The sequence below is a fragment of the Helicoverpa zea genome, chromosome 30, assembly GCF_022581195.2.
Source record: "Helicoverpa zea isolate HzStark_Cry1AcR chromosome 30, ilHelZeax1.1, whole genome shotgun sequence".
Classification (NCBI taxonomy): Eukaryota; Metazoa; Arthropoda; class Insecta; order Lepidoptera; family Noctuidae; genus Helicoverpa; species Helicoverpa zea.
This window is the reverse complement of record NC_061481.1, coordinates 4,220,878-4,365,056: the sequence shown is the minus strand read 5'-3', so window position 1 is coordinate 4,365,056 and position 144,179 is coordinate 4,220,878. Positions and strand designations below refer to the sequence as shown.

At 38.0% G+C, this 144,179-nt stretch overlaps 4 protein-coding genes across 4 annotated transcripts; 3 read left to right on the top strand and 1 right to left on the bottom strand.

Moving 5' to 3' along the window:
- Positions 1-23,115: 23,115 nt before the first annotated feature.
- Positions 23,116-88,929, top strand: LOC124644684 (Kv channel-interacting protein 4-like). The gene is made up of 8 exons (XM_047184189.1): positions 23,116-23,199; positions 66,814-66,944; positions 67,733-67,802; positions 68,510-68,580; positions 84,145-84,357; positions 86,357-86,493; positions 87,394-87,799; positions 88,792-88,929. Exons 1-6 carry the CDS (start codon positions 23,196-23,198, stop codon positions 86,465-86,467), a joined length of 600 nt encoding a protein of 199 aa, XP_047040145.1. The 5' UTR covers positions 23,116-23,195; the 3' UTR covers positions 86,468-86,493; positions 87,394-87,799; positions 88,792-88,929.
- Positions 88,930-96,184: 7,255 nt separating this feature from the next.
- On the top strand, positions 96,185-98,431 carry LOC124644645. Its single transcript, XM_047184137.1, has 2 exons — positions 96,185-96,200; positions 96,653-98,431. Exons 1-2 carry the CDS (start codon positions 96,185-96,187, stop codon positions 98,404-98,406), a joined length of 1,770 nt encoding a protein of 589 aa, XP_047040093.1. The 3' UTR covers positions 98,407-98,431.
- Positions 98,432-99,577: 1,146 nt separating this feature from the next.
- LOC124644423 (M-phase inducer phosphatase-like) lies at positions 99,578-143,918 on the bottom strand. The gene is made up of 6 exons (XM_047183763.1): positions 143,731-143,918; positions 106,369-106,918; positions 104,020-104,905; positions 103,457-103,608; positions 102,604-102,875; positions 99,578-102,220 (listed from the first exon to the last, which is right to left on the bottom strand). The coding sequence occupies exons 1-6, from the start codon at positions 143,778-143,780 to the stop codon at positions 102,013-102,015; spliced, it is 2,118 nt and encodes a 705-aa protein (XP_047039719.1). The 5' UTR covers positions 143,781-143,918; the 3' UTR covers positions 99,578-102,012.
- On the top strand, positions 123,039-129,098 carry LOC124644424. The gene is made up of 2 exons (XM_047183764.1): positions 123,039-126,024; positions 126,922-129,098. Exons 1-2 carry the CDS (start codon positions 123,604-123,606, stop codon positions 128,839-128,841), a joined length of 4,341 nt encoding a protein of 1,446 aa, XP_047039720.1. The 5' UTR covers positions 123,039-123,603; the 3' UTR covers positions 128,842-129,098.
- Positions 143,919-144,179: the final 261 nt, after the last annotated feature.

Here is a 144,179-nt window from a genome sequence, read left to right as displayed (position 1 = left end):
GAGGCACACTTGTAGCAGAAGCGTGGCTCCTGATCGTTGAGCAATCTTGGAGGAGGGGCTGTGTCGGCTCATATTGCTCCAAATATCCTTCATCTGTGTTCTTTGTTATGTCCTCATATATTTTTATGTACCTGTGATATCAATTCATTACGATTTTAATGTTAATTCTAAATTTAATTAAATCATTATTATTCCTTACTTTTTATATTCCCTAATTTAACTAAAATGTTGTTTTTTAATTAAAGTTGAATGCTGCTTACTACGTACTATTCGCAATCCACGTGTAACTTCTACTCACCCACCGTCATGACAAAGCATATTTTATAACACCTCGCACGATCCCAAACTGGGATAAGATAAAACTTAGTCACTCGTTGCTCAAGATACTTATCTCGTATGATACATACACACTATACAATATTTTGTAAAGCATATTACCCTCTTATAATAAAGTACGAAAGCGTCGGTCGCCATTAAAAATACATTTTTATTTTCTCAATGTATTATACATTTTTATTTTCAGTAGCTGAAATAGTTTTTGACAGATGTTTAAGTTACAGCACTGACCTCTATGGTTTACAGGCATAGATAATTAATGGCGCGACCACATGTATTTTGATCATATGGAGTAAACTAATTATATTCTATTATATTCTTCAAAGAAACACTATTTATTTAATATATATTTAAACACAATTTATTTAACACATATTCGCATAATCACCCGTTGGACGCCATAACGTTAGTTTCGGCTGTCGCTGAAAATCAGCGCTGGGACTTTGTCTCGCACGGGGTCGCAGCATCATGCTGAGCGAGGGCCGTATTGCGTGGTTGTGACGCATACTACCCCCTCATGTTTGTTTTCTTTCTATTTTAGCCCTTTTTTGTTTTATTTATTATATTGATTGTTTATGTAGGTACTTATGTATGCGTCCTCAATTACGTAATTAAATGTATTTTCTTTCTTTCTTTCTTTCTTTTCATTTTCTAAATGATGGTACGGAACCCTTCGTGTGGGATTCCGACTCGCACTTGGCTGGTTTTTGAATTTCACGTGAATAATTCTGCCTATTGATGTTAAAGCGTGACATACAGACAGAAATAAATTTAATTTCACCTTTATAATATAGGTAAGTAAAGATTAATGATATAAAAGTCTTTTTAGATTTTACTTTAATGCTAGATTTCCACTTATGCGGGTAGACTTATTCCAAAAACCATCTTAAGTACCAGCAAAATTACAAAGCAATTTCAACCTTATATCAATATCAAATAAAGATCAATTCACGCTGTACTATTTTATGTAAGAAAAATTGATATTTTTAGCTCTTATCATCATGTTAAGAATTTTTATTTAAATGAATTCCAACCTTATACACAGGACCTTAATGATCAAATTCCCGTGAGCAAATATATGGATAAAAAACCTTTTAGAAATGAGTAACTAGCTTGTACAGCAATATGAAAGGAATAGACTCTATTGTTAAGAAAATAAGGTTTATATTGGTTTGACACGAATGTGGAGGGAGTTCGAAATATGAAATGTTAAGACGCAAGCGCGGGAATGGCGTGGTGTTGCTATTACAAAAGTTAATTTTGCCGAGAAAGTGTATTTTTAAATTTGAAATAAAATAGGTATTGGGACACTTACTAATGTTATTGTTATAAGTAAAGTTTGTATCGTAAGACATTACAAACCGGCCAAGTGCGAGTCAGACTCGCGCACGGAGGATTACGTACCATTATTTATAAAACCCCCAAAGTATTTATTTAACTCTAGTTTTCATTGTTATAGCAGCAACAAAAATACAACATCTGCGAAAATTTCAGCTCTATAACTATCGCGGTTCATGAGATACAGCCTGGTGACAGACGAGCGGACGGACGGACGGACGGACAGAGGAGCGAAAACAATAGGGTCCCGTTTTACCCTTTGGGTACGGAATCCTAAAAAGCAGCCTATAGCTTTCCTCGATAAATGGGCTTTATGTTAATGAAAGTTTTTTTTTTCAAAGCAGACTAGTAGTTCATGAGATTATCGCGTTCAAACAAACGAATTCATCAGCTTTATTATATTTGTGCCTATAGATACAAATATATACGTAATAAGAGTACATTATAAGTATTGATAGAAACATAGGGAAGGAAAGTAGATATGTATTTATTCAATCACACATTAACAGATCTATTTCTGTTTGAAAAAAAAATCTCAAAAACTTTAACGTACCAGCTATATGAGAGTCAGTCATACTTGCTTGAGATCACTCTCAAGAAAAATCCCCACAACTTTAAAGGTGCGTCTACGCTAGAAGAGCCGAGCACGAGCGGAGCACGAGCCGAACACAATTCGTCCAGTGTGGACCAACTTACAAGCCTCTAACGAGCGCGCTGCGAGCATTTCGTTTGTGCTCGGCTGCGTTCCGCCTGTTGTCGGTTTTGCCCTTGTGACGCCCTTTATAAAAAGGGCTTGGTTGGCTGCAACAGCAGCGGCTACTGTAATATTATTAATATCGTCCATATTCGCCAAGAGCCACGAACTCACTGCGGAAAACTACGTTCGAGAACAGTGATCGTTGTAGGTTCGTTGTACATCCACTCTTGACACCGCGAATGACGAAGCCGAGAACGGCTCCGCTTGTGCTTCGCTCGTGCTCGGTTCGTCTAGCGTAGACCTGCCTTACCATTTTCACCCCCAACTTTTCCACCACTAGCAACCCAACCTTGTACCCAGACCCGGACTACCTTTCAAGCGTCAGTCGTTCTCCGCGCGCGCGTCTTAACGGTCGCGTACTTCGACGCTCCGACAAACACGCGAGAAAACCACCTGTTCCTTCTACCCAATATTTATTTATCTTCCCTTACTTTTTCCTTAAAAAATTACTGTTAAAAACTTCGTAAATAAAGGTAAGGTTTGCAAATATATGAGTTTGTAACTGAGAGTTGGTATATATTGATTTGTGATACTAATTACGTAGAGTAGTTTACAAATAATGTGTGATTGTTAGAACTATTGATTTTTAAACGTTTATTTTTAGATACCTAGTTAATTGTTTTGTTTGGTTAAATGTTGAAGTGATTGGATTCTTTGACCGATTTAAAAAAAAAAGGTTGTTAGTTTGACATTTTATGTTTGTATGTGATTATCTCACGTTTGGCTGAAGCGATTTCGATGCGGTTTTTAGCATTGTATTTGCAGATTGAGGAGGTTTTATGGGTTATGATTTGAAGCCGGATTTATTTTTTGTTAGAAAGTTTTGTATTTATTTCGTTTGTTTAGCTATCGATTTTTGAAATTAAAGTATACATTATTAAGTATATGTATAACGGGTTTATCTACCCGTAATCATAAATCAATAATTCTTAACTTTTTCCCAACTATTTTGGGGTCGGCTTCCAGTACCAGTGCTTTACAAGGAGCGACTGCCCTATCTGACCCCCTCAACCCGGGCAACCCAATACTCGTCAGAAAGACTGGTTGTTTAGCTTTCTGACTTCTGACTGCGGATCTAAAAACCGGCCAAGTGTTCCGTACATTACTTATAAAACGAGACAAAAAAATCGCTTTTGTTGTATGGGAGCCCCCTAAAATATTTATTTTATTCTAGTGATCTGTATCTGTTGTTATGGCGGCAACAGAAATACATCATCTGTGAAAATTTCAACTCTCTAACACGGTTCATGAGATACAGCCTCGTGATAGACGGACGGACGGATAGAGGAGCGAAAACAATAGGGTCCCGTTTTACCCTCTGAGTACGGAACCCTAAAAACTTCTCTAAATATGACACAAAAGACAAGACAAACAAAGATTATTTTAAATGTTTTGCTGTATAATTTATGTATATTACCTATTTCCCGAGTTTTCGTCTGCATCTTAAAGAATTACTTCAAAGAGCCGGAATTAATATTCAATTTGTATCATCTCTGTTTTCAATTTATTATAATTGAAACAACCAACAGACTGTAAGAAAGACAGAATTAATTTCGAATTTACAATGGTTTTTCAAAATAATAATAGCAAAATATACCATGAAAACCGATTGTCGGCCACGGCGGCTGTTCTCATATAAGGAGATCAGCCAACTGCGCAGGACATATTATAGTGCACGAGCATTTGCGCAGACACAGGTGCACTCCCTATTCCTTCTCTCTCATAACCCGATGGGACGGCAATCCGATATCACCGGAGAGAGATCACAAGCACGACCTACAGTAACGTGCTCTCCGACGCACGGGTGAATCAATCACCAACTTCCAGACTACGGGCTGCTTTGTGAAAGTTACTTAAAACTAGGGCTGCCATCCGGACGGTTTCCCCGGATTTGTCCTCGTTTGGAGGCCGTCCGGGGGCCGTCCGAGCGGAGTTTCAAGAAGTGTCCGGGGAAAACCCGGACACTTTTCATGTAAGGAAGCTCCTCATTGAATTTAAGTGTATGTCAATAGTAAATGGATTACAAATAAGGTATTATTTTGTTTAAAAAAAATCGTACATGTTCGGGGGAAAAATGCGGTTTACGCCAAATGTCCGGGTTTTTTAAACGTTTGTCCGGGTTTGGCGAAATTCGAGATGGCAGCCCTACTTAAAGCCACAAAGCTATTTCTATTTTAGAAGTTGCGAGCAAAATTATTATTTATATAATATAATTATTTATAGATTTAGACGAAACTCGGCAGTAATATCTATATCTACATCTATATATATAAAAACTAGCTTCTGCCAGCGGTTTCACCCGCACCCCGTGGGAACCTCTGCACGAACCCGGATAAAAAGTAGCCTATAGCCTTCCTCGATAAATGGGCTATCTAACACCGAAAGAATTGTTCAAATCGGACCAGTAGTTCCTGAGATTAGCGCGTTCAAACAAACAAACTCTTCAGCTTTATAATCTATAATATAAAAATGAATCGCAAAATGTGTTGGTAAGCGCATAACTCAACAACGCCTGGACCAATTTGGCTAATTCTTTTTTTGTTGTGTTTGTTATTGTCAGGAGAAGGTTCTTATGAAAAAAAAATAGGGTAAAGTAGAGAAGTCAGTTGACGGGAGCGAAGCCGCGGGCAAAAGCTAGTATTAGTATAGATGAAACCCGCTTTCCGTTGTCACGACATAACATGAAAACGGCTTGACTGATTTGGCTGAAAATTAGAGGGGAGGTAACTTAGACTCGGGAGAAGGTTTTAGGATAGTTTTTGTCACCATCCGGCTACGGGACGCGGGTGAAACCGCGGGCGTAAGCTAGTTTCTAATATAAAGGCTCCGAAACTACTGAAACGATTTGAAAAAATATTTCACTGTTGTAAAGCGACACTATTCCCGAGTAACATAGGGTATATTTTATCCACGGCGGGCAATAGTTACTTACTTCGAGTCTCGGGTGAAACCGCGGGCGGTAAGCTAGTTCACTACAATAGGGTTGTATTCGTATTTCTACATAAAACACGAGATTTTATGGTGACCATGAAACTGGTTCACGCTGTGAGACGATCATAAATATTTTATACAGGCTTGTTATCGAGTAATCTTACAATATATGTATAGCCCTTACAAAAATGTAACTTTGTTTGTATGATACATTGTCACTACAAAATGACTGGATTGATTCTGAAGCAATTTAGTTTATTAACACGCTTTTATAAGGTCGACCTATATGTAACTATGTAATGGAATCTAAGGTAACTAGAACCATCTTCCAAGGATCGTAGCGTCATGAAAATCGTCAGCTGTATGTAGTTCTGATGACAATACAATAATATGGTACTGTCGAACTGATCTGATGATGGAGCTGGAAGTTATAAAGTGAATCTTTTAGGATTTTACATATAAAAGCGTGTTTTTCGAGCATTTTAACTAAATATTTGCTCTGGGCAGTATTTCAAGTAATTCTGTCTATAAATACATACATTATTAGTAAATAAAGCATATGATTTTTTCGTGCTGTGTTTTGGGAGGCATTATAAACTGTAGGTCACGGCTGTCATTAAATATCTTTGGCAGTCGTTACGAGTAGTCAGAATTCAGTAAATCTGACAACCAGTCTTACCTAGGAGTATTGGGTTGCCCGGGTAACTGGGTTAAGGAGGTAAGACAGGCAGTCGTTTCTTGTAAAGCACTGGTACTCAGCTGCATCCGGTTAGACTGGAAGCCGACCCCAACACAGTTGGGAAAAGGCTCGGAGGAGGATGAAGATGATGATAGTTGTAAGTTTCCCCTTTTAATTTTTGCTTTTTTATTTTTAACTATGTAATAGAAGTACACATAGATTCTCTCTACAACTGCATACAATATCGCAGTACATTGCATATAAATTCTTCTCTGAATTGTCAAAGAGAATTCGTTCGATTGAGTCGTGACGACTGCGCTGAGTTTCCAACTATTTTCTCTTTTGTACCGAGTCGTGTAGTACTTAACTAGGTATTTTTACTGGTTTTACTTGTGTTTTCTATAGTAATATTATAAAGCGAAAAAAAAATATTTTTGTTAGTATGATAGTAATGGTTAAACTCAAAAACTATTGGAGTGCTTTGAAAAACTCTTCCACGATAGGAAAGCTATACTTTTTCCGAGTAACATCCCTACTAATATTATAAATGCGAAAGTAACAGAGTTACTTTCTGTCTGTCTGTCTGTCTGTCTGTTGCGCTTTCACGTCTAAACATTTTAATAAAATTTGGTACAGAGATAGAGTTGACCTTGAGAAAGAACATAGGATAGTTTTAATCCCGGACTTTTGAAGAATTCTCTTGGAAACGCGATATAACTGAACTCTACGCGGGCGAAACCGCAGGTGGAAGCTAGTTATAAATAAAATCGAAGTGTCTGTTTGTAAATAAAATACTTGTACTTTAAAATAAGTGCGAAATGAGTACCTACATATGTATGAAAACTATGTCTGTTTTGTTTTTTCAAAATGATCCGTCTATTGTTTCCGACACTTGTGAAAAGGCTCGACTGATTTTGACATAACTTTTACGGCCGGATGATTGATGTAACAAAGTCTAACTTAGGCTTTTATGCTCATTAAAAATATTTTTGTATTACTTAGTAGCTTAATGGCGTCCACGGCCGATTTCTGCCACGGCGGCTGTTCTCATTTAAGGAGATCTCATAACCCGATGGGACGGCAATCCGACACGACCGGAGAGAGATCAGGCGCAGGACCGACATTTACGTGGTCTCCGATGCACGGGTGTATTAAACACCAACTTCCAGACTGCGGGCTGCTTTGTGATAGTAGCTTATTGAGGCATGCTCAACGTTATTTTTTATCTGGTTAAGCAAAGTAATTCTCTTTGACGACTGCTATCTGTTGTCATCACATCATTAATGAATTTTTCATCAAATAACTGAGATGCTTCGATGCTGGCATATATCTATCGGCAGGTCGCTAGTATAATGATAACTTTTTTTAAACCTTTTACAGTCTTCTAAATTTTATTGATTAGAAATTACAATGATATTTGGGTACATTCTACTACAAATTAAAACGACATACATATTTACAAAAATAAAAAGGGGCAAAAAATGTAAACTGTCAAAATATTCATCCGCATCGCTGTCAGCGGGGATCGTGCCCAAAGGCTGGCTGCATTGCCACGCTGAATGTCAATTCATATTCTTTGACCGAAGTATAGGCCAGCCTTTTGGTCACGAGCGGACTCCACTAATTGCTTGAAAATTTCGCGATAAAGTCAGTGGGCACTTGGGCTCCATGGTCCCAAAGATGATAAGTTTATGAATTGTCAAGTTCAATTCTCAAAGTAAACAGTTCCTTTACTATAACGGACATTAAAATTGACGATAAAAACGGCATAAGTTCTAAAAAATAACTGCAACACTTTGCATACAGTGGGGAAATATTGAAAATTCACGCGACTGCACAAAGCGGTCAGGAGCGATCGTTATTTTAATTTTATTGGCTCTTAATGTGCCGTACTGGTTTATAGCTAGCCGGAAAAATGCCAGCGGTCATAGTGTTGGGGTCGTGTCGATAGTTTCAAAAATATATCGATAGTATTTAAATGCAACCAAAGACCAGAGGAAGGGCAAAGAAACGATGGATGGATTGTGTAAAAGTAGATATGGTAAGAAAGAATGTTACTTGTGAGATGACGGCAGATAGAAGAGTATGGAAGGAGAAAACATGCTGCGCCGACCACTAATAAAATTGGGATAAGGGCAGGAGGATGATGGTGATGATGAGTATTTAAATGCAACGCAACTTGTCTAAGTTTGTATGTACTATCTAAGTATATCTTGGACACCAATGACTGATTAAAGGTGAACTCAAATCTATACTAATATTATAAAGCTGAAGATTTCGTTTGGTTATTTGAACGCGCTAATCTCATGAAGTACTAGTCCGATTTGAAAAATTCTTTCAGTGTTAGATGGCCCATTTATTGAGAAAGGCTGTAGGCTACTTTTTTTATCCAGGTTGGTGTAGAGGTTTTCGGGATGCGGGTGAAACCGCTGGCAGAAGCTAGTAAAAAATAAAGTGTAAACTCAGAAGCACGTGGTGATTAAGGCTCAATCCTTCTCTATGTGAGAGGAGGCCGCAGCACACACGTGCCGCGATAAACAGGCTGATTAATGATGATGAGCGTTTAAAATGTTCTTAAAGTAGCTTATTTCCATCTCCAGAGTGTTATAGTCATCTCCCTATCTAAAAACTTAGGTTAGCAGATAGCATGAAAGCGTAACATATAAACACACTTTTGCATTTTAAATACTTAGTTCCACCAGCGGTTTCATTCTCTTCCACGGAAACTTATTTTTCTTTCCCCTTTAAAAAACAGTCTATATTTTACTCCGATGTGTAACTTTTCAGTACAAAATTATTGGCAACATTCATCGAAATTATTTCCACCGTTAGCGAGTGAAGAAGTAAGAAATATAGGTCACACCCAGAAACTTACGGCTTAACAATATTAGAGGTAGTGCGATTAGAAACGATTATTTGCTGTAGTTTGACTCGCATTAAAACCCCTTTAATGTCTCAGGAGCATAATGTAGCCTTTATCTCTTTACCTATTCCCGTTATTATCGATGAATCCGTTACCAACTCATTTTCGCTTTTCTAATTTCAATAAGGTCTATAACGTAGCACTACCAAAAAATTGTTTTGTTGAAATTAAACAAAAGTATCGATATATCGACACGTGCACGCCTCATCACTAGTACATATATGTCACTATACTGTCGTGAACACTTTAGTTTGTACTATTTAAATATTCTTTTGAATTTATTTGTACTGAAACCAGAATACGCTTCAGAGATGAATTTTTAAATCTCTTCTCAACTGGGTTGTTTTACACATATCTTCTAGAATTTTACAAGAACCGACTGCCTATCTGACCTCCTCAACCCAGTTACCCGGGCAACCCAATACCCCTTGGTGAGACTGGTTGTCAGACCTTCTGGCTTCTGACTACCCGTAACGAATGACAAGGATGTTCAATGACAGCCGAGACCTAACAATTTAACGTGCCATCCGAAACACGTATGTTTGTTACTCTTTCACTGAAAAAACTACGTAATGGATTTTGATGAAACTTAGCAGTAACATGTAGCTTATCCATGAGTATTATATCGGGTGTGTCGTTCACAATCACATTAAATGAAATGCTTTAATATACTGGCTAATATATGTCGATTAACACAAAGATAAAAGAAAAATACGTACAAATAAAAAAATGATTTTTTCAAACAAAGTAAATTGAATAAAAATGTGCAAAAATTAGAACACCATATAAAAGTCAGTCATTACAAACAACTGAAATTCCCCCTTGAAAACTGACAGCTGTCAACTGATCAAAACATTCGATACTCCTAACTTTATCTCTGCTTTACACATGATGTTGTAAATTAGAAAAACTAAAAATGACTCCTGTGGTCAAACCAGTGAATGGATTAGGTTATTTTTTTTACAATTCGCCATAGAATATCATAAAGTATATGCGATATGATTTAATGTGATTGTGAACGACACACCCGATATATAGGCTACTTTATATCTGGCTACAGAAAATAGTTCCTATAGAAAGCAATGGAAAACCTAGTTCTTGACATTTTATAGGGTTAAACTAAGTGTGTTTGTAAAATTGTAGGGAGTAATCTTGGAATCTAATCAATCGATTTTGAAAATTATTTTACCAATAGAAAGGCACATTTTTATGATTATAATACTCCATATTTTATCCGAGATGTTCCTTGAAAAAGCGGGTGAAACTGCAGGCTTAAGCTAGTATTGTACAAACCTCTCAGTTTCCTAGATATTAAAATATTCCTTTGTCTAATTGTAAAGTCCTGCGTAACGGGTTAGTGCTAAAAGCTTTGTGTAAGGCAGAGAGAAAGCTCAAATATGAATGTTTAATGTCGCTAGCTTCTGCCAGTGATTTGCATAAACTTAAGAATTGACACTCAGAGTATGTCCTGCTTGGGTGATACAATGCGAACGCGATCCGAAGCGATTTCGAAGATATACTAACTACTTCCATTACTCGAATAAAATATAGCCTATGTTACTCGGGAAGACTGTAGCTTTACAACAGTGAAAGAATTTTTCAAACCGGTTCTATAGTTTTGGAGCTTTTTTGGTACAAACAAACAAACAAACAAACAAACAAACAAACAAACAAACAAACAAACAAACAAACAAACAAACAAACAAACAAACAAACAAACGAACAAAGAAGTTCAGTCTCATAATATTTGTATAGACGCGCTTCCTCCCACTATTTCACCCGCATCCCGAGGGACCACATTCCCGCATATGGATAAAAATTACCCTATATGATATTCTGATACATAAGCGATGTTACTAACAAGATTCATCAAAATCCATCTAGTGGTTTATGCGTGAAAGAGCAACAAACATATCTACATATCTGCATCATTATAAACTTACGCATACTAATATTATAAAGAGGAAAACTTTGTTTGTTTGTTTGGTTGTAATGGATAAACTCAAAAACTACTGGACCGATTTTAAATATTCTTTCACCATTAGAAAGCTATATTATCTGCGAGTAACATAGGCTATATTTTATCCCGGTGCGGGCAGTAGCTCCCACGGGACGCGGGTGAAACCGCGGGAAAACGGCTAGTGTGTTATGTTAGTACAGATAGATCGCTGTAGTACCATATTTTTATGTTTTGTCTGTCTTCACAGACGATTATAAATGATATATTATTATGTCTCCTAATGTAGTCTAGACGTCAAATATAATTGATTAATAGATTGCTTCGTTTATTTGTTTTTATGATTGATCGCGACACTAATGGAATATGAAAGCTAGATAATAAATGAATACTTAGTATTTGTCTGTCATGGGGAGATTCCACCAAAATTGTTCAGTTACCTTATAATGGCGTTTCTGCCGATTTCGGCTCCGGCGGCTGTTCTCATATAAGGAGATCAGTCAGCTGCGCAGGACATATTATAGTGCACGAGCATTTGCGCAGACACAGGTGCACTCACTGTTCCTTCACTCTCATAACCCGACGGGACGGCTATCTGATACAACCCACAAAGCGATCGGTGTCCACCGACTTCTAGGCCGATGCACCTAAGAATAGTTTTTTTTTTCTTTTCAGTGTTTTTGGGAGTCGGTTTTATTTTTTTGTAAAAAGTTTTATACAGTACATTATTTACAAAAATCTTTTTCTATGACATCCTGTTAATTTTCAAAATTCGTGTAGTCAAAATTCATCATCCTCCGAGCCTTTTTCCCAACTATGTAGGGGTCGGCTTCCAGTCTAACCGGATGCAGCTGAGTACCAGTCACTGCTTTACAAGAAGCGACTGCCTATCTGACCTCCTCAACCCAGTTACCCGGGCAACCCAATACCCCTTGGTTAGACTGGCGTCAGACTTACCGGCTTCTGACTACCCGTAACGACTGCCAAGGATGTTCAATGACAGCCGGGACCTACAGTTTAACGTGCCCTCCGAAACACAGTAATTGGTGTCCAAGATTTACTTAGAAAGTACATACATACTTAGAAAAGTTGCATTGGTACTTGCCTGACCTGGAATCGAACCCGCGCCCTCATGCTCGAGAGGTTGGTTCTTTGCCCACTAGGCCACCACGACACACAAATCTGAAAACTCCTGTTTTACAAATTATGAAAACGAAAAATGACTAAACTGCTGAGTGGATTAGATTATTTTTTTTACAATTCGCCATAGAATATCATAGAGCATATGTGATAGGATTTAATGTATGATGATAAGGTACGACATACCCGATATAGCTAGCTGTATGTAATAGTGATTTCATTTAAACAAAGAAACATTTTCTTAACAATATTTGTACTATACTATTTTCTATATAACAAAAAAAAAACTTCAAAAAACAAGAAAATACACTTAAAAACAAAACAAAAACAAGTACCCTCCATTTGAAACCATTATCTTTGGGGACGGTCAAACTTTTGTTCAGACATCTTTTTTATCTTTGCGAAGTGTATCTTTTATCTTTTTTATCTTTGCCTGGAGGTAAAATTGTCACATTAAAAAGTTTTTTGTGTTTCGGTCCGAAGAGAATATTTCTGAAATAGGGCTGTCAAAAGTATTCAGAAACTTTTAGTGAAATATCTACTTCTAGGCCGATGCATTATAGGAATAGTGTTTTTTTGCTATTTTTTAATTCGGTTAATGAAATAGTCACCCGTATTTTCCTACCTGAATTTAAAACTATCATGATAAACCTTTTTCACAACGAAATGTACACAAAAACTAAACTATATACATATGTCTACGCCCGTAGTTACTCGTTTTATTTACTCAACAAACTGTTGAACTGTTTGAGCTAAATAAATGAAGGTAGAACAAATACATGCATTTTGTTTTTATGTAAACTGCAATTTATAGTCAAAACTAGCTTCCGCCCGCGGCTTTGCCCGCGTAGAGTTCGGTTATATCGCGTTTCCAAGAGAATTCTTTAAAAGTCCGGGATAAAAACTGTCCTATGTTCTTTCTCAAGGTCAACTCTATCTCTGTGCCAAATTTTATTAAAATCAGTTCAGTGGTTTAGACGTGAAAGCGTAACAGACAGACAGAGTTACTTTCGCATTTATAATATTAGTAGGGATAGTGAATATTTTAGATAGGTTTTCTGGTATCTGCATATTAAACTAATCTATACTAATTAGATTGTTTTGTATGTTCACTTGGCTTCGAAACTACAAAACCGAAAAATCCTTTCACTGTTGGGAAGCTACATTCTTCCTGTCTGACTGAGCGACTGCCTATCTGACCTCCTCAACCCAGTTACTTTGACAACCCGATACGTCTTGGTAGGGACTGGTTGTCAGACTCTGACTAGCCGTAACGACAGCCAAATATGTTCAAATGACAGCTGGTACCCATTTTTTTTTTTCTGCGGGATTGTTCGCGCGAGTTACCGCGGTCCTGGAACATAAAAGGCTTACGACGGAACACGACGGTTTTTAGTCAGTAACAGTCTGACACTCCCTCACCGCTGCTAACCCACAGCGGGAGGAGCCATTTGATGATTTTTGACATCGTTAAAAAATAAAGCTGGTACCCAACTAACGTGCCTGAAACTAAAACTTAAAATATTCAATCCACGTCTATAAGTATCATAGAAACTATATGTATATTTGTCAGACCCCAACTTCGGAACTCTCAAAACGAGAACTGCAACAAGCGGCATTGTTTATGCAAATGCACTCGTTACGTGGAACGGAACGTCATGTTTCATTCATTTTGAAGTCCACCGACTTCAAGCAGGCTTTGGAAGTCTAAGTTAGAAGCCTGATCGATATTGCTTACATTATGGCATTGATATTTTACCAAGGGGTATTGGGTTGCCCGGGTAACTGGGTTGAGGAGGTCAGATAGGCAGTCGCTCCTTGTGGCACACTGGTACTCAGCTACATCCGGTTAGGTTGGAAGCCGACCCCACATAGTTTAGAGAAGGCTCGGCCAATGATGATGATGATTGTATCTCACAAAAGCGGGTAAGCCATACTTGTGTGTGTGTGTGTGTGTGTGTAAATATACATACATACACCTTGTGTTTTGTGCAGTGGCCGAATCACATAAACAAATAAGTCTGTTCTTATATACGATCAGTCAGCTGCGCAGGACATATTATAGTGCACGCACATTTGCTTAGACACAGGTGCACTCCCCATTCCTTCACTCTCATAGCGCGATGGGACGACAATCCGACACCACCGGAGAGAGATCAGGCGCAGGACCAACATTTACGTGCTCTCCGATGCACGGGTGAATCAATCACCAACTTGCAGACTCTGAGAGAGAGAATAGACTGTAATGTTATTCCACGTGAATTTGTACTAACACCATTTTCTTTATTTTCTTTCAGTCTCATAAATTGTATGCGACAGTTACAAGGTATAAACGTAAGACAGACAGATATATATTGCATTTTATATGAGGATCAATCCTACTATTATTGTAAATGCGAAAATTTGTATGTTTGTTACTCTTCCAAGCTAAAAGTGGAGAATTTATTTTTGTTTTTGTGTTCGATCCCAAGTCAGGCAAGTACCAATGCAACTTTTCTAAGTTTGTATGTACTTTCTAAGTATATCTTATTCACCATTGACTGTGTTTCGGATGGCACGTTAAACTGCAGGTCCCGGCTGTCATTGAACATCCTTGGCAGTCGTTACGGGTAGCCAGAAGCCAGTAAGTCTGACACCAGTCTAACCAAGGGGTATTGGGTTGCCCGGGTTTGGGTTGAGGAGGTCAGATAGGCAGTCGCATTTTGTAAAGCACTGGTACTCAGCTGAATCCGGTTAGACTGGAAGCCGACCCCAACATGGCTGGGAAAAAGGCTCGGAGTATGATTTCTGTTTATATGTTTGCAACTGAAAGGCTCCGAAACTATTATACTAATTTGAAAAAAAAAACAGATAGAACTTCATTCTTCCCGAATAACGTAGGCTATATTTTATCCCGGTTCTGGCAGTAGTTCCCACGGGACGCGGGTGAAACTGCGGTAAAGGCTAGTGAGTCATAAAGTGTATGCGACAGAGACGAGACATAAAGACAGACAGACAGACTGCATTGTATATGAAGTAATATAGTAATGACTGCCGATGTTACCGTGGCAAATATTCCACGGAGAACAAAATGACTAGCGGAGGTGCCATAACGGCTCAGCGGGGCCCAACAGGGCCAAGGTCTGCAGGGGTTGCGGGATTTTTTTGAAAGAGTTACCGCGGCCCAGGTACATAAAAGGCTTACGACGGAATACGATGGTTTTTAGTCAGTAAAAGTCTGACACTCCCTCACCGCTGCTAACCCACAGCGGGAGGGGTCATTTGATGACTTTTGACGTCGCAAAAAAAAATCGCCATAACGGAAATCTCCTAAGAAGGTAGTTCACTAGTATAATCATCGGCACGAATCTTGAGCGCTGACCATCACCTGCTCAGAAGTAATTTATTCGGTCCCTTTAGTGGTATGAAGTGAGGCGCGGGGGCGGGCTAAAGCGGTGATTAACCCGCATTGTATCGCGTCATAGCTGTCACTCGGGATTGGTTCTTTGCTAATAAATCACTTCAGCGCAGATGAAGGTCAGCGCTCAATATTCGTGCCGATAACCATAACTGTTCGTTTTGGTCATGCCCACCGTACGTATTTGCACTAGAAGAAGGCACCTGACCTACCTGCATTGTGGTATCTCCGTTCGTGTTTCCTTACTCCGTGGTATGTATTGAATAAATAAATTGCGTACTGTTCCGATCAATTTGACGGTTCCAGTGAAATCGGTTGTCAATTTTTAAATTGAGGAAGTAGGGAATAATAAAAGAGTGCCACTGGTAAATTGTTTCTGTTGAAAAATAAAATAAAAAGGTATATTTCGTCAACATACCAATATTAGAAGTTTTTTTACGTCAAATACGCCTTTTCCGGGCTGTTATGAAACGTCACACTAGTGCAGTAGAACCGTGCAGGTTCCAAAAAGTTGGTCTTATTGAGAAGAGCCGGCAAGAAACTCCATAGTCACCCCTTTAAAATTATCTTTTCTTTATATAAGTGTTAAATACGCCATAATAATATCACTGACTTCAAAAACGCTGAAAAGCCTACGAAATACAGACTTATATTTACCTAATCATCCTCCGAGGCTTTTCCGAAACTATGTTGGGGTCGGCTTCCAGTCTAACCGGATTCAGCTGAGTACCAGTACTTTACAAGAAGCGACTGCCTATCTGACCTCCTTACTTACTCCTGACTTATATTTACGTAAATACAAGTAATAATCATCAAAATTTAAAAAGCAGAAGTTTGAATATATGTAAGTTTGTTCTTCTTTCAAGCAAAAACTACTGGATGGATGTTGATGAAACTTTGCAGTTATTATTATTAGCTCGTATATCTGAAAAAGCTTGAGCTACTTTTTATCCCGGTGCGGGAAAATGTTCCTTCAGGAAGCCGTTGAAACTGCTGACAGAAGCCAGTTTTCAAATACATATGTTACCGTAAGATTACAAACATCGTTAGATTACAATCTATCTCGAGAGATTGTAAACTGTCGAATTATTGTGAACCGTAACATCTGATTGCAATTTAACGCATTATTTTTCGCTATATTATAATCTATCGATGAGAAATTGTCAAATTGTCAACTGTCCGAAAGCTCTCTCTGATTGGTCAGTCTTTTTGTAAGATCGACCAATCACGACCAGCCGTTCTGTTCCCATGGAGTTCCCGTAGAGTTAGGAATGAAATAGAGGTGTCAGTTAAATAAAATAAATGCTCTTCAAAAATTCTTCAAGTATTAAATTTATATAAAAATAACTCTTATAAAAATACAGTTAGGTATTTTGTCTTCAAATACAAACTAATATTTAAAAATAAAATAAAAGGGGTGCTAATTAAACAGGCTTCCTTTTAATATCATTATTCGCCCCCAAAAATGTATGTTGCCTTCTAAATTACTAAGTCAGCCACAATTAATAAAGCGTCGAGCATCTAAATAATACTATCTTAGCCACGAGTTATCTTCCACTCTAAATACAACTCAGCATGATGGTTATTTTTTTGCATCTAAATTTGTAGCATGCATTCTAACAGTAAACTTCTTAAATACTATTAAATGACATCATAAAAATATTTATTTACCTTCTAATTTTTTAACTCGTACCTACTGAGTTTTTTGTTTAAAATATAACACATCCCATATTAATTGACCCAGCATGGAAGTAAGCATGCAACATGCAGCAAGCATAACTTCTGTCACGGCTCCGGCGCTGCGGGGCTCCGGCGGTCCCATGCGAGCTTATCGTCGCAGATGGTTTTCACGCTCACCACCGCAGCTTCGGCTTGCTGGCCGGCTGAGCCGGCCAGCCTCAGCCGCGGCGGCGAGCGCTGAAACTACCTGCGCCTCAGCTCGCAGGCCGCCTCGCCCCTCCGCGCCTACGCGGTTTTGAATTGCACTCTAGGGGTAGGGCAGACAAGTTAGTGACGAAAACGAATCGCTGCAAAACCGACTCCACGTAGTCTTGTCTGCCCGTGGTGAGCGCTGAAACTACCTGCGCCTCAGCTCGCAGGCCGCCTCGCCCCTCCGCGCCTACGCGGTTTTGAATTGCACTCTAGGGGTAGGGCAGACAAGACTACGTGGAGTCGGTTTTGCAGCGATTCGTTTTCGTCACTAACTTCAATTTTTAATACAATTTTTAATTGTGTGTAATTTGAGTCTTAAAAATTAAGTACAATTTTTGATTTTATAAAAAATTAAACCGTCACTTATTTTTGCACGTCAAAGAGCTGTGACACCGGGAGTTGCAAAGAACATTGTCTTTTTTGACGTTCTACCAATCAGCGCGCAAGATGCATTCCGTTCTACGCCAGTTGACAATTTGACCGCTCTACATCGCTCTCGATCTTACAAAAAGACTGACCAATCAGGGAGAGCTTTCGGACAGTTGACAATTTGACAATTTCTCATCGATAGATTATAATATAGCGAAAAATAATGCGTTAAATTGCAATCAGGTGTTACGGTTTACAATAATTCGACAGTTTACAATCTCTCGAGATAGATTGTAATCTAACGATGTTTGTAATCTTACGGTGACACATATAAGAATTTTTTATAAAGTAATTGTTAAACTGTTTAAAAACACCAATGATTTAATCAAACAGAGTAGTGTCAGGTCACACGGAATAAAATATGACATAGGTAATATGATTATGTCAAAATACTGCTAAAAGTATTAAGTTGTATCCACAGGGAAATGAACGGGATGTGATGAAAATATCATGTGGATAATGTTCTACTGAGTATTGAACTAAAATTCATTAAATAAATGATTTTATAAAAAACTCTGTGTTTCGGATGGCACGTTAAACTGTAGGTCCCGGCTGTCAGTGAACATCCTTGGCAGTCGTTACGGGTAGGCAGAAGCTAGAAGTCTGATACCAGTCTAACCAAAGGGGTATTGGGTTGCATGGGTAAATGGGTTGAGGAGGTCAGATAGGCAGTCGCTCCTTGTAAAACACTGGTACTCAACTGAATCCGGTTAGACTGGAAGCCGACCCCAACACGATTGGGAAAAAGGCTCGGAGGTTGATGATGATGATTTTATAAAAATGATTCGGTTTGACTTATTGAAAGTTCCGTATGGGTAAAGATTTTTTTTTGTGCAATTGGTTTTTGAAAATAAAGTAAGTAATATACTTAATTCATTTATCGCGTTATATAGATAGCAAACGGATGAGTATTTTATTGGAATTATGATTATATTTTTAAGGAACTTCATTGAAATTCAGTTTATTTTACTGGTTTGCATGTATCTATCACTTTCTATCAGTCAAAATACCAAAATAAAGCTGAAAAGCATTGTTTGTTGGCTTGAACCCGCTGATCTCAGGAATTAATGAACCGATTTGAAAAATTGAGAGCCCATTTATTGAGGAAGGCTATAGGCTACTTTTTATCCAGGAGCGCGAAATAGTTTTCTAAAGATGTAGGCAAAACCGCAATTGAAAGCTAGTATACAAATAAACCATATTATGATATATCACGTCCCAATGTCTCATACTACATAAATATGATTTGATACACATTTGGACCTCTACGTAAGAAATTATTGATATCACCCCAGCTTACATATATTATTCAGAAAGCAGACGACACGCGGGTGCTGAGATCAAAATAGATTATACTAGTGACCCAACCCGGCTTTGCACGAATCCCTACTAATATTATAAATGCGAAAGTAACTCTATCTGTCTATCTGTCTGTGTGTTAGGCTTTCACGTCTAAACCACTGAACTGATTTTAATAAAATTTGGTACAGAGATAGAGTTGACCTTGAGAAAGAACATAGGATAGTTTTTATCCCGGACTTTTGAAGAATTCTCTTGTAAACGCGATATAACCGAACTTGACGCGGGCGAAGCAACGGGCAGAAGTTAGTACTTATTATATCCTTTCTAATGTTATAAACTAGCTTCTGCCTGTGGTTTCACCCGTCTATTATGGGAAGTATTCTGTGCAACTGGATAAAAGTAGCCTATAGTCTTTGGTAAATTCGCTATTTAACATTGACTTTTCAAACCGTTTGTTCCCGAGATACGCTCAAGCAAGTAAATACATTCTTCAGCTTTATATGATTGTATGAGTATGAAAGTGAAAGTGAGATTCTTGGTCTAGGCGAGAGTCCCCTTCGTGCGGCACTGTTTGTCACACCGCATGTATCTCGCGGTGTACTCGCTCTAGCAAACAGTAACACATTGCGCGCGAACATTACAAACATGTCCGCGACACTGCAACCGCCGCGCGAACACATGCTAGCTGTAGATATATTAATTGCTCGCGAACAATTTTGGTAGCATCTCGCCATTAGATTACCCACACACTGCAAGCTTTCAGAGTTGGCCGATAGTTTGTTTGGGCTCATAAATCAGTATGAAGATGAATGGTAGTACGCACATTACAAAGATCAGGTATTTAGCCGGTATCAGACCGACTGTAAAACTTTGATTGGCCGACTGTTTAGTCGGCAGTGTACTAGTACTCGAAATTTCTACTAGCATTTCGTAGGTTTTTAGGATTCCGTACCCAAAGGGTAAAACGGGACCCTATCGTTTTCGCTCCTCTGTCCGTCCGTCTGTCACCAGGCTGTATCTCATGAACCGTGATAGTTAGAGAGCTGACATTTTCACAGATGATGTATTATTGTTGCCGCTGTAACAACAAATACTGAAAACTAGAATAAAAATAAATATTTTGGGGGGCTCCCATACAACAAACGTGATTTAATTGTCCGTTTTATAAATCGGTACGGAACTCGGACTCGCACTAGGCCGGTTTTTATAATACCACTGAACCTTTAGTGTGCGAAACCGGCTCGCTAAAGGTAGATTTTTCAAATATTTCCTAACCTAAACTCTTTTCAAAAACTCGCCCGATTTTCATCGAAAGTTGGCACACCGGTTCGAGTGGATTTCGATAAACTTCATTTGGGAGAAGTAAATAAAATCTAATAAAACTTCAATTGTGGGTAGATCGAAATAGGTCAGCCTATTTTTGGGCTCAGATCGATAAACTGCAAGTTTACTCTGTCTAGTTTCTATCTAGGTAGATTATTGTGAGAAAGTAATATTATTTTGTCTTTAATAATACTATATTGACTGCCTCGTTGGTCTAGTGTCGTAACCGCGACTGCTGTGCTCGAGGTCTCGGGTTCGATTCCCGGGTCGGGCCTAAATCGCTTTGTGGGTTTTTTTAAACTTTCACAAAGCAGCCCGTAGTCTGGAAGTTGGTGACTGATTCACCCGTGCATCGGAGAGCACGTAAATGTCGGTCTGGCGCCTGATCTCTTTCCGGTCGTGTCGGATTGCCGTCCCATCGGGTTATGAGAGTGAAGGAATATGGAGTGCTTGTGCATTATAATATGTCCTGCGCAGCTGGCTGATCTCCTTAAATGAGAACAGCCGCCGTGGCCGAAATCGGTTGGACGCCATTATGTACTTTTACCTGTGGTTTCAACTGCGTCCGATGGGAACTGCTTCTGGCACCTGAATGAAATGTAGATTCTTTTTCTTTATCGTCATACAATCAGCGACTTCTTTTGATGGGAAATCATCAAATGACGGCTCCCGCTGTGTGTGCAGCGTGAGGGAGTGTCAGACTCTTACTGACTGAACCCCGCCATGTTCCTTCCTAAGCCCTTTACGTACTAGGGCCGCGGTAACTTGCGCGAACAATACCGCAGCTTCTATGTAACAGTCAGGATCTGATGATGGAAACCCTGAGAAATCGTCGGTAACTCTCCAAAATTGTAGGAAGGTAGTAGGATAATTTCAACAGACGTACGGTAGACCGCACATCAGTGGTAACTGTCATGCACCTTAAGTCAATAGTAATAAGTACGATTTTCCTATAAAACTGTTACCACTGACCTGAAGTTGACTGTACCTCATAAAAATTTGCTATATAAACTGAAGTGAATGGAAATTCCGCCCCAATCTGAGTCGATGTCCGGCCCGGACACCGGACACGGGCGTCCGGCGTCCGGCAGCCGTCCGGTTTCGATCCAGTTTGTAAAGCTAGATTGTAATTGCTTTGGACAACAGTCTAAATTGGTTTTAGGTAATTAATTTACGTGATTTCGGAATTAATTAGGTTCTTAGTAACTACAGTTCGCGCAACTTAACTGAAATTGGACATTTACAGCCTTATAAACGTGAATTAAATCATAAGTAATATTTAAGGGCTGTTTAAGAAAATTCTTACTTATAAATAAACGTTGCTTAAGCATGTCTTTTTTACCGACGAATGTCTCCTCGCTATTTCCTAACTTGTTTATGGTAAAAGTTGACCATTACGAGTACTTTTAACATCCCGTGCCCTTTTTAACCGACTTCAAAATAAGGAGGTTCTCAGTCTGACATGTACTTGTGTTTTCAAACTAGCAAAACCGACTTCATTAATCCTAACTAATATTATAAATGTGAAAGTAACTCTGTCTGTCTGTCTGTCTGTCTGTCTGTCTGTCTTTTCTTCACGCCTAAACTACTGAACCGATTTGTGTGAAATTTGGTACAGACATAGTTTGGAACTTGAGAAAGGACATAGGATAGTTTTTATTTAAAAAAAAAATATATAAAAATAAAAAATAAAATTTATTCCGGACATATAGCGCCATCTATTGGTCAAACCAAAAATATGCCGGAAGTCACAATTCCATGCGAACGAAGTCGCGGGCAAAAGCTAGTATCTAATAATACTACACTCAAAATCGGTCCAACAGAAGTGAGGTAATCGCGCACAAACGTACATTATGTAGTTACTTAAAGGTCAATTTGAATGTATTATTTTTTCTGCCGGGGCTGCGGGATTGTTCGCGCGAGTTACCGCGGCCCTGGTACATAAAAGGCCTACGACGGAACACGACGGTTTTTAGTCAGTAAGAGTCTGACACTCCCTCACCGCTGCTAACCCACAGCGGGAGGGGTCATTTGATGATTTTTGACGTCGTAAAAAAAAAAGTTTATTAATTTTTTAAGTCGACTTAAAGGCTTATGATGATGATAATAATGTATGTATGTAGTCACACAGTTTATTTTACCTATATAAGTTAATAGTTTTAACCATAAATGCGAAACTCTAAAATATTGCAAAATCAAAAACTATAGGCAACAAGTAAACTGTGTTGCCAGCAATTTTAAATTAAAACAGTTTTGCAAGTAAAGGAAAAAAAATATGTAAAATTTTAGCTCCCCCAAGTACCTGTGTAGTTATGACTAAATTTTTATGTTAACTGCCACTATTTTCTAATCGACCGATATTCTAATTAGGTTTCACTGATTACCAATAAAGTGTCCGTTATTTATCGGATAGTTAATGCTATCTGCCAGATAAGTGCGGCTCATAATTTCTACCAGATATTGTTATCCCTAGATAAATAATTTCTATCACATATTGCTATCTGAGACCCGTGAAACCATAAGTCATAGTTTATCTGTCAGATAAGTTTTTGGTAGGCTATCAGACGCTTTATCAGTATCTGGTAAAATTGGTAATTATTCTATGTATATGTATAAAAAATATTATTTATTATTCCCAACTATTTTTTATTTTAATTTCTCTCCCAATCCTAGATCCCAGTGAGTGCTAAATTCAAATAAATAGTGTGACCAGTTTGTGTGGGTGTTTCGTTCCTGTAACTGGCAACACCGATGGGTAAGTCCATTATTTATTCGTTATTTAATTAACTTTAAGACTAGCCACACTGCAAACTAAACAGTCGGCCGACTGTTGACCCGGTTGGCAATTTTTTTGAAAGAAAATCTTGATTCCAATCAAAGTTCTCAGTCAGTCTGATTTCTGCTAAATACCTGATCTTTGTAATGTGCGTACTATCGTTCATCTTCATATATGATCATATTATGAGCCCAAACAAACTATCGGCCGACTAAAAGTTTGCAGTGTGTTTGTATTCTAGAGATTATATTTAATTGAATATACATATATTATGTGTAAGGTTGTTGAACTTTTACCTTTTTATAGTTAGTTTGAACTTGAGATAGTTAGAACTATGTTTTATTATGATTTCAGCTGTTTTGAGCGCTTTCGCTCGTAGCGCGAGATGGTTGATCTATACTAATATTATAAAGCTGAAGGGTTTGTTTGAATGCGCTTATATTAGGAACTAACTACTAGAACGTTTTGAAAAAATATTTCAGTACTAGCTTTTGCCCGCGACTTCGTTCGCGTGGAATAGTGACTTCCGGCAGATTTTTGGTTTTACCCACATAATTCCCGATCTCGCGGGATTTTTGAGAAGTTCCCGCTCCCGCAGGATGAATTAAAACAATAACATGAACCGAACACGTGTAATGACACCATTGCGCGATTAACGCCATCTATCTACGGAGCATAGGAACAGCTCGACATTTGACCAATAGATGGCACTGTATGTCCGTAATAAATTTTATTTTTAATTTTTATTTTTTGTAATAAAAACTATCCCATGTCCTTTCTCAAGTTTCAAACTATGTCTGTACCAAATTTCACACAAATCGGTTCAGTAGTTTAGGCGTGAAGAAAAGACAGACAGACAGACAGACAGACAGACAGAGTTACTTTCGCATTTATAATATTAGTTTGGATTAGAAAGCTCGCAGGTTGACCGACTTTCTAACCTCTGACTAGCCTTAACGATTGCCAAAAATGTTCAAGCCGAGACAGCCGGGAACCGACAATTACTTTTTTTTTTAACAAATCACCTTTGTCCCATAACATTATAAGCCCCAAAGTTTGTATTTGTGAATGATTGTTCCTCTTTCTGTAAAAAAAAAACTACCCAGTATATTTTCATGCAACTTGCTAGAAATATAGCTTAAACGTCAAAATGATGATGATGATGTCCTCCTAGCCGATTATCGGCTACGGCGGCTGTTCTCATGTAAGGAGATTAGCCAACTGCGCAGGACATATTATAGTGCACAAGCATTTGCGCAGACACAGGTGCACTCCCTATTCCTTCACTCTCATAGCCCGATGGGACGGCAATCCGACACGACCAGAAAGAGATTAGGCGCAGGACCGACATCTACGTGCTCTCCGATGCACGGGTGTATCAATCACCAATTTCCAGGTTCCGGGCTGCTTTCTGAAAGTCTTCGAAAACCCACAAAGCGATTTCGGCCCGACTCGGGAATCGAACCCGAGACCTCGTGCTCAGCAGCCACACTTGCGACAACTAGACCAACGAGGCAGTCAAAATAGCATGTAGGCTTAGAGCCCTGCCTCATTTGGACGCCAATGGCGACGTCGCCGGCTACGTATCCAAGCAGTTAATATTGAAATGTATGGAACCTAACTCACTTGGCGACGACGGTTTGGCAACGTCGCCAAATTGGAAGCGTGGCCACGAGCTACAGTTCCCTACGTGGCTACTGGCTACTCTGGCAGCTTGGCGACGTTGCCACTAATATGTACACGGTAAAGTGCACCTCCCTCACTCAGTCGCCAGTGTGGTCGCCAGTCAGCGTGCGATTTCTTCAGCGACGACGTAAACAATTGACTGCCAAGACGCCATGGCCACTCGAATTGGCGACCTTTGGATGCCAAAAGCAGCCAGGCCTGCGCCGCTGGCGACGTCGCCATGGCGTCTTAGTGAGGCAGGACTCTTAGAAGTCCCTCAAGAAGCAGGTGAATTCACTGGCAGCACCTAGTAAATCTATACTAATATTATAAAGAGGAAAACTTTGTTTGTTTGGTTATAATGGATAAACTCAAAAACCACTGGACCGATTTTAAATATTCTTTCACCATTAGAAAGCTATATTATCTGCGAGTAACATAGGCTATATTTTATCCCGGTGCGGGCAGTAGCTCCCACGGGACGCGGGTGAAACCGCGGGAAAACGGCTAGTATTTCATTAAATACAACAGTTCAATATCTCAAAATCAGTCATAAAATAACAACGAACTTACAACAACATGATACAATTAATTCACTCGGAATCATTTGTTTCCTGAGTCGATCTTTTTCCGATACAACCACTTAAGAATAAATGATGAATACTGAAATATTTATTTTAAACGTTCTTTCGGATCTTATTAAAATCTTGGATAAACAGATTTATACTTGAGAACGATAAATTGGGGACGAATTTTAAATATTGTTTTGATATTGAGTCGTGGTGGCATAGTGGGTAAAGAACCAACGCCCGAGTATGAGAGCGTGGGTTCGATTCCAGGTCAGGTAAGTACCTAAGCAACTTTTCTAAGTTTGTATGTACTTTAAACTAACGTTAAACTGTAGATTTCGGCTGTCATTGAACATCCTTGGCAGTCGTTACGGGTAGTCAGAAGCCAGTGAGTCTGACAGCCAGTCTTACCAAGGGGTATTGGGTTGCCCGGAGAACTGGGTTGCGGGGGTCAGTCGCTCCTTGTTAAACACTGGTACTCTACTGCATCTGATTAGAATAGAAACCAACCCCAACGTAGTTGGTAACAGGCTAATGAGATGACATTTTTAACCCCCAGCTTTACAAATACATCCTCTAAAAGTAATAGAAATTCATTTAACAAACAGCCTAGTCACATAATAAAAGGCCAACATTACGAGTAGCCGCGACATACAATTAAATATACAAAACATTTCGATTCACGCTAAAAGCCACTCGGAGTGACTTTTAATTGATATTCATTTGGTACACCGAGGAAGGAAATATAGCGGAGACGCCATAAGGCAGGTAGGTCAGGCTAGTTCTTGTAGGTCAAATACGGTGAGCAAAATGCTCAGTTACGAGTGAATTAAGGAAGCGTTTCGAATCCTTGTCACATCTCATCATCTCCCAAGCCTTTTCCCAACTATGTTGGGGTCGGCTTCCAGTCTAACAGCATGCAGCTGAGTACCAGTGTGCCAAAAGGAGCGACTGCCCATCTGACCTCCTCAACTCAGTTACTCGAGCATCCCGATACCCCTTGGTACATCTGTCGAAGATTTTTAACACGCTTTTATTAGGTTGACCTATGTAATGGGATCTAAGGTAACTAGAACCATTTTCCAAGGATCGTAGCGTCATCAGATTGGTCAGCTGTATGTAGTTCTGATGACAAACAATAATATGGTACTGTCGAACTGACCTGATGCTGGAGCTGAAAGATATGAACTGGAACTTCATGATGGAACATTGTATTATTCATAGCTGTATTTGGGCTTGTTATATCTTGTAGTGAACTATCAATTTTCTTAAAGTTCTTGCGTGCATGTGTGTTCTTATTCTTACCGTCGTACCACAAACACTTTTAAGCGTTTGTTGAACACTTGTCTAAAAAAAATCAGATTATGACGTTGAAGTTATGACGGGTCCGTTTTGCAGCCAAACTTTTTTGAGACAAGTGTTCAACAGAGGTTAAGTTTTTGTAGTAAGGCTGTTATAGATTTTCCGTAATGACATCTCCGCTAGTCAGTTTGTTCTCCGTGGTTCGTTCATACTTCTAAATAATAAATGTGTGTCCAATGATTCGCCGTAATGGAGTGCTGGAACTAAAAGATTATTAATTAATATTCATTTGTATGCGTTAGTGTGGTTTTTGGATTAATGGGAAAAGTTCTTATTTTGGTGATAGCCATTTTTCCCCCAGAAACAATTGTTTGTGGTTGTCTTAGGCAAAAAAATAGATTCTTTTTTTGAGGTTCCGTACCCAAAGAATTAAAGTGATCGTATTACTAAGAGACTATCGAGTCTATTTAGTTGGCCCTTGGTAAGTTTTTTTTTTTTTAATTGACTCCGATTCATGTTTTTAGTCAGTATGATACCGGCTAAATACCTGATCTTTGTAATGTGCGCACTACCATTCATCTTCATACTGTTTTATGAGCCCAAACAAACTATCGGCCGACTAAAAGTTTGCAGAGTCCATTTCAGACTTCAATTCGAAACAAACGCCAGCAACAAAAATGAAAACCAGCATAGTGCGAGTCGGACTCGCGCACGTTTATTGTACAAAATATTTATTTAAATCTAGTTTTTAGTATTTGTTGTTATACATCATCTGAGAAAATTTCATGAGATACAGCTTGGTGACAGACGGACGGAAGGACGGACGGATGGACGGTCGGACGGACGGACGGACGGACGGACAGAGGAGCGAAAACAATAGGGTCCCGTTTTACCCTTTGGGTACGGAACCCTAAAAAGAAATGTTTTTATTTTTACAAACTTTAGTTTGTTACCAACTGCTTCTGTTACCAGTTGGTACAAAGTTTTCATAGAATTACACTTTTTGCAAAATTTCTGGGGAAGTGCGCCCTTTTTTTGTACGGCAATTTTAAATACCGAGTTTGTTTTGTTAAAGTTATTTTAATTAAATTTTAGAGTAATTATTGAACAAGTAGAACCAGTCCAGTCTAACCAAGGGGTATTGGGTTGCCCGGGTAACTGGGTTGAGGAGGTCAGATAGGCAGTCGCTTCTTGTAAAGCGTTGGTACTCAGCTGAATCCGGTTAGACTGGAAGCCGACCCCAACATGATTGGGAAAAGGCTCGGAGGATGATAATATTGAATAAGTAGATATCAATTTAATTTTCCTTTGCGTCGCATTACTACCTACTTGCCTCACCAGGATAAAAAAGTCTGTAGGTACGTTATGCGTACGTAAAAGTTATATTACTGCAAAGTTTTTTTTTTTTTATCTAACTCAATTTATAAAAAAAATAAATCAAGAACAGACTTGTCTACAAGATTATAAAAAATACTTTAAATTTAAAAAATCATCATCCTCCGAGGCTTTATCCCAGCTATGTTGGGGTCGGCCTCCAGTCTAACCGGATTCAGCTGGGTACCAGTGCTTTACAAGAAGCGACTGCCTATCTGACCTCCTCAACCCAGTTACCCGGGCAACCCAATACCCCTAGGTTAGACTGGTGTCAGACTTACTGGCTTTTGACTACCCGTCACAACTGCCAAGGATGTTCAATGACAGCAAGGATGTTTAAAATTCTGAGTTTCATCATAATCCATCAGCTCTAAGAAATAACAAACATATAGGTACTCAAACTTTTGCGTCCACAAATTGAACAACCTCTTTAATATTGCAACTGGTACTAACAACACAAAATACTCAGCCTTTTTCACGACAAAATATATTTATAAAGTTTAAGGGACCCATTCAGAGTCCCTCCTGAGACTAAAAGTTTGAATATTGACACAAATGTATTATGGGGAGAGGGACCGCGAAATTATATTTATTGTACAACAAAAAAAGGCGAAAAAAGGCACATCCTTACTTAATATTATAAAAGACTAGCCGTTTTCCCGCGGTTTCACCCGCGACCAGTGGGCAATACTGCCCGTACCGGGATAAAATATAGCCTATGTTACTCGGGAAGAGTGTAGCAGTGAAATAATTCTACAAATCAGTTATGTTGTATAGAGTACAAACAAACAAAATAAAACCTCTTAATTAAACACTTACAGCCAGTTTCTTCATCAAAAGTTAAAGCCAAAGTAAAAGTCAAAGTAATGTCTAAAGTAAAAGTAACGGTCAAATTCAATTTTTCTATTAGTTTTGCTCTCACTTTAGCCTTGAAAAAACGTATTTGACCGTTACTTTTACTTTAGACATTACTTTAACTTTAACTTTTGATGAAGAAACTGGCCGTTAGAATAGTATAGATAATTATTATAATAACAATAAGTTAAGTTATTTTTTACCACCTCACCTCCCGAGCCCTTACCACACTGTGTTGGGGTCGGCTTCCAGTCTAACCGCATGCAGCTGAGTACCAGTGTGCCACAAGGACCAATTAATACTGTACAGTTAAAATCCAGTTAGCATTCACTTTTACAGTCTCTCTGTGCATAACAAATGTACTGAAATCAATTGAAGAGTGCAACGGGATGGTTAAATGTACATATTTGGAAATGAATTATTTTTACGCTATAAAACATTGTGAACACTTCTTTTTTGAAAAGAGTGTCTATGGAGTTTCTTGACGGTTCTTCTCCATAAGACCCACTCTTTGGAACCGCACAACTAGCTATTGACATCACTTAAGTACCTGTAATAGATCTATAGGAAATAAAAACCCTTGACTTTGACCCACTATGACTGAGGTCTCGGGTTCGATTCCCGGGTCGGGTTCTTATAAGGGATTTTATAAGCTTTCACAAAAGCAGCCCGTAGTCTGGAAGTTGGTGATTGATTCAACCGTGCACCAGAGAGCACGTTAATGTCGGTCCTGCGCCTGATCTCTTTCTGGTCGTGTCGGATTGCCGTCCCATCGCGCTATGAGAGTGAAGGAATAGAGAGTGCACCTGTGTCCAAGCAAATGCTCGTGCACTATAATATGTCCTGCGCCGCTGGCTGATCTCCTCAGAGTGAACAGCCGCCGTGGCCTTGGACGTATTATTATGTCGGTTAAAAATAAAACCTTATTGATGTGAACTCAATCATCTGTGTGTATTTACTGCCAACATTTCAACTTTGTTTGTTGTCTAAATAAAAAGCGATTGCGAAAAGCCTACAAAGGTGATGATTTTCTGAATTGGAAAATTCGTATCGCATATATTTTAAATCAACATTAATATCACAAAGAGTATTTCTATTTTTGGTTTCAATCATATTCAAGCGTGTATATTATACTAGCAGTTTTCCCGCGGTTACACCCGTGTCCCGTGGGAACCGCTGCCTGTGCTATCTCAAGTATGAATGCATGTTCAATTCCAGGTCAGGCAAGTACCAATGCAACTTTTCTAAGTTTGTATGTACTTTCTAAGTGTATCTTAGACACCAATGACTGTGTTTCGGATGGCACGTTAAACTGTAGGTCCCGGCTGTCATTGAACATCCTTGGAAGTCGTTACGGGTACTCAGATGCCAGTAAGTCTGACAACCAGTCTTACCAAGGGGCTGCCTGGGTTAGGGAGATCAGTTAAGCAGTCGCTCCTTGTGGCACACTGATACTCAGCTGCATGCGGTTAGACTGGAAGCCGACCCCAACATAGTTGGGAAAAGGCTCGGAGGATGATGAGGTCATAATTATTCAGAATGGAGATGTCCTTTGAGCGATTAAGTTAATAGTTAACTTTAACTAAGCCACGCCTTTACCGTGTTCTCAATAGAACTATTAGTTAGATAGAAGTGGTTTGCATATTTCTTATGCGATTGCTGTTCCAGTTGAGTGCAGGAAATTAGAGTTAGGGAGAAAACTGTTACAGCCTTTTTATCGTCCCACTGCTGGACTGCGGCCTCCTCTCACACGGAGAAGGATTGAGCGTTAATAACCACGCTTGCTCAATGCGGGTTGGTGATTTCATTTATATGTAGTCCAAGTTTCCTCAAGGTGTTTTCATTCACCTTTTCATCAGTAAATAAGTTTTATTTATTGTAAAATAACGTGTACATAGAATAAAGATGACTATGTAAGTGCAGTTTTGCATATAATTAGAAAATATTTTTGACTGACTTCAAAAAAAGTAGATCTTAGTTGCACTTGTATGTATGTTAGTGCTGTCTCACGTTAGGCTGAACCGATCTTGATGTGTTTTTCAGTTTATACGTAGTATTTTTCAGACTTTCTTTTGCTGTCGATAATTTTTTTTATAAAAAGATTTTACCAGTGATTTTAATTTTCACTGATAAAAAATACGTGATTAAGAAAAACACTTGTAGGTAATATGAGCGAGATACAGTACTTACAAAAGTATTTTTTTCATTTCTGAAAAGCGGCTTTTTTACTAAAAGTAAATAAATAACCAGAAGGCTCCAATAATTTATTTTTAGTTCATCAATATATCAAGTTTAAATTATTCACTTTTTATCCGCATTACCTTTATCCAAAATAATAACATATATTTTCACACAAAAAATACAAAGATTACAACAATATTTTATTACGAAATTCTGACTGAACGTAACAAAGCTCAATTACTCAGCAATTTGTTCTGAATATTTTGGGGTTCCGTACCAAAAGGGTAAAACGGGACCCTAATATTAAAACTTCACTGTCCGTTTATAACCAGGCTATCATTGAATATAATTGGCAGTCGTTACGGGTATTCAGAAGCCAGTAAGTCTGACGCCAGTCTAACCAAGGGGTATCGAGTTGCCCGGGTAACTGGGTTGAGGAGGTCAGATAGGCAGTCGCTTCTTGTCAAGCACTGGTACTCAGCTGCATGCGGTTAGACTGGAAGCCGACCCCAACATAGTTGGGAAAAGCATCGGGAGATGATGATGATAGATAGTATAGAAGGTGCAGAACATTTCTATTAGCACTTACCTAATATTTTCTATCAATATTCCTACTGCCCCGTACTATTAGCACGCCAATGTACAAAGTACTGTAAACTGCACATCAGTGGTAACTGTCATGCACCTTAACTCAATAGTAATAAGTACGATTTTCCTATAAAACTGTTACCACTGACCTGAAGTTGACTGTACTAAGCCGTCTGATTGTAGTGTTCACACCATTTTATATGTTTTATTAATAACTCAAGGGCGATCGATCCGGTTCGTTTGACAAACTATTTGACGCCGCTTAACATTGCTATGTAGGTTTATTTTTAACTAGCTCTCACTTGCGTCTGGTAGAGAACTACTCCCGCAAGGGGGTAAGGATTATAAACATACACAAGGATGTGTGTTGATTTTATTATTCTTTCGTGCTAAAGCTAACGGATGGATTTTGATTAAACTTGGCATAAAGAAAACCAGAATACTATTATTATATTAAAAACGAGGAAATTCAAAAAATACAGGATTGATTTACATTTTTTATAATATAGATTACAATTACAGCAGGATAAATCGTAGGATACTTTTTATCCATGTGTGAAAAGGAATTTGTATTAATTAGGTTAGGTGACCGCTAGTGAAACCGTACTTAGAAGCTAGTTTATACATGATTTTTTAAATAGCACTTCTGAGAAGTAATTCTTCTCAAAACAACCTTCAACCAAGACATTTTTGACAAAAACGAATGGTACTCTCAGGATATCTCGTAAACCGTTTTATTTATTTTTATCTAAGCTTATAAAGTCTAGCTCTAGAATAGAAGTGTAGAAATAAATAGTATCACGTCGCTAGATCTTGTGAGCATTGTGACAGCCGCCCCTGTGCGGTAGGGTGAATACGAGTTTGTGTGTCTGCATTAGGACCGCTGCCACAAATCACCGATCCTCTCGAAATACATATAGAGAGTTGCTACCTAATTGCTACCAGCTACCATTAGTTGCTACCAATTGCTACCCTCGTGGTTTTGAAGATATTCAGCATCCTAAGGTGACAGTCATTCTGATATCAGGATGGCTGTCACTTTTCCCAGTGTGAAGAAACGGCGCAAAAGTATTGTGTTTTTTTTTTCACCCAGAGTTGCTACCTAATTGCTAGCCTCCAGAATTAAATTTTGGACCACGTCGATTACGTGTATAAAAAGATATTAAAAAAAAACTGTATAGTTGTGGATGCTGAATATCTTCAAATCCGTGAGGGTAGCAATTGGTAGCAACTAATGGTAGCTGGTAGCAATTAGGTAGCAACTCTCTATATGTATTTCGAGAGGATCGGTGATTTGTGACGGCGGTCCTGACGCAGATGTTTGTGTGAAATATTGGACGGTACGTTTTGATAGTAAAATTAAGGGTTTTGAAATGATTATCCATAGGAAGAAGTCCTCAATTTGGATATTTGTACGCGCATAAGTTTTTTACTCACTGTTAGTTAGTTAGTTAGAAATGGTTTACCTTTATTATTTAGTTTACTACATTTGGGTTCTATAGTATTTTTTATTTTTATTTTTTACCATCATTTATTCAGAACTAGCTTCCACTGTTGGTTTCTACCGCGTTCCCTGAGAACTACTACTTATGCGCACCTAGGTAAATAGTAAATCCTTGATAAATGGTCTATCTGATAATGAAAGAATGTCGAATCGATAAAGTTATATAGTTCCAGATTTTGTGTGTTCAAACAACCAAACAAATGGCTGTGTTTCGGATGGCACGTTAGACTGTAGGTCCCGGCTGTCATTGAACATCCTTGGGCAGTCGTTACGGGTAGTCAGAAGCCAGTAAGTCTGACAACAGTCTAACCAAGGGGTATCGGGTTGCCCGGGTAACTGAGTTGAGGAGCTCAGATAGGCAGTCGCTTCTTGTAAAGCACTGGTACTCAGCTGAATCCGGTTAGACTGGAAGCTGACCCCAACATGATTGGGAAAAAGGCTCGGAGGATGAAACAACCAAACAAATAAACTCTTCAGCTTGATGATATAGGTATTGTAGTAGTGTGGTTTTTAGTTACCCTATTGACAACAATATTATTCTACATTTCTAACTCAGTTCATTACTTCCATTCCACAATAAAGTCTATAAAACCTACAAATTTACAGTCACCCTACTCCCGGCCCACGTCCGGTCTGAAACCGGTTAATTTGCCGTCCAATAAATTGCTTCACAATAGAACTGTTTTCTAGAAAACCTTACATCTTGGCCTCCATTCAATAGGAGAAAGAATTGAAATAGTTTGAAGAGATTAAGTTATTTGGAATCTTAACTTGTTTGTTTGGGTATATGCCAGATATAGGTAAGAAAACTAATCAGATTATTAGACACAAGAGTGCCAAATAAAAAAGTCGTGGTGGACTAATGGGTAAAGAACCAACCCCTCGAGTATGAGGGCGTGGTTTCGATTCCAGGTCAGGCAAGTACTTTCTAAGTACATCTTGGACACTAATGGCTGTGAAAACGTGAAGGAAAACGTCTTGGGGAGACCTGGACTATATAGTCTGAATTCACCAATCCACGTTGAGCAAGCGTGGTGATTAACGCTCAATCCTTCTCCGTGTGAGAGGAGGCCGCAGCTCAGCAGTGGGACGATAAAAAGGCTGTAACAGTAACAGGAGTGCCAAATGAATTAAGAATTCGTGACTTAGACAATAGCCGCATGGGGCGATCGATTATAAGGTTAAGCACGGTTGATCCGATGGGTGACCATCTTGTCATGACTTATTTCGAAGAGCACGATAAATTGGTGAGTCCCGGCTGTCATTTATACGTCTATAGCAATAGTTACGGGTAGTCAATAGTCGGAGAACAAACCAGTCTAACCAAGGGGTATCGGGTTGTCCGGGTAACTGGGTTGAGGAAGTCAGATAGGCAGTCGCTCCTTGTGGCACACTGGTACTCAGCTGCACCTGGTTAGACTGGAAGCCGGGCCTAACATAGTTGGGAAAAGACTCGGGAGGTAATGAGTTTGTTTGGGCTCATAAATCAGTATGACGATGAATGGTAGTACGCACATTACAAAGATCAGGTATTTAGCCGGTATTAGATCGCTTCTATTTTGTTTAATTCATCAAATGACGGCTCCCGCTGTATGTGCAGCGTGAGGGAGTGTCAGACTCTTACTGACTAAACCCACCATGTTCCTTCTTAAGCCCTTTATGTACCAGCGCCGCGGTAATGAGGGCCCTTTTTTTATGTATATTTTTTATATTCTTGGCAACCATCGGAGCAACTGTTGGCCGACTTAAACAGTCTCCGGTGTACTCTAAAGTTATTTGGAATCTTATCTTGTTTGTTTGGGTAAACGCCAAATATAGGTGAGTAGATTAACCAATCGGTTTATTTAGGTGCCAAATTTTATGGTTCCGTAGCCAATAACGGGTAAAATGGAACGTCCGTCTGTCACTAGGCTGTATTTTATCATCTCCCGAGCCTTCTCCCAACTATGTTGGGGCCGGCTTCCAGTCTAACCGGATGCAATAAGGAGCGGCTGCCTATCTGACCTCCTCAACACAGTTACCCGGGCAACCCGATACCCCTTGGTAAGACTGGTTGTCAAACTTACTGACTTCTAACTTCCCGTGACGACTGCTGATGAAAGGCTGATCTCATGAACCGTAATAGTTAGAGAGTTGAAGTTGTCACAGATGATGAATTTCTGTTGCTGCTATAACAAGAAAACTGATAAAATGAACTGAAAAATTAATATTTAACGTGAGTTTTTGTACGGACCCCTTCGTGCGCGAATTCGACTCGCACTTGACAGTTTTTTGGAAACTTAACTTGTTTGTTTGGATAAACGCCAGATATAGGTAAGAAAACCAATCAGTTTATTTAATAGGAACGCCAAATCTTTGATAAATATTATCAATGCGAAAGTAAGTATGTTCGTCGCGTTTTTACACTAACATTTTGACTGATATTTTAACAGTGAAGAAAGTCTCAAATCGATTCGGTAATTTTGAAGCTTTTAGGGTACAAACGAAATGTTTCCTGTTTATAATTAAAGTATAGATTCGTAGACATAGATACATAATTATATGTATGCATTTTTTGATAACTTGCGCAAGACAGCTGGCAGGAGCTGGATGCGAGAAGCCGAAAATAGATCTCAGTGGCGTGCATTTGGAGAGGCCTATGTCCAGCAGTGGACTGCTATAGGCTGATGATGATGATGATGATGATTTTTTGATGCATCGTATTAGTTTTAAGTTGTAAGTATATATATATCGGGTGTGTCGTTCATAATCACATTAAATGAAATGCTTTACAATACTGGTTAATATATGTCGATTAACACAAAGAAAAAAGAAAAATACGTAAAAATAAAAAAATGAATTTTTCAAACAAAGTAAATAGAATAAAAATGTGCGAAAAATAGAACACCATGTAACAGTCAGTCATTACAAACAAATGAAATTCTCCCTTGAAAACTGATAGCTGTCAACTGATCAAAACATTCGATACTCCTAACTTTATCTCTGCTTTACACATGATGTCGTAAATTATAAAAACGAAAAATGACTCCTGTGGTCAAGTGACCAGTGAATGGATAAGGTTATTTTTTTTACAATTCGCCATAGAATACCATAAAGTATATGCGATAGGATTTAATGTGATTGTGAACGACACACCCTGTATAAGTTTATTTATTTACATAGATATTTACAACACAAAAAAAAAACTATCCTAGTAAAAAAAACACTATATCTAAAAAGCGTCAAAAAATTCATAAATATAACATTTTAATAAATATAAAAATAAAATATGTTTATAAAACTTATTATATAATAAAATATAATAAGTTTATTTTAACTTTTTAAAATTAATGTAAATATTTTGTTTTAATTAATTCAATAAAATATCATCATCCTCCGAGCCTTTTTCCCAATAATGTTGGGGTCGGCTTCCAGTCTAACCGGATTCAGCTGAGTACCAGTGTTTTACAAGAAGCGACTGCCTATCTGACCTCCTCAACCCAGTTACCCAGGCAACCCGATACCCCTTGGTTAGACTGGTGTCAGACTTACTGGCTTCTGACTACCCGTAACGACTGCCAAGGATGTTCAATGACAGCCGGGACCTACAGTTTAACGTGTCATCCGAAACACAGTCATTGGTGTCTAAGAAATACTTAGAAAGTACATACAAACTTAGAAAAGTTGCATCGGTACTTGCCTGACCTGGGATCGAACCCGCGCCCTCATACTTGAGGCTGGTCCTTTACCCACTAGGCCACCATGACATGCATAATTCAATAAAATATGTATCAAATAAACCGATACCTATTTAATCCATTTTAAATATGAAGATTAGTAGGATAGCTGTCAGAAGCGTCTGTGCCTACAGCCTACCTTTGTAAAGTAAAGGCAACCCGCTGATATTATGAGCGATGTGCGCTAATTTTGACATATTGATTCAAGTTAACGTTGGGCCAGGAAGGTAGCAGAGAATGACGTGGAAACGATCATTATTTGTTATTTTTTTTCATTTGGCATTGAGCAAGCGTGGTGCTAATTAATTAATGCTCAATCCTTCTCCGTGTGAGAGGAGGCCTGTGCCCAGCAGTGGGGCGATAAAAAGGCTGTAACAGAGCTTAAAGGATCTATTATTTGCTGGTTAAATTAATGATAACTTTCAATAAACAATGCTGAATTTGACATTTAGCCAAAAGTCAAGTAGAAAACCGGCCAAGTGCGAGTCGGACTGGCGCACTAAGGTTTTTGTTCCATTATTATCCCTACTAATATTATAAATGCGAAAGTAACTCTGTCTGTCTGTTACGCTTTCATGTTTAAACCACTGCACTGATTTTAATAAAAATTTGGTACAGAGATAGAGTCGACCTTGGGAAAGAACATAGGACAGTTTTTATCCCGGACTTTTGAAGAGTTCTCTTGGGAACGCGTTATAACCGAAATTGACGCGGGCGAAGCCGCGGGCGGAAACTAGTAAGCTATAAAACGAAAATCACGTTCGTTGTATGGGATCATCCCAATTTATTTATTTCGGTCTACTTTTCAGTATTTTACGAAACAATAACACATCATCTGTAAAATTTATAATTGTCTAACTACCGTAAAAAAGTCGTGGTGGCCTAGTGGGTAAAGGACCAACCTCTCAAGTATGAGGGCGCGGGTTCGATCCCAGGTCAGGCAAGTACCAATGCAACTTTTCTAAGTCTGTATGTACTTTCTAAGTATATCTTAGACACCACTGATTGTGTTTCGGATGGCACGTTAAACTGTAGGTCCCGGCTGTCATTGAACATCCTTGGCAGTCGTTACGGGTAGTCAGAAGCCAGTAAGTCTGACACCAGTCTAACCAAGGGGTATCGGGTTGCCCGGGTTACTGGGTTGAGGAGGTCAGATAGGCAGTCGCTTCTTGTAAAGCACTGGTACTCAGCTGAATCCGGTTAGACTGGAAGCCGACCCCAACATGATTGGGAAAAAGGCTCGGAGGATGATGTCTAACTACCACGGTTCATGAGAAAAAACCTGCTACGAAACGGACAACGAAGTCTCAGTAGTCTCTCTAATAAATAAATAATACCTTTCCAATTCCTCGCTAACTTCGAAGCCCCACACCGGTATAGGAAGCAATCCGCCGATTGCTTCCGACGTGTTCCCTCCCTCACCGCACCCCTCTGTCGTCTACCATATTATATAGCGGATTAGAAAACATATGAACATCTGCCGTGCCTTTCCCAACTATGTTCGGGTCGGCTTCCAGTCTAACTGGATGCAGCTGAGTACCAGTGTGCCACAAGGAGCGACTGCCTATCAGTGGGCCCGATTCTATTAAGTTAATAATAGAAATTGAATCGCAATAGCTGATTTAACCATACCGGGCATTCTGCTACTAATATAAGAACAATCGTATTCCAACGACATTCGATTGGTTTGCGATTGGGCTGCCATTTTGGTGATTTTGGTCTACACGGTAGTTTGCTCTACAATCATATAACAGAAAAATAACAGAAAGGAATAAAACTTTATTTCAAAGAAAAAATAGCGGAATGCCACATACGCTTCAATCGTAATTGAGTCGTGATTGGATCTCAGTCAAATGTGAATCGTATGTCGCTTAAGTAAAATTAGAAGAATCGGGCCCCCGATTTCATTAACCTGTGAAACCCAATGCCGCTTGGTCAGACTGGTTGTTAAACTTTCTGGCTTCTGACTACCCGTAACGACTACCAAAGATGTTCAAATGACAGCCAGGACACACCAATTTAACGTGCCTTCCGAAACACGGAGGAACTCGTCTTTTGTACCAAACCACCCATTTTATCAAGGATTGACTTCTGCCAGCGGTTTCACCCGCATCCCGTGGGAACCTCTGCACGAACCCGGATAAAAAGTAGCCTATAGCCTTCCTCGATAAATGGGCTATCTAACACTGAAAGAATTTTTTAAATCGATAAAGTATTTCCTGAGGTTAGCGCGTTCAAGCAAACAAATAAACCCTTTAGTTTTATAGTATTAGAAGTCACTATTAAAACGATTTCACCCATCTAAAACTTCACCTCGGCAAGTGTAGCTTAACCTACAAAAATATCACAAATATAATACCATAAACAAAGTGCTATAAAGCATAGAGTTTTACGCTAGTTTTTGCGTGTCTATGGTAGATAAGATAGAAGTTTTGTAAACTGTCGTATCCTAGAGAAAAGGCACAGTAACACGACTTTTGTTTGAAATTTCCATACGTTCCAGTTTGTCGTTCCTTCTAATTTTATATGTGATGTCTTGTTATCTTCCATTTTCCTTCTCGCACTTCCTTGTATTACGAACAAGTCTTTACGATGCAGTCTTTACTGTTTCACTGTTTTAGGATACTATCGCCTTGCAGGATCATGTGCCTGGGCCCATAACCTGAAGGGAACAGTGAAACAGAATATAAATATATGTGGAATTTTATTATGTGACTTTTCAGAATACCATGTTTCTTAAAGTGTTTCTTACATGCTTGACAAAAGACACATTTCTTCTATAATAGATAATAGCGGTCATAGACCTTAAAGAAGGTATTACATTGTATCTAACTTCTTTTCAACAAAAAGCATGTTGCAAATATAATATTTTATTATTAAGCAAAGTCGTAATGTATATCTATATGGATATTGTCGTAAGAAACAGTACCATTATAAAGAAAACGCTATGTTATCTTCTATCATGTACACATTGAATGTCTACTATATCTTTATATATATCTATACTAATACATATCATAAACCTACAATCTAACCGGATGCAGCTGAGTACCAGTGTTTTACAAGGAGCGACTGCCTATCTGACCCCCTCAACCCAGTTACCCGAGCAACCCAACACCCCTTGGTAAGACTGGAGTCAGACTTACTGGCTTCTGTCTACCCGTAACGACTGGACAAGGATGTTCAATGACAGCCGGGACCTACAGTTTAACGTGCCATCCGAAACACAGTCTTTGGTATCCAAGATAAATATGAGTATGTATAGAGTATGTACTTTCTAAGTATATGTGTATAGTTCTAGTTGATTTGGTACTGGCCGAGATCACTTTGTCGGTTTTATAAGCTTTCACAAATGCAGCCCGTAGTCTGGAAGTTGGTGATTGATTCACCCGTGCATCGGAGAGCGTAAATGTCGGTCCTGCGCCTGATCTCTCTTCGGTCGTGTCGGATTGTCGTCGAAAGTACATACAAACTTAGAAAAGTTGCATTGGTACTTGCCTGACCTGGAATCGAACCCACGCCCTCATACTCGAGAGGTTGGTTCTTTTCTCGCGAAACGCGAGTGAAACCGCGGCAAACATCTATTATTAGTAAAGATTACGAATAAAGACGAATATAATATAATATTATTTATCTCAGAAAGCTATTCCAAATGATAATAACTTGCACAAATATTGGTTTAGGCTCTCCGCACATGAGCGAGCCTTCAGACACATTACAGTGTGTAAACAGCCTTACACGACGCAAGAAATATACAGAAGGTGTATTTTGAAAAATATCCATAACATTCTAACCAGATGCAGCTAGTACCAGTGTGCCACATGGAGCGAGTGATTCCAAAAACTTATTACTCGGGCAACCAAAACCCCTTAGTAAGATTGGTTGTCAGACTTTCTGGCTTCTGTACCTGTAATGACTTCCAATGATGACTACTGCGACCTACTAATTAAAACTGCTGAGCATTTTTTCTAAATATCCATTCAATGATAACGCAATGGGCATAGTTCCATAGTTTAATATATTTCTTTATTTTGCTTAAAACGCAAATAATATTTTCCATAAAATCTTGCCGTCTCACGATAAATCAAATATCAAGCTCTTTCGATACATCAAACTAGTTGTAAGGTTCCAGAGTTGATCTCATGCAGAAGAACTGGCAAGAAATACCATGGATATTACCACAGACCGTCTGCAATCCCTGCTATGTGACATAAAAGTAAATATAATTATATGGTGTAAGAAACATGGCGCCGATGTCTTGTCATAACAATATGTTTGCAATATATCTTGTACTAGCTTCCGCCCGCGGCTTCGCCCGCGTCAAGTCCGGTTATATCGCGTTTCTAGGAAAACTCTTCAAAAGTCCGGGATAAAAACTATCCTATGTTCTTTCTCAAGGTCAACTCTATCTCTGTACCAAATTTTATCAAAATCAATTCAGTGGTTTAGACGTGAAAGCGTAACAGACAGACAGAGTTACTTTCGCATTTATAATATTAGTAGGGATAAGGAGATCCCTGTTAACCCATTTAGGTTTTTAGTAAAACTATTATATTGTACTAGCTATTTTCAACGTTCTAAAGGAAATATTTCCCGCATACGAATAAAAATAAGGTATATTATTACTGTTTTGTAATTTAATAAAGCAGCCTGTAGTCTGGAAGTTGGTGATTGATACACCCGTGCATCGGAGAGCACGTTAATGTCAGTCCTGCGCCTGATCTCTCTCCGGTCGTGTCGGATTGCCGTCCCATCGGGCTATGAGAGTGAAGGAATGGGGAGTGCACTTGTGTTCAAGCGAATGCTTATACACTATAATATGTAGTGCGCAGCTGGCTGATCTCCTTATATGAGAAGCGACTGACCGGCTCTCTGATGCGCGGTTGTTTCATCACTAACTTCCAGACTCACAATTGTTTTGTGAAAGTTTCTTTGCCAACGAAGTACGCCTGGAATAGAATACAAGACCCCGAGCATTTCAGACGTGCTATGCGACAACTTGGCCATCCCTCTGTCTGTCTGTCTGTTACGCTTTCACGTCTAAACCACTGAACTGATTTTAATGAAATTTGGTACAGAGATAGAGTGGACCTTGAGAAAGAACATAGGATAGTTTTTATCCCGGACTTTTGAAGAATTCTCTTGGAAACGCGATATAACCGATCTCTGCGCGGGCGAAGCCACGGGCGGAAGCTAGTACATTATATACCTAGCCTTTTCATTATGGATTTTAAACCCAAAGTCTCGAAGCTGTGGCACACTAGTACTCAGCTGCATCCGGTTAGACTGGAAGCTGACCCCAACATAGTTGGAAAAAGGCTCGGGAGATGATGAATCGCAAGGATTCAAGTCGATTTCAATATAACTGCAGTACCAATATATTCAGTTCAGCAGTCAGCGGCTACAGCGCTAAGTTATATGCAGCGAACTCCGCTGTGGGGTATGGTACAAGTTATAGAAGACCGCGAGTATATAGTTTTGTGTTATTTTTATGATGCTCAATTTTACTGTAAATAAATATAAACTTCTTACGGAATTTGTTCGCGCTTATTAAAACACATATACAAATCCCGATGTGAAAACATCTATTACGCGCTTATATGCGGAAATGAGAAACCGAACGGTAAATCGGCTTGTATGAAAATGTTGTAAAATTATTACAAAGGCAAACATTTGTGAACAGACTCATAAATCGATCAAGTTAGGAGTATCGAATGTTTTGATCAGTTGACAGCTGTCAGTTTTCAAGGGAGAATTTCAGTTGTTTGTAATGTCTGACTTTTATATGGTGTTCTAATTTTTACACATTTTTATTCTATTTACTTTGTTTGAACAAATATTTTTTTTTTACGTATTTTTCTTTTTTCTTTGTGTTAATCGACATATATTAAGCAGTATATTAACGCATTTCATTTAATGTAATTGTGAACGACACACCCGATATAGTTTGTGGTTCGGTATGGCTAGGCAGGTGATTTCGTGTCACAAGCGCTAGCGTTTTGCCAAACCGCTAGCGCTTGTAACTCGCAGTGGCATCATAATACCCGCGACTACAACCCTCAATATTGGCGGCAGATGAACCGACGTCGCAATTCTTTGTCACCCGTCACCAAACTGTGATGATGAATAATTATATCTGAACGGCTTTTTACTGGAGTTTTAATCGACTTCAATAAGTATGAAGTTTTCTTAAGCTTCATCGATAACTGCTATATTTCTTTGTTAGAAAAAATCAGCCATCTGCGAATCGGACTCGCGCACTAAGGGTTCCGTACCATCTATACTAATATTATAAAGCTGAAGAGTTTGTTTGTTTGTTTGTTTGAACGCGCTACTCCCAGGAACTACTGGTCCGATTTGAACAATTCTTTCAGTGTTAGATAGCCCATTTATCGAGGAAGGCTATAGGCTACTTTTTATCCGGGTTCGTGAAGAGGTTCCCACGGGATGCGGGTGAAACCGCTGGCAGAAGCTAGTTATTTATAAAACGGACAAAAAAAACACATTTGTTGTATGGGAGTCCCCCAAAATATTTATTTTATTATAGTTTTCAGTAAGTATTTGTTATTATGGCGGCAACAGAAATACATCATCTGTGAAAATTTCAGCCCTCTAGCAATCACGGTTCATGAGATACGGCCTGGTGACAGACAGATGGACGGGCAGAGGATCGAAAACAATAGGGTCCCGTTTTAATCGTTGGTTGGGTACCGAAAACCCTAAAAACTATACATTTGTATTTCGACATACATAATGTCCAGTAGTTATTTACTAAGACTTCGACATGAAGAACTTCGGCTATAACAGCAAAATACTGAAAACTAGAATAGAATAAATATGTATAAATTTAAAGCCGTTTTATACAAATACATTGTACGGAAACCCTTGGTGCGCGAGGCTGGCTCGCACTTAGCCTATATATTTTTTATAAGTGTCATCAATTTCTCCTTAACTTTTTGGCGAAAAAAAGTATCTGCAACTAAAAAACTCTAGACAAATATTAATGTCAGTATCAGCCCAATAGTTTTTGCGTAATCTTCAACTAGCCTTACCCCGTGGTTTCAATTGAAAAGCGTTCACTGAACCGAATGAACCACGGTTTATAATTGAAAGCTAGAGTAATTGGTTCGGATCATCATCATCATCATCATCATCAGCTTATCGCAGTCCACTGCTGGACATAGGCCTCTCCAAGTGCACGCCACTGAGATCGATTTTCGGCTTCTCGCATCCAGCTCCTGCCAGCCGTCTTGCGCAAGTCATCACTCCACCGTGCCTGAGGACGCCCTAGGGTTGGGTTGGGCTGCATTTGGGAAGCTACGTCGAGTCCTAACATCGTCGATCCCACAGTGCCTAAAGACAAAAGTCTTCAATCAGTGCGTCCTACATGACTTGGTTCGGATAAATTGATGAATCTATCTAACTTGGTTCCTAATTAATGTGCCGCGAAACGTGAAGTTTTGTTTAACCGACTTCAAAAAAGGAGGTTAGCAGTTTGATCTGTATGTTTATGCGCGACTATCTCACGTTTGGCAGAACCGATTACGATGCGATTTTTTTGTTACATACTAGCTTATGACCGCTGTTTTATAAATAGGTTATCAGACACTGAAAATCAAATCATTATGGACATTAAAATCGGCCCAGCAGTTCCTGTAATTAGTGAGTTCAAACAAACAAACTCTTCAGCTTTGTAAAATCATTTTAGAAAAGATATCCCTTTAATTTCAACATTATCATATCGTCACGTAGTAGTAGTCAGAAGCCAGTAAGTCTGACACCAGTCTAACCAAGAGGTATTGGGTTGCCCGGGTAACTGGGTTGAGGGGGTCAGATAGGGCAGTCGCTCCTTGTAAAGCACTGGTACTCAGCTACGTCCGGTTAGACCAGAAGCCGACTCCAACATAGTTGGGAAAAAGGCTCGGAGGATGAGGATGATAATTATCATATCGTCACATTATTTTAATTTTTTTACATATAACACCCCTCTTTTTTCATCAGTTTAAAAAAATACCGATGACTTAACTCGCTCTCGCTACCGCTTATGCCTTGCCCCACACATCTTAAAGCATTCAACTGGAAGGTTCAAGATAGAAAACTTAGGGGGGATCGTGATAAACTTACAACTTTAGAAAACCCACAAACTGACGACTAAACAGTCGGCCGACAGTTGCCAACCACTAGCAAACATTTTTTAGGGTATTTTTTAGGGACCCTATTGTTTTCGCTCCCCTGTCCCTCCTTCCGTCTGTCACCAGGCTGTATCTCATGAACCGTGCTAGTTAGAGAGCTGAAATTTTCACAGATGATGAATTTCTGTTGCCGCTATAGCAACAAATACTGAAAATTATAAATTTACAATAACCCCCGACCCAAAAAAGTACGCAATTATTATGCCAAAATTTTATAAACGATAAACCCTATAAAAAGCAAAAAATAACTTTAAACACTACGTAAGTACCAACTAAAGCATGTCAGACTAAACAAAATTTTGACGTGTCGGGGGACCGCTCTAATTTACTAGCCTAACGTTAGAAGTAATTATATACTACTACATTCCTTCTTATAACTTTTTATATAATTTTGTTTAGATACGTGTTTTTTATACGAATGTTGTAATTAGGTAGTTTTCATTTGATTTGTGTAAGTATTTTTGAAGGTAAAAAGCGGTCCCCCGACACGTCAAAATTTTGTTTAGTCTGACATGCTTTAGTTGGTACTTACGTAGTGTTTAAAGTTATTTTTTGCTTTTTATAGGGTTTATCGTTTATAAAATTTTGGCATAATAATTGCGTACTTTTTTGGGTCGGGGGTTTTTGTAAATTTATAATTTAATTTTATTTCATGGTTTTTTAAAGGAGCTCCTTAATTTTTCCTTCTTTTTATGATGGGTTCGCTATATGCGATCTCAGCCAAAGGAAGCTGTTTAACAATCCTCATGATAAACTGGCTCTGGGAGAATTGCACAGATTGAGAAACAATAAAGATTAACCTTTGGTGATCCAGGGTTATATACCATTCTAGGGTTTCATCCGCCATATCCTATTTCCAGCATTAGGTTCTTGTCAATTAGAAACATGAAGAGAACTAGTCAAGACAAATTAAACGAGCCCAAACTCGATGGGTTTACTAAAAGGCAGTTCAGGGTTACGTCTCCTATCTTCGTGTCCTAACAGCAGACCAGCTCAGTGGTTCCAGAAGACATTAGTATTTCAAATTTTAGATCCCACATATGCTTGCAAGTAAACTGAGCGTGTAACATTCCTATCACACCTAACCAACGAGCTGATGACCTTGAAGACCTGAACCGATTTCCACCAAACATAGCTAAGAACACTCCCGAATGACATTCCTTTCTAACAAAAAAAACCGCATTACAATCGGATCATCCGTTTGGGAGCTACGATGCCACATACACACACACACACACACACACACACACACACACACAGACACGTCAAACTTATAACACCCCGTCGTTTTTGCGTCGGGGGTTAAAAACTAGAATTATATACATATTTATAAATAACGGTACGGAACCCTTCGTGCGTGAGTCCGTCTCGCACTTGGCCAGTTTTTAAAGAAAATCTCGATTTCTATTAAAGTTTTCAGTCGGTCTGATACCGGCTAAATACCTGATCTTCGTAATGTGCGTACTACCATTCATCTTCATACTGATTTATGTGTCCGAACCACGGAGTAAATATGAACAGAGATACCATAATGCAGGTAGGTCAGGTACTTTCTTCGAGGTGCAATAAGTAATCAGGCCTGAGCACAACGATTACTACGAGCGAACTAACGAGGCGTTCGGGTCAACGATTTCTGGTATGACAAAAAATAATCGGGTCCAAACAAGGCGTGTAAGGGCGGAGCTAGTAAGGTTCCTCGTCCGAACACCCGCATGTTGTCACGCTTCTTTCTTAAGAGATATTCCGTTATGGTACCTTTTTTAACGACATCAAAAATCATCAAATGACCCTTCCCGCTGTGGGTTAGCAGCGGTGAGTGTCAGACTCTTACTGACTAAAAACCGTCGTGTTCCGTCGTAGGCCTTTTATGTACCAGGGCCGCGGTAACTCGCGCGAACAATCCCACAGCTCCGTTATAGCACCTCCACTGGTCGTTTTGTTCTCCATGTCTCGAAGAAATTGTCGGCCGACTAAAAGTTTTCAGTGTGTAGTCTTAAAGTTACAACTTTATTCAATGTTATCGCAGTTGTAAGATTAGCTGACCAGAGAACGGTTTTGTAAGATTGACCACGACTTAGCTGAGGTTTTGTTGGGGAAAACTTATATTTTCAACGTGGTTTCGTTAGTAGAATAGAACGGGATAAGAAAGCGTGCTGTCTCATTTAATGAGTATTTGCTCTTTTTAGGGTTCCGTACCCAAAGGGTAAAACGGGACCCCATTGTCCCTATTACGACGACTTTGCTGTCCGTGCATCTGTTACCAGGCTACATCTGAAGAACCGTGATAGTTAGAGAGTTCAAATTTTCACAGATATTTTTTTTGTCGCTGCTTTAACAACAAATTCTGAAAACTAAAATAATAAAAACATCTTACTTCCCAAAGAACATGATTTTTGGCCGAACTCTTGAAGAGTTCGACCGAAAATCAACCGACAAGTCCGACTCGCACTTTATTTTTATTTTATAGCATTAGAACAGTAAATAGCTGGAATATGCAATACTAGCTTCCACCTACGGCTTCACCCGCATTGAGTTCGGTTATATCGCGTTTCCAAGCGAATTCTTCAAAAGTCTGGGATAAAAACTATCCTATGTTCTTTCTCCAGGTCAACTCTATCTCTGTACCAAATTTTATTAAAATCAGTTCAGTGGTTTAGACGTGAAAGCGTAACAGACAGACAGAGTTAATTTCGCATTTATAATATTAGTAGGGACAAAAACGGGAACAAACATATAAAAGTTAACAATATTCTAGTCCACAACTTGGCTGGTTTTCACTTCAAGTATACTCTTCTTCTTTTTCAATTTCAAAAAGAATTCTAAAACGCATTAGCTTAAGAACTTAAGTGATCGAGTTCTTAACCGTAGTTGTCGTCATAACGTGTAATATATACCCCTCTGTGAGGGAGATAGCGACCATATTTATATGACTTTTAAGAAAGTATTTTATAGAATAAAGTGTGAAAAATTATTGGAAGTAGGAAGGGTAGGGGTAAGAGAAGCACTGCAAAATTTTAGTCGGCCGATGGTTGGTTTGGGCTCTTAAGTTAGTATGAAGATGAATGGTAGTACGCACATTACAAAGATCAGGTATATAGACCCACTGAAAATATTTAGAATCAAGATTTTCTAAAAAAACAAAATTGCGACTGTCGGCCGCGGATGCTATCTAAGTATATGTACTTAGATAAAATGTAGATTTGGGTAGATATAGCAATTCATCTGCCTAGCCTTTTCCCAACTATGTTGGGGTCGGCTTCCAGTCTAACTAGATGCAGCTGAGTACCAGTGTGCTTCAAGGGGCGACTGCCTATCTGACCTCCTCAACCGGGCTACCCAGGTAACCCGATACTCTTTGATAAAATGGGTTGTCAGATTTTCTGGCTTCTCGTAACGACTGCCGAGGATGTTCAATGACAGCCGGGACCCACAGTTTAACGTGCCATCCGAAACACAGTCATTGGTGTCCAAGATATATTAAGAAAGTACATACAAACTTATTAATGTTGCATTGGTACTTGCCTGACCTGGAATCGAAGCCGCGCGCATACTTGAGAGATTGTTTCTTTACGCAATAGGCTACCACGACTATTTATATCTTGGACACTAATGGCTGATAAAAAAGTGAAGGAAAACATCTTGAGGAAACCTGGACTATATAGTCTGAAATCACCAACCCGCATTGAGCAAGCGTGGTGATTAACGCTCAATCCTTCTCCGTGTGAGAGGAGGCCGCAGCCCAGCAGTGGGACGATAAAAAGGCTGTAACATTATTTACGGGTAGCTATGGTTAGGGTACCTTTATAGTAAAACAGTGAAACTCACAGTACTGCAGTTATAGACCTGGTTATTGTGCAGTGCAGCGTTTAATATAGCGAGTGAGAGGAAGTGAAGTGGTTCAACTCAAACAGTTGAGATGAAACTGCGGAAGCTGTGGTGCAGGGCTTTATTCGCCAGGCTTTTGCGATGGTTTTACCTGTATACAGTTATATTTTTACATTCAATACCTTTCAGGATGTATTGTGTTCAAATCGCCATCTTATATGCATATCCTATTTATAATAGACTAGTCGTTTTCCGCAGTTTCTCGCGAATCACGTAGAAACTTCTTGCCTTTCCCAGACAAACTATACAAGGTGTTGATTTGCATCTGTGCTATATTTCAGGAGGTTGACATAAAATACGTAAATAATCGATTTGAATTACAATAGACGGGAAATAGCTAATATGCGCTGCTTTTTTGTCATTGTAATGTCGTAGTATTTCAGAAGTAACCCAATTTTATGAATGTTTATGAATGATCGTTGCGTATACTTCGTGTTTGCGTTTGTGTGAGGGCGCAGCACGGTTTTAGGCCTGTAACACACGCGCCAAGTTTAAATAAGGGTAGGTGACAAGGACGGATTCCCGAATAAGAATTAAAAACAATTTTCGTAACATTTTTTGTTGATTTGGGTTGAGAATCGTTAGTATAATTTAATTACGTTCTTTAATATTGCACGGATGCAAATCAACAGCTTGTATAATATGCGTACGATTCAACTGTTTCAAGAAAGTTCGTTCCTTAGTTAATTTAGAGACCGTGAATCTGTCCATGTATGTACTTTCTACATAGGTTCAGTTATTTTAAAAACACGTCCAGTATAGCCTCAGTATCAGTTAGGAGAGTAGTTAGTTTAACTGGCAGTTAGCTATAACCACGGCAAGTTCACTCATTACTACTATTATCTAGCACGAAGTATCGGTCTAATAGTTTAGTCAGGGTTGTCATGCGTCTGAAGTGAGTTTTGTAAAGTAAATAATTTCCGTAAGTGTCAGAAATAAATATTTTTTCTTATAAGAACACACGAATAAAATTATATAAGAATGGTTTTTCAATCGCTATATAACTTTTGACATTTGACAGAAGAATAAGTTTGACGTTTTGACAGTTTTTCAACAAAAAATATGTCAAATCGCTGTATGTATTCCTCAGATAAGTAAACTGATTGAAAAATCGACCGTTATTCGTAAAAAATATGGTACAAAAAAAAGTCAAAAAGTGATTTATTTATTTTTAAAGTAGGTCGAAAATCAGCACATGTTGAAGATCAAGTTTAAAAAAGACAGCTCCGAAAACGCTCGCCCTTCACCACTTCGTATGTGTTATTGCTGGTAAATGAAATAAATAATTAAATCCTTTACTTTGGGATCTAACTGGAGTCAGCAATGAAAAGTGCATATAGCCATATCAGTCAGGAGACCAGAGCTCTTAAAAAACACTTCCTAAAGTACCTTCAACACATATAATTCTAGGAACATTTTTTTTAGGGTTCCGTACCCAAAGGGTAAAACGGGACCCTATTGTTTTCGCTCCTCCGTCCGTCCGTCCGTCCGTCCGTCTGTCACCAGGCTGCATCTCATGAACCGTGATAGTTAGAGAGTTGAAATTTTCACAGATGGTGTATTTCTGTTGCCGCTATAACAAAAAATACTGAAAACTAGAATAAAATAAATATTTTGGGGGGCTCCCATACAACAAACGTGATGTTTTTGCTAATTTTCTAAATAATGGTACGGAACCCGTCGTGGGCGATTCCGACTCGCACTTGGCCGGTTTTTTATATTTTCAATAGAAAAATACTTATTATATTTAAATTATCTAAACGACAGCCCTACCAACTTAGCAACTATTCTCTTGTCCATCGCGGCTACTACGCGCTACGAGCTACGCCGCTACGCCGTAGTCTTTACTACTAATTGTTATTGTACTATGTAGTGCCCGCAGTTTCGCTCGCTGTTTGAGCGAACTAATTTAGGTATATGGTTAAAATATAGCCTTAAGTTTGTATGTACTTTCTAAGTATATCTTAGACACCAATGACTGTGTTTTGGATGGCACGTTAAACTGTAGGTCCCGGCTGTCATTGAACATCCTTGGCAGTCGTTACGGGTAGTCAGAAGCCAGTAAGTCTGACACCAGTCTAACCAAGAGGTATCGGGTTGCCCGGGTAACTAGGTTGAGGAGGTCAGATAGGCAGTCGCTTCTTGTAAAGCACTGGTACTCAGCTGCATGCGGTTAGACTGGAAGCCGACCCCAACATAGTTGGGAAAAGGCTCGGAGGATGATGATGGTTAAAATATAACCTACAACACTTAGAAATAACGTGGCTTTTAATTGATAAGTGAATTTTTTACAACAAAAGGACGTGTAAAAGTGTTTTTCTCGACCTATATTTAGAGATAAATAATATGATAAAATCTTATGTACCGAGTCCCGAGGGACATATTTCCACCCATCATCCTCCTGCCCTTATCCCAATTTTAATGGTGGTCGGAGCAGCATGTTTTCTTCTTCCATACTCTTCTATCTGCCGTCATCTCACAAGTAACATTCTTTCTTACCATGTCTACTTTCACACAATCCATCCATCGTTTTTTTGGTCTTCCTCTTCCACTATATCCGTCCACGTTCATACTCATTACCTTCCTCACAACATGACTCTCATTCCTCCGCATCCCATACCACGACAGCCGGTTTCCACGCAGTTTTTCTGATACCGGCGCTACTTTCAAACTTCCTCTTATATACTCGTTCCTCACTCTATCCATTCGCGTAACTCCACACATACCTCTTAACATTCTCATCTCCACCCACATATTTCCACCCAAAATTCCATTTTTTTTTCGATTTTTTCGATTCCAAATAGCTTAGATATTTACATAGAAAGAACATAAACTAGATTACTTTATTTTTACAATTCAAACTTTTAAAATATTCATAACATTCCCTACTCCAAAAGTTACTTTAATAAAAACTAAATAAACTGTTATTCCCGTACTTATTATTCTATACCCGTATGTACAGAAACCCGCCATTTGTTACATAATAATAATAATAATGTCGGGACACCTTTTCACACACGGTCGGTTAGCCCCATGGTAAGTTATTAATTAACTTGTGTTATGGGTGCTAACACAACTGATAAACTACATATAGCTACATATATACATATTTATAAATACATATTGTAACACCCAGACCACGGCCAACAAGCATGCTCATCACACAAATGTCGACCGAGCCGGGAATCGAACCCGGGACCTCAGATTCGGCAGTCCGGCTTGGTGACCTTTGCGCCACAGAGGTCGTCGATACATAGGAGCACACTGCAAACTTTTAGTCGGTCGATAGTTTGTTTGGGCTCATAAATCAGTATGAAGATGAATGGTAGTACGCACATTACAAAGATCAGGTATTTAGCCGGTATCAGACCAACTGAAAACTTCGATTGAAATCAAGATTTTCTTAAAAAAACCGAGCAAGTGTGAGTCGGACTCGCGCACGAAGGGTTCCGTACCAGAGCAAAAATGAGCAATTAAAATCACGTTTGTTGTATCGGAGCCCCCCAAAATATTTATTTTATTCTAGTTTTCAGTATTTGTTGTTATAGCGGCAACAAAAATACATCATCTGTGAAAATTTCAGCTCTCTTACTATCACGGTGACGGACGGACGGACGAATAGAGGAGAGAAAACAATAGGGTCCCGTTTTACCCTTTGAGTACGGAACCCTAAAAAAATTGCCAACCATCGGGTAATTGTCGGCCGACTGTTTAGTCTTCAGTGTGCACTAAGAAACCCTTAATTTGTCACTCTCGAGGTCAATGACCCTTCGTGTACAATGCTTAAAGAACCCAAAAGTTAGACCATTTGTACGCAAGATGAAATTGGACTTAGAAAAGTTTTTAGGCTTTAAGAAAATATACGGTAAAGGGGCTCATGGCTAGGTAACAGCCACACGGGTCGTTCGATCATAAGATTAAGCAACGCTTGGCGCGGTCACCATCTTGTCATGACGTGTTCCTCCGTGTTTCGGAAGGCACGATAAATTAGTAGTCAGAAGCCAGTAACGGCCAGTTTCTTCATCAAAAGTAAAAGTCAAACTAATGTCTAAAATAAAAGTAACGGTCAAATTCGTTTTTTCAAGGCTAAAGTGACAGCAAAACTAATAGAAAAAATTAATTTGACCGTTACTTTTACTTTAGACATTACTTTGACTTTTACTTTGGCTTTTACTTTTGATGAAGAAACTGGCTGTTAGTCTGACACCAGTCTAACCAAGGGGTATTGGGTTGCCCGGGTAACTGTGTTGAGGAGGTCAGATAGGGCAGTCGCTCCTTGTGGCACACTGGTACTTAGCTGCATCCAGTTAGAATAGAAGCCGACCCCAACATAGAAAAAGGGTAGACAGATATTAACTTATTTCTACCTTCAATAAACATTGAATATAAAGTCAAGCAAGTCCCTATTTATCGCTGAAAACGAAAGTCCCTCTAAAATATTCCCGGACTTAAAAACGTCAACGTTATTTTGGGCCAAGTTTACCGACAAGAATTAAGTTACCGTCAGAATAACTGTCAATCCTCACCGATCCCCTCGAAATACATATGGAGAGCTGCTACCTAATTGCTACCTTCCAGCATTACATTTTGGACCACATTGATTCCTTGGATATCCTACTTATATTATAAATGTGAAAGTTTGTGAGAATGTATGGATGTATGTTTGTTATTCAATCACGCAAAAACGGCTGAACCGATTTGATTTAAATTTGGTATGTAGATAGGTGATACCCTGGATTAACACATAGGCTACTTTTTATCAACACACCACGCGGGCGAAGCCGCTGGCGGAAGCTAGTATAGAAATAAAATAATCGAGTTTTAGTGGCTTTCGAAATAAATTAGCGAGTTGGCAAAATATAACAATACATATATCGTTTTTTATACAAACAGGAACATCGAAGCATTAGTTAAGGTATATTATTACACGAAACATAGGTAAAACGTCAAAAAACCATTATAATATGTATTTGAATTTCCTGCTATTAGTCGGATCATTCACCTTAAGAAAAAGGGACGTACACACAGAAAGGCCTGGTACATTAACACTATATTACTAGAACAAATGAATAAGGTCAGTTGCACTCTGCACTTTCATACATTACGTGATTACCTTGTCACTAGTCGAGTGGGAATGTCGTTTGTAACCAGCCTGCGAGGTATTAGTAGTGGTCGTGTTTTAATTAGAAAATATAGTGAGGTTTGGTTTTTTTAATTAGGCTGGTTATTGTCGGTGGTTTTGCTCGTGGGAACTATTTAATGTATACGGATAAAAAGTAGCCTGTAGTTGTCGTTGATCTGCCGGGGCTGCGGGTTGTTCGCGCGAGTTACCGCGGCCCTGGTACATAAAAGGTCTACGACGGAACACGACGGTTTTTAGTCAGTAAGAGTCTGACACTCCCTCACCGCCGCTAACCCACAGCGGGAGGGGTCATTTGATGATTTTTGACATCGTTAAAAAAAAAGTTGTCGTTGATAAATGGGCTATCTCACTATTGTAAGGTAATAATAAGGCAATAAGTCACTAAGGCGATTATCACACTGCCCCGCATGATGCAGCGTAGTGCGTGGATGCGTTTTTTTCCGTTGTATGGAAATATCTCCGTTTGTATGGAAAACACGCATAGTCCAACACACTGAAAATGCATCCACGCGCGTTCATGCGGATCACGCACATACATGCGGAGAAACACGCACCCCCGCGCGTAGGTGCGGGGCGAGACGCAAGGTATGGCACACTGAATCCCGCAATGTCGCGCGTGATTTTGAATGGGCGTGACGTGTATATTTGAAAATGGAACTCGCTGTGCGTGAATTTACAAAACGCACCTACGCGCGTGAGTGCGTGAAAAACCCGCACGATGATGCAGATCTGCACTCCCGCAGGAACGCGCGTAGGTGCGTCGACACGCAAGATGCAGCGTGATGCGGGGCAGTGTGAAGATCACCTAAGTGGCGACATAAACTCAAAAATGTTCTCTAGGTCTAGAGCTGTGTAAGTACCTAAAGGATTTTTAAGTAATATAATATGATGGGACAGGTATGATTTGATACTATCCTTATTAAGGTGTCGCGCTTTGACGACAGAAATACTAAAATGATTTATAGAAAATAATTTGATACACATAATTAAAAGCCTGAGAAATTACTTAGGCTACCAATTATCCAGCTGCGGGAAGTATTTCTCAAGGGATGCGGATGAAACTGAACAGATAGTCTTTCTTTAAATTTTATCTGGATATGCGAAGAAGTTCCACGGAAAGAGACTTGAGTGAAACCGAACAAAACACTTAGTATATTTGTTCTTGATCGGACACTCTTGGCAGAGTGGTCGTGATCATGGATTGTCTCTGGTGGCTGCCTTTGCGATTTCTCTCCACTTCTCCCTGCTGGTGGCGTTCCGTGCGCACTCCACAATTGAGCGTGATGTTACAGATTTTATGAGGTCTGTCCATCTGGTTGGCGATCGTCCACGAGGACGCTGTCCTTCTATTCTCCCTTGCACAACTAATCGTTCCATTGAGTCTTCATTGCGGATGATATGGCCAAACATTTTAAGTGTACTTAGTATATTACAAATATATAAAAACTGGCCAAGTGCGAGTCGGACTCGCGCACGTAGGGTTCCGTACCATCCAAACTAATATTCTATGTAAAATGGATATCGAGCAAAAATGAGCAAAAAAACACACTTGTTGTATGGGAGCCTCCCAAAATATTTATTCAATTCTAGTTTTCAGTATTTGTTGTTATAGCGGCAACAGAAATACACCATCTGTGAAAATTTCAACTCTCTATATAACTATCACGGTTCATGAGATGTCAGCCTGGCGACAGACGGACGGACAGAGGAGCGAAAACAATAGGGTCCCGTTTTACCTTTTGGGTAAGGGACCCTAAAAATACCCAGTTACCCCCAACTCCTAGAATCACATTAACACACAGTTCGATGCCATACTTCCAAACCATTAGCTTCATCAATATGAAACAAAGAACATTCAGAGCCAATCGCCTTTCACGGCTCATTAGTGTGGTGCTTCCCGGGAATTGTCCGGGAAATGGTGCGGGATCCCGGGGTGATAGTGTTTGGATTTTTTTTTTGGTGCAATTGAATGGGATTTGGTGTTGGGAAGTGTCAATTAAAAGAGCTGAATGTTTATTTAAAGTGTTTGTTAAGACACCATCGTCAATTTTTTTACTGCCCCGTTGGCCAAAAAATCACTCGCTAGCGGTTTCTCCGGCGTTCCGTGGAAACTTCTCACCTTAATAAAGCGTAGCCTTTATCATCCTAACTAATATCATAAATGTTATAGTAACTCTGTCTGTCTTTTCTTCACGCTTAAACTACTGAAACGATTTGTGTGAAATTTAGTACTGACGTAGGTTGGAACTTTAGAAAGGACATAGGATAGTTTTTATTACAAAAAAATATAAAAATATAATTTATTCCGGACATATAGCGCCATCTATCCAAAAATCTACCGGAAGTCACTATTCCACACGAAGTCGCGGGCAAAAGCTAGTTTCTCAATAAATAAGCTACCTAGCATTGAAATAATTTTTGAAATCGGTGCTGTAGTTCATAGGATAAGCACGTTTAAAAACAAACTTTTCAGTATTAGTATAGATAGAACATAGCAAGTAAACTGGACAGAATATATCGGGTGTGTCGTTCACAATCACATTAAATGAAATGCGTTAATATACTGGTTAATGTATGTCGATTAACACAAAGAAAAAAAAATCATTTTTCAAACAAAGTAAATAGAATAAAACATTTCGAAAATTTGAACACCACATAAAAGTCAGTCATTGCAAACAACTGAAATTCTCCCTTGAAAACTGACAGCTGTCAACTGATCAAAACATTCGATACTCCTAACTTTATCTCTGCTTTACACATGATGTTGTAAATTATAAAACGAAAAATGACTCCTGTGGTTAAACCACTGAATGGATTTGGTTATTTTTTTTTTACAATTCGCCATAGAATGTCATAAAGTATATGCGATAGGATTTAATGTGGCTGTGAACGACACACCCTGTATAGTAACTTAACAATAACAGTTACCCCAATCTTATAATCTCTTATTCCATTCATATCACGGCGTAAAATCTGAGCAAAACATACGTCTTCATCTGGCCCCGTCTGCGTAATAAGTCGACGCATATCGCATGCGTAATGTATAGTGCACAGGGACACAGCTAGGCTTGTGTGTGGCCCCACGAGGGGTTGATGTTTGGGGCCCAGGCAGAAGTGCATTTGCAGTATTTACTATTAAAACGCAATTAATATTTGTAATAGCAAGATTCCACCAAAATTGATTGCGGAAAATATGTGTGTCGGTCCAAGTTCATAGATACATATGTATGATGTGTTGAAGTTTCGCGGACATGTTAGTAATGTTCGCGCGCAATGTGTTACTGTTTGCCAGAGAGTACACCACGAGATACATGCGGTGTGCGTAACAATGCCAAGACATACTCATTACTCATAAACTTTCACCTTAACGATATTAGTGTTAATCGATAGAGTAAAAACTAAAAAAAAAATTGAAACCGACTTCACAAAACACTGAAAGGGACAATACAAAATATTTGACATGGCTCTAGAAATGGTGTCCGCGGATCTGTTGACTGTGTTTATTTTGTCACCGACTTTTAGAGCCCTGTGAACTGAACAGGCTAGATTGATGAACAAAACATATTCGTAACCTGAGCCCCCTATTTCTCCTGCCGGGGCTGCGGGTTGTTCGAAAGAGATACCGCGGCCCTGGTACATAAAAGGCCTACGACGGAACATGACGGTTTTTAGTCAGTAAGAGTCTGACACTCCCTCACCGCTGCTAACCCACAGCGGGACCACGGTCATTTGATGATATTGACGTCGTAAAAAAAAGCCCCCTAATTTCCACTCTCTCCTTGGGCCCCGTTCGCATCGTCCTAGTTTCAGCCCTGGCACTACACATTCATATTCTCGTTGCGTAGAGAAACAAATATTTGTGTGACTTATTAGACGGTGAATTGATGTTGATTTGTAAGGAGAAATGAAGGAATTCTGGGGTCCTTGGTAAGGTTATATATGGGTAAGTTAACTCGCTTGCCTAAGCTATACTAATAAATAAAGAGGATTTTTTTGTTTTATTGTAAGGCTCCAAAACTACAAAACTGATTTTAAAAATACTTTCACTGTTGTAAAGCTACACTCTTCTTGAGTACTGTTACTGTTACAGCCTTTTTATCGTCTCACTGCTGGGCACAGGCCTCCTCTCACACGGAGAAGGATTGAGCATTAATCACCACGCTTGTTCAATGCGGGTTGATGATTTCAGACTTTATAGTCCAGGTTTCCTCAAGATGTTTTCCTTCACCTTTTTTATCAGCCATTATTGGTGTCTAAGATTACTTAGAAAGTACATTGGTCCTGACCTGGAATTTAACCCACACCCTCATACTCGAGAGGTTGGTACTTTACCCACTAGGCCACCACGACTTTTTTCTCTTTTTCTTTTTTCTTCTTGAGTAACATAGTTTATATTTTATCCCGGTAGACTGGAAGTCGACCCCAACATAGTTGGGAAAAGGCTCGGAGGATGAGCATGATGGGCGGTAGTTTTTTCGGAAAGCGGGTGAAACCGCGGGAAAACAGCTAGTCATTCATATATTCAAACTTGTAAAACAAAGGAAGTATTCCAAAGTCTGTGTAGTGGATTGTAAAGCCGCATACATACGCACGCGAACGTTGCAGTCGCGAACATGTAAATGTATGTGCATTTTAACGTTTGTGACAATGTTGTGTCAAAGCTGCGGTATTGTATGTCAAAGATAATATTGATGTCTAAATAAAGTGTTGTTTTGCGAAACACGCAAATATTTTGATGTGTTTCCTCTCTTGGACTGACTGCTTCGCCCTTATTCAAATAGGTATAAAAGGGTTTTAATTGCAGCTACTGCCTATCAGACCTCCCCAACCCAGTTACCCGAGCAACCCAATACCCTTTGGTAAGACTGGCTGTCGGACTTTCTGGCTCCTGACTACCCGTAACGACTGCAAAAGATGTTCAAATGCCAGCCGGGACCTACAGTTTAACGTGCCATCCGAAACACGGAGGTGCCCGTCATGACCGACTACACCAAGTGTTGCTTAACCTCAAGGTCTATCGATCCACATAATCATCATCTCAGCCATAGGACGTCCACTGCTGAAAATAGGCCTCCCCTTTAGATCTCCACAGACACCTGTTGGAGGCGACCTGCATACAGCGTCTTCCGGCGACATATTACGATATTTTTGATGATAAATCATCTCCCGCTGTGTGTGCAGCGTGAGGGAGTGTCAGACTCTTACTGACTAAACCCGAAATGTTCCTTCTGAAGCCCTTTATGTACCAGCTCGCCTTTGCCACCTTTGCTCGATAGCTGAACATCGAGCAAAGTGGCGAACCTTAGGAGAGACATTGTCCAGCAGTGTACATAGGTACTGTACATCTTTCAGCTAACACGACAAGTCAAATCAAAATATACACTACTTTTTTCCTCAGAAAGTTCGCATAAGTATGACCGCGCACTATGCCTTTGTAGCCGCAGGTGACAAGTGACGGCTCTTCAGCTATTCTCAACTCTTTGTCTGTCACAAACGAACAAACAAACAGACAGATAGACGGACACTTTCTATTTCTGTGTGTAGTGTTTTAGATGTTAAATTGGTGATGTTGAACTGTGATGGCCTTACTACAAAAACTTAAACATCTGTTTTACACTTGTCTAAAAAAAAATTGGCTGCAAAATGAACCATATGTCAACGTCATAATCTGACATTTTTTTAGACAAGTCTTAAACTGACATTTAATAGTTATTTGTTATACAAGAGTGCAAAGTTGCTTTTTAACCGCGGGCTCAATTTTGATGACCGAGCAAGCGAAGGATTCTAAAATTAACTTCTAAGAGGCACACAAGCGTAGCGAGTGTTTCAATAAGTAGAATCCTGAGCGATAGCGAGGGAATCAAAAGAGCACAAGGTGAAAAATCTCTGCACTCGAGTGCAACACGTAACTTTTCATCCCACCTCATCGAGGAAATTTCTAAACTCAAAAGAAAATGGCACGCACGTCACAAATTAAAAAGATGTACCTATTAAAATTTATTTATGCAAAAACTCAGTTTAAAAATGTAATGAGGTTTAAAATCGACCTCAAAACAATAAAAAATAATAATTTCATCCCACTTCATCGAGGAAATTACTAAATGCAAAAAAAACTAAATGGCGCGCACATATGAGTATCAAATTAAAAAGAAGTACATATTAAAGTTCATTTATTTGAAAACTCAGTTTTAAAATGAAACGAGATTAAAAATCTATGTAAAAACAATTATAAAAATTACTTAATTAATTGAATAATTATTTTAAGCAGTATTTTATTTGTTTAATATGTATTTGTTTGAAAAATCTTATCAAGATTGTCACAAATGGAGTATTGCACACGATGTTCTAAATTCAAATCACTTTGCCGCTCTAGAGGATAAAAACGGCTTTTGCGCTCAGATATCAAAGGGTAAAACTACTCTTTCCGAGATGGTGGGATGAAAAAGTTTTTGTGGTAAGACGGTGAATGTTTTCCCGCGGTACTGAACTACTGCCCGCAACGGGATGAAATATAGCCTATATTACTCGAGAAGAGTGTAGCTTTCTAACAGTGAAAAAATGTTTAAATAGGTTCTGTAATTTCGGAGTCTTCAGGGAACGAACTTAAAAAAAAAATTGCGTCTTTATTATTTTAAAAGGACTCATCATTCGTTTCCCGGGTCGAACCGAAATCGTTTCGTGGGTTTTTTAGAAGCTTTCATAAAGCAGCCCGTAGTCTGGAAGTTGGTGATTGATACACCCGTGCATCGGAGAGCACGTTACTGTCGGTCTTGCTTGTGATCTCTCTCCGGTCGTGTCGGATTGTCGTCCCATCGCGCTATGAGAGTGAAGGAATAGTCAGTGCACCTGTGTCCAAGCAAATGCTTGTGCACTATCATATGTCCTGCGCAGCTGACTGATCTCCTTACATGAGAACAGCCGACGTGGCCGAAATGGCCGCGTGGTCTTGAACCCCATTATCCGATACATTAGTTTTTCTTTAGTAAGAAACGAAAATCTTCACTTTATCAATGTCTGAAACAGAACCCAAACTAACATTGGGTCACCATAGTATGTCATTTGTTAAATGATGAGGGAAATTGGACCTTAACTCTATAAAGATTAGGTATAATATCAGTTGATTGTTTGAGAGTCAGGAAAAATAATGTCATTAGGCTTGTTTTTACCCGATTATAACGGAGAATAAAGGACGGTAATGATTTCGAAAGTTATTTTTAAAGATCTTAGAAAAAAGTGTTAAGAATTTGATTAACGGAGCATCGAATATTTTGACCAGTTGACAGCTGTCAGTTATCTCAAGGGAGAATTTCCGTTATTTGTAATGACTGACTCATAAATGGTGTTCTAATTCTCGCATATTTTTAACCGACTTCCCAAAAAGGAGGAGGTTCTCAATTCGTCGGGATCTTTTTTTTTTCGGCCTGGAAGTCGATGGCGAAATAAACTTAGGTACCTACATCCATTAGACACTGACTTCTAGGCCGATGCACCTAAGAATAGTATTTTTTTTGCTTTTCAGTGTTTTTGGGAGTCGGTTTTATTTTTTTGTAAAAAGTTTTTTATTATTCTATTTACTTTGTTTGAAAAAAAAAAAAACATGTTTTTATTTTTGCATATTACCTATGCCTTAAAGACTAACATACATACACGATGACATAGTTCCCTCGCAACGTAGGCAACAGCTATTTTATAATAATCTCAAAGATAACTATACATTTAATAAAATGAATTTTCAAGCCAAACTGACCACAACTTCGAAACTAAATCCTACACGAACTAGTTAGTTTCAAAAGTTATTAATGCACATAATGTTACCACGGCCAACCAAAATGCCTGCTTTTATGAACTTCTAGAAACTTGGGCATTGCATAAATACCAGATTATTGTATTAAATCTGCTCTCTGTGAATGTGGTTTGCAAAATGGACGTTAAGCTGCCAGCATACTGCAGAATAAACAGTCGGTCGACAGTTGCCCCGATGTTACTGTTACAGCCTTTATATCGTCCCACTGCTGGGCTGCGGCCTCCTCTCACACGGAGAAGGATTGAGCGTTAATCACCACGCTTGCTCAATGCGGGTTGGTGATTTCAGACTTTATAGTCCAGGTTTCCTCAAGATGTTTTCCTTCACCCTTTTATCAGCCATTGGTGTCCAAGATATCCTTACAAAGTAGATACAAACTTTGAAAAGGTGCATTGGTACTTGCCTGACCGGGAATCGAACCCACACCCTCATACGCGAGAAGTTGGTTCTTTACCCACTAGGCCACCACGACTTTACCCATACATTTTTTCACCATATTTTTTACTGTGGTCACTAACTTCTTTCAATAGTTAGCGCAATAAGTATTTCGCTACCATTCCTTATTCAGGAATCCATCCATCTTTTCTCTGGGCTTCCTTTCGCTCTCCATCCATCTACATTGATACTAAACACATTCCGGTCAGTAACTATTTATTAATATCTTCATCTCCCGAGCCTTTTCCAAACTATGTTGGGGTCGGCTTCCAGTCTAACCGGATGCAGCTGAGTACCAGCGCTTTACAAGAAGCGACTGCCAAAGATGTTCAAATGACAGCCGGGACCTACAGTTTAACGTGCCATCCGAAACACAGTCATTGGTGTCCAAGATATACTTAGAAAGTGTATACAAACTTAAAAAAAGTTGCATTGGTACTTGCTTGACTTGAAATCGAACACACTCGTACTTGAGAGATTGGTTCTTTACCCACCTGTACGTCGATTCTATAAAATTCAGACAACAGTTCGCATTTCACTTCGCTATTCACTCTTACTTCGCATTCGGTTCAAAACGTTCTAAAAGTCATCTCATACTTTATCTGTCAAAATCTCGAGTTTAATTTAGTTCAACTCGCAAACACGCTCGCAAGAGTAGAGCTAGTGTAGTTTGAGAATGCCAATCACGAAACTCACGGCGGATTCAGATGCGAAGTTTAGAGTGAAGTCTTATAGAATAACACTGCAGGCCACCACGACTTACGATGCTGTGGTCAGTAAACTATTATTAAATAAAAAATAAACATATTTAAATAACTCTCTAATCTAAACACCTTTTCAAGTACGCCACAAATCTCCACGTCACTCTCAAACCGCCGTAAGCGTGTAATCCGAACATTCGTTTAAATTGTCACGCCGAGGTAAGTTATTGCCATTTTATACTGAGCACCTGGATTTACCCGCTTTTGTGGGAGAAAATATAGTTTTAAACACATTTTTATTTTACGAAAGCGGGTAAGCTGTGCCTATGTGTATAAATGTTCATGCACATTGTGCATATAATCATCGGCACGAATCTTGAGCGCTGACCTTCACCTGCGCAGAAGTAATTTATTGGGTCCCTTTTGTGGTATGAAGTGAGGCGCGGGGGCGGGGTAAAGCGGTGATTGGCCCGCAGCGCATCGCGTCATAGCCGTCACTCGGGATTGGTTTTTTGCTAATAAATCACTTCTGCGCAGATGAAGGTCAGCGCTCAAGATTCGTGCCGATGATTTTACAAAGATATTTTACATGTATATTTACACACACTAATATGCCTCACCCGCTTTTGTGATATAAAATATCTTTACTAATGGTAATTTATTTACACTAATAATGTTACATATAGAGGAAACATTTTTTGTTTGTTTGCTTGTTTAAAGGCTCCGAAACGACTGAACCGATTTGAAAAATTCTTTCACTGTTGGAAAGCTACACTCTTCCCGAGTAACATAGGCTATATTTTATCGCGGTACGGGCAGTAGTTCCCACGGGACCCGAGTGAAACCGCGGGAAAACGGCTAGTGCTTTGATAAAACGTGACGTGTGCGGGTTTACTTGGATATTGAAAATATGATAGGATTAAAAAAACCGGCCAAGTGCGAGTGGTTCCGTACCATTACCTATTTATGAAATGTGCAAAAAAATGACTTTCGTTGTATGGGAACCCCCCCAATATATTTATTTTATTCTAGTTTCCAGTATTTGTTGTTAAAGCGGCAACAAAAATACATAATCTGTGAAAATTTCAACTCTAACTATAACAGTTCATGAGATACCTGGTGACAGACGGACGGACGGACGGACAGAGGAGCGTAAACAATAGGGTCCCGTTTTACCCTTTGGGTACGGAACCCTGAAAATCAATCTTTATCCAAGTCGTTAGAAGCGTAGCCTTTTGAAAACTATGCAGTAAACTACAGAACTCAAAAATTCGCGCAGCCCAACTCACACTTAACTGTTTTCCACAAACCAACTTATAATAGTACCACTCATACCTGTGCTTTCACTAAAGAACCTTCCCCCATTCACTCGTTCACAAAGTCGGTCTTTCATTCGCTCTCATTCACCGGTCTTTCATTCAACGATGTTTATCGTGAACTATTGTGGCGGTATACTAGCTTTGTGCCGTGGCTTTTCACTTTTCTGTGTATTTCTTTTTAAGAATTTTTTGAGTTTTTTTTTTGCAATTACGTTCTTTTAATGTTTGAGAGTGAAATAAATGGATCTCGTGGCTAAATAACAGCCACAGCACAAGGTGAAGCAACACTTGGCTCGGTCGGTCTACGGATGGGTAACCATCTTGTCATGACGTGTTCCTCCGTGCTTCGGAAGGCACGTTAAATAGGTGGGTCCCGGCTGTCATTTGAACATCTTTGACAGTCGTTACTAGTAGTCAAAAGCCAGAAAATCTGACAAGCAGTCTTACCAAAGGGTGCCAGGTTGCCCAGGGAAAATTAAAAAAAGTATCATCATCATTATCTCAGCCATAGGACGTCCACTGCTGAACATAGGCCTCCCCTTAGATCTTCACAGATACCTGTTGGAGGCGACCTGCATCCAGCGTCTTCCGGCGACCTTTATAAGATCGTCTGTCTACCTTGTTGGTGGACAGACGAAAAAAGTATACAATGCCACAAAAGAAACTTAACTCAAAATCATTTATTCAAAATTGTTTGCAAAACAGCATTTTCTATACGTCAAGATATAGAGACAGCGCCCAAAACAGTCATTGGTGTCTAAGATATACTTAGAAAGTACATAAAAACTTTACTTTACTACTTTTTTTACCAATGCAACTTTATAGAAAAGTTGCATTGGTACTTGCCTGATGATATTGAATTATATATGATATATGGCTATAAACAATATGCAATACTAACATAATGAAATAAATGTAAAATGATTAAGCTAGCTTTTGTGAAATCTCCACTGTAATACACAGTTTTGTGGTCACTACATGTCACTTGCAGTCGTTTCGGAATTCTGACACACTTTCAAGTCCTAAGCGTTTGAACTGACGGGGACATCGTGTCACTTTACTTAATACTACACATAGAATACACTGGAAGCTAGTGCAATTTATGTTTTATTAATATTAATTTATTTCTGTTATATAAAAACCCTACTAATATTATAAATGCGAAAGTAACTCTGTCTGTCTGTCTGTCTGTTACGCTTTCACGTCTAAACCACTGAACTGATTTTCATAAAATTTGGTACAGAGATAGAGTTGACCTTGAGAAAGAACATAGGATAGTTTTTATCTCGGACTTTGAAGAATTCTCTTGGAAACGCGATATAACCGAACTCTACGCGGGCGAAGCCGGCGGAAGCTAGTTCTCTATAAAACCATTTCATAGTTCGAGAATAGAACGAGCATTCACTTGTTTCAAACTTACCTTTACCCAGTAACAACAACACGGCTCATTTATTTCCCAAACCGACCACTCTCATTGACATGTCAGTCTGCAACGACACGCTACGCCACGTCACGCCACGCCACGACACGCCACGTCACGCCACGCAACGTCAGTGAAATGCACCGTGGCCAAACGTGTCACGTTTTGTTAACTACTGAATATGCGCGAGTTTCGTGGAAAATTGAGGTCATTTTCAGAGTAAAATGGTATTCAATTTTGCAAGCGTTTTTGGAATGTTCGATTCTTGCGATACGAATGTTAGCCGATGAACTTTTTAAAGCGAAATATAATAGTATATCGGATTCAAAATTTAATTATAAGAAAACCTAATTTTGTGAAACATAATCTAAATAGTTTAGTAAGTTTGTATGTACTTTCTAAGTCTATCTTAGACACCAATGGCTGATAAAAAGGTGAAGGAAAACATCTTGAGGAAACCTGGACTGTAAAGTCTGAAATCACCAACCCACATTGAGCAAGCGTGGTGATTAATGCTCAATCCTTCTCCGTGAGAAAGGAGGCCGCAGCCCAGCAGTGGGACGATAAAAATATTGAGTATTGAGTACATTGCTAAAAAGTTTAATTATTTATGACAATAACACAAATTGCAGGAGCAAGTGTACACTTTGCCTAACTGCCTACCGTATAATCTTTTCCTTCTCGTCTCAATCCATCTTAAGGTTGTCTGGAAGAGATCGCTCTTAGCGATAAGACCGCCCATTATGTCACCTACTTTAACTTCTTTAAGATCAAAAATGTAAGATTGGTGTACCTAATAAAGAATATCTATCTATCTATCTAAACTTTATGATCGTTTGATCCCCGCGGTTTTGACTCGTGGATAAGTCAGCTCTGAAAAAACATAAATCCCTTTTAAACTTGTTTCATCATAACCCTAACTTCTCCATGTTCTCCACAGAGGAAGAATGCGAGGAATCGATCTTCCCCACCGGCGTGGCGCGGCACCGGCCCGAGCCGCCGGGTGCGCTGGCTCAGTCAACACGCTTCACGCCGCACGAGATCAAGCTTATGTACCGAGGGTTTAAGCAGGTGAGCTGTTGGTAATCAAATCAAAATGAAAATTTAATAAAAACCGGCCAAGTGTGAGTCGGACTCGCGCAAGAAGGGTTCCGTACCAGAGCAAAAATGAGCAAAAAAATCTCGTTTGTTCTATGGTAGCCCCCCAAAATATTTATTTAATTCTAGTTTTCAGTATTTGTTGTTATAGCGGCAACCGAAATACATCATCTGTGAAAATTTCAACTCTCTAACTATCACGGTTCATGAGATACAGCCAGCCCGTTTTACCCTTTGGGTACAGAACCCTAAAAAAGTATTGGTTGTATAAAGAACATCAAAATAACTGGAGACAGCCTGAAAAACGCTCAGCCTTCACTATTTCCTAAGTGTTATTGCTGGGAAGAAGGAGTAGAATACTGCAAGGCACAAGGCTCTTCTCAAACAAAGAATTATTGAGCGTTAATAACTACGCTTACTCAATGCGATTTCGGGCGGTGTCCAGGTTTTCTTTCACCTTAACTCAGTCATTGGTGTCCAAGATACACTTAGAAGAGAAACTGGATTGCACTGGATTAATTCGAAATTAACAATTTATAATCCTCCTGCCCTGATCCTTTTATTACTTTGTTATGTTTTCGCCTTCCATACTCTTCTATCTGCCGTCATCTCACAAGTAACATTCTTTCCAGCCATATCGTGTGTCATACAATCCATCTTCCATTTCTTTAGTCGTCTTTTTCTTCTACATCCATCGATTATTTCTTAGGTCTCTCTAGATAATCCAAATCATTCATAAAATGATTCATTATATGTTACAGGAGTGTCCATCAGGCGTGGTGGATGAAGAGGCTTTCAAGAACATCTTCTGTCAATTCTTTCCTCTTGGAGGTACGTAAATCTAAACTAATATAAAAAATAAATAAATAAAGCTGAAGAGTTTGTTTGTTTGTTTGAACGCGCTAATCTCAGGAACTACTGGTCCGATTTGAAAAATTCTTTCAGTGTTAGATAGCCCATTTATCGAGGAAGGCTATAGAGTACTTTTTATCCGGGTTCGTGCAGAGGTTTCCACGGGATGCGGGTGAAACCGCTGGCAGAAGCAAGTAAACAAATATATATCTTATTCTTAACGCACGCCTTTTTACGTTTTGTTCTAGGTTCAATTTTAGAAGGCAAAAGGTTTCCTGCAACCGGATAAAAAATTGCCTAAGTTTCATCAAAATTGGTCCTATGTTCTTGAAGAAGTAACAAACACACAGACCCACTTCCCTTTTTACAATAATTAGTGTATATCAGTCATTGGTGTCTAAATATACCTCTACTTTGCTGTGTTTCGGATGGCACGTTAAACTGTAGGTCCCGGCTGTCATTGAACATCTTTGGCAGTCGGTACGGGTAGACAGAAGCCAGAAAGTCTGACACAGTCTAACCCGTGGGTTGCCCGGGTAACTGGGTTGAGGAGGCCAGATAGGGCAGTCGCTCCTTGTAAAGCACTGGTACTCAGCTACGTCCGGTTAGGCTGGAAGCCGACGCCAACATAGTTGGGAGAAGGCTCAGGAGATGATGATATACTAATGTAAAAACATACTTTTCAGATGCCACGCAGTACGCCCATTATGTGTTCAAGACTATTAAACACAAGCAAAGCGGAAAGGTGAATTTTGAGGTAGGATAACTGTGATAAAATAATCTCTAGTAGCTATTTTTATCATACGTATCATCATCTTCAGTATAATCATCGGCACGAATCTTGAGCGCTGACCTTCACCTGCGCAGAAGTGAGTTATTGGTCCCTTTTGTGGTATGAAGTGAGGCGCGAGGGCGGGGTAAAGCGGTGATTGGCCCGCAGCGCATCGCGTCATAGCCGTCACTCGGGATTGGTTATTTGCTAATAAATCACAGGTGAAGGTCAGCGCTCAAGATTCGTGCCGATGATTATAGGAAGTCTAAGAGATTTTCAAGGTCATCTGAACGTCCCATTATAATTTTTCTACAAATGTCTAAAGCTTGCTCAAGGATTGTCGATTTCAGGCTTCAAAGTCCAGGTTTCCTCTAGATGTTTTCCTTCACCTTTACTCAGTCATTGTTGGGATCAAAAGATATACTTAGAAAGTACATACAAACTTAGAAATGTTACATTGGTACTTGCCTGACCTGGTATTGAACCTACACACTCATACATGAGAGGCTGGTTCTTTACCCACTAGGCCACCACGACTTTTTTACACGATTTATATTAATTATACTCCCCGAATCGACAAAGGAACAATAGGCATGGCAAATGAAAAAAAGTAATTAGTCCGTCTTTTAGACAGCCCTACAATAATATATATATATATGTCACCGTAAGATTACAAACATCGTTAGATTACAATCTATCTCGAGAGATTGTAAACTGTCGAATTATTGTAAACCGTAACACCTGATTGCAATTTAACGCATTATTTTTCGCTATATTATAATCTATCGATGAGAAATTGTCAAATTGTCAACTGTCCGAAAGTTCTCCCTGATTGGTCAGTCTTTTTGTAAGATCGAGAGCGATGTAGAGCGGTCAAATTGTCAACTGGCGTAGAACGGAATGCATCTTGCGCGCTGATTGGTAGAACGTCAAAAAAGACAATGTTCTTTGCAACTCCCGGTGTCACAGCTCTTTGACGTGCAAAAATAAGTGACGGTTTAATTTTTTATAAAATCAAAAATTGTACTTAATTTTTAAGACTCAAATTACACACAATTAAAAATTGTATTAAAAATTGAAGTTAGTGACGAAAACGAATCGCTGCAAAACCGACTCCACGTAGTCTTGTCTGCCCTACCCCTAGAGTGCAATTCAAAACCGCGTAGGCGCGGAGGGGCGAGGCGGCCTGCGAGCTGAGGCGCAGGTAGTTTCAGCGCTCGCCGCCGCGGCTGAGGCTGGCCGGCTCCGCCGGCCAGCAAGCCGAAGCTGCGGTGGTGAGCGTGAAAACCATCTGCGACGATAAGCTCGCATGGGACCGCCGCAGCCCCGCAGCGCCGGAGCCGTGACAGAAGTTATGCTTGCTGCATGTTGCATGCTTACTTCCATGCTGGGTCAATTAATATGGGATGTGTTATATTTTAAACAAAAAACTCAGTAGGTACGAGTTAAAAAATTAGAAGGTAAATAAATATTTTTATGATGTCATTTAATACTATTTAAGAAGTTTACTGTTAGAATGCATGCTACAAATTTAGATGCAAAAAAATAACCATCATGCTGAGTTGTATTTAGAGTGGAAGATAACTCGTGGCTAAGATAGTATTATTTAGATGCTCGACGCTTTATTAATTGTGGCTGACTTAGTAATTTAGAAGGCAACATACATTTTTGGGGGCGAATAATGATATTAAAAAGAAGCCTGTTTAATTAGCACCCCTTTTATTTTATTTTTAAATATTAGTTTGTATTTGAAGACAAAATACCTAACTGTATTTTTATAAGAGTTATTTTTATATAAATTTAATACTTGAAGTATTTTTGAAGAGCATTTATTTTATTTAACTGACACCTCTATTTCATTCCTAACTCTACGGGAACTCCATGGGAACAGAACGGCTGGTCGTGATTGGTCGATCTTACAAAAAGACTGACCAATCAGAGAGAGCTTTCGGACAGTTGACAATTTGACAATTTCTCATCGATAGATTATAATATAGCGAAAAATAATGCGTTAAATTGCAATCAGATGTTACGGTTCACAATAATTCGACAGTTTACAATCTCTCGAGATAGATTGTAATCTAACGATGTTTGTAATCTTACGGTAACATATATATATATTGTTGGGACACCTTTTTCACACACGGTCGGTTAGCCCCATGGTAAGTTATTTATTAACTTGTGTTATGGGTGCTAACAGAACTGATAAACTACATATAGCTACATATATACATATTTATAAATACATATCTTAACACCCAGACCACGGCCAACAAGCATGCTCATCACACAAATGTTGACCGAACCGGGAATCGAACCCGGGACCTCAGGTTCGGCGGTCCGGCATGATGACCATTGCGCCATCGAGGTCGTCAAATAATGGACACGTATTTTTTCTTTTCTCTCACAAACAAATAACAACGAAGATACAACACGATTGAATTTTATATTACGTCACTTAAGTACAATACCTACATAGACGTGACGTCACGAGCCCCAGTCTCATTCTTTGTTGTGTTGTATCTTAGTAAATATTTATTTATTTAACAGTTTATGTACACACACAGAATACAGAGAAGAAGAAAAATAGAACAGATAGTACAAAGGCACAGCTTCTTTCATTAGAAATCTCTTCCAGCTGGCCCGTGATGAGAGAGTTAGAATAGAAAGAGATGCAGATAGAGTGCGTAAAAAGAAAAGAAGCTATAACTAAAATACAATAATCACTAACTTAACCTAAATATGTATATATAAAATATATATATATATATATATATAAGTACAAAAATATATAAATACACTAAATACTATAAGCATCTATCATGACAAGGAAAGATAGTGTTCCTTCAACTTACGTTTAAATAATGCAACAGTCTGGCAGCTCCTCAGCTTAGGCGGCAACTTATTCCACAGCCGTACAGCGTGCGCGGTGAAGGAATAGGAGTAGAAATCAGAGGAGTGGGAAGGGATTTTAAGTAGGGATTTGAGATGAGTCCTGCAGGACGCATCAGGTGAGCGGAAAAAGGAGAAACGTTCCCGCAGGTACACTAAATAGAAGATACAAAATGCGATTGCAAAATATTTCAATTTTTGTTAAAATAAAAAATACGTGTTCAATATTATTGCCAATATAAAATGCGTACTAATTAGAATCACTACTTTTAACACGCTTATATTAGCTTCACGTGTAACAATGTACCTATGTAAAAAAATCTTGGAATCTTAATTTGACCCACTTCCCGGTCTTCAATTAGGATGAAATTTTGCACACGCTCTGAGTTTTGATGAAAATACATGACTAGCGTGTATCACGCCTATTATAAGTATCAATAGCCAAAGGGTGGTTACTTATATGGTGCTTATATCACAATTTTAGTCTACCTCAATGGTCGCGCAATGGTCACCATGCCGGACTGCCGAACTGCTGGTTCCATTCCCCGTACGGTGAACATTTGTGTGATGAGTATATACTTGTTGGCTGTGGTCTGGGTGTGTTATAATATGTATTTCTGAGAATAACATATGTAAAATTATATGTAGTTTATCAGTTTTGTTAGCACCCATAACACAAGTTAATTAATAACTTACCGTGGGGCTAACCGACCATGTGTGAAGGTGTCCTTATTTTTTATAATTCTATCTCTAGTCAGTATCAAAAGATAGTATATTGGGAGCGGCTGTAAATTGTTCTCTAATCAACCGGCAACAGTTGGCAACAGTTAGCAACAGGTGGCATCACCTTCCAAGAGGCACAAACCTTACCATATTAAGAAAACATCTTATAGGCAGTTCATCTATACTTCACTACATAGCAGTGGTATGAAACAAAGTCGCTTTTTCTGTCCCGTTGTCCCTTTGTACGCTTAAATCTTCAAAACTGCGTAACTGATTTTCATGCGGTTTTTTTAATAGATAGAGTGATTAAAGAGGAAGGTTTTTATGAATAATAACACACATTAAATAGTGGGGAAAATACTGTTATCCCGTGCGAAGCCGGAGCTAGTAACATTATAAAGAGGAAAACTTTGTTTGTAATGGATAAACTCAAAAACTACTGGACCGATTTTAAAAATTATTTCACCATAAGAAAGCTACGTTATCTGCGAGTTACATAGCTATATTTTATCCCGGTAAGGGTAGCAGTTCCCACGGGACACGGCTGAACATTTAAATAAATATTATAAAACAAACTATAGCAGTTATTAAAATGACTTAGCTATAGTTTTTCGCAGAACCAACTCAAGTTCTGAAAACTCAACAAATAAATTGCGAAAAAGTTTCAAAGTACAAAACAACATACATTTTGTCACAGTTTCTCACACAAACAAATGACGTAACGTCAAGGCAACCACAGCTTAGATAATATTCTCATGTAAACAGTTGTGAAGCTACGTACCAACGTTCGTAACAATGTCACTCACACATGTGCTCGATGCACGACACTCAGGGACCCGATTCTGCTAAGTTAATAATGTCAAAATTAAATCGCAATAGCAGTTTTAACCTAAGCGGGCATTCTGCTGCTAATATAAGACCAATCGTCTTCCAATGACATTCGATTGGTTTGCGATTGGTCTGCCATTTGGTCTATGTGGTAGTTTGCTCTATAATCATATTTATTGCAATCGTAAATAATTTGTTGACATTATGATTCATTATTGAATCACAGAAACGAATAAAAACGTTTATTTAAAAGACAAAAATAGCGGAATGCCACATACGCTTCAATATTGAGTCGTGATTGGATCTCAGTCGGATGTGAATCGTATGTCGCTTAAGTAAAATAAGTAGAATCGTGCCCCAGAACTGTCAGCTCCGAGAGAAGAACATAACAGCTCGTCGAAGCACATGCGTGTGTGAGTGACATTGTTACGAACGTTAGTACGTAGCTTCACAACTGTTTACAAGAGAATATATTTAAACTGTGTAAGTACCCTGAAAACTGGCAAGGATCAGAGAGTTCACGTTACATTGGTATTTAAACACATACGTAAACAACTAATATATCTTGACCTCTCTATTTCAATTCCTATTGTAAATCATTTACAATGAGACAGGTCTTTGTAAACTAGCTCTATTAACATATATGTATGGGAAAACTAATATAATATGACCTCCCCTTTTGAAATTGCCAAGTACAGCTCAAAATATAGTGGATTTTATATTGATAATAGTGTAAAATCAAATGTAAGTTGATATTTGATCAATTAACTATATTGGTAGCCTTTGAGAAGTTAGAATTAGTACTGTTTTAAGTTATTACGGAGAATAATAGGATCACTAGGTAGGAAAAAAAATGTATTTTTGATTTATGGATAAACTCAGAGAACCGGCCAAGTGCCAGTCGGACTCGAGCACGAAGGGCTCCGTACCATTATTTATAAAACCGACAATAAAATCACGTTTGTTGTAGGTATGTTAACAATAGGGTCCCGTTTTATCCTTTAGGTACGGAACCCTTAAAACTACTTGACTGATTACAAAAATTCTTTCACTATTGGTAAGCTACACTCTTCCCGAATAACATAGGCTGTATGTTATCCCGGTACGGTCACTAGTCCCTTAGTCTTTTATATCTTTATTGTTTCAATGTAAATTATTAGTACTTTGAACAAATGCCAAATTCGCTCCATTAGAGGAACAATAAATATGGCTACCGTCTGGCGGTAGAAAAGGACAGCAATATCCAAGTGAGTGTGTGTTGGAGAGAGATAGAGATACAAAACTAGACGGCCGTGGAAATATCGATATGAAGGTATTAAGTAATTTTAGTAGAAGTAGAAAAGGTTACCTAGCTTTTCTTGTTAAATAATATTCTTAAATGTTTGTTAAATGTTTCCCAATTATGTTGGGGTCGCGGCTTCCAGTCTAACCGTATGTAGCTGAGTACCAGTGCTTTACAAGGAGCGACTGCCTATCTGACCCCCTCAACCCAGTTACCCGGGCAACCCAATACCCATGGTATGAAGGGTTGTCAGAATCACTGGCTTCTGCCTACCCTTAACGACTGCCAAGGATGTTCAATGACAAGACAAAATATGAAAAAAAGGAAATATATCAAATTCCCAATTCACGAAAGACAATAAAACATTTTCCCTCGCATTGATCAATTGACAATTCCTCGCGTCCCTAAATAAGTTTGACATATTGGCGGCAAAAATTCAACATGGCCGACCCGATCTTATTTACGACAAAACTTATAAAATATTCATGAAGATAAGATATTTGAGAAAAATTGCGAGACCGCTATTCAGATTTTTGCTTTGCATATTTTATTATTTTGTTTAGCATGAAAAATTTATAAAAAATATCGGATCAGATCTATCTAACCAAGTGGTATTGGGTTGCCCGGGTAACTGGGTTGAGGAGGTCAGATAGGACAGTCGCTCCTTGTAAAGCACTGGTACTCAGCTGAATCCGGTTAGACTGGAAGGCGACCCCAACACAGTTGGGAAAAAGGCTCGGAGGAGGAGGATCCGGATAAAATCCGGATCAATCCGGGAATCGTAGGATACCGTATACCGTAGTGGTCACTTCTACTTCTCTTATTTAATGTATACTCTACCTTTTTAACACTGAAAAAAAAAGTATTCTTGGGTGCATCGGGCCAGAAGTCGGTGACGAACTAAACTTAGGTACATCCATTAGACAGTGACTTCTAGGCCGATGCACCCAAGAATAGTTTTTTTTTTCTTTTCAGTCTTTTGGGAGTCGATTTTTGTACTTATCTGCTACTCCTTATTACCTCATGTACTCCCTCTATGTACTCCGCCTATGTACTCTCTCTATGTACTCCCTCTATGTACTCCCCTATGTACTTCCCTATGTACTCCCCTATGTACTCCCCTATGTACTCCCCTATATACTCCCTTATGTAATCCCTCTATGAACTCTCCTATGTACTTCCCTATGTACTCCCCTATATACTTCCCTATGTACTCCCCTATGTACTCCCCTATGTACTCCCCTATGTACTTCCCTATGTACTCCCTTATGTAATCCCCTATGTACTCCCTTATGTAATCCCTCTATGAACTCTCACTGTGCACTCCCTTATGTAATCCTTCTATGTACTCCTTCTATGTACTCTCCTATATACTCCCCTATACACTCCCTCTATGTACTCCCTCTATGTACTTCCCTATGTACTTCCCTATGTAATCCCTCTATGAACTCTCCTATGTACTCCCCTATGAACTTCCCTATGTACTTCCCTATGTACTCCCTCTATGTACTCCCTCTATGTATTCCCCTATGTACTCCCTTATGTACTCCCCTATGTACTTCCCTATTTAATCCCTCTTTGTACTCCCTCTATGAACCTTCCCTATGTACTCTCTCTATGTACTCCCCTATGTACTTCCTCTATGTACTCCCTCTATGTACTTCCCTATGTACTCCCTTATGTAATCCCTCTATGTACTCCCTCTATGTACTCTCCTATGTACGTCCCTATGTACTTCCCCATGTAATTCCCTATGTACCTCCCTATGTACTTCCCCATGTACTTCCCTATGTACCTCCCTATGTACTCACTTATGTAATCCCTCTATGTACTCCCCTATGTACTTCCCTATTTAATCCCTCTTTGTACTCCCTCTATGAACCTTCCCTATGTACTCTCCTATGTACTCCCCTATGTATTCCTTATGTAATCCCTCTATGTACTCCCTTATGTTATCCCTCTATGTACTTCCCTATGTACTTCCCTATGTACTCCCTTATGTAATCCCTCTATGTACTCCCTCTATGTACTCTCCTATGTACGTCCCTATGTACTTCCCCATGTAATTCCCTATGTACCTCCCTATGTACTTCCCCATGTACTTCCCTATGTACTTCCCTATGTACTCCCTTATGTAATCCCTCTATGTACTCCCTCTATGTGCTCCCCTATGAACTCCCTCTATGTACTTAAATATGTACTTCCCTATGTACTCCCCTATGTACTCCCTTATGTACTCCCCTATGTACTCCCCTATGTACTCCCCTATGTACCTTCTCTATGTACTCTCCTATGTACTTCCCTATGTACTTCCCTATGTACTCCCCTATGTAATCCCTCTATGAACTCTCCTATGTACTCCCCTATGTACTCCCTCTATGTACTTCCCTATGTACTCCCTTATGTAATCCCTCTATGTCCTCCCCTATGTACTCCCTTATGTACTCCCCTATGTACTCCCCTATGTACTCCCTTATGTAATCCCTCTATGTACTCCCTCTATGTACTTCCCTATGTACTTCCCTATGTACTTTCCTATGTACTCCCCTATGTACTCTCTCTATGTACTTCCCTATGTACTCCCCTATGTAATCCCTCTATGTACTCCCTCTATGTACTTCCCTATGTACTTCCCTATGTACTTTCCTATGTACTCCCCTATGTACTCCCTCTATGTACTTCCCTATGTACTCCCTTATGTAATCCCTCTATGTCCTCCCCTATGTACTCCCTTATGTACTCCCCTATGTACTCCCCTATGTACTCCCTTATGTAATCCCTCTATGTACTCCCTCTATGTACTTCCCTATGTACTTCCCTATGTACTTTCCTATGTACTCCCCTATGTACTCTCTCTATGTACTTCCCTATGTACTCCCCTATGTAATCCCTCTATGTACTCCCTCTATGTACTTCCCTATGTACTTCCCTATGTACTTTCCTATGTACTCCCCTATGTACTCCCTCTATGTACTTCCCTATGTACTCCCTTATGTAATCCCTCTATGTCCTCCCCTATGTACTCCCTTATGTACTCCCCTATGTACTCCCTTATGTAATCCCTCTATGTACTCCCTCTATGTACTTCCCTATGTACTTCCCTATGAACTTCCCTATGTACTCCCTCTATGTACTTCCCTATGTACTTCCCTATGAACTTCCCTATGTACTCCCTCTATGTTCTTCCCTATGTACTTCCCTATGAACTTCCCTGGACCAGGACCAGCATGTTTCCAAGCATTTTTATCTTTAATGTAATCTTCTAATTTATAATATGCTTGCTTACAAAGTGTGGCTTTTATATGAGTTTTAAACCGCATGTCATTTAGTTCCAGAATGTTGTCTGGTATTTTATTATAACATTTGACACAATATCCCATGAAAGATGTATGTACTTTAGATAATCTAAACTGCGGGATAGCTATCTTATTTTTATTTCTAGTGTTATAATTATGTCTATCACATATTTTTTCAAACAAATGTAAGTTTTTCCTAACATACATGATATTTTCATAAATAAATTTGCAAGGTACGGTCATGATATTAATTTTTTTAAACAGTTCCCTAAGAGATTCACGACTACGTAAGTTGTACATAGCTCTGACAGCTCGCTTTTGCAAGATAAATATGCATTCAATGTCAGCAGCTCGTCCCCACAGCAGAATGCCGTACGACATGATGCTGTGGAAGTAACTAAAATATACCAGTCTAGCTGTTTCTACGTCCGCTAGCTGCCTCATCTTTCTGATAGCATAGGCGGCCGAGCTAAGACGACCCGCAAGAGATGTAATGTGGGGTCCCCACTGTAGTTTTTTGTCAAGAGTGATTCCCAGGAAAACTGTTTGATTTATAAATTCTAGTTTTTCACTATTAAGTATAATGTCACATTCACTACTTTTTACATTTGGCAATGAAAATCGAATGCATTTTGTTTTTTTTTCATTAAGAGCCAAGTTATTTGCGTTGAACCAATTTTGAACCTGGAGAATGGAATTGTTTACGTCGTCTAAGGTACGTCTACGTCGATCAATATTAAAAATAAGAGAAGTGTCATCGGCAAACAACACCATTTTAGGTTGATTATCAAATAAGTAGGGCAAATCATTTATGTAAACTAAAAAGAGGAACGGACCTAATATAGAACCTTGTGGTACGCCCATTGCCATCACTGAACCTCGTGAATTTACGCCGTTTACTTGAACTTTAAGTTGCCGACCATTTAGATATGATTTTAACAGCTGGAGAGAAGTATCTCTTATTCCGTAATGCTCTAGCTTTCGCAAAAGCGTTTCGTGATTTACACAGTCAAACGCTTTTGAGAGATCGCAGAAGATTCCAATAGAGTCTTCAGCTTCCTCCCAAGCCTTAAAGATGTGCTTGATCAAAGTTACACCAGCATCGGTTGTACAGCGACCTTTAGTGAAACCGTATTGTTCTTTGTGAAAGATGGAGTTTTTATTGAAATGGCGCAACATCTGTTCAAGCATCAACTTTTCAAATACCTTGCTGAGAACCGGTAAGACAGAAACGGGTCTATAGTTATTCGATTCCTTACTATTTCCCGATTTGAATAAAGGAACTACTTTGCTGTGTTTCATTAAGTCAGGAAACACGCCTTGGTCTACGCTAACATTAAATATGTAAGTTAAATAAGGTGCAATTGTTTCAATAATTGACCTACATACCTTGACAGACATACCCCACAGATCTTCTGTTGATTTTATTTTAAGATCTTTAAAGGCTTTAATAATAGCCTCGGGGCTGGTATGTTGAAATTTAAATAGTAAAGAGCATGGTTTAACATGTTTTTTGAGTAGATCGATAGACACGGTGGTGGAAGAATTTAGTGCTTTTGTCGTCTCGAAAGGTATTTTAGTAAAGAATGCTTCAAACTCTTGAGCTACTTCAAGGTTACTGCTGATGGGACCATTATCAGTTTCTAGACTTAAATCAGTTTTTCGAACTTTTCGTCTCCCTGTTTCGTTGTTAATTACTGTCCAAGTAGTTTTTATTTTATAATCAGCATATTTTATTTTATTTCTAATATGAATAGATTTTGCCTGTTTACAAACGGTTTTAAATATGTACTTCCCTATGTACTCCCTTATGTAATCCCTCTATGTACTCCCTCTATGTACTCTCCTATGTACGTCCCTATGTACTTCCCCATGTACTTCCCTATGTACCTCCCTATGTACTTCCCCATGTACTTCCCTATGTACCTCCCTATGTACTCACTTATGTAATCCCTCTATGTACTCCCCTATGACCTTCCCTATTTAATCCCTCTTTGTACTCCCTCTATGAACCTTCCCTATGTACTCTCCTATGTACTCCCCTATGTACTCCCTTATGTAATCCCTCTATGTACTCCCTTATGTTATCCCTCTAAGTACTTCCCTATGTACTTCCCTATGTACTCCCCTATGTACTCTCACTATGTACTCCCTCTATGTACTTCCCTATGTACTCCCTTATGTAATCCCTCTATGTACTCCCTCTATGTGCTCCCCTATGAACTCCCTCTATGTACTTAAATATGTACTTCCCTATGTACTCCCCTATGTACTCCCTTATGTACTCCCCTATGTACTCCCCTATGTACTCCCCTATGTACCTTCTCTATGTACTCTCCTATGTACTTCCCTATGTACTTTCCTATGTACTCCCCTATGTAATCCCTCTATGAACTCTCCTATGTACTCCCCTATGTACTCCCTCTATGTCCTCCCATATGTACTCCCTAATGTACTCCCCTATGTACTCCCTTATGTAATCCCTCTATGTACTCCCCTATGAACTCTCCTATGTACTCCCCTATGTACTTCCTATATGTACTCCCTCTATGTATTCCCCTATGTACTCCCTTATGTACTCCCCTATGAACTTCCCTATTTAATCCCTCTTTGTACTCCCTCTATGAACCTTCCCTATGTACTCCCTCTATGTACTTCCCTTTGTACTTCCCTATGAACTTCCCTATGTACTCTCTCTATGTACTCCCCTATGTACTTCCTCTACGTACTCCCTCTATGTACTTCCCTTTGTACTTCCCTATGAACTTCCCTATGAACTTCCCTATGTACTCTCTCTATGTACTTCCCTATGTACTCCCTTATGTAATCCCTCTATGTACTCCCTCTATGTACTTCCCTATGTACTTCCCTATGAACTTCCCTATGTACTTCCCTATGTACTCCCTCTATGTACTTCCCTATGAACTCCTCTATGTACTCCCTCTATGTACTCCCTCTATGTATTCCCCTATGTACCCCCCTATGTACCCTCTCTATGTACTCCCCTATGTACTTCCTCTATGTACTTAAATATGTACTTCCCTATGTACTTTCCTATGTACTCCCTTATGTACTCCCCTATGCACTTCCCTATGTACTCTCTCTATGTACTCCCCTATGTACTTCCCTATGTACTCCCCTATGTAATCCCTCTATGTACTCCCTCTATGTACTCCCACTATGTACTTCCCTATCTATGTACTCCCTCTATGTACTTCCCTATGTACTCCCTTATCTAATCCCTCTATGTACTCCCCTATGTTCTCCCTTATGTACTCCCCTATGAACTTCCCTATGCACTCTCTCTATGTACTCCCCTATGTACTTCCTCTATGTACTTACCTATGTACTTCCCTATGTACTCTCCTGTGTACTCTCTCTATGTACTTCCCTATGTACTCCCCTATGTAATCCCTCTATGAACTCTCCTATGTACTCCCCTACGTAATTCCCTATGTATTCCCCTATGTACTCCCTCTATGTACTCCCTCTATGTACTCCTTCTATGTACTTCCCTATGTACTTCCCTATGTACTCCCCTTTGTACTTCCCTATGTACTCCCTTATGTACTCCCCTATGCACTCCCTATGTACCTTCTCTATGTACTCCCCTATGTACTCCCTCTATGTACTCCCTTATGTAATCCCTCTATGTACTCCCTTATGTAATCCCTCTATGTACTTCCCTATGTACTTCCCTATGTGCTCCCCTATGTACTCCCTTATGTACTCCCCTATGTACTCCCTTATGTAATCCCTCTATGTACTCCCTCTATGTACTTCCCTATGTACTCCCTTATGTAATCCCTCTATGTACTCCCCTATGTAATCCCTCTATGTACTCCCTCTATGTACTCCCACTATGTACTTCCCTATCTATGTACTCCCTCTATGTACTTCCCTATGTACTCCCTTATCTAATCCCTCTATGTACTCCCCTATGTTCTCCCTTATGTACTCCCCTATGAACTTCCCTATGCACTCTCTCTATGTACTCCCCTATGTACTTCCTCTATGTACTTACCTATGTACTTCCCTATGTACTCTCCTGTGTACTCTCTCTATGTACTTCCCTATGTACTCCCCTATGTAATCCCTCTATGAACTCTCCTATGTACTCCCCTACGTAATTCCCTATGTATTCCCCTATGTACTCCCTCTATGTACTCCCTCTATGTACTCCTTCTATGTACTTCCCTATGTACTTCCCTATGTACTCCCCTTTGTACTTCCCTATGTACTCCCTTATGTACTCCCCTATGCACTCCCTATGTACCTTCTCTATGTACTCCCCTATGTACTCCCTCTATGTACTCCCTTATGTAATCCCTCTATGTACTCCCTTATGTAATCCCTCTATGTACTTCCCTATGTACTTCCCTATGTGCTCCCCTATGTACTCCCTTATGTACTCCCCTATGTACTCCCTTATGTAATCCCTCTATGTACTCCCTCTATGTACTTCCCTATGAACTTCCCTATGTACTTCCCTATGTACTCCCTCTATGTACTTCCCTATGAACTCCTCTATGTACTCCCTCTATGTACTCCCTCTGTGTATTCCCCTATGTACCCCCCTATGTACCCTCTCTATGTACTCCCCTATGTACTTCCTCTATGTACTTAAATATGTACTTCCCTATGTACTTTCCTATGTACTCCCTTATGTACTCCCCTATGAACTTCCCTATGTACTCTCTCTATGTACTCCCCTATGTACTTCCCTATGTACTCCCCTATGTAATCCCTCTATGTACTCCCTCTATGTACTTCCCTATGTACTCCCTTATCTAATCCCTCTATGTACTATTGTACTCCCCTATGTTCTCCCTTATGTACTCCCCTATGAACTTCCCTATGCACTCTCTCTATGTACTCCCCTATGTACTTCCTCTATGTACTTACCTATGTACTTCCCTATGTACTCTCCTGTGTACTCTCTCTATGTACTTCCCTATGTACTCCCCTATGTAATCCCTCTATGAACTCTCCTATGTACTCCCCTACGTAATTCCCTATGTATTCCCCTATGTACTCCCTCTATGTACTCCCTCTATGTACTCCTTCTATGTACTTCCCTATGTACTTCCCTATGTACTCCCTTATGTACTCCCCTATGCACTCCCTATGTACCTTCTCTATGTACTCCCTCTATGTACTCCCTCTATGTACTCCTTCTATGTACTTCCCTATGTACTTCCCCATGTACTTCCCTATGTACCTCCCTATGTACTCCCTTATGTAATCCCTCTATGTACTCTCCTATGTACTCCCCTATGTACTCCCTCTATGTACTCCCTTATGTAATCCCTCTATGTACTCCCTTATGTAATCCCTCTATGTACTTCCCTATGTACTCCCTCTATATACTACCCTTTTCCTATGTACTCCATCTATATACTTTCCTTTGTACTCTCTATGCATTTTCCCTATGTACTCCCTCTATATACTCCTCTATGTACTACCCTATGTGCTCCCCTATGTGCTCCCCTATGTACTCCCTCTATATACTTTCCTATGTACTCCCTCTATGTACTTCCTCTATGTACTCCCCTATGTACTCCCTCTATGTACTCTCCTATGTACTCCCCTATATACTCCCTTATGTAATCCCTCTATGTACTCCCTTATGTAATCCCTCTATGTACTCCCCTATGTACTTCCCTATTTAATCCCTCTTTGTACTCCCTCTATGAACCTTCCCTATGTACTCTCCTATGTACTCCCCTATGTACTCCCTTATGTAATCCCTCTATGTACTCCCTTATGTAATCCCTCTATGTACTTCCCTATGTACTTCCCTATGTACTCCCCTATGTACTCTCACTATGTACTCCCTCTATGTACTTCCCTATGTACTCCCTTATGTAATCCCTCTATGTACTCCCTCTATGTACTTCCCTATGTACTCCCTCTATATACTACCCTTTTCCTATGTACTCCATCTATATACTTTCCTATGTACTCTCTATGTATTTTCCCTATGTACTCCCTCTATATACTCCTCTATGTACTACCCTATGTGCTCCCCTATGTACTCCCTCTATGTACTACCCTATGTACTCCCTCTATGTACTACCCTTTTACTATGTACTCCCTCTATATACTTTCCTTTGTACTCCCTCTATGTACTCCCTCTATGTGCTTCCCTATGTAGTGCCCTATGTACTCCTCTATGTACTCCTTCTATGGACTCCGCTATATACTCCCTCTATGTAATCCCTATGTACTCCCCTATGTACTCCTTCTATGTACTCCCTCTATGTACTCCTCTATGTACTCCCCTTTGTGCTCCTTCTATGTACTCCCCTATGTTCTCTCTCTATATACTACTCTATGTACTCCTTCTGTCTACTTCCCTTTGTACTTCCCCTATAATTATCCTGATCTCTGCTGTGTACTCCTTTATTTTCGAAAATATGTATATGAAAAATTCTTTCACTGTTTGAACCCTATCCCATCCCCGGGTAACTTTCGTCAATTTTTTATCTAGGAACGATATATCTCAAATAAAACCTTTTATTCCAGGAGTTCCTCGACATCCTATCCCGCGTGGCTCGTGGCTCAGTCCAAGAGAAGCTCTCCTGGGTGTTCACGCTCTATGACGTAGATGGAGACGGACGCATCTCCCGCTCAGAGATGCTGGCAGTCGTGCAAGCTATATACGAACTCTTGGGCAGGGCTGCAGCCCCGCCAGTTCACAGCACGGCCGCTAAGGACCATGTGGATAGAATATTTCATGTGAGTATTCAATACAGCGCCATCATCATCATCTCCCGAGCATTTTCCCAACTATGTTGGGGTCGGCTTCCAGTCTAACCGGATTCAGCTGAGTACTAGTGTTTTACAAGGAGCGACTGCCTTTCTGACCTCCTCAACCCAGTTACCCGGGAGACCCGATAACCCCTTTAGTTAGACTGGCGTGAAACTTACTAGCTTCTGACCACCCGTAACGACTGCCAAGGATGTTCAATGACAGCTGCTGAAAAATCAAGTTGATGAAATATTTCATGTGAGTATTGAATACAGCGCCATCTATCGGTGGAAGCTGTAGGTGCTGTTGGCAGTTTTGTAGGAAAGCGCCATCTGTTGATGAGAGTGTGAGTTAGTTTGATGAATGTTTGAGTAAAGTGGTTTCTATGTCCAAGGTATTTCATAGCTGTGTCAATAGATGGCTCTGTTTGTATATTTATTTTATTTACGGAAACTACTGTCATAAATAATATATGGTTTATAGATTCAGCTTTTAGACAGTTTCCAAAATCTTTACTTATACTGAATATTAATAATCTTCATATACTAAGATATATGTATTATGAATTACTAATTAGCAGTGGCGGATTTACCAATAGGCCAAGTAGGCCGGTGCCTAGGGCGGCAGATTTAGAGGGGCGGCAAATTACCACGTCTCGGGGGTGCCATCTCGATCGGCACATATCTGCACGACCAGGATGGCACGGGCAGAAGGGACAAGTCACTGAGGGTGCCAATGCAAAACCTAGGTTCACTACCAGTCACTGCACGCTATTCAAATTTTAAACAAAACTACAACAGTGCATGCGCAAGACGTCGAGGCGGCACTGAGAAGGACGCCAGTCCGGCTGTCACCCCTCTCTTTCTTGTTTACTTTTGATTATTTAATTTAACTCCTCAAAGTTATAAAAAAAGTTATTTCATAATTTCTGGTTTATTCTGCGCTCTTTGAGTTTTTTTTAAATCTAACAAAAAGTTAAAGCCGGTGTTTTAACTTTTTGTAAGTAGCAAAAACAACTGACGCTCTACGCTGACGATTTAGAAATGTTAGGAGGTGGAGGACTTTTGTGTCCCAAAACTCAAAAAATTTCGAGCTCGCTGCGCTCGCAGCTTTTTCACCTTACACTGGTTTTTTTCAAACTTGATTGAGTATTTTTGTGTTCCAAGAGTCAAAGATTTTCGCGCTCGCTGCGCTCGCGCCTTTCACTTAAAAGTGCCTTTTTTAAATTTCTTAAGCTATCATTGCGTCCCAAAAATCAAAATTCGCTCGCTACGCTCGCGGCTTCTTCTCTTTGCAGTGGTTTTTTTCACACTTGTTTGGGAACTTTTGTATCATAAAACTAAAAAATTTCGTGCTCGCTGCGCTCGCGGCTTTTTTACTTGACACTGGTTCTTATAAAACAGACTAGCGCTTTATAAGTTTGCGGTGATCTGATTCCGGTTCTTTTATGTTAAACCTAGCAAAAAGCACCATGAATGATTTCTACACGATTAGTACTTCAATTACAATTTTAGTCTCTGATTATATTTTGTTGTTTTTTTTTTTGGGGGGGGGTGCTCAATAGGTAGTCCAACCCGGGTGCACCCGTTACAGGTGTTTTACGGGCGAGTGCTCTTAAATCTATTGAGCCGTTTAAAAGTAATAGAAGTTTTACGTTTTAAAGTCGCTGTCAAATAAACTTATTAGGTCAACATTAAACTCTTCGTTACATAGAGGCTTGCAAAAATAATCTAGTAACTGACAGAAACATCATTAAGTTCATAATCATTAGGGGCGGCATAAATTGAATGGCCTACTAGCGGCAAATTTGTAAATCCGCCACTGCTAATTAGTATCTCAAAAAAAAAGTTGTCTGGTTATCCCTCGTGATATTACGAATGAATGCAAGAATGTTAGAGCGATGGTTCCTAGTGAATGAATTATTATTAATTAATATTCACATTTGTGTGATACAAATATAAATTATGTATTATTTCTACTCCACAGCTAATGGACACGAACTGCGACGGAGTAGTAACACCAGACGAACTAGCGCGCTGGTGCAGCCGCGACCCCGCACTGCTCAGCTCGCTCGACACCATGGACACTGTGTTGTGATCCACAGCCCGCAGCGCCGAACACAGGTACTGTATACCGACACACTAGTGTAGCTGGAATACACCAAGTTCATATTGTGTGCAGCCGCGACCCCGCGCTGCTCAGCTCGCTCGACACCATGGACACTGTGTTGTGATCCACAGCCCGCAGCGCCGAGCTCAGGTACTGTATACCGACACACTAGTGTAGCTGGAATACACCAAGTTCATATTGTGTGCAGTCGCGACCCCGCGCTACTTAGCTCGCTCGACACCATGGACACGGTGTTGTGATCCACAGCCCGCAGCGCCGAGCACAGGTACTGTATACCGACATACTAATGTAGCTAGAATACACAAAGTTCATATTGTGTGCAGCCGCGACCCCGCGCTGCTCAGCTCGCTCGACACCAAGGATACAGTGTTGTGATCCACAGCCCGCGGCGCCGAGCACAGGTACTGTATACCGACACACTAGTGTAGCTGGAATACACCGAGTTCATATAGTGTGCAGCCGCGACCCCGCGCTGCTCAGCTCGCTCGACACCATGGACACAGTGTTGTGATCCACAGCTTGCAGCGCCGAGCACAGGTACTGTATACCGACACACTAGTGTGGCTGGAATACATCAAGTTCATATTACAGCTACAACTCCGATGAAACTTCCACAAAGTAGCCCGGAGTCTGGAAGTTGGTGATTGATACACCCGTGCATCGGAGAGCACGTAAATGTCGGTCCTGTGCCTGATCTCTCTCCTGTGGTGTCGGATTATCGTCCCATTGCGCTATGAGAGTGAAGGAATAGTGAGTGCACCTATGTCCAAGCAAATGCTTGTGCACTATAATAAGTCCTGCGCAGTTGGCTGTTCTCTTTAGAGAGATAGCTGGTGTTACCGATAATCAGTCTTATTTGCCATCATTATAAAGTACCTCCTCAATGATTACAGGTCAGACTCGGCGCGTGCTTCCTGCTCAACAGCAGCTGACAACTGTTCCCCCTCCCCTTCTGGCCTCCCCACCAACCACTCCATCACCTTCACCCCCCAAATAGACAAGGACAGAACCAGCATCGAAAGCTACGCTCCACAACTGCATCACCATACGAAAGAAAGAGAAAGAAGTATCGCTGAAAGCTTCGCTTCAGTGGAAACGCATGTAGACAGAGATAAAAGTATTGTTGAGAGTGAGTGTGAGAGCGGGATAGAGAGTGGTGCGGCTAGTTCGTCTACAAGTGGAGTGAAGAGTGTGGTTAGCTCTGGGATTGGTAGAAGTGAGGAGGAGAGAGATAGAGTGGAAAAGAAAGAAGAGAAGAAGAAGCAGCCGCCGCCTGTACCTGCTAGAGTTACTGCTTGTGTAAGTATTTATACGACATTTTATATACGCTTATGCTAACTAGCTTATCCCTGCGGGTCCACCCGTGTCTTGAAGGAACTTCTTTCCGCACTCAGATAAGAAGTAGCTGTACAGTAGTTTAAACCACAAGAAGGATGATTAAATCCTTACAAACATCTATATACTAATCAATACATACGTGAAAGTACTGGTACTCAGCTACATCCGGTTAGACTGGAAGCCGATGCCAACATAGTTGGAAAAAGGGCTCGGAGGATGGACATACGTGAAAGTAAATCTGTGTGAGGACTTTCACGGAAAAACTATTGAACTGATTGAAATTAGTACGCATACAGTGTCTGAGAAAGTACATACCTAAGCCACTTTTAACCTGATTACCGAAAGTGGTTATCTAGGAACGTGGGTAAAATTGCGGGGAAATACCTCATGTAGATATATATGTCGGAGGCGTCATCAGAATGGCACTATCATCCGTCATCAGCTAGGGTAATCGTACAAAGAGATAACTCAAACAGAACTCAAAAGTCAAACGTTTATTCAAATTGGTCAGAACAAAAGACAGCCCCCAAAACGCCCGCCCTTCGCCACTTCCTATGTGTTTTGGCTGGGGAGAAGAAGTGGCGGAACAAACTCCCCAGCAACACATGTCTGTCTGTTAGGTTAGAAGAATTTAACTTCACAAGACACTTTACATTTGGATCTACAACGGTACTATAACGCTAGGCAATAACACTAGGTACACTAGACGTGACGTAGGGCAGTAACGCGACGACTCCAACGAACACTGAACCAAGACTGAACTAAGACTGCGTTAAGACTGAGCTCCGCGGACGCCGCGCTGACCGCCACGACTCTGCCAAGCGCGCCAAAATGTTGTTTCACCGGATACGCCACCAGAGGGCGCGTTTGCGTCTCGTTCAGTGACCGTACTATTGACTATCTCCGACATATATATATACTTATTTACTTCCATTTTTTTTTTACTTTTCCAGATAACTGAAGAGACAGTCCAACGCAAGGTAAAGCGGCGCCCTCGAAGATCCAGCTCGCCACAACTACCACGGTGAAGCAGACCTTATGTCAACAGCCATAAGGTTCACTTTCCTTCAAACGTGCTTATGATTACTACGCATTCCAATACGTACCTTAATCTAATTCTAAGTCTTAAACCCTCTTATTATAAAAACTGCCGCAAGTAGTGGTTTAAACCCGACTGAAGACGTCTTGGTTTGTTACGGTACTTACGATAGTCTTCACATCCTTATTACAAAACGTAGACTAAGAGAAGACTTTTAGTACTTCGATTTGTCTATGGTTCAAATAATATCCACAGATTATAAGCAACAAATATTTAAATCATTCGTTCAATCGTTCCGAATTCTATGCGCAGTTCCTTTTTACATTATTTTGTTAAGTCTATTTTGATGAAAAATAAATAACTATGATAATAAAAAAAATATCTCTGCAGTTGAAAATATTACTTTTTATTATTTAAAGGTAATTTTATATTTCTAGTATCTTTTAACGATATACATATGATCCAATTATTCTCTTTTAAACAACTATCGAGTTTGCGCGTATAACGGAACGTCAGCGCGCGTTTCCGAGTTATGTTTTGTTTTTAGGTTAGAAATAATTTGGATTATTTTCATCCCGATTTAAATGATTAAATAAGACGTTGTGCATCTAATTAGAACCTCTTCAAAATTAAGTGCACAATAACTTACACACAGAATATCGTGTGCATTAAATTACCAAAAGAAAATGAAACATTTGAAACAACATAAAAGTAGAAAATTATATTTTATTCCGATGTCTATTTATACAGTCAAATGCACTGATACATGTTGGACACTGTTCTTCATCACACAATCTTGTTCCCTTTCTCACCTAGGCATTTTTCTACATTTTAGCAAGCTTCCAGTCTTTTACAAACATTGCATATTACTGGCAGAAATACGGCGTGCAAAACGCCAAAATAGTCTTGAATCTGTAAATAAACAATAGACTGTATGATAATCTGATATATTTTCGGAGTTTCATCAAAATCTATGTGGTAGTTTATGCGTGGAACATAAACAAACATCCATAATAAAAACTTTGACTCTTATACAATTAATTAGGATGTTTTGGCAACCTACTTGCACTGTAAAGGCTACTTACTTTATGGCGAGCCCAGTTGAGCATCATAGGATCATCCTGGATTATCATCATGCATTCAATTGACTATTATTTCGAAAAACGTAAATCGATATTTATATCGAAAATTGTCGTCAGGTAATTTGAAGAGATTTTGACGATGACGCATTCTGTTGGGTCCCCGGACACTCTCAATAGTATTCTAACACATCCAAGTATTCCAAATCACACATATTTATATCCACTTTCGTTTTTTTCATCACAAAACAAATAACCTCAAAAGTAAATAATGACGGAATTTGACGTTTGTCGACTAAGTACTGCAGTTAAACTAGGGGGCTCGATGGTTTATCTTTTGTACTACAGATAGTAATAGGACTTGCGATAAACTGCGTTTTGTAATAACGTTTTTTCAAGGTCGTACTTAAAGGTGGATTAAAGGTAGTACAAAAGCCGATACTTATTTGATACCGCGTTTTATAATAAGAGGGAAAGAGTTTAAGAAATTAAATAAAACGAACTTCAAAGAATTTTAATGATAATATTTCAGATTCATTGATTAATATTTCATCGTAATTTTAAGGAATCTCTTCGGAAAATATGTCTTGGACTTTGTAGAAAAAATAATTATTTCAGAAGTTCTAAATACTCTTCTAATTCAATAAGTGGACTTAGCGATATGGGCCTTAATACCATAATGTATTTAAATAACTTATCGTAATCGTATATAAGACACGAAAAATCTTTGAAAATATTATTCCAATACACAAATTACATTATAAATAGATGAGATGTATTATTTCTCGAAAGCGGATAAGCCATGCTTGTGTGTCACCGAGTCATACAAATACAAAATGCATGTGTATCTACTTTACACACAAGGATGGTAAGACTAGCTAGCCGCGTTTCGTGGGATAAGACATTTTTACCTTCCTGTTAATAACCAATATTCATAGTTAATAGGAAAAACCTTATTTCATTAGTCAATTAATCATTTCATAATCATAATTTGATAATAATAAATCTAACCATTTCATTTCGAAATCCTTAAGCAATGTTATAACATCATCAACGTACACAAACTAGATTAAACTACGAAAACATATATTTACATCTATACTAATAACTTTTAAGATTAATTAATATTTCTAAAACAAACTTGTGACTTTGTTATATCTAAGTATTACTTAATAATTATAGAAATAAAGGTTACAACTACGATGGATGAATGTAAGGGTATTTGGTGAAATCTTTTCGTCGTGTCGATGTAAGAAAATCTTATTGGTATACCAAGTTATATTTCTCTCTATAGATTAGAATGATATCCATATTTTTGGCTTCTAATATGACAAATCTGTCATGGAGAGGATATTTACTATGTTTAATGAAACGATAAGCAATATTCAGTATTGTCTATACTTCTATTAGTAGATAATATTTTAGAAATGTTATAACTTGTTCTTGTCAAAGGATAGTTCCAAGTTTCTGCCTTCCAATAGTGTTTTCCTCTACTTTCATGATCATCACCATCAGCCTTTTTACTGTAACACGTGCGTTGTGCTGCCTCTTCTCATGCAGAGAAGGAATGAGCCTTAACAGGCTTGGTCACGGCGGATTGGCGATTTCAGTCTTTAAAGTTCATTTTATCTCAAGATGTTTATCAACATCTTTTCTTTCTGTACCTAAATTGAATCTTCATAGCACTTTTTAATTATTTTTCGGTAACTATCATTTTCTATTTTCCCCTGAATCAGCTAAAATCAGACACTTAGCAGGCAGAATCTTGGAACTAATTCTTAGGACCTTGTCACCCTACTATATTCCTATTATTAATTAAAAAACATTGGACCTCAACTAGTTAGTAACATATTATGTCTACACAAAAATTAAATAATGTTGATATCTAAACTTAAGACTTCTACTAAGGCTTGGAAATGGATGGGTGGGTGAATTCGGCTTTTAAAATTAGGAATTTCAATGAAGCTAGAGGTCCAATCTCATGACCATGTTTATTGTGACAGGGTTCCATGTTAGTCTGCATGCGCTTTAAAGTCTATTCTTCAAGTATTTTTGAATAAATCATAGAACTCTATTAGGTTAGTGAGTTAGGTAGAATGTTATATTTCCTCAAAATGGCAGAAAATACGTAATAATCTAAACTAAATCTCGGGAACTACACAATTACTCCGATTTGAAAGAAATCTTTCAGTGTTGGACTGCCCATGTGCCGAGAAAGATGTTTAGTCCAGGTGTTTCACTATTCTCTCTAGCTAGGGAGATCAGCCAGCCACCATACTTATAATCGGACTGGATGCCATGATTCCTCTCACAAGTGAAAACACGGGAAAAACTAAGTTAATATTTTATTAAAATCCTCTTACAAAGAAATTAGAAATCTTCCAATTAGACAATCATAGTGACTTACATAAATCTAACTATTGTTATCTCTGTCGCACTCGCAAATTCCTCTATTTAAAGTTTATGTGCGAAAGAGACCACTATATGGTATGTATGACCAATTATATTGTAAGATGGAATGACCATGTCACTTCAGCATGTCTCTAATGGACAGCACAGTTTAAATATATTCTATTGTAAACAGTTGTGAAGCTAGGTACTAACGTTCGTAACTATGTCACTCACACACGCATGTGCTTGATGCACGACACTCAGAAAAGATGAGAAGTAGAAGATTGTCATGGAATGGGCATGTCATGAGGAGGGATGATACGCATGCAACAAAGTGTGTGCTGAGTATGAATGTAGATGGATGGAGAGGAAGGGGAAGACCTAAGAAAAGATGGATGGATTGCCTGAAAGAAGACATGAACAGGAAGGGAGTGAGTGTCAGTATGACGAGTGACAGGGGAAAATGGAAGAGGATGACATATTGCGCCGACCCCAAATAAAATTGGAAACAGTGCAGGAGGACGAAGAAGTAGGTACCTTCACAACTGTTTACAAGAGAATATATCTAAACTGTGTCTACAGCTAGCATGTGTTCGCACGGCGGTTGCAGTGTCGCGGACATGTTAGTAATGTTCGCGCGCAATGTGTTACTGTTTGCTAGAGCGAGTACACCACGAGATACATTTGTGTGCGTAGTGGTCATTCTATCAAAACTTTGCGGAACATATTTAGGCAATAATTACTATTAGATATAGCAAAAATATTCTTATTCTACCCTTGTTGATTCTAAAAGTTTAAAATTATTATATTTTCACTCTTATTACTATAGGCATAAACACGATATTTCTGAGCCGTAGGAACACCTTTATAATAAATTGGCATATTTAAAAACACCTTGTCAAATAAGGGTGCGTCTACACGGTATGCATGTAGCTGGAGCAAGTTAACATGCGCAAGTGACAAGAGCACGCGGGTGGGTATTTTGCTTTGGTACATGCGCGAGTCGCTGGACCCGCACGTTTTTAAAATGCATGTCTACTGTACCATTACTTGGTGGAAACTGTATGTTTGTTTTGCAGCTACAACGATTATTGTAAAAAATAAATCTGTCTGTTTCTATAGCTCAAGTTTACTGACAACATAAAAGTCAATTTTCTTAAAACAAATTTTCATCAATTTTCAAAGTAAACACTTGTTTCTTTTCACACAGACCGGAATCGGCTCCGATCGGCTGTGTTAGCGAGAGCATGCAATCGAAGCCAAACGTCTGCAAGACTGAGAAAAAGTACGCGATCGGAGCCGGTCGGCTCCTCTTAATATTTCACACCGAGCGACTCAAAAGCAGTGCACATGCAAAAATAAACCCTACTAGAATCATCGGCACGAATCTTCAGCGCTGACCTTCACCTGCGCAGAAGTGATTTATTAGCAAAGAACCAATCCCGAGTGACGGCTATGATGCGATGCACTGCGGGCCAATCACCGCTTTAGTCCGCCCCCGCGCCTTACTTCATACCACAAAAGGGACCCAATAAATTACTTCTGCGCAGGTGAAGGTCAGCGCTCAAGATTCGTGCCGATGATTATACAAATACTAAGAACTCGGTTTCCAACATGTTGAGAATTTGCTCTCCTCTCCGAGCCAGTCTGTCTGAACGGACCCGTATGTTGTCCGTGTACTTTTGCCTTGTAACTAAGTATTTCTTCCATAGTTTCTGATGCATATAAGTATCTTAAATAAAATATGTAATTGTAAGAGTTTAAATCTTTGACCAATCACATTTCTTGTGTGTATGTGTGAGTGAGAAGCTGTGTGTGTGTTTGCTGGTAGATATAATATTCTTTATGTTATTTCTTCATATGTCGTGTGTCAGTAAGCTGACTCGTCTCACGGACTCACGCGTGATGTTGTGACAACCACTGCTGTCTAGCAGACCACGGCAAAAGTGTCCTAGACTTTACTAAATGAAAAACTCATGGAATGCTGTCTTTGGAAAATTTTGTAATTAAGTCATACTTTTGTGATTTAGCTTACACGGGATAAGTAATTCACTAAGATTGCTTTCACACCAGCAGATTTTCCGAACGACAACAAACAATTGACAACAAAGAACCTACAACCGATAAAAAACTATGACACCAGAAAATTCAGGAGTGTAAAAGCGATTTCAATAATTATTAATTTTTACTCCAATAGTCGTCCAATAATTTTATTTGGAAAAAAACATGTATTATCTTACTGTATATTTATACCTATTTATAATGTAACTACCAGCAAAACATTATACAGTATTTAAACCATCACTTGTTTTATTTACTAATCCTTGTTAGCCAATTGATTTTTCCCAACCTTATCGGAGTCGGCTTCCAGTCCAAATGAATAAAGCTGAGTACTAGTGTGCCACATGGAGCGAAGACTTTCAGGCTTCCATCTACCCGTAACAACTGCCAAAGGCCAGGTTCCCACTACGCCGGACCGGCAGATCTGCCGCGGCGGTAAATCTGCCGGAAGGGCTGGTGGCTGTATAGTTATCGGCAAAAATCTTGAGCTCTGACCTACATCTGCGCAGAAGAGATTTATTGGGTCTAAGCTATTCACATTATCCCGGGTCCGGCATTTTTGCCGGGCCCGGCATTTTTACGAATTGCCGGCAGAACGACCGGGCCAAATATTTGTTCTGGGCAAATACATTCTCTGAAACTTGTATCTCGTACTCTTATGTCTAGTCGTCCCAGTAAATCATCAAAAGTGGATGCTGGCATTCGAAAATAATTGAAGAACTTTCATTCGTCTCTTTTAAGTTTACCCATTAGTGTTTCAAATGTTCCAAGTGAAAATATTTCCCGTAAAATAGGGTGTATCCAATGTTTTATTTTATTTTGCCTTCTATTAAAATACCACATACCACCACAACACAACAATTTCGTCGTCCATTTTACGCGCAGGTCCAAATTCAACTGAGGTACTGTCTGAATTTCTTCCGGTACCCGATGTAACGTGAACACTCTGTCCGGTGTCCGGTTTTCGGCAGATCTGCCGATTCGGCGCAGTGGGAACCTGGCCAAAGATGTTCAAATGACAGCCGGGACACACTAATTCAACATGCGTCTGGAATCCTTGTTGACAAGATAGTCACCCATGAATATTGTGATCTTTATGATTGAACAACCCGTGCAGCGGTTCGTCTATAGTTCAATAAAACAGGAGTAGTTACAGTACAACCCTTGTATTTCAATCAAGACCTGATTAAACATGATTAGTAGAACGATCTAGTTGTCCACACTTGTGAATTAATTAAGTCTAATGCGCTATGCTTCGTTATATACAGTAATATAGATTTGTATGAATGTATGTATGTATGTACAGATAACCTTTAGGTATACTACGTACTTCAACATCTGCCGAGCCTTTTCCCAACTATGTTAGGGTCGGCTTCCAGTCTAACCAGATGCAGCTGAGTACCAGTGTGCCACAAGGAGCGACTGCCTATCTGACCTCCTCAACTCAGTTACCCGGGCAACCCAATACCCCTTAGTAAGACTATCAGACTTACTGGCTTCTGACTACCCGTAACGACTGCCAAGGATGTGCGGTGATTGTTAGAACTAAGTATAGCAGTTTCCCTCGGCTTCCCTTTTACACACTAACTTATTGATCAAAATGATCAATTTTCAATATGTACTCCGTGGAACCAAAGTCCCGTGAAAATTACAAAGTGTTAAGTATTCGCAACGGATTAGCGGGCACACATGCATAGACTTACGCACACATACACAGTTTGTGTGTGTATAAATACAGGAGGTAATTTCAAAACTGTGCGCACTCGCCCAGCATAGATGAAGCTAATTATAGGTGAGTTGAATTCATTATACCTATTTCTTGATTGGTGGATTATTTTTACTCAGGAAACAATATTTGTCCAGTATTTACATAGCCTCAAACTCAATAATAAAATAGCATAGGGTCTCAAATATCTTGATTAATTTTGAAACCGCAACGAACTTCCTTATCACTTTCATACTTCTATACCAATAATATAAAGAGGATTCTTTTGTACCCTGCCCTAAAGGCTTCGAAACTGGAAAAAATCTTCCACTAGTAGGAAGCTTCAGTATTCTCGGGTGGCATAATCTATATTTTGTCCGGGTACGGATCGTAGTTCCTACATACATACAAAGCTAGGAAGAAGAAAACTATAAAACTCCTCAAACGATATAATTAGAAAAGTTACGCGCTTCTTTAAAAAGCGGTCATCTGTCACTGGTCACCGGTTAATTCAATCCTAAAATACAATTTTCTTCTAGCGTTGTGTCTCTTATGTGGGTGCGTAGCTCCGCACACATGTCGCTCAGTAGACAGCCGCGACCCACCAGCTCAAGACCTGGAGCCCTTCGTAGCCCGTCACCACCACGAGGGCAACATCGCCGAACTCCTCATACCACTCCTGGAGCGCAGCCTAGCCCAAAGCGAGGCCAGGTCCAATGAACGGCAGCGGAGACGACCAAAACCTGGTAAAAAGGTCATCCAGGTCCTACCCTATCCAGGGTCTGAAGAACACAAGCGAAAAGGCTGGAGGAAACTAAACTCTCATAAGAAGCAAGTCGTAGAAATTACGCCGTTACATGGTAAGAATGGTGCTAAGCCTCTAGCGTATATACTGTCAGCAGCTAAACCAAGTCATGTGGAAGAGACGATGACTAATGATGATTCGGCCAGCGGTGAACGTGAACAGCAATTATATGAAGAAAAAAATGTTAGTATAAACATTTTGAAGTCTGCCGAAGTCTCAAGCAGTATGTTAAACAACCCTGCTAACATATATGGTAGTAGCAAAGATTCTCAAACTAGCAATAAAGAATCCATCTCCTATTCGATGGCAGAAAGCAATGATGAATCTGGAAATCAGGATGAAAAGAGCTCGGACGAATTAAGTACAGAATTCAGGTTTGCTAGACAACATGGCGTAAAATCTCATAATCATAAAATTATAGTCAGCGATGAGGAAAAATCTCTGTCACTGGAAGATAGAGTCGCAATACAGAGAGAGGTGAAATCTCATAATCATAAAGTAATAGTAAGTGATGAAAATAAGTCTGAATCACTTGAGAATGTAGAATTGACAAAAGATGATGTAGGCTCTACGGCAGATTATTCTACAAGTGAAAGCTCGGAAGATAAACTTGAATCTAAAAACGGAGATCTGACCGGAGAAAGTCAAGTTACTTTAGATAACGATGTTACTTCGAAATCAGATGATACAGTCGAGCAAAGAGATTTATCGGTAGAAAACCTTAATCTTATAGCTGAGAACAGAGATTCATCAGGTGAAAACCTGGATTTATCAGCTGAAACCCTGGATTTATCAGCTGGAAACCTGGATTTGACACCTGAAACTACAGGTCCAACGGCTGAAGTAAGAGATTCTTCATCAGAATATAAAGACTCGATTGAAAACGGAGATTTGGCAGCAGAATTGGACTTAACGGCGGTAAACAGAGATGCAACTGCAGATAATACAGACCTGACAGCTAAACTTGATCTGATAGCTGAAAAACCTTTGACACCAGAAGCAACACTGTCTTTAGAAGATAAATCTGCATCCTTAGATGAGAGTGGGACATTAGAACAAGCTTCGGGCCAAACTTTAAACGATCTTTCTGCTGAAGAGAAAACTTTATCATTAGAAGACGACACGAGCGAAAATACTGGACTATCTCAAGAAATAATAGACCCAGGACATACACATACTCACGACCATCATCATCACACACACTTAGATGATGTAAATCTTAGTGCTGAAGATAAAACACAGATTTTAGGCCCTGATAATCAGATTCAATCAAGAAATTTGATAGCAGACGACATTGTAATAAGCCACAGTGATTCTACAGAGAAGAATTTCGGTAAAATCTTTGATTCTAATGCTAGAGATATTATAGAATTGATTCAATCGTCGGTAGAAGCAAGCACGGCTAAACATAGAGATTGTAAAGAGGTTAACGACAAACATTCACATGATCACAAATCTTATAGGCTGTCGTTCTTGTTTAACAAGTAAATTGAAGCTCGAAATTTGCGCTAAAAATGGTAGAATGGTATCAGAAAAGAAAGTAGTAAACAGGGTAAGGAAATGCGAAGTTAGAAGGCTATGGTATCGTACACGTTGCCCAAAAATAGCTAAAAATAATAAGTTTTTAACTTTTATTAATTTGGTTCTGTTCTAAGGGAAATTGGACGACTTAGTGCTTGTGATTTTATAGAAATTATAACTCAATATTTATTAAGAAATCTTGATATATCTTTGTGAATGTGCCTGAATTAGGAGGTGGATAAAGCTGCTTAAAAATGGAAATTTAAATAATTTATTTGTACACAATTCTTATAAATTGTCTTGTATATTATCAAAAACTATGTATTATTATAATTACCACGATTGGCAGATAGGCAGTCACTCCATGTGACATTTGTACTCAGCTTCCTCCGATTAGAGTGGAGGCTGAAGACATAATTGGACGTACTTATGCAGAAACGTTCCAACCCACAAGTCACCCGAAATCGAGTTATTGTGATTGAACAGCCTAAAATTTAGCATATGGTTATCTAAACTCAATATAATTCAACAATAAAACCTCTAGTACCTTTACTAGTTAGAATAAAAAAGAATACAACTGAAACGCGTAAATGCTTATATCTCAAATTCAAGTTTAATTTGAGATATAAGCATTTACGCGTACAGTGGGTTGGAACGTTTCTGCATAACTACGTCCAATTGGAAAAAGGCTTGGTAGATGATAATGTATGGCAGTGAATTTCTACCATTTTCTGTGCTTAAAATGACCTACGCTTGTACAAAATAGATACCGATTGTAGAAAGCTGGTAAAAGCTATATTTATGTTTAATCTAGATTATAAGAGCATTACAAAAATGTAAAAAAATGGCGTCTCTCTGGAATTTGAGTGACTTTGTATTAGAAATTATGTGATTGTATTGAATTATACGAAAAAATATAAATTACTTCCTTAATTTACTTGTTTCTTTCTTGTTTATTACGTTATAGTATACCGTGGGTCTGCCCAGGTACTTTTTTTGACAGTCGCACATAGTGGCACACTGATACTCAGCTGCATCCGGTTAGACTGGAAGCCGACCCCAACATAGTTGGGAAAAGGCTCGGGAGATGATGATGCGTAGCTCAGAAATGCTCAGTAGTGAAAGAAAACAAAAAAAATATATATTTTCACATAATTTATTTAAAAAATATAACTAAAAATTCACAATTTGTTTTGTTATATACTACAGAATTATACATTATATATTAGTTTATTAAATTTCGACGTTATGGCCTGAATTTCCCGTTCGCACCAGAAAGCACTTTTTGGCTGTATATGGCACTGCACAGGTTTCCCAGTCAATACATAATTATTTTATTTTATTATTTTATGCTTAAAATTAATATTTACAAATGTTATAAAAAATGCTAGTAAGCGTATTTGTATGTAATGTACTTTAGTATTAACAATTTTGAAAGGGTATAGACAATTTTGATGACGGTTAAAAACTATTTTGTAAAGTTGAAAAAAGATAGAGGTGTAGGTTCTGCTTTCAAACTAAAACTTTTTGAAAGAGTTGTGTAAAATTATTAATACTAAAGTAGTTCTTTTACTTCAATAATTAAGTTTAAATACTTATTTGAACTATAGTCTTTTTTAACTGGATTTTATAAAAACAACTCATTAAATATAATTTCTTGTGGAAGAATTTCAGTTCTTTTTGAGTTCATGCATTGCAAAATTAATTCGTCGAGACATTATCAAGGAGTTTTTTTTATAAAAGCCACGTTAAAAGTGTTAGTAGTCATTCAAAGTACAAAAACATAATTATTTATCCATCTTAAAATTAACAGAAAACATTATTTTAAATAAAATAAATCTAAAAACATAATCGAAGCGTAAATTATTGCAAATTAGAAGTTCTTTTTGGAAAAAAATATATTCAAAACAAAAATTAAAATTTCGAAATTTCGTCGCTTTTTAAGAAAAAATTGTTAAAAATTCTACCCAAAGTCACGTTTTTGAGAATATTTCTAACAATTTGTGTGAATTCAACTAAAATAATATACAAACTTATATTTAGATTTTCGGGTGCTATAATATAAAAGTTTAAAGCTTAAAAAACTTATATTAAAATTGAATACATAGTACTGAGTATAGAATAATCAATATTATACATGCATTAGCTTCCGAGCCTTTTCCCAACTATGTTGGGGTCTGCTTCCAGTCTAACCGGATGTAGCTGAGTACCAGTGTTTTTTACAAGAAGCGACTGCCTATCTGACCTCCTCAACCCAGTTACCCGGGCAACCCGATACCCCTTGGTTAGACTGGTGTCAGGCTTACTGGCTTCTGACTACCCGTAACGTATTAAACATGATTTTTGAAAATTGAACACAGAAAGTTACTTTATATTTTTAGCTCATCAAAATACAAAACAATTTTCCATTAATTATTAAAATGTACATTTAATACTGGCCATTCTATACTCAATACGTAAAAGTTAAACAAAAAATTCCCCGAATATATAAAAGTCTAGACCGAAATGTAGCGAAAGTCTAGAAAAACTTATAATTTTCGTCTTAATCGTAATAAAATATTTTAGTATGTATTGCAGTGTCAAACTTCTTAAACTAGGGCTACACTAAACAGGTGGGAAATAATTTTTCTTACTAAAAACTATATTTTTATATTGAATTTTGGTATAAAAGTGACTTTTAGTATGAAAAAGATGTTTTAGTATGAAAACCTATCTGAAAGTCAGTAAAATGTTTTTTGCACACAAAAGTCACTTTTAGCCCAAAAAATAAGTAATTTTGTACTAATAACTTAATTCGTTTAAAAATTAAAATAATATGGCATCTTTTATTTACAAGTACTTATAAACGAAATCAGATATAAGTTTCATATTTATATTTTCCAAAAAAATGTATATTCGTTAGAAATTTTGAAAAAAATCTTTGTAATAAGCAAAACGTAATATTTCGCGAGTTATTTACAACGTTTTTTGGCGGTTTTATAAATGCCTTGCATGTTTATATGTCAGAATCAGTGCAAATAGTTTCGCCAAATATCTTTGCCGCTGTGAAATCAGCTATCAATATTCAAAATGGCAAAGATATTTGACGAGAGTCTGAGTGAATTTTAGCTAAAAAAAGTTTATTTTAAGACAATTTGGCCATTTCGTACTAAGTTGTTCACACTAGAAGATTTTATCGCTCGAATTTTCTACGCGGGGCAAAAAATCATCGTTTGAATGACGTAACGAGCTTTTCTATGCGAAGAATCCGCTAATGTGAAATCACTTTTTATACATGCATTTAGCACTATTACTTCTAATATTTTTTTAGCAATGTATATCCTTCAAAATACCCACACAAGATCCCAATTTTAACCCCTATTTATCTAGTTTATTCTTTTCTTTTGACGTTGTTACAAGTTTCATTTACCCCCATCTATTTCCCAATTTTGGTAGGTCGGGGTAGTGGTCCCTGTGATGTTAGTCTATCGCGGTCTCTGTTATTTTAGAAGGAGGGGTGTTGGTCCCTGTAATGTTGGTAGGTCGGGGTCTTGGTCCCTGTAATGTTGGTAGGTCGGAGTCTTGGTTCCTGCTCTATCTCCCACTATTGCCGCGATGCTCCCTTAGTGCCTGTGCATGTCTCGGGTCCCGCATGGGCGTGTACCCGGCGGGGGCGCAGAGCTGAGGATGTGAGCGATGGAATGCGGAGTAGCCTCCACACAGCAGGTAGCTCTCGGGGTAGCGGAGCGAGGGATAGCGGTCCCTGTTTAATGCACGGTCTGAGGAACGGAGGTAACGGGCTCTGAAAGGAAAGAAAAAGAGAAATTAATATAATATACAGGACAGATATGACCGTTTGTTTGTAAAAGGTTAAGAAAGTATCGAGGCGATTTGAAAAATTCTTGCAGAGTTAAAAGCTACACTATTTGCGTTAAACATGGGCTGTGTTTTATTCTGGTAAAGACATATTTTCTCCCAAGATCCTGGTGAAATCGCATAAAACAACTACACTCATTTATCTTTAAGATAAACTACTTAAAATAATCATAATTTAGTAACTGTTAACATTAGTTTTTAAACTGATTTTTTTTAGTAAAAAAATCCTATAGAAGTCATCTAATCAATCTTTAGTTAAGTGCTTATTGCAACAAAATAAAAATATATTCAAAAGTCAAAAATACTTACAGCTTAGGTCCCCGTTCCAACGAGAATTCACAGTGAAACACCAGCACACTCCTTTTCGTTCCTCCCACTGGACTGTCCATCCCACTGTCTGTTCTTCCCGAAGAGCCTTCAATGTCTATCCCACTGTCTGTTCTTTCTAATGGACGGTCAGTGTTCACCCTGGTGGCAGGTGGTCGGTCGAGCAGAGAGTGCACTTGTGCGTGTGTGTAGTAGTTGACAGCGTCGACTATGTGTCCCCCGGCGAATTCGTAGGGGTAACGGCAGTCTATTACCTAGGGAAAGAAAAGATATAAAGGATTAGTTTAAATTTTTGATGGTTTAAAGAGGTTTTTTAATTTCTAAAAAAAGAATGTGTAAAGCGAATATAGAGAGAGATTCTTTTTGTATTGGTTAGTATTTTATGTACATTTTTTTAACCCTCAATATAAACAGAGGTGTTAGTCAAGATAATAATGAACATTTTAATGAAAAATTCAAAATGAAAACTGTGGTGTTCCAACAACAGAACTTTATTTCATCAAAATTGACATACATAGCTGTTTTTAATTGTAATTCTTTCGCTGTTGGGAAGCTAGACTTTTCACAACAAAGGCTACAATATACAAGAAGTTATTTCTACAAAACATATGACAACATTACTGGTTAACAGCAATGAGGCTAATTTTTGGTTTCAAAAGTCACTATTATTTATTTATTTTTATTTATTTATTTATTTTTAGCCGATAATGTCCCACTGCTGGGCAAAGGCCTCCCCATCTTGCTTCCACACTTCTCGATCTTTCGACCGATGACCAAAAGTCACAACCGATAATAAATATACTGGTTATATTTAAGAAATAAACATTACATTTACCTGATAATCACTAATAACATGTCGATATTCGCCTCTCAGCAGCTTGGCGAGCGTGTCACAGGAGATGCTCTTCAGATCCTCATGGTCTCCACTGGTGAGCGGTAACGCATACGGCATTGAGAAGTCGCCTATTAAATCCGGTTCTACTATCGCTGGAAGAGAAAAATATGTTTTTAGTACATAATTAAAAATGTGTGATAATGTTGTAAAGACGGAGTTGATCCTTGGCAGTCGTTACGGGTAGTCAGAAGCCAGTAAGTCTGACACCAGTCTAACCAAGGGGTATCGGGTTGCCCGGGTAACTAGGTTGAGGAGGTCAGATAGGCAGTCGCTTCTCGTAAAGCAATGGTACTCAGCTGCATCCGGTTAGACTGGAAGCCGACCCCAACATGGATGGGAAAAAGGCTTAGCTGTCACTCATGTTGAGGAATAAATATTTAGAACTTTCAAACAGTAATAGTCTATACAATTTCTGAGGTGTATTATCTTGTTTTACCATGTTAAATAAGACAACTACTTTAAACTACAACCACAGAAAAGGCTAAACAAATAAAGATACTCACATCTAGCCATTGCAGACATAATCAGCGCATTATTTTCAGAAAAAGCTCTCTGCAACACCGGTCTACTCTTAACTCTATTCAACTCTGGACTCTGACAGTTAGATCGTCTTCTCTTAACAGCAATCTCATTCTCACTCCGCTCTACTCTCTTCTTATTCCTCTGAGCAACATTCGGACTCTCTAAAATAGAGAAGAGAGAGACTCTTGCCTTGCTCTCAGGGTTGAAGCTTAAACTACGGTTCAACGGTCTTCTTAAAAAGCTCTTTTCACTTAGAACGTTGGATTTAATCTGACCGGAGAGTAACTCATTGAAATTTGCTACTTTTGGTGAGTTCGATTCTTCTATTTCCAAAAATGGTTCCTCCAATTCTGATATGAAACCGCTTTCCATAGATGTTGTAGATTCCGTAGTATATAAACCGGTTTTTGGTAATGGTGACTGACTCAGCGATCCGATACTGGAGTCACTTTTCTCATGTCTTAGTTTAGTTGGTGTTTCAGAGAATTTTAAGGATTTCTTAGCAGCTTGTTTCTTGACTGCCGGTGAAGGGAATTCGAAGTCCTCTTCATCAAAGGTCAGCATCCTTGTGGCAGTGACCGCAGGCTTGTTAAAGCTCGTAGAAGCTTCATTGTCAGCTAACGGTGCTCCGAAGACAAAATTCCTTGACGTAACCTTTCTCGAAGAAGATGTACGTCCCCGAGATATGATATTGGGACTATCCGTGGATATGATTTCGTATTTGGAACATTCATCGAAGTTGTCCGCTTCGAATTCTTGTTCTAGATCGTGGAGGGTCTCAAAATCGTCCAGATCTTGGGTGATTTCCTTCTGTGGTACATAGAGGTCTTGTTTTGGTGATTTTGGGAGAGCGTGCGTGAAGTCCAGCTGGAAGTACAGAAAAGAGGAATGTTAGTTTTAAGAATTTTTTTTTGTGTGAGGGAAGAATGAAAGTCTTTGATTTTAAAGAGTATTTTGTACTTTTCAGAGTCATCATCATCCTCCGAACCTTTTCCCAACTATGTTGGGGTCGGCTTCCAGTCTAACCAGATTCAGCTGAGTACAGTCAGTGCTTTACAAGAATAGGCATGATGACAGTAATCAAAAATCATTAAAATAATATACTTATTAAATTAAACTTGAAGCTTGGAATATAAAACGCGCATTGTTTTCTTTATTAATAATGTGATTAATATGTATTTTTATAAAATAAAATTACGAAATAAGGCAATCCGCCATGATATCTTGAACACCAATCAGAGCTCGTGACGTCATTTCTCAAAACAACTCGCGCGAAAGCGCGCGAACGTCACATTTCGTTATTGTGAACTTCCACTGCGATCTTTGTTTTTAATTAATTAATTGTGTATAACACGAGTTATGGAGCCCGGATTTATCAAGGCAAACAGCGCTAATTTGCCTAGAATTGATATCATAATGCTGTGAGAGTTTTTGGCATCAAATAAAGATTTTTGTTCAGCTGAATTTAGAAATGTTAAAACTTCCATGTAAGTATACTAGTTTAATTAAAAAAAACTTCCATGTAAGTGTATTAGTTTAATTAAAAAAACTTCTATGTTAGAATCTAGAGAACTATGTAATAACTTACATCAAAGTGATCTTCACAAAAATAAAGTTGTACCCTGGGCAATATTGCTTTTGAATCTCGCCTTGCAAGTTTAAGCCACTTGTTTCGTATTTTTTTATTGTGAGGAACGTACACAAATAACTTATCAGGAGTTGTTTTGGATGTGTTCTTACACTGGGGGACCCCACAACACCTATGCACTTTCGAATTCATATTTAATAACACAAAAAACTTAATTATTGCACGAGCGTTGTTTACTTGCGTCTTGTAATTTCAGTCGTGACGTCACAAGTGACGACATGACACTGACAAGCGTTTTCGCGCCGGATTCAAAGTGGACAGAGAAAAATGCAATTATTTGATAAAAAAACTTCGCATTTTCTTAAAATTAATAATTTTTCATATAAAATAGACGTATACCTACATCATACAAAAGTATTTAAAAATTTGTCATCATGCCTATTGACTATCCGACCTCCTCAACCCAGTTACCTGGGCAACCCGATACCCCTTGGTTAGACTGGTAGAGTACTTTGAGATTATTTATAATGGTCCCACTGATACATAATTATTATTAACATCAAGTTAAGTTACTGAGAATTTGATAGCTACAGAAAACTTTAAACATGTATTCACCCATAGTTACTGGATCTACTAGAAAGTAATTTTTCTTTTATCCCATTGTTCATTAGTATAACAATTAGATACAAACTGGTAATACATAGCTTTCTAATCAGCCAAAACAGAATTGAAAACTGCTCACCTTAGTAGTTGACCAGTTAGTAACCTTCTCTCTCGTGGCCTCAAACCGGTCACCGAACAGGAAATCTCTAGTCTCCTCCTCAACATCCAGTTTCATGAACGTCTCACTCATCATCGGAGCATCATTCTCTTTATTCGACATCCTGAACCGAGTCCGTTCCTCCATGACCTTGGTAATCCTTGACCGTTTAACCCTCGTTGACAACGGTGAGTTCTTTGAAACCGGTGAATTCTGGTTTAAGAACGGTGATTGATTTAGGAACGGTGATGACCGGTTTAGTAATGGTGAGTTTATAGCTTGTAATGGTGATTTGAAAGGTTTAGGTGAATTTGTCAGCGGTGATTTCAGTCTGTCTAACGGTGATTTCGGTACTTGTATTTCTCCTAATATTCTTCTTTTGGTGGGCGTGTAGATTGGTGATAGTGGTGATTTTGTGAAGTCGATAGTGTGTGGGTTCATTTTAATTTTATAGTTGTTTGTTAGTGAATCTTCTTGTTTTCGCTTCGTGCCATTGTTTCCGGAATTTATTTTGAAGTTTTCGGTGATCAATCTGGAATGAAAGAAAGGATGGATGTTAGTTTTATTTGTATTTACATTTTAATTGACTTCCTATAAAAGAGGAGGTTCTCAATTCAAAAGTTAAGAAGTAAGTAAGATTGTAACAGTATTATAGGTGAAGGGACTGCCTGTCTGACCTCCTCAACTGGGCAACTTGATACTCTTAGTAAAACTGGTTGTCAGATGACATGAATTTTAAGGCAGTGTGCAACAATCCTATCGAAAATTCCTAACAAAAATACCATGAATATATTCAAGATGAAATAGTCTTATTTATATACTTTTGTAAGTTAAAACAATTGAGGGAAAATACAAAACTCTAAAACATAATAATTATACTATACAGGTTTTTAACTCTAAAAAATAAATATAGGAAAACAGTAACAATGGCGGTAACCAGCTGATGCAATATAAAGGTAAATACACATTTAGGGTGAAAAATAAATCAATCAAAAATAACACAGAAATGATAGTTTAAAGGTTCTTACATCATTTTCTCAGGGTTTCGAACTATATTTTACCCTTAACTAACCCATAGGTCATGGGACCATAGCTTACAAGCTTTTTACTGACTAAAGACGATATGAGAACTTTTTGTAAAGGAACTCCGCCGAAATTGTTAACAAAGACACACGATCACCCCTTTGGTTTTTTTTTGTCATATAACCTATCTATACTCGTAAATACATCGATGTAACTGGTTCTACGTACCGGTAAACCCTTTTGCGAGCCCTTGCGGCATTATTGTACACTTATTTCGAGTAAAAAATTATAACAATACACTTTGACGAAAGTTTATATTAACCTCTGCAGTCACAGGTTTTACACTGAATTCTCGTGCGAAACTTATGGAACACGTTTCTAAAACACTTGTACACGACACTTTTGAAGTTTTCTATTAGTTTTTAATAGAAATAATAGTAAAAAAGGGTAGATTTTGTTACTCAGTGAATCATCGCTTTCGGCGATTCGCGCGCTAAGGTTAGGTTTTAAATGTCAAATCTTGCGAGGTTAAGGTATTTAGTCATTCTGCCAACATAATGCTCATTTTGTACAAAAAAAAAGTTGTTATTCCTAATATATATTTCTGATACTAGTTTAAAATGTTTTATGTTAATTTAAAGATGGGAAGATTAATACTTATAAATCAAAATAAAATTATTGTAAAGTATTATATTTACATAATATATCGGTTATATTCTTTGTGTAAATAGATAATATATGAAGGATAAGGACGACTTCGATGCTTTAAGATGCTTATTTTAGTCTCTTTCATATTGTAATAGATAAAATAAATTAGTCGATCAATATTTAATTCAGTAGGGGCGCGTAATTTGAATTGATTTATGGATAAATCGTAACGGATTATTGAATTATTTTGTTACTTATTTAACGACTTTTAAAGCATTTTAATATTGTGAAGAAAAGTGTTTTTATAGGTTTTGAAAGGAATTAAATATGTAGTGAAATCACGGCTCACGGAGAACGAAACATTTTTTACTTTACTGACCAACAATTAGTAGAGTATCAAGTAATTAATAGAAAATTCTTAAACAATATTCCATGTAACTGGGCCACTTTCTTTGCTTCTGTTGATTGAACTTTTTTTATAATAATAGTGATGTAACTAACTCTTATCGACATACTTTTAGTAACCTAATTTAGTCGAATTTTTGTGTACAAGTAATTATTATCGAAGCTTTGTTTTTAGTCGTCGATAACACAGGAAATGTATAATTAATGTAATAATATAAAGTTATGTTGTTAATAACATTATTTTAATTGGATTTCCTCTTCATAGGCGAGAGATATTGCAAAAATAGAACTAGGTTATTCTTATAGACGACTTTATTTACAATTTACACGTCGATTGTGCCATTTTTTTAATATTTCAAAAAAAAGGTGGTTCTTAGTTTAACCAGTATGTTTGTACCGCCATTCCTTGAACAAGCGAGCTTTTCTCATACAGAGAAAAGTCCTGCGCTTTGCAGTGAGACGATTAAAAGGCTGATGATGATGAAGATATCCTTTTTATCCTTACACGAGAAATAGTTCCCTCAGGATGCGAAGTGAGGAAGTAAAGCATAGTATAGATAAAACTACACGTCATAATAACGACTTTTGTAGTTCCCAGCTTCAAAATAAACTGATAAAGTAACGGACTTCCTTATCATTTGGTGCTATTATTTATAAATAATACTGTTTATCATTCATTTTTTTGTTATTATTCGCTTTGTGCAAGGTTAGTTTCTCATTGATAATTTTTATTTAATAATTGCATTAACGATTTTTTTTTAGTTTGAAAAAATTGTTCGTTATTTTTGAGTCACATCCACGTTAAACATTGCTGTGTCTATATCATTTAGATATTTTGTAGCTTTTACCTCGAAATGACAACCAGTCTTACCAATGGATATTGGGTTGTCCGGGTAACTGGGTTGAGGCGGTCAGATATTCAGTCACTGCTTGTGGCACACTGGTACTCAGCTGCATCCAGTTAGACTGGAAACCGACCCCAACATAGTTGGGAAAGTAAGTAAGTAAGACTAGGCGAATGAGTAGATAAAATGATATTCAAGCTTTGGTTAATACCGATGTTTCAGTATTCGTCCGTTAGAAATATGATAACCAGTTCAGTAGTTACAGAGGTATTTCCTCATACATACAAAAGCAACTTTTTGCAGCTTTGCTAGATAATAATTTTTACCTATGAATGAATGACATCATTAACGAACTGGTTTATTCGATTTAATTTTTTTAGGATTTAGTGGTTTTATCTTTTTATCTAGGGAAGTACTGTTTCGTTTGCAGACCTTATTTTGCTAAAAGGGTAGAAAAGAATTTTTTTTGTTAAAAGCAATCCGATTTAAACTAATAGTATTTTAATCATATATGTAGCATTGTAATTTGTCATTGTGTTATGCGGAAAACTTATAAAACGGAATACATAAATTATTATTACAAATATTTGTATAAACACTTCCGGGATTGATTATGTCATGTGTGCAAAAATAGAATCATTATTAGTTTTATATTCTAAAAACATTTTTATCGACTACATCATCTGCTTAGCTTTTTCCCAACTATGTTGTAATCGGCTTCCAGTCTAACCGGATGTAGCTGAGTACCAGTGTTTTACACAGTGCTGTAGTACATAATATTATGCAGTTGCTAAAAGACTTGACAAAAGTTCGACCAATTTTAACCAATAAAACACATCACGAGGCTTCAGGCCACTCCCTAGTACAGTCAACTTCAGGTCTGTGGTAACAGTTTTATAGGAAAATCGTACTTATTACTATTGAGTTAAGGTGCATGACAATTACCACTGATGTGCGGTCTACTGTACTATCATCCTAAACATTACATCTCATGATCTCAAGTCAAGAGGTCGTAAACTCTAATTAACTCTAACTCTGACATCATCCAGTCTATCTAACTAGGCCATTCTCACTTGTTATAGATTACAAAGAACGCTTTATATACGCAGTTAGCATGAAGGTTTATCTAAAAGCAGTTCGGTTATGGCCTATGGCCGTGAATAAAAAAAAATATGATTAGAATTTTTGCCTGTTGTTTTGCAAATGAATTAAGGATGGATACTGGCCATGCAGGAGATACCTACTCGTATTTTACACAAGTTTATAGATACGGTAGACTGCACATCAGTGGTAACTGTCATGCACCTTAACTCAATAGTAATAAGTACTGAAGTTGACTGTATCTGCCACGATTTACCAATTTTTTCACAGTCAAAAATCAAAATACTATTCTCGAATGCAAAAAACCAGTTATATTAGTAAACACAAATTCAAAATAAGGTCACCAAACATCGATAAGCAGTTATCGATTCACGCCCGCACGTGCGACAAATAATCGACTAACATATAATGTTACATTTGTATTCGATACCCGATTATCGATATCGAACAGAGAGACTGCTAAAATGAAGATAGACATTAAAACCATCATCTTTTGATTATCATTTGATTGCTTGGAAGCTTTGGTATCCTGGTCATGTTTTAATCGATATAAAACACTGATACTCAGCTGCATGCGGTCGTACTGAAAGCCGAGTGAGGCAAATGATGACATTGGTCCTACTAAGTATTTTTCTATAAAATATAGCTGTGTACTTATTTATCTTCATAGTAGCAAATAGTTTCAAGGATTGCGTAGGTTTTCCTGTAGATAACATTAGCCCTATTGTTTACAGTTACACCTACTGTAACGGTTTTCTATGAATAGTGAACTAAATAGACGTATATTATTGTAGAGGTATACACATGTATATTTAAATAAATATATTTACAAGTAGGTAGTTTTTGCTATTTATTTGCCAAAAATAGGGATATTTCAGTATGTTAAGAAAAATAATATTTTCGTATTTTGGTTTCGTAGACAATTCAAAAACATGTCTCTTAACAGACTTTTAACGACTGTCACCCAACGTTGCATTCTTCATACAAAGACACTACAAGTGTCGTTTGTAACAAAAAAAAAAACCGGGAACGATTAAAAAAACAGGCTCCTCAAGAAATGCATAATGCAAGCCAAACACTGATTTGAATAAATACTCTTTTAATAACGAAATTCAACCTTAACGTTACAGCGTAACAGTTATTTTTGTGTAACCGTTATTTGGGTGGAACTAGTTATTGATATGTTAGTGAATAGACTGATCAATGCTTTCTCTAAAGGGTTGTGAAAGTCAAATTAGTTGAATCGATTAATAATCGACTAGACGTTACACAGAATAATTTGGTTAGTAAGTTTGTTTTTGGTATTTTGAATGATTCCACCTGCTTCTGTGGTGAACTAATTCCCGCAGATAAAAAATCCTTTCTATCTAACTATCTGAGTGACAATTTAAGTTGGTTCAGTGATTTTGACGTGTATACGAGACAGACAGACAGTTACTTTCGCGTTTATAATATTAGCAAGTATTTAAGCAGACGAGATAGTACATACAGATATTTATTGTGACACTCAAAAAAATCAAGTTCTTCTTTGACTGACAGAAATTACATAAGGGGTACAAATGTCTTGATTCCTTGCGAATCTTATGTAGTCCATATTAAATGCACTTTGTGCCAAGAACCCTCGTACAATGGGTGCATGAGAAGGGAAGTTTTTTCGTCAACGGTTAATCTTAACGGTTCCTGACCTCTGGGGTTGTACCGATATGAGCTCGCTTGTAATATTTATAAAGTTTTTTCGTGTGTGTGAAATTTTTACATCGTGTTATATTGTATTTAAAAAAATAATGTTTTTAGTAATAATTTGTAACTTTACTGCTGTTTTTTTTTTCTGCCAAATGCGGATTGCAAATTTTTGGAACACGCTTAGCCTTTACTCAACTATGTTGGGGTCGGCTTCCAGTCTTAACTGGATGCAGCTAAGTACCAGTGTGCTTCATGAAGCGACTGCCTATCTGACCTCTTCAACACAGTTACCCGGGCAACCCAATACCCCTTAGTAAGACAGGTCTTTAGTAATATCAACGCCTCAAAATCTCACCAAAAGCTGCGAAATGTCACAAAAACGACCGTTATTTTCTTCTTACATTATTTCAAAGGAAACACAGGTTAATATTACTTAAAGCAGGATGTTACACCATCTTTAGTTTGACCTTGGATCAACTATTACCATGTGGCACTCGGTTTTGAAACAAAAAACCTGTAGGCACGTTACGAGGAGTGAGTTCTGACGGGATGTTAGAATATTTGAAGATAATTGATTTTAGAGGCAATGGGATGTGAATTTCAAATGTGTCGTTGGTTTAACGAAAAAATATAAGGATGGATTGCACCATATAATTGTAACGATAACTAACCAATTCATGGAAACTACTGCCCGACTAAGATAAAATAAAGCCTATGTTTAGTCGGAAAGACTGTAGCTTTCCAACAGTGAAATAATTTTTCAAATCGGTTCAGTAGTTTTCGAGTCTTTAGGGTACAAACACACAAAATGTTTTAAAATAATCAGCTGTTAAACTTCTGATTTGCCAATAGAACGACGGTTGATCATCGTTACAGTTACATGGTGCAACTCACCGTAAGAATTCAAGATGCTAAATTAACTGTATTCGTTAGAACTATTGATTGTAATTTTAACAGCTGATCATTTTCAAAATCTTTAATAAATGCAATCAACACAAACTATATTAATTCCCCCCTTTTCAATCAAAACCACAGCGTTATCCTCTAATTAACTAGAAATCAGTATAAAAACAGCCAGCTGTTTAATAGTTCGATATCGCACGCACGCGCTACCCCAACTGTGCCGACTAATCGATATAGCCGTTAGAAACGGACGCACAACACTAGAGGGTGACGTTACGTTTAACTTCAACGTCAATATTTCTTTAAAAAGTATTTAAAATTTGAAAAATTGGACGTGAAAATTCTTAGTAAACTGTTGTTTAGTCGATTTGTATGATAATTTGATGAAAGGTGAATAAAGAAAGAAAGATGATTTATAAGAATAAATAATTTAATAAATAAGTTAAAAAAACAATAATTTCAATTTTAGCTAAGTTAATTTCATTTTTTATTTTTGATATTTAACTTTATTCGTATTTAGCAACTAAAATAATTAAAAGAATATAATGGATCATTAGCTATAAAATTAATAGTTACATTATTAACTAAGCCTACATTTATAACCACCCCCTCAATCAAAAAAAAAAACTAACACCCGCCATTTTTTTTTCTCCCCAAAAATCCGTTCCTTGACCTTTTAAGAAGTTTGTATAACTATTTTGAACTATTACCTTACACCTACTACAATACAATACTTATTGTAATATACACCTTAATATGATACAAATGGATTATAGTTTCTTATAACAATATTTATTATAAGCCATGCGTTGTATTATCAACCTTAAAGTTAACAAAATAAGATCTAAATTTCTCTAAAAATACATAAAATCCGTTGGGCACGTGCCGTGGGGGAGTAACAAAAGTTCCAAATTCAATTGTTCGAAAAAAAAATTGATATAAAGTGCAATCTTGGCGCGTGCCAAACAGATGCGAACTCCTTGGTGCATCCAGGCGGGTCAAGAATATTGTTGTTGAATGGAATGAAATGATAGTCTGTCATTTTGACAGTTGTGTAGATGTCAATAGTTCACGATTATGAAAGGTTGTGTAATTTAACGGTAAAACTACTGAACTGATTTTAATGCTGTGATGCAGATACGATAAGAATTTACTGTTGTCTTACTCAGGTTAGGCTGGGCGCTTAAATATCTCACACAGTTACTCAATCATAAATCTTTCCTCTAAAAAATGGCTTACCATACAAATCAATTTCCACTAACATAATATTATATTTTTATACTCTAAATAAATATATTTATATAGCCCCAACACCCCCGTTGTAACAATACGCCTCTATCGATCGGTAACGGTCTCAACTTGGCTGTACGCTCGTGTCCCGTGCCTCGCGTGCGGGTGTAAAAAAGTTCCGTTTGCGCGGGTCGGTCTATGGCAGTTTAACATTAGAATTTGTTTACATATTTACGTAAATACATGTTCTAATGCCTATTAATGAGATTTCAAAGGAAAAATGTCTTCTTAAAACAAAATTTATTAAAATAAGGCTGTAAAAACAGTTTTGTAGCGGTATCTTACTACTAGAATGTACTAACGGCCGATCGCATAAGAATTTGACATGTTCTAGGACTAATGTCAGAATTTTATCTCTAGTAGGCAAAACAATAGATATAATATTGGGAACTCATATAATTATGGTTTAAAACTCAATTAAGGGATAGAAATAACGTTTTCTAACTCTCAAAATCTATTTTTTTTTCTCTAATAAAATATGCAAAACAAGTTGAAAAAGGGTTGAAATACTCATAACACATGTTCGTTCAATACACTGCTATCATTAATTCATTGAATGAAAGTGAATGGGATGCGTTCAATTGAACGTTTTTATTACGCGCACGTGCGCTTCCGTTTCCGGACGAAACGGGAATAGTCCTTGACCTTTTTAATCGATTAAAAAAAAAGAAGGTCCACTGTCTTGTCTTTGACAAACAAAAAAATAAAACCGACTTCAATAATATGACCCAAAATTTCTCCAGGTCTGAAAAATATACTACGACTCAGCCGTACGCGGGTCAATCGCGCACAAACAATCATACAAATACAGCTCAAACTGAGAACCTCCTTTTTCGAAATCGCTAAAATATTTTTTTTCAATGATAAGCATCATCAGACAAATAAATAAACAAATTAACATTTCTATCTTTAATTTCAAATTTATTTTAAAACAGTCAGCATACGATTAGACTGGGAGCCGACCCCAACATAGTTGGGTAAAGGCTAGGCAGATGATGAGTTTAGCATTCGATTAATTTCTAATCGATATGCTAAATCGAATCGAAATGGCAGCTACAAATCATTTCGATAGCTAATCTTATCGTGGATACCATCTGCTTCTTTAAGTATAAAAAAAAATATTTTGCCATGTAAGGATAAAATACATGTTTTAAGTTCTGCTGTTTTCTTGGAAGTTCGTGTGTATTTAAGTAGATAATATAGCCTTTTCCCAACTATGTTTGGGTCGGCTTCCAGTCTGACTGGCTGCAGCTGAGAACCAGAACGTATTTTTAACTTACGTAGATTTTGTGAAAACTGTTAGAAATAACAACAAATCCTAACCTCAAAAAAAAAATCGCAAACGTCAAAAAAACACTTTCCCGCGCTCACTGACAACTGACAGACATAGACCATAGACCATAGACACATAATGCCACTACCACACATCTCAAGACGGCGCGTGCTACACATCTGCTTGCAAGTGCAGCTGCAGAACACAATAGACAAATTGGCTAGCCAGTTCCTTCCTTAAAACTTCCCCTTCGATTTTATAGATTTTTTTCGCTAAATCTTATTAAGATTTTGATCCGATGCAACGGTATGGATTATTGTTATACTTTTTTCTTCTTGAAGGCAGATGACCGTAAGAAAGAACCGTTAGTAGGTTTATTAAGACTATCGTTTGAAAATTTATGGTTTGTATGTAGGAAAAGGCTGTGGGAATTTTATTACTAGACTTAGGGTCTTACGGGCCCTTGGGCATATCTTCAATAGTGGACCTCTTGTTTAACTAAAATATTTTATTGGTAATCCTCAAAACCTACCTGAAATCATGAAGCATACTGAAATACCACATTTTATAACTTTTACTGACTTAGCCAATGTCAACCTGTAGATACACATAGTAAACGTCCACCAGCGGTTTCACCCGCGTCCCAACGGAAACTATGTACCTACTTATTGCACCCAAAACCGTTCAAACCAAGACACCGGAAAATCAGATAGCTGCTCAGCAGTTTCCAAGATTGTCCTCGAAACATAATATTGAGGGCAATACGCACCGGAGCTTGAATCCTGACCGCTTACCAACTTCCTGCATGTGTGTAATGATATAGTAAGGAGTGACCACAGGATGTGTCTTCAGACTAGAGTGTGAAGTCGGTGTTACTTGTGGTATGTGGAAATGTAGGCTGTAATATAGAGGGATAATATGGCTTTATGTATGTGAAAGAATTTTTAAAATTGGTTGTGTAGTTTCTGAGATAAGCCTCTCTTCTCTTTATAAGACCCATCCCAATATTATAGAGACGGATTGAACCTTCATGAAGGATATATCACACTTTTAAAACATCAAAATAAGGTGGTTAACTTCAAAAACAGTTCGTATATCTAAACCCAAAAGTCCTTGAAACCATAAAGTTTACGAACCCATAAACACCAGTGTTTAAGCATTACAAAGTGCTACATTAGTAACATCTGCCAACTATGTAAAACAATATTTGATTGGGCGCAGTCACGCAATTTTTCATATTGGCCGCGTCCGCCATATGTTGCTCGCGACGCGGGAGCGAAGCCGGGAGGTCTCCGCCATCTTTGATTTTGTTTAAAAATCGAAGTGCTCTCGTTACGGTTTAGTTTTGTAGTAAATGGGTAACTTATTTGCAGTGGCAGAGGACTTTCAGCTATTATTAATTCTTTGCGAGTTCTTGTCAAATAACTTTGCCAATCTGCAGACAGCCGTTTGACACCTTGCGCTTTTCGCAGCTGAGTTGACAGCTGTCGAGAAAAAACTTCAACCATTAAGGAACAATTTCCATAAACACATACTCTTTACACACATTGTATTCCAAAAATAGAACCTTGCAAATCAATATTACACCCCCAACCACCAAAGCGGATGAAACCACTAAAAAGTTTTTACTAAATAAATAATAGTTTAAAAAAAACTAAAAAACACGCTTTTTATAGAAAACCGAACTAAAAAGTAGCAAATAAATTTTAATGAATTTAAATTAAGAAAATAGTGTTCAAAATTTCAATGAATATAAATTAATAATAGTGTGAATACAAAAAAAATATTTAAAAAAGCGTGGGGTGCTTTTTAAGGTCATATCGAAATGAAAATCACTCTACTCATATCTGTCAATAAAATATTTATAACTATTGACACCATGCACCCCACGCTTTTTAAACGGTTTTATTTAGCTTACCCCGTTTGTTTTATTTATTATTTATTCATTCTTGGGTCAAATTTAGTAATTCAAATTTCACCCTCTTCCTGTCAACCGATTAATTTGAAATTTTGTATACACCTTTAATTCCGATGACAATACAATATAGTAATATCAATAACATTGTAAATCCAATATGGCCGCCGGCACAAAATGGCGGATAACGTAGATTTTATCAATCCCATCAATATGGGTATCAAATGAAAGGGCTCAACAAGCAGAATACAATATACTATAAAAAATTGAAATCCAAGATGGCGGCCGCTACAAAATGGCGGATAACGTAGGTTTTATCAATCCCATCAATATGGGTATCAAATGAAAGTTCTCAACCAGTAGAATACAATGTACTATATAAAATTAAAATCCAAGATGGCGGCCTCTACAAAATGGCGGATAACTTAGGTTTTATAAATCCCATCAACATGGGTATCAAATGAAAGTTCTCAACCAGTAGAATACAATGTACTATATAAAATTAAAATCCAAGATGGCGGCCTCTACAAAATGGCGGATAACTTAAGTTTTATAAATCCCATCAACATGGGTATCAAATGAAAGGTCTCAACAAGTAGAATACAATTTACTATGCAAAATTGAAATCTAAGATGGCGGATAACGTAGGTTTTATCAATCCCATCAATATGGGTATCAAATGAAAGGGCTCAACAAACAGAATACAATATACTATAAAAAATTAAATCCAAGATGGCGGCCGCTATAAAATGGCGGATAACGTAGGTTTTATCAATCCCATCAACATGGGTATCAAATGAAAGGTCTCAACAAGTAGAATACAATTTACTATGCAAAATTGAAATCTAAGATGGCCGCCGCTACCAAATGGCTGATAACAATTTTTTATCAATCCCACCAATACGGGTATCAAATGAAAGGGCTTCACAAGTAGAAAACTGTCAGTAACTCCAGCGGGGCCCAACAGGGCCAAGGCCTGCCTGGGCTGCGAGATTGTTCGAAAGAGTTACCGCGGCCCTGGTACATAAAAGGCCTACGACGGAACAAAACGGTTTCTAGTCAAGAGTCTGACACTCCCTCACCGCTGCTGACCCACAGCAGGAGAGGTCATGTGATGATTTTTGGGGTTGTTAAAAAAAAAAGTATCTGGAAGGGCTATGTATTGAGGAATTAGATTGTAATAAATTGTCAGGTAAGAGACCGTGTAATAATGATACACTAAATGAATTAGATAGAATGAGGAATATTCGGTACGCATTTTCATTAAATACTAAAAACTAGAAAATAAAAAATCGGTAAAAAAACTTTTAAGTTAAACGGTTTTATCTTATGTGCACTGAAAACTAGAAAATAAAAAAATAGTTACTTACCTGTCAACCTACGTAGGTGGTCCCGGTCATATTAAACTAAAATAAAAACGTGGGGCCCCTGTGAAATCCTACCTATGGCAAAGCATATCTTTATACTTTGGTAGATCATGAGCTCGGCGTTCGCTGGTGAAGCCGCTACGGCTGATTATTGATTGTCAAAATCTCCAGTTACGATTATAGTAAGTCGATGCAATCCACACCTATTATACCTCTAGAAGAAAGTACTACAGCAATAGTTAATGGGCCCCACGTTTTTATTTTAGTTTAATATGACCGGGACCACCTACGTAGGTTGACAGGTAAGTAACTATTTTTTTATTTTCTAGTTTTCAGTGCACATAAGATAAAACCGTTTAACTTAAAAGTTTTTTTACCGATTTTTTTTTAAATATTTTTTTTGTATTCACACTATTATTAATTTATATTCATTGAAATTTTGAACACTATTTTCTTAATTTAAATTCATTAAAATTTATTTGCTACTTTTTAGTTCGGTTTTCTATAAAAAGCGTGTTTTTTAGTTTTTTTAAAACTATTATTTATTTTCTACTTTTTAGTTTGGATTATTTATAATAGCTTTTTAATTTTAAACTATTGCACGACTCGCGATGCGAAGCATCAGAGAGTGCTTTACGATCGAAAAAAATTTTTCGCCTTATTTTGGCAACTATTTTTAGTATTATAGCCTTGTTAGTTAAAGGAATCAAGATATTTTGCATTTTCTGTTTTTTAGTTTGTTTTTTTTTTTTTAAAGTAGATTTAGTTTTTTTTTAAACTATTATTTGTTTTGTAGAATTAAAATTCTCTTTAGTATACAAAAATTTGACAATATTAGAGAAAACGGCTAAAGATAATTATTGGAAATAAAAATTAACAACGAGTCCTGCCTTATCGACTGTTGTTTCCTAGCTAAGCTACTAGGTGATCTGCTGACCTACTAGTACACAAGATGGGGTGATGATAAATAAAACCGCCTCTGTGCACTGTTCTATGCTGGTATATTAAAGTCTTACAAAAAAAAACATTTTGTCTTAGAGTATCGCTTGTAACGAAACCATAGCGCGCATTTAAACGCGACAACGCCATCTATCGAGCGAGTAGGAAGCATTCAAATGTTAGTCGCAAACATACCGCCCACCAAGGACGTTCCTTCAGTAACGTCCTTGGTGGGCGAAAATGAACTAAGGATGAACTATACTTAAAAACATTTGAACTACATAATTTGCACTTGTACTGTATACATTAAATTCGAACAAAATTTACACATTATGACTCATATATACATAATAAATATAACAATTTGACCTTATACTAACAAAGTTTAAATATGAATAACAATATTATCTTAAAATAATTAACATAGATATGGAAAGACAATTTAACAATATTGTGATTTTGTACATTTGATCTAAAAGTAAAGTAGTAAATATTTGTTGTATACTTGATTTTAAACATATGTAAAGTGTAAATTTCTTCTAAAATAACATGCGTAAAACATAAAACTTATTCAACTACGGGTAAAATACATATTTTGGATGTTGGTCTCTTGATGGTTGAAGATTTGGTGCGTAACGTGACAACACGGGTGATATTACCAATAGTTGTCACTATCCATACAAGTGGGAGGTTCTCATCAATACAAAGAATATAAGTCCAAACGAGGTATTTTACATATTCAGTTGTCGAGTTCCCTCGACTTTCTCTGGTCTCCATCATCAGGTCAGCTCCCAACCTTCACTGTTGCATAGGTCTTGTCAATACAAATAATTTAAGCCCAAACACGAGGTAGTTTACATATTCAGTTGTCGAGTTCCCTCGACTTTCTCTGGTCTCCATCATCAGGTCAGCTTCAAACCTTCACTGTTGCAAAGGTCTTGTCAATACAAATAATTTAAGCCCAAACACGAGGTAGTTTACATATTCAGTTGTCGAGTTCCCTGGACCCTCTCTGGTCTCCATCATCAGGTCAGCTCCAAATCTTCACAGTTGAATAGTGCTTTTAGGCGTACACCTGAGTGTCAAGTTTTTACCCTATGTATGCCTACAACTTTCGAAGGTTGCCCTCGATTTCTCAGGGTTTCCATCATCAGATCCTGACCTGATGACTATGGGACCAACTGGCAGCTATTCCGAGTCGAACAAAAAAAGAATCACGTAGATCGGTCTATAAACCTCGGAGTAATCGATGTGTATGTGTAACCTCCTCCTTTTTGGGAAGTCGGTTAAAAATGGAATAATTTTATCAAATTAGTGTATTGTCATCGGTCCTCAATAAATCTACAAAGTTTGAACGAAATCTGGCCGTTTAAAGTGGGTCAAAATCGCGCCCAAAGAAGTCGGTTACAAACATACAAACATACAGGTGAAGCTAATAAAAAGCGTGTAAAAAAGAAAAGTGAATCTTTCCAGCCATTAGAAAACAGGCGGCTCATTTGACACTGACAGTTAAAAGCGCGGCAAAAACTATAAGATTAACGTGATATATGGGTAGAAAGACCAGATGCAAGGTGCAGACATTCTAACAGGGATTTTGAGTAAAAAATACTGCGAAATATGTATGAAAGTTAACTTTCACGGTACCTAATATTAGACACCATCCGTGTTTCGGAAGGCACGTTAAATTGGTGGGTCCCGGCTGTCATTTGAACATCTTTGGTAGTCGGTACGGGTAGTCAGAAGCCTAACAACCAGTCTTTCTAAGGTGTAGCGGGTTGCCCGGGTATCTGGGTTCAGGAGTTCAGATAGGCAGTCTTCTGGTCTGGCTTCTGGCCTGCCAAGGATGAGGATTTCAGTCTGACTGATAATTTTTCAAATATGATTTGAGACCGTTAACGAACTTAGATATTATATTGTTTAAACCTTGACCGTCTTACCACAAAAACTTTTAAATGTCAGTTTATGCCTTGTCTAAAAAAATGTCAAATTATGACGTTGACATATGGTTCATTTTGCAGCCAAAATTTTATTAGACAGGTGTAAAACAGGGTTTAAAGTTTTTGTAGTAAGGCCATAAATGTGTGTGACCTATTTGGACACAAATGTAGGTTAGTGGAGTTTGAAGTACGTTTGTTCTAGATAAACTTTGACTTTTTAATACAGTTATGCCTTTGTTTTGATGTGTACTTCAAGGATATTTTTTGGACTTATTATTTAGGCAAAGTTTTCAATCACTAATATAAAGTTTTTGTTGTTTCAGAAGCATTTTTGCGGTACTTAAATATAATTTGGGCGAATAGTACTCTCTCTATGATGTCTAATTTCATCAATTCCTATTCCACATTTAAACCAAATATGGAATCTCATTACAATAACGTTACACTAACAGTTTAGTATTCTATTTTTAAACGCTCCCACACGTTCCATATTCAAACGTCTGTTCCGAATTCAAATAAACCAGTAGTGTTCCTTTCAGGCGATGACGTCATTAACGGTTTTGCAAAGTGCCAGTATTTTGTTTGATGATGCATTCTATTTGTTTATGGTATGTTGCTATGGGTTGTTAACGTTATTTCTAGGTTGCTTAGCAACTCGTGGCTTACTGCGGATTGCAATAACCGATCCCTTGTATTGTAAGATCCATTTTTGTCCTAGATTTTTTGAGGTCGTAATTTTTATTGTAATGGGCTCGAAGACATTTATTTGTCTAGTATTCAAATCTGACTAAAAGCGGAAAAATTATATTACTAAAATTAAGCATTAAAATCAGCTATTTATATGGCAGTTCTTAGTTTTTACCAAATTAAGTTGACTTTTTCTTGAAATAAAAAGTACAGTGTTTTATATATTTTTTTTTATTACGCAACTTAATATTCATGATTACATTTCAAACTAACCTGGACACTGCGATAAAATTGAAGTAACTGGAAGCCGACTCCAACATAGTTAGGAAAAGGCTCGGGAAATGATGGTGAATTGAAACTAAATATGTAAATAAGCAATATTTATCCTACTTACCTTTTCCACTAACATTATTTTTCTATGACTTATGGACGCTTTGTTTAAAAAAAACAATAGAATCTTTAGATAATGGCATGAAGAGGTAACATTTAACACAATAGATATGACTGCCAACAAGCTTGCCAAAGACAACTAATTTAAATACTTTTTGCTAAAATTATGTAAATATATTCAAATGACGAAAAAAGGTGATGTAGTGTTCTATCATTTAATTTGTCTATTCCCACGATTGGTTGTCTACGCATCGTCATCAATCGAACATGTACCTGCGATTCCTGCGAGCCCCACTAGATGGCGTTACGATTTTAGTTCCAAATTCCTCCGCGCGCCGCGCCTCATGCACTTGCAAATTCGCTCGACACTTGCGCACACGATATATAACAAAATTTTGTTTTATTGTAAACCAATCGCTGATTACACGCCTTATTACTATCGAAGAAGATCTTTTATTCATCTCCAAACATAAGTTGGACCTTCAGCGCCGGGTGCAGCGGAAGAAATCGTTGCGACCAGCATAAATCGGACGCACGAACGACGTCACCAGCAAGAACATCTACGGACCCATGGTACCAGCATAAAAAGGTCAGGCCAATCATCCTTATCAATCCTTAGCCCTTTTCTTTATTGTGTGCTTCATTTGTGTTGATAGTGTTGTATTGTGTTGTGTTGTGTTGATACTTAAATAATTAAAAACGCGTAAGTTTCTTTCGTCTCGTCGCTACCCTCAACTTAAAAATATAAAAATATCCTTTGTTAATCTTAAGTACAAAATAACGGTTTCCACTGCCTTCCACAAACTACAAAATGACTAGAACTCCATCAAAGGAAAGTCGTAGCAGTAGTGAAGAGTTAATTAAAGATTTAAACAAAAGAAGAGGTGTTGTTCGCGGTAAATTTAGACTATTCATGAAATATGTGGACTCGGTAGAAGTAATGACTACGACTGAAACCATAAAATCAGAATTACAAACTCGTTTACAAAAAGTAGACTTACTACTAGAGCAATTTACAGAAATTCAGGATGAAATAGACTTAAAAATACCTGATAGTCAAGTAGAAAAAGAACTATCTGAGAGGGAATCTTTTGAAACCAATTACTACGCTTATGTGACCAAAGCTAAGTGTATTATTAACGCAGATGATGTTCAAAACAGTTCAAAAATTTTTAGTAAAGTTAAATTGCCTACAATTTCACTTCCATCCTTTGACGGATCTTATGATCATTGGTTGGAGTACCGCGATACTTACCTTTCTCTAGTACATAACTCTAAAGAAATAGATAATGTGCAAAAATTCCATTACCTACGATCTTCTCTTTCTGGCAGTGCATTATTGGTTATTAAATCCTTAGAATTCTCCTCAGAGAATTACAATGTAGCATGGGAGTTATTAGAAAACAGATTCAATAACAACCGTTTACTTGTGCAAACCCATGTTAAAGCTTTATTCTCTATGACGTCGCTTAATAAGGAATCACCTAATCAAATTCGTAAACTCATTGATACCGTTCTCAAAAATCTACGTTCCCTCAAAAACCTCGGCGAACCAACTGAGTCGTGGGACACGTTGATTATTTATTTAATTACATCTAAACTAGATTCTGTTACTGAACGAGAATGGGAGACTCACAAAAGTTCAATTATAAATAGTCAAAATCAGTCAATTTCACGTACAAGGGTTGATGATTTAATAACGTTTCTTAAAAATCGGGCTGACGTACTGGAAACTATTAATTTTGCACATAGTAAATCATACACAGATAATAACATAAAAAAACCGTCACAGTCACAACAATCAAACAAATCACATAGTTACACATCAACACAAAATAAACAACCTAATAATAAAAATTCCAAACGTCCTCGTATTTGCGCTATGTGTCAAGCTAATCATCCGCTTTATTCTTGCGAGTCATTCTTAAAATTAAATATTAATGATAGAATAAAATTCGTTAATGAAAAGAAGTTATGTTGCAATTGTTTACGCGCTAATCACTCGGCAGATGAGTGTTGGTTTGGTCCGTGTAAGCAATGCAACAAAAAACACAACAATCTACTTCATGATAAATGTGACGATAGCGCGAGTGTATCCACCTCGCCAGTCGTTGCGCATAATTCTCAGGCATCGTCACAGAATACAACTAGTGGTAAGTCTTTACATACTGCCACATTACATTCTGCATCTCATACGACACATCAGAGCACTACTCATTCATTATTAGAGACTGTCCTGCTGTCTACAGCTTTAGTTGAGGTTGCAGATAAAAGCAATAACTATCACACTACTCGCGCTTTACTAGATAATGGTAGTCAGCATTCCTTTATAGCGGAATCATTATGTAAACGACTTAAACTCAATTTAATACAGTCCACTGTGCAAGTCTCCGGAGTAGGTAACTCGGTGACTAATTCTACACAATCTTGTGAAATTAATTTGAGATCTAAAACTACACAATATAACACACGCATGAAGTGTTTAGTTTTGAATCAAATAACAGCTCAATTACCATGTTTAGGTACAACTTCAAACATAAATATCCCTGATCATGTACAGTTAGCTGATTCGGAATTTTATTCGCCATCAGAAATCGAATTATTAATTGGGGCAGATAAATTCTGGGAACTTTTAACTGATGGACTGATTCGCCTAAGTAGTGGTCCATATCTTCAGAATACTCAGTTAGGATGGGTAATATCTGGCCCATTGCTGAATAAAAAAACTTCACGCAACAATCGAGTTCAATGCAATTACTCACAATCATTAGACGCTCAACTTAGGAAATTCTGGGAGCTAGAAGAACTACCTCCGCAAAATAAATTAACTAATGACGAGTCTTTGTGTGAAAACTTGTTTTTACAAACTACGTACCGCGATAACACGGGTCGGTTTTTTGTGCGCATTCCATTAGCCGAGCCCAGCGATACACTGGGAGATACGTATGCGCTCGCACTTAATCGCTTTCACGCACTTGAACGAAAATTAGATAAATCTACGCCTGAATATAAAAGGTTATATTGTGATTTCATGAATGAATATTTGAGTTTAGGTCACATGAGTCGAGTCAATTCTTATCCATCACCAAATTATTTTCTACCGCATCACGGTGTTTTAAGAATTCATAGTAGCACTACGAAACTTAGGGTTGTTTTTGATGGTAGTGCGAAGTCAACTTCGGGTAAATCGCTTAACGATATTCAGCATATTGGCCCTAGTTTACATAATGATGTTTTCTCAATCTTGTTACGATTTCGTCAATTTAGATTCGTTGCATGCGCCGACGTCGAGAAGATGTTCCGGCAAATTAATCTACAACCGGATCAAAGAAATCTTCAATTAATTATTTGGCGAGAAAATAAATCCGATGAACTCGGTGTATTTCAGCTTAATACGGTGACATACGGTACCGCGTCCGCTCCTTATCTAAGCATTCGTTGCATCAAACAGCTGGCGTCGGAATGTAAGGATGACGTCATAAAACAGGTTATCAACGAAGATCTGTTTGTCGATGACCTAATTACAGGTAATGATGATAAACAATGTTTATTAGATATTTGTACCAAAGTAAATGATACTTTAAAATCTGGTTGCTTCCATTTACGTAAATGGTTGTTTAATTCGGAATCATCTACAACAGATCAACAAAAAGATTTATCTTTAGGAGAAAATTGTTTAACTAAAACTCTGGGTATTGGTTGGTTAAATTATTTAGATTTATTATATTTTACGACAAAAATTGATCAAAACTTTACTCAGGTGACTAAGCGCGTTATCTTGTCCGTTGTTTCACAGGTGTATGACCCATTAGGCTTGTTATCACCCGCAATTATAATTGTGAAAATACTTTTACAGAAACTATGGCTTTGTAAATTAAGTTGGGACGATCCAGTACCAAATGATATTCTGTCTACGTGGAAAAACTTTATTGCCACTCTTCAACACTTACAAGACATAAAAATTCCTCGTCATGTCAGGGAAATAAATACAAATTATACAGATTTACACATTTTTTCGGATGCATCACAGGATGCATATGGTGCATGTGCCTTTATAAGTACATACAATGACAACTCACCAGCTACAGTTAGGATACTTTGTGCCAAGACCAAAGTCGCACCAATTAAGCCAGTCACAATACCGCGTCTTGAGCTGTGCGGAGCGTTAGTTGGTGCCAAGCTGTATCAAAAAATTGTTCAGTCATGGAGATTGAAATTTAACCACATATATTTTTGGTCTGACTCAATGATTGTCATAAATTGGATTAAAATGTCACCTAATTTGTTAAAAACGTTCGTGCAGAACAGAGTCGTGCAAATCAACGAACTGACTGGTGAGTTGCCGTGGTTACATGTTGCTGGTAAAGACAACCCGGCTGACCTCTTATCTCGCGGGCTCACGCTCGACGCGCTTCAAAGTACAGATATTTGGTGGCACGGGCCAGCATTTTTAAAGGATATGCACATGAATTTTAAATATGACAACCAGAATGAAATTATAAATTTAAACGATTTACCAGAAATGAAATCAAAGGTTTTATTTACACAGTCGACTTATACTAGTATTTTTATTTTCGAACGTTTTTCAAATTTTAATCGCATGAGACGTGCAGCCGCTTACGTGTTACGATTCATTAATAATGCACGAATTAAAAGTAAAACGGAACGTAGCATTGGTCCGTTAACGGCTGATGAATTAAATAAATCAACGTTAGTTTTAGTACGCTTAGCACAACATGCATCATTTGCAGACATTTTGAATCAATTGATAAATAACTTACCTGTAAAGTCGATGAGAAACATATCTAGTCTTGATGTGTTCTTGGATTCTGATCGCATTATAAGAGTGGGAGGTAGATTAGTAAATTCACGCACCTTCCCATACAGTAAAAAACACCCTATATTGTTATGTTCAAAACATACCTTCACGCGACTACTTTTTCAATTTGAACACAAACGTCTACTCCATGCTGGTCCACAGCTTCTCTTGGCTACTATCAGAGAGAGTTGGTGGCCACTCAGGGGTCGTGATTTAGCTAAGCAGACGGTACATAAGTGCATTATATGTACTCGCCAGAAAGGGAAGGCACTATCAGTAAAAATGGGTAACTTACCCTTTGAGAGATTGGAACCGGGGTATCCTTTCTTGCGCTGCGGTGTGGATTATGCGGGACCTATGTTTATATTGAATCGGAAGGGAAGGGGTTCAAAACTTGAAAAATGTTATGTGTGCCTATTCATATGCTTTACCACTCGAGCGATACATCTAGAATTGGTCACAAGTTTAACTTCTGAGGCGTATTTACTTGCTTTAAAAAGGTTCCTATGTCGTCGCGGAAAACCCGCTTATATATTTTCCGATAACGGAAAAACATTCGTAGGCGCACTCAAGGAATTTTCAGATTTTTTAAATCATAGTGAAAATGATATTTTAAATTTTGCAGCAAATGAAAATATTAAGTTTAGCTTTATACCTCCGTACTCCCCACATTTTGGAGGTTTGTGGGAGGCAGGGGTCAAATCTTTTAAATATCATCTCCGTCGCGTAGGAAACGTTAACCTCACGTATGAGGAATTTTCAACATTATTAGCACAAATTGAAGCCCTCCTCAACTCCAGACCTATGTATCCCATGTCTTCAGACCCAAACGACCTACTCCCTCTTACACCAGCCCATTTTCTGATTGGCCGGCCGCTCACTGCACCTGCCTGCGAAGACCTCACAGCTTCGAATACATCACGCCTGGTCCGCTACGAGCGCATCGAACAAATGAGGCAAAATTTTTGGAAACGCTGGTCGCAGGAGTACGTTTCGGAACTGCAGACAAGGACCAAATGGCAGTACAACACCGGCACAATAGCACCCAATACATTAGTGCTCATCAAAGATGACAATTTGCCACCCTTAAAATGGCGTCTTGGACGAGTCATAACCACTTTCCCTGGGAAGGATGGACTAGCACGTGTAGCTGACATCAAAACAGCTAACGGAGTAATACGACGGTCATACCCCAGATTGTGTCCGCTACTACAGGAGGAAGAACCTTAACTTCTCCCAACTTCTACTTCTGCGTTGGAGGCTGTCACTCCAAGGCGGGCGGCATGTCTACGCATCGTCATCAATCGAACATGTACCTGCGATTCCTGCGAGCCCCACTAGATGGCGTTACGATTTTAGTTCCAAATTCCTCCGCGCGCCGCGCCTCATGCACTTGCAAATTCGCTCGACACTTGCGCACACGATATATAACAAAATTTTGTTTTATTGTAAACCAATCGCTGATTACACGCCTTATTACTATCGAAGAAGATCTTTTATTCATCTCCAAATATTGGTTTTTGTATTAAAACATTTTATTTTTAGGCGGAATCCGGTTAGACTTGATGCCTATAACATTTATTTCATTCATAATATTATATTTCTTGTGTAATAAATTCATCAATACTTAAAGACGACACAAAAAATATTAACGTCACTTTGACAGCTCTGCTGAGATGTCAAATATTTTTTTTCAACAGAACATGGCCATTTATCCCGTGAGATAAACCGCTACCCATAGCTATTTTCAATCAATACTTTTATTCTCAATATCTTAGCAAATTCCGCCCCATATAAGAAACGGTAACAATTGCCCAAAGGTCAAAAAGATGACCAGACATACCATGGGAAAGATTTTAAATTCCGAACCCCTTATTTCAAATTCGGAAGTAGAACAACAATAGACAATCAGAGATTCGCACGGTGAGTTGCCATTGTCATTTTTCGCGCCAAGTTGGGGCGAGCTGTCAGATGAAAAAAATGGCGGACGCAATGAGAGTTCCCTATATAGAGCACCTATAATAGGGGTGTGTAACTGTATCTCCTGTGAATTCTTCCGGGTTTTAATCCTAACAATAAGATACATAAATATGTATGTAAAGGTACAGAATCTGCAGCCCCCGGTCGAAACAATGGCTTTTTTCTTACTTATTTTAAAGTTTAACTAATTCCTTCACGGTAGTGAGAATTTATTTGACAGATTTTAAATGAGCAAAATGAAAAACTTTTGTATTCATATGGATGGGAGATAAAATTCTTCTGAGATTAAGAATTTGTCACTTTAGAGCACACTGTAAAGTTTTAGTCGGCCGATAGTTTAAACTAGTACAGTCAACTTCAGGTCTGTGGTAACAGTTTTATAGGAAAATCGCACTTATTACTATTGAGTTAAGGTGCATGACAATTACCACTGATGTGTCCACCGTACGTAGATGAATGGTAGTACGCACATTACAAAGATCAGGTATTAAGCCGATATCAGTCTGACTAAACAATTTGATTCATCATCTGCATAGCCTTTTCCCAACTATGTTGGGGTCGGCTTCCAGTCTAACAGCATGCAGCTGAGTACCAGTGTGCCACAAGGAACGTAGACATAAAAACCAAGATATTTTTCCAAACATTTTCATGAAATCTAACCTCTAGAACTTAGTAAACCACATTTGAAGTACATCTCAGTAACAGCTTAGCCGTTACGCGTTTATCAAACAGGATGTCGGCAATAAGCGACGCAAACTTGTACAGTCGGGTAGATAAGTCCTAACAACTGCAGTGACAACTTAGAAATATGTTCTTGATATAAACGTCAAGGATAACTATGGTTTTAGTGTGATTTTTTTTTTTGTTGTTAGATCATCATCTGGTTTGGGTATTATAGATGTTTTATCTCAAGAAAGTGTGTGAGTTATACATGTGTGTGTGAATGTACATGAATGACTTTGTGTGTGAGCTCTAGATCGATTTGAAAAATCTTTTGGACAACTTATTTATGGAGGACGGCTATGGACTAGTTTTTAACTAGATTCCCACAGAAGATTTCAAGAAACGAGAGAATAATACTTGATAGAAGCTGCCATAATATTACATCTACTTATAAAACTTAAGGAAATCATCAAAAGACATCCCGCTGTGGGTGCAGCGTGAGGGAATGTCAGACTCTTATTGACTAAAACCACACAATCCCGCAGCCTTGGCAGAACCTATAAAACTAAGAACAGAATCAATAACATAACTTTTCTTGTTTTCCCACGATAGCAGTAAAAAAAATCTCCAAGTTCTCTCTAATAATCTCTAATTAACATTTCTTCATAACTGTACTTAACTTACTAACAAAACAAAAGGGGTTATCTTGAACCGAGCTTTTGTAGTTAAACCGACGCGTACAGTAAACATTAACTAATGTTTAGTTTACTTTGAAAGCTTAGAGCTTAACTATTATCTTGAGGTAAGAGGAATTTTGTAAATTCTTCTTCTTATCGTGCGTGATGCGAGTTTGTTGACCTTAGTTATAATAGAGTTTTATAATCTTCTAAAACTGGATCATCTGTAGTCAGCGGGGCCCAGCAGGGCCAAGGCCTGCCGGGGCTGCGGGTTGTTCGAAAGAGATACCGCGGCCCTGGTACATAAAAGGCCTATGACGGAACACGACGGTTTTTAGTCAGTAAGAGTCTGACACTCCCTCACCGCTGCTAACCCACAGCGGGAGGGGTCATTTGATGATTTTTGACGTCGTTAAAAAAAAAAAAAAAAGGATCATCTGTAGTATGTCTATACTAAAATTTTTGTTCGTTTGTACCCCAAAGGTACCGAAACTATTGAAACAATTTAAAATATACTTCACAGTTGGAAAGCAACACTCTTCCCGAGTGACATAGGCTATATTTTATCCCGGTACAGGCAGTAGTCCCCACGGGACGCGAGTGAAACCGCGAGAAACCTCTAGTAATGTCATATAGCAACATATATGAATTACGTAAGTTTTCTCCTAAAGACCGTTACTGTCACTGAATTCTTAATTCAGAACACGGGCTCGCCATTTTAATCAGATACATCCTTTGTCTATGATGTAATAGGAAATGACGTAATCGCGATAAAAGCTGCGTTTATTGTCTCTTGTCGTTCGGAATTTAAATTTTATGGTCAGTGAAGTGGACAGCTGATTTTGCGCGCGAAAGACGCTATCTTGATAGATGAAAAATGAAGATATTTATTAGGTACAAGGTCACCAACTCACAACCTTTCATTATTATTGTTTTATTTAGTTATGCCGTGAAAAAGGTACCCAAAACTGCAAAATACGTCTTCAATTTAGCAAAACACCAAAAAATTTTCAACCAAAACTTGCTACAATGAAAATTGACATTGACAGTCGAAGTGAAACGTCAAACAGACTTGCGCCATCCATTATACTTCGGCCGTTCAGAGAATGCGTTCCTGACACCTATCAGTTAGTCACGACTAGTGATGGGCACAACATAACACTGAGTTCGTTACCGTTCCTTCAAAATGAACCGCCGCATTATTTTAAGATTATTTTCGTTTTAAATTGGCGGAATCATTTGTTTTATATTTTAGTTATTTAAGTGGAAACCAAAAAAAGGTAATATTCATATAATAAAATTGTTTTATTTATTCTTTGTTACAAGTACATTGAATTGAATGTGCGAACAGAATATTAATCAGACTCCGATTTGCTTGAGGAGGTGGTGTCTTCATCATCATCTTCGCCTACATGTATAATTATATTATTATCAATAACAGAATCAATCCTGATATCTCGGTCTAACGAAAGCCGGGTAATCAAATAAAAACAGATCGAAAACACTTGAAAAACGTGGTCTATGCGCACGAAACGACAACGGACGACTGTTTTAGCGTCACAAAATGGCGGCCCATAACGCCATTTGGGGTTACCATTTTTAATCTAAGTATAAAAATGCGGTTTGGTCATAGTTTTATTTTTATATTTCATAAACGTTATAATTAAGTCTTATAGTCCATTATTTTCCAATTCTTAAAAAGAAAATCAAAACGTATTATTTTATATTATAACTGTATAAGAACAGATTACGATACTTGCCTGTTATTTTTAGCACAGCACTACAAAATATAAACCGCTGACATAACCTTGTAATAGCGCAGTATAGATTTAGAAAAATATTGTTTACCAAGTTATTTGACACTCAGTTTGGCACAAAATTATAACATTCATTGATAATTGATATAATAATGTTGTTTTAATGCTCCTCAATTGTTAAAACGGTAAACAACCAGCAAAAATATTTTTATCGTAACTGCAACGCCATTGCAAAGTTACGTCGTCAGTTCAATCGCGACGTGTCAGGAACGCATTCTCTGAATGGCCGAACTATAACTAGAATATGCAGTACAGCGGTACTTCTTGTTGACATAGAGTATGTATGGGAAGTCAACGGACTTTTGGGAAAATATTGCATCAGGCTGGAAGTTTCAAGCTAAACATTATTAACCATACGTGAGACGCCTAAAGGTTTTTAAAAAAAAGTTAGAGATATGTGAACAAACTATTTTTAATAAACAGACTTTTTACAAAAAAGCGACTTCAATGGTTTCCCTAAAATCTTCTTTTGACTCTGAAAAATACTATGCAAAAAACTGCTTCAAAATAAGTTTAGCCTAACGTGAGATAATCACGCGCAATCATACATACATACTTTAAGGTTTAACTCTGAACATCTTATTCTGAAATCGGTTATAAAAACACTGAAAAGATCGTCAATTTAAATCTGCGTCAATTTGAACAAAGCTCAAACTTCGAAACACCGACTTCTAGAACGCTATAAAATTTTTGAAAATCATAAATATTTCTTAACCGCCTTCCCAAAAGTAGGGTCTCAATTTCTTTTGCCAACTGACATAAGTACACTATGTAGATTGCAACATAGGATGTCATAAGTATGTCAATTTCATTAAGACAATAGCCCAGTCTATTGAGAACATTCACACTTGTCGGCCATCTTGAATTTGTGTCACCAATTTGACGTTTGGACTTCCTTGTTGCGGTATTTTTGTTTATGTCTATTGCGAATATTATGTAGTTGATAGATAGTAAAATGGGGATGGTTTGAAACCGTGATAAATGAATTAAATTAATACAAATGTATGTATGTCTAGCTGTTCAATTGTGACCTAATCTGTAGATGTTTCTCCCGGTTTTATTCGCTTCCGGGGGGAATCTATAAAAAAGCAGTCTAAAAGTTTTTTTTCTCTTAGGTATCTCTGTACCAAGTCTTGACACAAAGTTGCTCTAGCATATATAAATTTGTGAAAAAAAAAATATTTTCACATTTTTTTTGTACATAAAAAAAATCTCATTAAAAGTTTTTTCAACAAAAAATACTAATCAGTGAGTTAAAAACCAATGAATTGATTAAACGTAACGTTAACTAGGAGTTTTTTAACCGCATATGTTAGCAACGTCTTCGCGTTAACGGACCGTCACGGTATGCTTACCGTAGCAGTTAGAATATACGTTGGAGTTACGGGTTTTTTGGTTTAACCTTAGAAAAAAGGTGAAATAGGTAACTGTTTGATTTTATAAATACTTAATTTAAAGAAACAAAAATAAATTTAATTTACACATAAAGAAAAAAATATGAAATTTTATTATGTACCTTTGAGAGGAAATCTAGGGAAAAGGTCGTTTTTTAGGGATTATTTGCAATTTTTTAATGTATTTTAGGTAAATAATGCTAAGATAAATTGAACATTTTATGTGACATTTTCTGATATGATAGTTTTTTTTGTCTTTTTTTTTCAATTTCGGTAATTCTTTCAGTAACTGTGCAGTTCATAAGAAAATCAATTTAACTAGATTCTACATTATTCAAGTAAAAACTATAACTATTACATAAAAATCTAAAAAAACTTATTCAACATGACATAAGTGTAAGGAATGTAAAATCAGTGTGTAAAAGAGACAGACATACACGTCAGAACGAGACGACAGATAACCGTTGAATGAAGCTTTGTAGTCCAAGTTTTTTTCTTTAAGTTTTTTTTTAAAGTCGTGGTTTAGAACAAGTTGTTTTTTTTCTTGTTTTCGTAGAAAGGGTTAATAGATGAAGGTTTATAGCGACGGTCAGTTTGTCTATGGTCGTTTTGAGATTTTTAGTAAGATTTAATTTGTGAGAGGAATTGAAAGTTGTTTAATTAGTTAAGTTTACGTGGGAAGCACACCTGTTAGTTAAAATAATTATTATTTAAATTAAACTTTGTTTTTTATTTATTTTGGTTGTTTTTATTTTTGTTCTCAAAATCTTCGGATAGATGCTACTGGACTTTTTATTACTTTTTTTGTTGAAAATACTAGCCATGCTCCTTTATTTCACCTTACTTATACTTTTCTTAGGAAACTAGACTAAAAAATAAAACAAAAATAATTTGCCTTTTTCGTACATTTTGAATACCATGAAGTCGTTACCTAACTTCAGAGCAACAAACTTATATGACGACCACCGAAAAAAGTTCCAATATCAAAAAAAGACTATAGATAGATGATTCATTACTATGAATACGGGATTATTGTATAGTTTATATTGTTCTAGCTGAACTACCCTAAGCGAGGGGTCGCATCTGGCGAGGTTATTGAACCCAGAGGGAGTTCACTGGGTCCCAACTAGGAAGTAAAATATAACTAGCTTATACTAGTGTTTTCACCCGCTTTCTTGAGAAACTACTTATACGGATCCCGATAAAAAGTAGCCTGTAAATTGTTCTACCTATAAGCTTAATTACTGCCATTTTTTATCAAAATCTATTGGGTAGTTTTTGCTTAATCACTGTAGTAATCCGACATACACCCTTCGTCCTATAAGTCGATAATCGAAGCGTCTAGTAGTCAATTTCTCGTGCGCATACTTCTTTGTAAGATTCACAAAACAGTTAATTTTGATGCCTTTTCATAAAATTTTAACTAATTATCGTCATTGAGCCCTTTCAAGCATAATAATTTGCATATACGTGAACCAATTCATTACTTTTCGCGTGATTTTGGAAACCATTGTGCATAGTTTTCACAAAAGAAACGTTTTTCTGGAAGAATAGCGGCCATTTTTTAGCGGGACTTCATAAACGTCAAAATTACTTTTTTTTTTGCTTCGAGCGGTAAGTAAAGAGTTTTTTCAAAAGGAGGTAATATAGGTACTCTTTGGTATGTTTGCGCAAATTGTATAATGTTACCTTTGGTTAAATGAATGAATGAATTTATCAAGTAATACCTACATGATTTAAGTGAGACAAGTATGGAAGATGAGGATAACATCAAAACAACAGATACCTTATTGAAATCAACTTTTCATCAACAACACTTGAATATATTGCATAGGGAAGAGCTATCAACAATAAAAAGTATTTTTTGCACGATAAATTTTGGTTTTATCAGCGAAAACAATATATTTAATTCTGGGGGTCCCACTAAGGGGTGTGATCCCACCTGCCCTGATCAAAAAGGGGATTGTGAATTGTAGAAATAGTGCTATAGAAATGTTACTGTGTTTGTATGACAGTAAGGTTTATTTTTGATTGAATTGCGATTGATTTGGTGGTGTTGCGATATCGATTTTTCGCTAATTCTATGGCTTTGGGACTGGGTTTTGATGTTGAGAATGAAAGAGATATTTTGACAAATGAAATGACAATTATCTTCCAAATTCACGTTACTTTAATTTATCCACTTATACAGACTTCTAGCGTATCTTTCAGATTATTTTATATATAAAAAAAAAACATATTTTACAAGTAAAATAAACCGACTTCAAGATACCTAAAACTTTCAACCGAGTCTGAGAAATACTATGCTGAAAACCGCATCCAAATCGGATGTACCAGTCAGCCAAACGTGAGATAATCGCGCACAAGTCAAACTGAAAACCTCACTGTTTTGAAGTCGGTTAAAAACTAGCCAACTAACCAGTTAACTTTAACCTGTAAGTTAAACTATCAAGCTACAAAAGTACCAGGCGCTCATACATTCAAGCGACATATGTAAGCCACCCTCGCTGCATCAGAGCGTGAAATATCAACACCCGATGATAACATACAAGTAACAACCGCCTGCGCACTTCTGGGCGCCTAGTACCACATGGCTTGACTAATGTTAGTGATAAATATAGTTTTGTTCATTAACGGTTTATGCGGACTGTTTGAGGGGTTTCAGCCCCGAAATCTAAGCTGATAAAATAAAGAGGATTTTTTTATTATTATTTGTACCGTAACCACAGAACCGTTTTGTAAAATTCGTTGGAAAGCTACACTCTTCCCGAGTAACATGCTGTATTTTATCCCGGTACGGGCTGAAGCCGCATGAAAACGGCTACGAATATAAATCGAGTCTGTATGAAATTGATATAGAAATGCAATGGCATAGGTAATACTCATATTGGTGGTTACAAAACCGCAGAAAACGACTTACATTTCCTATAATTCCAGCAAATCAATAAACTTACCGTATCGAGAGCCATCACTGCTTTCTCATCTATTCCTTTTTCAAAACACGACCATAGATACCGAAGTAATTTCCCCAACGTCCAAGGAGGCCATTACTGGACTTTTTTTTCAAAGTCATGGAGAGTATCTTTATTTTTTTCTTTAAAGATATCCTTCGAAGCAATGGAGTATTATAAAAAGTGGTGCAGCCTACGCATAATGGCTCTTTCCTACAGATATATATGTGTGTGTGTGTGTGTGTGACTGTGTGTGAAGGACACTAGCAAATGACCCTGGCTATGCTTGTCCTTATTTTAGTGTGATCAGTCCGTGACTCCGGTCCAATACCGGGATAAATTAGAATTGTATTCAAATAAATTTCTTTTCAAGTGGACCAGTAAGTATTCAGTCCCTAAAACCTCTCAAAATAAACAGACAGAATTATAGTAGTAACAATACATAGTTTTAACAATCTTTAAGAGTATTTAGTTTGTTTACATTTCCAAGATAAACGGGAAGAATGACATGTATCATATTTTCTGTATCTGTCTTTCTTCCCAAATTGTTGACAGTCAAACCGTTTTCGTAAGAGTATTTTTGAATTTAAATTTTAGCTAGCGGATGTACATTTATTCATGCGTATATAATAATTGAAGGACACTATTTCCTGAATTTGACCTTGTATCAAAACCGTTGGATAGCCCATACATTGCATACAGGATTTGAAATCACCATTCTTGTTATTTACCAAGTTACAAGAGCTAGTCATCATCATCATCTCCAGAGTCTTTTCCCAACTATGTTGGGGTCGGCTTCAGGCTAACCGCATGCAGCTGGATACCAGTGTGCCACAAGGAGCGACTGCCCCATCTGATATCCTCAACCTAGTTACCCGGGCAATCCAATACCTTGTATTTTCTAGCTTCTGACTACCCGTAACGACTGTCAAAGATGTTCAAATGACAGCCGTGACTTCTTCTGGGGAGTTTGTTGCGCCACTTCTTCCCAACAAAAACACATAGGAAGTGGTGAAGGGTGAGCGTTTTGGGGACTGTCTTTTGTTTTCTTGCTGTTTTGCAGTCAGGTTTGAATAAACGATTTGTAACTTCGAGTGGAACCGCAGTATTAGCTAGTAATGACTCCAGTTGCTACGCACGTATTTCAAATCACGATCCATTCCTTCACGGTATTTCTTCAAGGCGGTCCGCAATTTAGAGCCTGCCATTAGAAGTAAAGAAAAACTAGTTATTTTCCTATGGTTAGAACAAATTCTTGTGTTTTTGCATCACACGTACACAGCACGTTGCGTGTGGTAGAAAACAGCTCGTTTTTTTTTTAACTGTGGTTTTCAATAAGGTATCTATCGATGGATTTGATTACTAGCGATTGAATTTTGAAATTAGTGATATACAAATGATGTCAAATTCCTATGTACACTAATATTATAACGCTGAAGAGTGGACGCTGGAGCTCTCAGGAACAATTGGTTCGATTTGAAAATCCTCTCAGTTTTAGATAGCCCATTTATCAAAGAAGTCTATACTTTTTATCCGGGTTCGTGAAACCACTATCAGAAGCTACTCTTTAACAAGAGAATTCATCTTCCAAACTAGTACAGTCAACTTCAATCAGTGGTAGCAGTTTTATAGGAAGATCGTACTTATTACTATTGAGTTAAGGTGCATGACAGTTGCCACTGATGTGCGGTCTACCGTACTCTAAACCCATCTAAACTCTAACCTCAGTAAGCACTCTCACTTCTCAAAAATTCCATCAGTACTCAAAAAACGGTAACCGTCTTCACTTTCGTTCGGAAACAAAGTTTCATTTTCGTCACCAACCAACCGTGACAGCCGTTAGGCTTCCTGTCATTGTAAGCCGCCATTTTCCGATATCCTATTTATAAAAAAGTTTACCAGGGGCCCGATTCTCCTAAGTTAAAAATGTCAAAATCGAATAGAAATCGAGTCGCAATATGATCGCAATAGCAGTTTTAACCATATCGGGCATTCTGCTACTAATAAAAGACCAATCGTATTCGATTGACATTTGATTGGTGTGCGATTGGTCTGCTATTTTGGTGATTTTGGTCTATACGGTAGTTTGCTGTACAATCATTTTGCAATCGTAAATCATTTGCAGACAAAATGATTCATTATTGCATGACAGAAAAGGATAAAAACGTTTATTTCAAAGAAAAAATAGCGGAATGCCACATACGCTTCAATCGTAATCGAGTCGGGATTGGATCTCAGTCGAATCGAGTCGAACATGAATCGTATGTCGCTTAAGTAAAATTAGGAGAATCGGGCCCCAGTTTCGGTTTGTATAAAATGGTTTAGCAACCTAGTGTTGAAAGATAGGCTGTTTTTGAGGCAATTGATGTTAGGTTAATAATAGCTAACTTGAGAGTGGGCTGCGGGATTGTTCGCGCGAGTTACCGCGGCCCTGGTACAGAAAAGACCTACGACGGAACACGACGGTTTTTAGTCAGTAAGAGTTTGACACTCCCTCACCGCTGCTAACCCACAGCGGGAGGGGTCATTTGATGATTTTTAACGTCGTTAAAAAAAAGCTAACTTCAGAATGGCATAGTTATGTATGTATAGCCCAATTATCTAAGCATTGTTTCTTTCTATTTAACATCATGCTAGAAAGATTTCTGAAAACAACAGTTTATTTAGAAAATTGAACGTAAAAATTCATAGTAGACATTCGCTTTTCGAAAAAAGTTTTGGCCCATAGTACCTGACAAAAACAAAAATAAATAGGTAGGTACGTAAAGGGCGTACAAAACCACGGGGCACGTCTATTCCAAAAAATCTTGATGTAACAAGTTGATTCTCAACATCCAAATCCGGTTTTGGATTAGAAATTCAACATAGGCCTATCTCTATTACCAAAAACCGGTTTTTTGAAAAAAAAAAAAAAAATACCGTCCATGTAAGTATGTAAGGCACTTCAAAATTATACGTTTTTTTTTTATTTAGATTTTAGAGGCATAGGGGCTCATTGTTGTCTGCCCATAGACAACCACAGCCGTAAAAGTCTTTGTCTATGATGTTGTTTATGGTTTTGAATTTTTGTTTTCGTTTTTTGAGTTTTAAGTGTAGGTGGATTAGGGATGAAGTGTTAAACAAATGAATATAATGTGTTTCTTATTATCACACGTATAATCGTGAGTTTGTATGTGTGTATGTTTGTTAATCTATCACGCAGAAACTACTGAACGTATTTCGATGTAACTTCTACAGAAATTTAGCTGGGTATAACAAAATAACATAGGCGCCTTTTTATCCGGGTGCGGGAAGTAGTTCCCTCGGGATACGGGTGAAACTGCTGGAAACAGCTAGTTCGATAATGCTTATCTAATTGAAACGCATTAAAATTAATTAAAACTGCGTTCTAGATAAAAAAAACCGCGGTTTGTTTTGATACATTTTTTTTTTATCAAAATTGACCTACTTATCTCCGCTGGACGAGTTATTAATAGGTATACAAACTATCAATTGTCTTTCATTCATAAATTCTTCGCAATAATGGCGTAGCCTGAAATCAGTCATTTTATGTCTCGCACGTCATTTGAAGCCAGAAATGCTAACAACCAGTCTTACCAAGGGCTATCGGGTTGCCCGGGTAACTGCGTTGAGGAGGTCAGATAGGACAGTCGCTCCTTGTGGCACACTGGTACTCAGCTGCATCCAGTTAGACTGGAAGCCGACCCCAACATTGTGAAAAGACAGAAAGTACCTAGTTTTCTAGTTCACTAGGACATTTTAAAATATTTATTTACACAGGAAATTGTACAAAAGATAGCTCTATAAGAGATTCAATTCATCACCGATCGTTGACACTAAGTACTTCCCGCCAATACAGATATCGCTATCTCTTTCTCACCCGAGCTAACACATATGAAAGAGGGAGATAAGTATACAAACATGAGTTTATCGGCCATGTTATACTAATTTGCAGATAGGTATGTATGTAATATATTGTCATTATTACTGTAGGTATGTCATGTTGATTTTTATTTAATTCCTTTCTTATAAATAAGGTAAAATACAAATTTTCCAAAAAAATTGTCATTTTCTAGGTTTTGAAAATCTAGTTGGTCATGCATAGTTAATCAAATAGTATTTTATATAATGACTAATATTACAAGTTCGTAGCTTTTTTTACTAGGGATTTCAATAACGAATCTATCCTTTGTTTTGCGATAGATAGGTTTTGGATTTTGCCGTAATAGATATGAGGCTTATGTCAAAATGTAATATCCAATCTCATAACCAAGGATAGGTTATAGAAACTCGCACTAGCGGGAAATCCCGCTAAATTCCAAGATGGCGGTTAAGAACGGGATTTTCAAATCTAAGTTCTACATCGGCGGATGTTACGTCATTCTTAACGAACTTTACATAACAAGAAGTTATGATAAGCTTATGTTATGTAAAAAATGGATTAGGTACCATTTCAGTACTTATGAATCTGTTATTTGGTAACTACCTAGATAGACTTTAGCTCCATACAGGTAAAGTCAAATCCTATCTCTAGTTATCAAAACAACAGACAGATAGAATATTGAAAACGACCGCAAATCAACCAGTTTAAATCCTTTCGGGATTTTCATGCAATTTGGCACAGAGACTGAACGGAACCTGGAAAATGACTTAGAATAGTTTTTACTAGGGCAGGATGGCGACTTTTCCTTAAAATACGGGAAAAATACTAATCTACATCCATATTTTTTGCAAACGAAAAAACTGTTCCAATTTCAATAGAAATTGTCATTTCCCTTTCGTCCACCACTTTCGCGCGCTTCTCACCAAAGAGTCGTGGCTTCAAAAGAGTTCGTTCACCTAGTCTATGCTCCAAGGCTATGGCCGCACGATGATGTCATTATTTCAAGTTTTTTTGCATAATATTATTATTATGTTAGCCATGTGTGTCTGTCTATAGCAGTGGTTCTTAACCGGTGGTCCGCGGACCACTGGTGGTCCCTGGAGGCATTCCAAGTGGTCCGCGAAGCTTAGCTTCGCGACGTTGCTATACGTTATCTAACTTAATTATTATCGACTTATAATTGCGAGAGCGGGGGTTTTCGCATGGACGTATATCGGGTGTGTCGTACCTAGTCCCCCCCATTCATGAAAATGTATGTTTGGGTTACATTTTACGTAATTTTGGTTTTGAGTCTTAAAAAATAATTAAAATTTCGCGCTTGCTTCGCTCAGGAACTGTAAGCCCTTACTTTTGCATTTGTCAGCAAACAAAAAGTTAAGTACGTTTGGGCTAAATTTTACGTAATTTTTGTTTTAAGTCCGATAAAAAAATCGCGCTCGCTTCGCTCGCGTATTCAGAAACTATATGCCCTTGTTTTTGCATTTGTTAACAAACAAAAAGTTAAGTACGTTTGGGCTACATTTCACGTAATATTTGGTTTAAGTCCGATAAAAATTTCGCGCTCGCTTCGCTCGCGCATTTGGAAATTGCATAAGCAAGTTTTTCTTTATTTGCATTTGCTTACCTACACAACTGCCGCCATGCGTTTAGCTTTGAGTAGAACTGACCCAAAAATTCAGATTTTTTTTTATAAATAATAAAGAAATGAGTGCTAATTTAGGTAAACCGATGAGGTGGTCCCCGGCAAGACAAACTTTAGTTAAAGTGGTCCCTTATGTCAAAAAGGTTAAGAACCACTGGTCTATAGGAAGGTTTTAGGCATTGATAAGCACGATAAAAATAGATTCTTGCATACCTGCGTCTGTAAAGAGGATAAAGTAACTTTATAGGCTGTTTGATATTGAAAACTTTTGCTTCCATATTGGGCTATCATAAAACCTAGCATGGCCGATCATTGGTCAATATGTAAACATACTGAAAATTCAGAAAAATGCTATTTTCGCTGTTATTTTGCACTTATTATTGTTATTTTTAACCGCTGGGCTAGTAGCGATGTAACTTAGACGGCTTTTTTGTTACCAAACGTGTTTCAAACTCTAAAAGTCGTCGTCAATGCGTTGTCAACATAATTAGACATTTATGTTATATCTACTACGTTATTTAGGTACTATTTAAGCTCGTAAAGTAAACATTAAACATAGTTCTTAATACAAAGATATCGTACTATATAGTCATAAAAACAATAGTTAGTAGGTCGGCAATCAAAAAGTTTGTAACGCCCACACATTCTTGTAAAATTCGCTGTTAAAGCTTAAAATATAGGTTAGGAATGTTAATTTTGAGTTAAATCTCTATAATAGTGCACGTATATGGTATTTTAACTGTGTAATAAAGGAACAAGTCTATGAAATTGAGAAAAAAAAAACATTGGTAGTGTCATCCAAACTTTTTAGACGATTCTATGGTCATTTTCTAAGTTATAAGATGTTGTAAGCTTGGTTTAACACAGCCAGTGTCCAGAAAAACAAACGAATTGTGTAAGTAAATAGTTTTATTTACTCTAGTAAAGTAAATAGTCGCTGTAAAGTTTCATTGCCGACGGCAAAGTTTTGGCTCATTTTTGACAATAAATACCGATGTTATGATGATAACAGGCTGTCAGTTTCGTTGTAAATAAGCTTAAATACCGGTCATTTACACGTTAGATAAAATAAACCAGAGTTTAGGTAGGAATTATGAAAAAAATGTACGTACCCAGAACACTGGCAGTTAACTTCACAATGTTTGCTGCTTTCACCCCACATTTTGGCACAAATATATCAAAACACACGTTTCACAAAAAGTACATAATTAATTCAGTCTTTGAAAAAGTTTTTTTTTATCACAGTACGGGAGTAACACACGTCCGCTCCCCTAAGGCGCCGAGCGTTGACTAAGTCCAATTGAGAGGAATGAGTGGGACTATTCCCGCGGGCGCGCGAACGGCCGTTGGTGATACCACCCTACGTATTTAATACCGTAGCTTTCCGGGAATAAATGTTTTGTAGTAATTTTTGGTGTTTAATTTCGGGTTAGTCAATGTGTTGAAAAATAGTTGATATTTTATAAGCTATGAAATTAAATGGGAATATTTTAGGCCTTTGTTTACAAAGAAAACTCCACTTAAGTATCGTCGTAACTGTTATTACTTATTACCATCATGG

Coding starts and splice junctions, on each gene's coding strand:
- LOC124644424 (XM_047183764.1), top strand. CDS start 123,604: ATGACTAGAACTCCATCAAAGGAAAGTCGTAGCAGTAGTGAAGAGTTA. Junction 126,025..126,921: donor GCCCTAGTTTACATAATGAT/GTTTTCTCAATC, acceptor GCACCAATTAAG/CCAGTCACAATACCGCGTCT.
- LOC124644423 (XM_047183763.1), bottom strand. CDS start 143,780: ATGTGGGGTGAAAGCAGCAAACATTGTGAAGTTAACTGCCAGTGTTCT. Junction 103,609..104,019: donor TATGTCTGCAATGGCTAGAT/GTGAGTATCTTT, acceptor TTTCTCTTCCAG/CGATAGTAGAACCGGATTTA. Junction 102,221..102,603: donor TTGGAACGGGGACCTAAGCT/GTAAGTATTTTT, acceptor CTTTCCTTTCAG/AGCCCGTTACCTCCGTTCCT.
- LOC124644684 (XM_047184189.1), top strand. Junction 66,945..67,732: donor TGTACCGAGGGTTTAAGCAG/GTGAGCTGTTGG, acceptor TATATGTTACAG/GAGTGTCCATCAGGCGTGGT. Junction 68,581..84,144: donor GCGGAAAGGTGAATTTTGAG/GTAGGATAACTG, acceptor CTTTTATTCCAG/GAGTTCCTCGACATCCTATC.